Genomic DNA, 144179 nt, shown 5'->3' with positions numbered 1-144179 from the left:
TATTCCAGCGTAATATGGAAACTTTTCGCCAGGAACTGTGATTTGAATTGATTGCCAACTCTGGGAGTTCCACAGCACAACCTGTGGAGAAGCGTAGAATCACTGACAGCAACTTCTAGGTTTCTGCGTTTATCTACGCATGCGCTGATTCTAGAGCTTGCTGTCACTTTCAGAGGAGTAATGACGGCAAACGCTGACAGTTTCATCATCATTACCATCACAAAATCCGGGCCATAGGCTTTAATATCGTGCAGCCTATTGATTGGTCTATATGCACCACTACCAATAATGAAACTGTTTCCATGGCTGAAGATATTGGATCAGCATACTGAAGAAAGTACATGGGATTGGGTATCTCATACCCAATCCTTAAGGCAATTAATTAACAGATGGGTATAAGGGGGCACTTATGCAGCTACTTTCACACTGATGCGAAGTGGATTGGGTGCACATCAATGCAAAAGTAGCAGTGCAATTGAATACTACTGAATGCACTACAGCTGCGACATGTGAGACACCAGCCTAAAAAAGTTATAATATGGCTTGCAATTAGAAATAAAAGGTCCATGTCAGACACTAAAACTATTTTTAGCTTTCAACCACTCTAGCCTTACACAAATTTAAAATCTAGTTGGTGCCCCAAATCCTTGAACTTTATCATAAATGGATAGCATTGAATAAATTAATCTGTAGTGGCATTTAGCATAAATCTGCATTTACCTTCAGATTTGATGCCTAATTGTCTGATGCCAAAGGGTGAGTCTCCCAGTCTCTTGCCTGAAAACTGTCCGCCAAGGGAGGTCATTATAAAACAGAGGGTGAAGAATCCAATCCCAGCCACAAATATCCTAGAACCAAGCAGAAAGCATGTCACACTAAAATATAATGTCAGGTCTTATGGTTCACCATTGTCTGTGATTACTGAAAATACAGTGTTGTATGACTGGTTGTATGTATACGTGTTATGGTGATTTACAATTTTGTTTTATTAACTTGCAGCCTTTGAATATTTGTTTAAATGTAATACATACTTCATTCCAACTGAAAATTAGTAAATAATCGGATGCAATAACATAGATATACTGCCTGAATAGCATACTGTTCCCTTCCATTTTCCTTATGTACTAAGAAAAGAGTAACAGATATTGAACTTCTGCTGACTATGCACATATAATGAATCTTAAAGATTTACATGGCATATCTGGGATCACAACTGTTATTTGTAATAGGTTTTAAGAAAATAATTTTTTTTTAAATTTTAGTTACAAGGCTTAAAGGAACAATACCCTTTTGTTCAATCAACACTTGCGCTTAGTTTCATTCTAGCCTAACCCTTCATTTCATTGTTGGTTTTCTGGCAGGAGGTGAAGTGGGTGAATAATTTAAAACATGACAGAGATTGTGTGGAAGCACATCCCCAAATTACTTATTCTGAGATATACCAGAGTCATCCTAGGGTAGGCATAGTAACAGATATAACAGTGATCCTATTACTTTTGTCACCGTACCACATGTTGTCAATGAAATAAGATCAAGTCCAGTTCTTGAAGAACATGTAGGTATTGAGTACCTGAAACTGTAAGCCAGGAAAAGGTGCAGCAGCTCTTTCTCATTTTTACATTTCTCTTATTAAAAATATTTTCCCTGAAAACAATGAATTCCCCCATCCACAATTCTCAATTTCTAGCATTAACAGCATGAGTCAGGCAGGATTATTCCTGCACATTTGTCAACAATGAAACACATTCCATTTTATAAACCATTTAAATATTGTTAAACATGTCATCTTGTATTTCATATTGACATACAATAACAGAAATGTCTATTAAATATTAAAAATCACACTCTAGGGCATTCTTTTCCAATACTTTCCCCAAGCATAATGGTGTGAATTTGCAATCAGGGAGCAATTTAATCCTTTGCAAAGTTGATCAATTTAAGTAACAGTTCTGGCTTATTCCTATTAATAATTGAAATCAATAATAATGTAATTATTAACAATATTTTAAAACATATCCTTTTTTAAATTCAGCTTTAATACAGATTTATGAAACACTATCAGTTTACATATTTACATGGCATTTCATACGCTGATATTTTAGAGATTTGTGTTGCTTTTTTTGAATGGAACTGGACAAACTTCAAGCAACTCGCCGCCCGCCCCCCCCCCCCACCGGCTTCCTGGACCTGTGCTTAACACCATCACCCCCAGAAATAGCCCACAGAAACAAGACCAATCACTACAGAATGTGTTGTGAAAGACAAGCAGCACCCCATAGCGGGAAGGTGAGTGATCCCAATGTGACTAGCCAGCTGCCCAGCTCCTGCTCCCCCTCCCCCTGCCCTCCAGCCAAAACTCCACAGCTCACCCTTTATGTTTTAAATGTAACTTTCTATGAAAGAAAAACATATGGAGAAGAAGATCTCGTCTGGCTTTCTTGGACTTGTCTCAAACCTCATTTCAACACTCAATAGAAAGCACATTCAGTTCAGGGTGATCTCAGAGCACCACTGAACTAAGCACTGGAGGGTTTACTATTATAGAGATGTTTCCTTTTTATAAAATGAAAAACGTAAACCACGATTCATAACAGTGCAATACAGAACACCAGCTGTTGCAATGAGAGTAAAGTGCAAGTTTTGCTTTACACAAACATTGTAGACAGAGTTCCACACAAGTTACATCAATCATCTGTAAATAATGCAAAATAATTTCACAGATGTAATTGAAAAAAACTTGAAGATAAACTTACCTGAAAGGCCTTAAGGTTACAAGGAACCTTCTCACCATTATTTTACCATCTGAATTTGTAGAATTTTTTGAAAGCAAAAACATCTTTCTGTCTGAGAAACATAAATATTATCTTCTAATATAAACTTGTCTAATGTCAAATGATTTAATTTTTCAATATCAGACTTTGTTTATAGTACAGATTTAGAAGACACCGGGAGATTTTTCAGGTCAAAGCAAATAAAATCCTTCCACAACTTTTGATTTGCTGGATTTAAAACCAATCTGCCAGGTTTCCCAGCTCCAGTGTGAGTCGTTGTTCAAGCTGAAGTGATGCTGCTTCTAGCTTTATGGTGACTTTTTCAGGAAGTAGTGATGAATACAAGATGCCGAAGATAGCCCCAAATTAACAGCTAAACAAGAGTCAAGGAGACTGCAGGTAGAAAGCACCTTAGTTGCTTGAAGGTTGCCTCGTCTCATGATCAGAGCTTGCTGCTATTCAGAGCCATATGACTATTGCATTGACACACTTAGGCAGGGCATCCTCAGAGTCCCCCGGGGTGAGAATCATGCTGATTTTTGCACAGCCGCCAGATCTAATACAAGCAGCCACCAACAACCTCGGCATTCAACCCTTTGGACAAATGATTAGGGTTGGGGATAAGAGGCTGACTGACAGATCACAATCCAACCAGGATAGCTAGAATGCATCAGCCTCTCTATCATAGCTGCTTTATTTCTTTCACAAACCATGAGATACCACATTATCGTGATGCAAAAATAGTGCTACAGCATCACCTAGTGTTCTGGGGGTGTTCCTTTTGTACATTAATTCACTTTGTATTTTAACTCAATATGTTCTTACCTATACAGGTACTGTGTGTTTTCTACATTACGAATTATGCTAAAATTCTGAAAAATACAAGAAAACAGGATGCCATAAATGTTCACGGCAAACATTTCAAAAGGAAAAAAATCTGAAATACTCATTCATATTTTATGTAAAATATTATCTTTTATTATATGTTATCCAATAAAAAATCTTCTCATTACAGCAAAACATTAAATTATTTTGGAAAATTTTAAAGGATTAATCCTAACATATATATAATTTTTTATTATTTTAAATCATGGTTCATACTCACCCTCATGCTAACTCAGTTATGTTCTTGCTTTAAACTGAGAAGGGGAAATGATCCTTCAAATGATTGGTCGCACTTCACCCTAAAATAATCATGGGTTAGGTACAGTAGTAGACACGATAGCCAACCTATTACATTTGTCATTGTGTTCTGAGCTGCAAATGATGCTGAGCAAGCTGCAGGTGGCAGCAATGTTCGGCCACAAAGCTTTTAAGCTGGCGTGAAGCTATACATAAATAGGCCTGAATGAAGAGCAGGAACACTCCTGTTTTTGCATTTCTAATTTTAAAGGTACATTTTTGGGGGAAAAATGACCAGTCTGTTTTTATATTTTATTAGTGGCAACGTTTCTATATTATACCTTGTTTATATGAAGCTCATATCTGGAATCAGGAGTAAGATCTCAGTGAGTGGAACTGCTGTATTTACTGAGAGGCACTTCAAAAATAAGCTCCAATTGTTTGAGACCATCAAAATCAGCTTTCTCCTGACATGGAAGTGCCCACATCAGCAGCAAGGAGGGCTGGCCTCGCTGAATATTGCAAGGGACAGTTCCTCCACTTCACTAAAATAGGCTCCCTGCAAATGGAAAGTATATGCAGACAATCAGGGCATGAGCAAAATCCAGTCAGCTAGCAGTTCTTAAACGGCTGCTGCTGCCCCTTAAAAGGGAGACAATGTTTGGCTCTGCAAACAAACCATCTGCTGTGTGAGGTATGGCTGCTAAAAGCAATGTAGGCAAAACTACCCCCTTCACTGAAGATGATTTGAAATTCCTGCTGCAGCAGTGTAGCAAGGTAGGGTAGCTCTTTTTGAATCAGAAGGCCACCCTCCTGTGAAGACGCAAGTACAAGCTGCACGGAGGGAAGTGGCAGAGAAAATGAATGCAGGTGTGTCATATCTGTGAGCAAATGAGAAAGTAGCTTTCCAGTATCAGAAGTGTCAACATAAGTGCCCTTTGCAAGCAGGCTTGCTCTTCGCCTATGTAAGACATAAGCCAAATGGAAATAATTTTCTTCTGCGCCTTCAGAGAGAGAGCATGCAGAAAACATTGAATCTTTTTTGCTGCGCTCTTGCACATAACAGAAGGTGGAGGACACAATAGCACTGGGGTTACAGTAATACCTTACACATAGCAATTCCAATTTCTTCTTGCATAGTGCATTACCTGCAGAAACACCATGCTAGTTCATTTACAAAGTCTAACTCTCGAGAGGGAGGTGACCTGGGATCAAAGATACTATTTGGCCTGCTTGGGGAGTTAGTAATGTGTTCCTTACTGTGTTCTACTTACAGGCCAATGCTGCACACAACCACAAAGAGAGGACAAGGAAATGCAGAGGGTTCAGCCGTCATATGGTTGCCAACCCTCCCGGATTGCCCAGGAGTCCCTCGGAATGAGGCATGGTTCTTCCAGCCACTGCGAGCGACCTGGGAGAAATTTGTGCTTTAAATTTCCCACCGCATTAGAACTTTGGAAGATTATAGTTAGGACATCTGCAATGTGCTCAACTACTTCCTTTAAAACCCTGGGATGGAAACCATCTGGTCCTGGGGATTTGTCACTCTTAGTGCCATTATTTTCTTCATTACTGTTATTTTACTTACATTAATTTTATTGAGTCCCTGTCCCTGATTCAATATTAGTTGCCTTGGGATTTCCGGCATGCTGTCCTCTTCCTCTACTGTAAATACTGACGCAAAGTAATTATTCAACATGTCCGCCATTTCGCTTTCAGTTTTTAAGGAGCCACTATTGCTCCTGACTACCCTCTTTTACCTTAATTGTAAAAAAGTGTTGATTTTGATATCACTTGCAAGTTTCTTTTCATACTCCCCTTTTGTAGCTCTTACTATCTGTTTTGTGAGCCTTTGCTGTTCTTTGTATCTTTCCCATTCGCCAGGATCTGTGCTATTTTTTGCATTTCTTTATGTGTTTTCTTTTAGTTTTATTTCCTCTAAGGTTCCCCCCTGCCCAAGCCTTGAACTTACATCTTGCTCCAGTTTTTCTCTGATCTCCCCTCATGAACTCTCCACGCTCATCTTGTCCATGAGACACACTTCCTGCTCGCTTGATCCTATTCCCACCAAACTGCTGGCCACCCAACTTTCTTTTCTGGCTCCCATGTCAGCTGACATTGTTAACAGTTCCCTCTCCTCAGGTACTGTCCCCCTCTCCCTCAAATCTGCTGTCATCACCCCTCTCTTCAAAAAAACAACCCTTGACCCTACCACCCTTGCAAACTACTGCCCCATCTCCAACCTCTCTTTCCTCTCCAAAGTCCCTGAACGTGTTGTCACCTCCCAAATCCGTGCCCATCTTTCCAGCAATTCCATGTTTGAATCCCTCTAATCAGGTTTCCACCCTTGCCACAGTACTGAAACAGCTCTCATCAAAGTCACAAATGATATCCTTTGTGACTGTGACAAAGGTAAACTATCCCTCTTCGTCCGTCTTGACTTGTCTGCAGTCTTTGACACATTTGACCACTCCATCCTTCTCCAACGCCTCTCCAACACCGTCCAGCTGGGTGGGACTGCACTCGCCTGGTTCCATTCTTATCTATCTAATCATAGCCAGAGAATCACCTGCAACAGCTTCTCTTCCCGCTCCCGCATCGTTACCTCTGGTGTCCCTCATGGATCTATCCTTGGCCCCCTCATATTTCTCATCTCCATGTTGCCCCTTGGCAACATCATCCGAAAACACAGCATCAGTTTCCACATGTACGCTGATGACACCCAGCTCTACCTCACTACCACTTCTCTCGACCCCACCACAGTCTCTAAATTGTCAGACTGCTTGTTCAACATCCAGTTCTGGATGAGCAGAAATTTTCTCCAATTAAATATTGGGAAGACCGAAGCCATTGTTTTCGGTCCCTGCCACAAACTCCGTTCCCTAGCCACTGACTCCATCCCTCTCCCTAACCTCTGTCTGAGGCTGAACCACACTGTTCACAACCTTGGTGTCATATTGGACCCTGAAATTAGCTTCCGACCACATATCCGCAGCATAACTAAGACTGCCTATTTCCACCTCCATAACATCGCCCGTCTCAACCCCTGCCTCAACATATCCACTGCTGAAACTCTCATCCATTCCTTTGTTACCTCTAGACTTGACTATTCCAATGCACTCCTGGCTGGCCTCCCACATTCTACCCTATGTGAACTTGAGGTGATCCAAAACTCGGCTGCCCGTGCTCTAACTTGCACCAAGTCCCATTCACCCATCGCCCCTGTGCTTGCTGACCTACATTGGCTCCCGGTTAAGCAACGCCTTGATTTCAAACTTCTCATCCTTGTTTTCAAATCCCTCCATGGCCTCGCCCCTCCCTATCTCTATATTCTCCTCCAGCCCCACAACCGCCCCCCCCCCGAGATATCTGCGCGCCTCTAATACTGCCCTCTTGAGCATCCCTGATTATAATCACTCAACCATTGGTGACTGTGCCTTCTGTTGCCTAGGCCCTAAGCTCTAGAATTCTCTGCCTAAACCTCTCCGCCTCTCTACCTCTCTTTCCTCCTTTAAGACACTCCTTAAAACCTACCTCTTTGACCAAGCTTTTGGTCACCTGCCCTAATTTCTCCTTATGTGGCTCGGTGCCAATTCTTTTTGTCTTTTAATACTCCTGTGCAGCGCCTTGGGACGTTTTACTACATTAAAGGAGCTATATAAATACAAGTTGTTGTTGCTGTTGTGGGGGTGGTTTTACGCTGTCCCTTTACCTCTTTCTTTGTCCATGGCTGTTTTTTTTGGCAAGTAGCGCTCTTGTCTCTCAGGGGTATAAACTGGTTCTGTATCACCTTAAATTCCACTGCCTGCTTACTTCTCGTTATATCCTCTCTTATCATTGAAGTGATTTCATCTTTAATCACTAAGGCTACTCCTCCCTCTCAGCCATTTCCCCTATCTTTCCTGTAAATCTTATAACCTGGTATATTCAGTTCCCAGTCCTGGCTGTCTTGCAGCCATGTCTCAGTAATGGCTACCATGTCATACCCTCCAATTGGAATTTGCGCCTGCAGTTCATTCAATTAATTCCTTAAACTCTGTGCGTTTGTATAAAGAACGCTTATTTGGGCCACACACCCGAGAGTGTCCTTCGGCTCTAATGTTTTTACTCACTTGTTTCTTATTTCTCTCACCTGGTTTAATCACTTTACATCTTTTAGTTTTCCCTCTACATGTAGTGCCTAAAGCACAATTTCTGACTGTTACTCTATTCTCTTCCCTTTCGTTTGTTTATGAACTACTATTTTTACTACAATTTCCACCTGAGCTATCCCCCCATTTACTAGTTTAAAGTCCTAGTGAACGCCCTATTTATCCTCTCCGCTAGGACCCTAGTCCCAGAACGGTTCAGGTGGAGCCCATCCCAACGGTACAGTTCCTTCCTGTCCCAATACTGGTCCCAGTGCCCCATGCAATGGAACCCCTCTTTCCCACACCACTCCTTTAGCCACGTGTTCACTTCCCGAATCAGCTTATCCCTACACCAATTTTCATGTGGCTCAGGTAATAATCCAGAGATTATAACCCTTGAGGTCCTGTTCTTTAATTTAGCTCCTAGTTTCTGGTACTCCCCAAACAGGACCTCTTGCCTACTCTTCCTTATTTTGTTGGTCCCAACATGGACCACAATGACTGGATCCTCCCCCTCCCTCTCCAGTATCCTTTCAAGCCAGTTCGAGATGTCCCTCACCCTGGCACCAGTTAGGCAACATACCATGTGGGACTCTTGATCCTGCTTACAAAGGATGCTATCTGTCCCCCTAATTATAGAATCCCCTACAACTACCACATTACACTTCCTCTCCTCATCCTCCTCCTCCCTTAAGACAGCCTCCTGCTCCAAAGTGCCATGGTCCTCATTCTGGCTGTCTTTCCGACAGTCTTTATCCTTATCCTCACAAGTAGCAAGTACATTGTACCTGTTGGATAGGATCAGTTTCTGCAGATCCTCGTTCCCTTTCTTATCTGGGTTCCCCTTACACTGCACACTATCGGTCACACCAACCCCATTCTGATCCTGCACCTCTCTACGAGGTGTGACCGAGGTCTGGAGCAAACTGAGATCACCTCTCATTCTTCTAAACTCCAGAGAGTACAGGCCCAACCTGCTCATTTTCTCCTCATAGGACAACCCTCTCATCCCAGGGATCAATCTAGTGAATATTTGTTGCACCGCCTCTAAGGCATGTACAGGAAACTCTCGTTTAAACGGCACCTAACTATCCAGAATTCTCTATTAACCAGCAAAATTCTCACTCCGAAAACAACACCTCAATAACCGGTAATGTTGCCGAGTCCGAGTCTCCCGCAGTGGCCGAGTTAGTCAGTGGGGGTAGTTCTCCAAACTGCCACTGTGGTGTATGTAACTTGTTCCACCTTAAGAGAACTTAAACCTGTTCCACCTTAAGAGATGTACTACTTTCTCTGGCTGCTGTATATGGTAATACCGCTGGTGACCACACCGGTATATAAGTGCTGTGTAGTAATTTGCTGGGTAGTACAGCCCTAACCTCCGAATAGTAAAGACCTATTGAAAAGTTATTCTTGTAGTCTGTGTCAGTAATTGACCTTAAATATAACTGGAACACACAGACTTAACAGTGGCGACGAGTCCGATCTTACCCTACGGCAGTTTACATCCACAGCAGCTTCGTCCTCAGAACGGGCGTCGAGAAGAGGCATCCACCCTCATCATCCTGCTGAACAGCACGTCGCGCGGGAGGCATCGAGGACCCGGAGTGAAGAAGAGAAATTCTGAACTCGAAGCCCCCATCAGTGGCAGACAGCTATCTTCCTTCTACCACAGTGGTGGGTAAGCCAATCAGCGAAAGTCGGCCGCGTTGGCTGTAGCGAAGGGGAGGGAAGACGGAGGAAAGAGGGCGGTGAAATCGACCGCGGCCGGTGAAAAGGGCCGGGCCGCATTCGGGCCGAAAGGCGCAGCGACTGGGGCAGCTGAAGGCGCGAGAGCCGCGGTGAATTCGAACGCAGCGGGTGCACATAACCGGGCTGCAAGAAGGGCTGCGAGGCGCGACGGCAGGGAAGCGCGAATGCCCACGGGAACCGCGGTGGAGTAGAAGCAGCGTCGGGGGAGTTGTTAACAACTGGGGAGGCGAGACCGGCAGCAGCACAGCAATCGCCATTGCAGCCAGCGGGTGAAGAAGATGAGCGCGGGAAAGACCGCCAAGCACGGGAAGCCGCCATTTTGGAAAAAAAAAATTGCAATGATGCCTAAACATGGGAACATTAATACTTTTGATAGCGACATCGAAGATTGGACCACGTATGTAGAACGCATAGAAGTTTATTGTAGAGCAAATAAGATACCAGATGGGGAGAAAGCACTAACCTTATTAAACTTAATGGGTGCGAAGACATACGGGCAATTGAAACACCTTCTATCACCAGAGAAACCGGCGGATAAGACTTTCGCGGATATTGTTACCGTCCTGAAAAATCATTTAAGCCCCACGCCGCTGATGCTAGCGGAACGATTTAAATTTTACAGCAGAAAACAGCTGAAAGATGAAAGCAATGCTGAATTTTTAATTGAATTGCGTAAGCTAGCAAAGTACTGTCAGTTTGGAACAGGACTAACAGATGCGCTAAGAGATAAATTTGTGTGTGGATTGTTAAAAGAAGAGACACAAAAGCGACTGCTTGAGGAGAATGAGCTGACGCGTGATAAAGCTGTCGCTATGGCAGCACCGCACGAAGCCGCAGCGAGAGGCACGGCGGTAATGCAGCTACGGTCACCGGAACTCAGCACAAATCAAATGGTCTTGGGTACAGTAAAATGTTATCGTTGTGGAAAGACAACGCACGATCAGAACCAGTGCTGGTTCAAAAATAAGGAATGCAGAAAATGTGGCAGGCTTGGTCACATAGCTAAAGTATGCCGGTCAGGAGAGAAGACCAGCAACAAAAAGTCACCGCAGGGAAAGTACAGAAAGGTACACAAGGTGACAGAGAACAGTTCGAACGAACAGACGTCAGATTCAGACGCCAGCAGTAATGAACTGGGTAGCTTAAGAGTACACAACGTTGGTAAGGAAGCAGACCTCCAGACAATTTGGGTCACACTTCAGATAGCAGGAGTCTGAGTGAAGATGGAATTGGACACTGGATCGGCATTGACGGTCATGAATAAGAAAGATTACAAAAGGTTATTCCCACATATTCCCCTACGGGATACAGAGATTGTATTGAAAACATACACGGGGCAAAGAGTATACCCCATCGGAAAGATAGAGGTAAAGGTGGTCCACAAGGGCAAAGAAAGCTGAGGAATGGACTTATATGTGCTACCTGAAGGAGGTCTACCACTACTGGGACGGGAGTGGATTAGAAAAATGAATATGGACTGGCATTCCTTAAAAGCACTAACGGTAGATGCCAGGGAAACAGATGTCACACCTAAACGATTGTCCAGAATATTGGACGATGCTAAAGAGGTGTTCCAGCAGGGACTGGGAACACTGAGAGGAATTACGGCAAACATCAAGATTGAAGAACATGCACAACCAAAATTTTTCAAAGCCAGACCGATACCCTATGTGATACAACCTGCTGTGGAAGCGGAGCTGGAAGCGCTAGAACGTTCAGGAGTACTGTCTAAGGTAGACTGGAGTGAGTGGGCTACGCCCATTGTTCCCGTGATGAAACGTCCTTCGAGCAACAAGCCGGGAGAACCAGGGAAGGTTCGCATCTGTGGAGATTTCAAGATCACTGTTAATCCGGTGCTTCACACGGTGCAGTATCCGCTTCCGCGGATTGAGGATATCTTCGCTTCATTGTCGGGCGGGAAACACTTCACCAAGATAGACCTGGCGCAGGCGTACTTACAGATGGAAGTTGAGGAAGAGTCACGCCAGTACCTCACGATCAACACGCATAGAGGCTTGTACCGGTATAATAGACTGGTTTTTGGAGTGGCATCGGGTCCAGCAATTTGGCAGAGGGCCATGGAGCAGGTATTACAGGGAATTCCAGGCACACAATGTTACCTGGACGATATTCTGATTACAGGAGATGGTGGCGAGGAACACCTCGCAAATTTGGAACTGGTGCTCATCAGATTGAAAGAATATGGACTTCGAGTTAATCGGCAGAAATGTGAGTTCTTTCAGAAGCGGATCTCGTACTGTGGCCATGTCATTGACCAGGAGGGACTTCATAAGTCTCCTGACAAGATCGAAGCGGTTGTGAAGGCTCCCGCTCCGGTTAATGTATCTCAGTTGAGGTCGTTCCTAGGATTGATTAACTATTACCATAAGTTTCTGCCAAATTTATCCACGGTACTGCACCCGCTGAACGCTCTTTTGCAGAAGGGAGTACCATGGGAGTGGAGCGAGGACTGTAAGAAGGCCTTTCGCAAAAGCAAGGAATTGATAACCTCAGAGAAAGTGTTGGCTCACTTCAACCCAACACTGCCTATTCGTTTGGCTTGTGATGCTTCTCCATATGGTATTGGGGCAGTACTCTCACACAAGTTGCCAAATGGCACGGAGAGGCCAGTCGCGTTCGCATCCAGATCATTGACCTCCGCTGAGCGCAACTATGCTCAGATAGATAGGGAGGCTCTCAGCCTTGTGTGGGGAGTAAAGAAGTTTAATCATTACCTGCAGGGCCAAAAGTTTACACTTCTGACAGACCATCAGCCGTTGGTATCCATTTTTAACCCTAAGAAGGGTGTGTCGGTGATGACAGCACAGAGACTCCAGAGATGGTCCCTTTTCCTAGGGGCACATCAATATCAGATAGAATTCAAAGGTACAAAGCAGCATGGTAATGCTGATGGGCTGTCGCGCCTGCCACTACCTGAAGAAGAGGAGACAACAAAGGTTGACCCTGTTGAGTTATTTCACTCGACCATCATCGAGTGTTTACCAGTCACCAATGCAAGTATTGAAAGAGAAACCAGGAACGACCCGACACTGTCCCGAGTCTACGAGGTGACAGTGAAGGGATGGCCAGCACATGGTGATTCTCTGTTACTGGCATTCTCGGCAAGACGAGACCAGCTGTCCATCTGTCAAGGAACATTGATGTATGGAACGAGAGTGATTATTCCTCCTAAGTTAAGGGAAAGAGTTGTAAAGGAACTGCATGAAGGTCATCTGGGGGGAGTCAAGATGAAAAGCCTTGCTAGGGCTTATGTGTGGTGGCCGGGTATCGACCAACAGATAGAGGAGCTGACGAAAAGCTGCTCAGGGTGCCAAAAAGTGCAAAATGCACCTCCGATTGCACCGCTGCATCCATGGGAATGGCCTTCAGCCCCATGGCAACGCGTACATATTGACTTTGCTGGTCCATTCATGGACTCCATGTTTCTAATTGCGGTGGACGCACATTCTAAATGGCCAGAAGTGATCAAGATGACTACCACTACTTCAGAAAAGACAATTGCGGTGTTAAGAATGATATTCGCAAGGAACGGATTGCCAGAACAAATATGTTCCGACAACGGACCACAGTTCATGTCAGAAGAATTCCAAAAATTCTTAAAGAAGAATGGGGTGAAACATTATACCTCTGCCCCATATCATCCGGCTACAAATGGGTTGGCCGAGAGATTTGTACAAACATTCAAAAAGGCAATAAAGGCCATGAGCGAAGATCAGATTCCACTACAACATAAGGTGGACAAGTTTCTACTGGCATATCGAAACGCCGCTCATGCAGTGACAAACCAAAGTCCTGCCATGATGTTTTATAACAGGAGGTTGCGGTCCAGGTTGGACTTGTTAAAACCAAATGTGCGGAGGGAAGTTGAAAACAAACAGTTCCAGCATATAAATAACAAGACCACTCGGAGTTTCGAGGTAGGACAACCAGTGTTGGCCAGGGACTATGGAAACGAGAAATGGCAATCCGGAACAATTCGGGCCAGACAAGGACCCCTGATGTACACGGTAGATGTTGGTAAAAATGTAATACGGCGTCATGCTGACCAACTGGTAGAATCGAGAACAAGGGTCGAACCCATGGTTACGACAGAGACAACCGTGGAAGAAGTTAGTGAACCTGAAGCATCTACCTCGGCAGTGAATGTACCTGATGATGATGTCCAAGACATAAGAGACCAACTAGAGGAGTCACCTCAGCAACAAGAATCAGAGACCCCTGAAAGGCGTTATCCAACTCGAATCAGGAGGCCTCCTGAGAGACTGAACCTTTGAACTGTTTCTACATGAAGTTGTATATGTATATATGTTATTATGTTATGTTAAATGGGGATATAACTGTTAAGCTAAAAAGGGAGGATTGTGGTGTATGTAACTTATTCCACCTTAAGAGAACTTAAACCTGTTCCACCTTAAGAGATGTACTACTTTCTCTGGCTGCTGTATACAGTAATACCGGTGGTGACCACACCGGTATATAAGTGCTGTGTAGTAATTTGCTGGGTAGTACAGCCCTAACCTCCGAATAGTAAAGACCTATTGAAAAGTTATTCTTGTAGTCTGTGTCAGTAATTGACCTTAAATATAACTGGAACACACAGACTTAACAGCCACTACTCGGCTTCTTGGCGCTGTCGGAGGTTGGAACGCCTCAATACCCCTGTAACAGGAGTCTGACTTTCCCTTGCTGCTGGTAGTCTCTTCTGATCCGCCATTTTACAGGGGTACTGTGTGTCTCCCACGCTGCTGGTAGTCATTGCATTGCATTACCCTCAACTGGCAGTACTGTACTTAATCAAGCATCTTCCGCCATTCATATAACACAACATTCTGTAGGTGAGTACCCAATTACTGTATACAGTACTGCACATTTCTTGATTTTTTAATTTTTCTTTGTTAAAAATAGCCTCGGTAGATAACCCTCTCCGTCATCCGGAATTTTTGATCAACCGGCAACATGCCGGTCCCGTCGGTGCCGGATACCAAAGAGTTTCCTGTATGACCTTTCTCAGATAATGAGACCAAAACTGTGCACAGTACTCCAGGTGTGGTCTCACCAAGGCCCTGTACAATTGTAGTAAGACTTCCTTACTCTTGTACTGTATCCCCCTTGCAATAAAGGCCAACATGCCATTTGCCTTCCGAATTGCTTGTTGTACCTGCTGTTACGTCCGTGTATAATAAGATACAGACTGCAGCAGAAACGGTACAACAGGTGTTTACTCAACGTGGCTCACAGTTGAACTGATCTGTACAGGTTACTACTCAGGGTTATATACAGGTGTGGTCACTGCCGGTACTGCAGTATACATGAGCTGTAAAAGATAGTTCCCCACTTAAAGGTATATACATTACACCTGCATGCTAACTTCTTGTGTTTCTTGTATGAGGACACCTAAATCTTTCTGAACACCAACATTTCATAGTTTCACACCATTTTAAAAAATTCTGTTTTTCTATTCTTCCTACCAAAGTGAATAGCCTTACATTTCCTCACATTATACTCCATCTGCCACCTTATTGTCCACTCACTTAACCTGTCTATATCCCTTTGCAGGCTCTTTGTGGCCTCCTTACAGCTTACTTTCCCACCTAGCTTTGTATCGTCAGCAAACTTGGACACATTGCACATGGTCCCTTCATCTAAATTATTAATATAGATTGTGAGGCCCAAGCACTGATCCTTGCGGCATCTCACTAGTTATAGCCTGCCAACTGGAAAATTACCCAGTTATCCCTACTCTCTCTTTTCTGTCCGTTAACCCATCCTCTATCCATGCTAATATATTACGCCCAATCCCATGAGCCCTTATCTTAGGTCGCAACCTTTTATGTGGCACCTTATCAAATGCCTTTTGGAAATCCAAATATACTACATCCACTGTTTCCCTTTATCTACCCTGCTAGTTACATGCTCAAAAAACTCTAATAAATTTGTTAGACACAATTTCCCTTTCATAAAACCATGTTGACTCTGCCTAATCATGTTATGATTTTCTAAGTGCCCTGATACCACTTCCTTAATAATGGATTCCAGCATTTTCCCGACGACTGATGTCAGGCTAACTGGCCTGCAGTTCCCCGTTTTTTCTCTCCCTCTTTTTGTGAATAGCGGGGTTACATTTGCTACCTTCACTCTGCTGGGACAGTTCGAGAATCTAGGGAATTTTGGAAGATCACAACCAATGTATCCACTATCTCTGCAGCCACCTCTTTTAGAACCCTAGGATGTAGGCCATCAGGTCCAGGGGATTTGTCGGCTTTTAGTCCCATCACTCTCCTGACTTGTGCCTTGTAGATGGTGGAAAGGCTTTGGGGAGTCAGGAGGTGAGACATTCGCTGCAGAATACCCAGCCTCTGACCTGCTGTTGTAGCTACAGTATCTATGTGGCTGGTTCAGTTAAGTTTCTGGTCAATGGTAAGATCCAGTATGTTGATGGTGGGGGATTCGCCGATGGTAAGGCCGTTGAATATCAAGGAACAGTGGTTAGACACTTGCTTGTTGGAGATGGTCATTGTCTGGCACTTCTGTGGCGCGAATGTTACTTGCCACTTATTAGCCTAAGCCTGAATGTCGTCCAGGTCTTGCTGCACATGGGCATGGACTGCTTCATTATCAAAGAGTTGCACATGGAACTGAACACTGTGCACTCATCAGCGAACATCCCTAATTCTGACCTTATGATGGAGGGAAGATCATAGATGAAACAGCTGAAGATGGTTGGGCCTAATACACTGCCCTGAGGAACTCCTGCAGCGATGTCCTGAGGCTGAGATGACTGGCCTCCAACAACCACAACCATCTTCCTTTGTGTTAGGTATGACTCCAGCCAGTGGAAAGTTTTCCCCCTGATTCCCATTTACTTCAATTTTACTCGGGCTCCTTGATGCCACACTCAGTCAAATGATGCCTTGATGTCAAGGGCAGTCACTGTCACCTCACCTCTGGAATGCAGCTCTTTTGTCCATGTTTGGACCAAGGCTGTAATGAGGTCTGGTGCCGAGTGGTCCTGGTGGAACCCAAACTGAGCATCGGTAAGCAGGTTATTGGTGAGTAAGTGCCACTTGATAGCACTGTCGACAACCCCTTCCATCATTTGGCTGATGATTGAAAGTAGACTGACAGTGCGGTAATTGGCCGGATTGAATTTGTCCTGCTTTTTGTGGACAAGACATACCTGGCCAATTTTCCACATGGTCGGTTAGATACCAGTGTTGTAGCTGTACTGGAACAGCTTGGCTAGAGGTGCGGACAGTTCTGGAACACAAGTCTTCAGCATGACAACTGGGATATTGTCAGGGCCCATAGCCTTTGCTGCAGTGCACTCAGCCATTTCTTGATATCACATGGAGTGAATTGAATTGGCTGTAGATTGGCTTCTGTGATGGTGGGGACCTCAGAAGGAGGCCGAAATGGATCATTCACTCGGCACTTCTGGCTGAAGAAGATGGTTGAGAATGCTTTAGCCTTGTCTTTTGCACTCGCATGCTGGGCTCCGCCATCATGATGGCAAGGATGAGGATGTTCATGGAGCCTCCTCCTCCGGTTAGTTGTTTAATTGTCCACCACCATTCACGACTGGATGTGACAAGACTGCAGAGCTTTGATCTGATCAGTTGGTTGTGGGATCACTTAGCTCTGTCTGTAGCATGCTGCTTCCACTGTTACCGGTATTACTATTAGTTATCGGTGCAATTTCAGTGAGTAACTGTTAGTTACTGGTGGAATCAAAGTTTCTCCCACCTCTGATTTCCTCCCTGTGAATACCTCCTCCACCTTCATTTTCCCCTCTTCCCTGCCCTCGGTTTCCCTTCTTCACCTGCTCACGAGTGGCCGCTTGGTTTTCGGAACTTCTCACACAGTTGCTGGCGTGAAACCATGAGCAAAGATACTGAACTGCAGGTGGTCCAACCTTTATATGGTAAATGCAATAACATTTGCAGATGTCACGTGATCAGATGTCACATGATCAAACTTCCAGGAATACGTCCAACCAAAGTTGCCAACCCCAAGACATCATGAAGCAGCAGACGTAATGCACTTCAGTCATATTTATGTCGACAAAGAGAAAATAGAACAAGTTTTCAGCTAATAAAAGATGCCTTAATTGATCTTGTATTTCAGTCTCTTTTTTTATAGGGTGGAAAACTGGGAGTAGTGCTAAAATCTTTAAAACCGACTCTTTCGTATTATCTCCTGGTTTTCATGCAATTTTTGTGTCCACCTCCACTGCCATTGTTGTTAAATGTTGGCTAAAACTTCCCCCCAACTGTTTAAATTGACAATTTAATGATAGCACCAACAATGATTTGGCCTGGATCTTGAGAGACTACCTGAACTCAAGCACAAGGCTGCCATCAGATCATATCTTAAAACAAATATATAAAATTAATTTTAAGATGTTCCACTTTTTTCCCCATTCCAAAATGACATGCAGTTTACCCTTTCCTCAACATATTCTTCCTTGGCCAGCAAAGTGAGCACGCGACTTGTTCCTTGAATCTGTAACCAGTTGCTGGGAAGTAAATGACAGTGGTCTAGTCTAACTCACCTGTTTTTTTCCTTCTTCCCTGTGAGAAAGCATTGAGCCTCTGCTTGCTGCCTCCCTCTGACAACCAAGATGCTTGCTGCTCTTTGCAGGATTATTATCCATTGTGATTAATTTTAGATATTCTATGGGATTCCACTGTGAGATGGTTGGTAACAAAGCTTTTGTTCTGATACTCAACTTTGCATACAGTGGCCTAGAAATTGAGTGGGCTTAGCGCCCATTTTGCGGCACTAGAGGGCATTGCGCTGGACTTACAGCCGGTTTTGAAATTGACTAGGGCCCAACATCGGCGTTACACCGGTAGCGCTGCGCCGGCACCGATGACGTCATCGGTGTGCGCAGCGTCCCGGTTGCCGTGGTGACGGGCCCCAGCGCCGAAATTCAGTTGCGGCCGCCTCGCCCGTGGCAGCCGCAACTAAGACTCTGGCAACAGAGTCTTACACGACTTTGCGCCGGCGCATAAAGGTGGAGCGGCGGCCGGCCGCTTTCCCGCCGGCCGCCTGCCCGCACCTCCCTCCCCGGACTCCCCCACCACCCCACCGCGGAACAGATGCTTCTCGGCTGCGAGCCCGGCACTTCCCCGAGGTGCCGGGCTCATTTTTGTGGCGATTTAACCAGCCAGCGGGCGGGTGCAGGCAGCTCCTCCTTAACTGAAGGAGGAGGCCTGCACTTCCCGAGCCTGCTGCACCGCATCGGATGCCGCAGCGCCGGAATAGCGCCGCAATGCGGCGCGTAGCACCAGTTTTCAGGCGCAAACAGCCTTCAGTAGCGCCGGCAGCCATTTGGGCGCGGCGCTACTGAATTTTTGGCGCGCACAGCGCGACTTAGCACCGGCGCTAAATTTCCGGCGTTATGCCCCGGCGCAGCGCAAACTCAATTTCTAGGCCAGTAAGTTCAATTTTGCAACTGCAGACTGAAGTTCTCCGTCATTATATACTGGAGAAAAATCTCGGGCTCCAGAGAAACATACACAGAAAAACAGTCCTTGATATACAATTTATATATTTTAGAATTTCATCGCCAGTTACAGTAACAGGTTTCCATGTGAGGGTCTTAAACTTGCTCATTAACATCTGTGACTGGTATGGTAAAATCAATAACCCTTTCTTGTTCGATGAATGATATTAGGTAGCTAATGGCTGAATATACCTAGAACCTACTTCTCCAACATAGGAGTGTTTTTCTATTTGGGGAGTGCAAAACAAATCAACTTTTGTGGTGATCATCATCTAATAAGTTCAGTTCATCCGCTGTTGAAACCCTCACCCATGCCTTTGTTACCTCTAGACTTGACTATTCCGACACACTCCTGGCTGGCCTCCCACATTCCACCCTTTGTAAACTTGAGGTGATCCAAAACACTGCTGCCCATATTCTAACTCGCACCAAGTCCCATTCACCCATCACCCCTGTGCTTGCTGACCTACATTGGCGCCCACCCCGGCAACGTCTCGATTTTAAAATTCTCATCCTTGTATTTAATTCCCTCCAAGGTCTCACCCCTCTCTGTCTCTGTAACCTCCTCCAGCCCTGCAACCGCCCCCCACCCCCCCACCCCCCCCCCCCGGGGGATCTCTGAGCTCCTCCAATTCTAGCCTATTGCGCATCCCCAATTTTCATCACTCCACAATTGGCAGCCGTGCCTTCAGCTGCCTAGGCCCTAAACTCTGGAATTCCCTCCCTAAGCCTCTGTGCCTCTCTACCTCTCTCTCCTCCTTTAAGTCGCTCCCTAAAACCTACATCTTTGACCAAGCTTTTGGTCACCTGTCCTAATATCTCTTTATGTGATGCTCTGTGTCAAATTTTGTCTGACAAGGCTCCTGTGAAGCGCCTTGGGATGTTTTTTACTTTGTTAAAGGTGCTATATAAATGCAAGTTGTTTTTGTTGGGCAAACGAAAGAGGTTTTTTCTGTAGTCTGCTGAGAAACTTTTATAAAAAGTCCCTGATTCTCTATTTCTTAGCTTTCCTTAGTATCCTGACAACAGCATCTTCTAGTGACAAAAGGCTTTTAACAATCACGCCAGTAAGTGGGAAAACATAACCTTTGAAACTTTTTTTTACTGCATACTTAGATGAAATGTTAAAAACTAATTATTGTCAGAAACTTGATACCGGAGGGGTCTTGTGGGTGGAATTTTCCCTCATGCATTACGGATGAAGGAAAAATTTCAATGACAACTGCTAAGATTTAGTCACAAGATCTGCAGAAATTAATTTCAGTAAGATTATTGGACTAAGTTGAACCTAACAGAACCAACCTCCTTCTCTTCACCTCACAATAAACTAGTTAGGTGCTGATATCATGCTTTATTGGGTGATTTCTGTAGTGAAATTGCTGAATTTTATAGACCTTTAAAAATGCAGTTGGGAAAATGCACTGTAATTGCACAAGGCTGCACAATATCACATTTAAGAGTGTGATTTAGAATATTTTCATTGTGCTTAAAAAAAATGTCATTGAGAATTCAGTTAAGCATATGCTTTTTTTTACTCTGCAGGTTAAATGACCTCATGACTTCACTAGTATCTATTAGAATCTCAAAATGTTAACACTTTCTTTAAAATCAATATTTGCTATAATACTACTGCACCAATAGTACAGTATACTTTTGTTGTAGATCAGCAAAGGTTAATAAGCCACATAGTTCCTTGTAAAACATTGTTTTCTTTTTCTAGCTCTTCTTGTGATAGCCTGTGCCAATGCCTTCCTGTAAAGAGATCCTATGAAGTGTGCAAGGGCAGTGGGGGTGGGGGTAAGATGACTCAGCCTCTTATATATTCGTCTTTCGGATAAGACGTTAAACTAGGCCCCCTGTCTACCCTCTCAGGTGGATGTAAAGGATCCACGGCACCATTCGAAGAAGAGCAGGGGAGTTCTCCCGGTGACCTGGCCAACATTTATCCCTCAACCAACACCTAAAACAGATGATCTGGTCATTTATTGTGGAACCTTGCTGTGTGGAAATTGACCACCGTGTTTCCAACATTACAAAAGTAACTACACTTCAAAAGTACTTAAATGACTGTAAAGCGCTTTGGAGTATCCTGAGATCGTGAGAGGCTATATAAATGCAAGTCTTTCTTTCTTATTTTCCTTTTTACTGGGGAAATGTTTATTTTCCACTTACTGCTCAACTCCACCAGTCCATGCTACACCACAATATGCTCCCAATCTTATTTCAATTGTGTGAATTTCTATCGCCTTCAAAGAAAAGCACATTTACTACATATCATAGTTAAAAAAATATCTTAGTCCCTATTTTTGTTGATGGCGCTTCTCATGTTTTAAAACCCTCAAATCAAGATTTTTTTTCAATGTCTGTCTGATGATTTTTCAGCATTGACCACACAGATGCTCCATACTGTTTAGAGATGGAAGTTAATTCAACCTTGTCTTGCTATTTCTGTTTCTGTATATGAGTACTTTGTGCATTGAGTGCTGTTGGAGTTTTGCTAAGTGGGAGAAAAATCATTTAAGTGTATTTTGTGAATTTTAGTGTGTTAAGAAGTCAATTATTTGAAGCTTAGACAGCACTGCGGAGGCGGAGCAGCAAGACGAGTCAACCAAACAGGCTCCACAGACAGTATTCAAGGAGGAGGTTGGTGATCAGCTGGTTGGTTGGTTTTCTTCCTTCTCTTCTCTTTTATACCTTTAAGTTGGTAAGTCCTATTGAATAGTGGTGTGATATTATCATATATATCCGGGCAGGGTCTTCATAACTAATAATAAGAAATTAAATTAATTATATAGAATGGAGCAGGTGATGTGTTACTGTTGCGAGATGTGGGAGCCGGTGAACCCCATTGAGGCTCACGGTGATTACATCTGCGACAAGTGTTTGCTGCTAGAGGAACTCAAGTTCCATGTTATGGAGCTTGAGACCGAGCTTCAGACACTGCGACACATCAGGGAGGGGGAGAAGTTCCTGGACTCTATGTTTCAGGAGATGGTCACACCTATGAAGTTAATTACTGCAGATGTAGTCCGTGGTCAGGGACAGGACGGTGTGACTATGAGTGAGGAAGGTACAGGGATCCAGGATGTAGTGTTGAAGGAGACGCAGCCCTTGTTCTTGTCCAGCAGGATCGAGGTTCTTACTCCCTGTGAGGGCGGGAGCGGGGACTGCAGGGAGGATGAGCAACCTGGCCACAGCACCGTGGTACAGGGGGCCATTCAAGTGGAGGGAGTAAAAAGAAATGTTGTAGTGGTAGGGGATAGTATCATTAGGGGGATAGATAGGGTTCTCTGCAGTCAAGAGCGGGAGTCCCGAAGGCTGTGTTGCCTGCCTGGTGCCAGGGTTAAGGACATCTCTTCTGGGCTGGAAAGAAACTTGGAGTGGGAGGGGGAGGATCCAGTTGTCGTGGTCCATGTTGGTACAAACAACGTAGATAGGACAAGGAAGGCGGTTCTGTTAAAGGAGTATGAGCAGCTAGGGGTCAAATTAAAAAAACAGAACCTCAAGGGTAATAATCTCTGGGTTATTACCTGAGCCACGAGCGAATTTGGCTAGGATAAATAAAATTAAAGAGTTAAATGCGTGGCTCAAAGACTGGTGTGGGAGAAATGGGTTTTGCTTCTTGGGACACTGGCACCAGTACTGGGACAGGAGGGAGCTGTTCTGTTGGGACGGACTCCACTTGGCCAGTGCTGGGACTAGAGTCCTGGCGAATCATATAACTAGGGCTGTAGAGAGGGCTTTAAACTAATTAGTGGGGGGGAGGTTTCTAGAGAGCAAATAATAGAAATGACAACAGAGAATGTCATAGACTTAGGTAGCAGTGTGGGAATTAAAAAACAGAATGTGTCAGGAAGGGACAGAAGGCATGGAGTAAAAAGTAAAGTACTAAAAAGGGAAAAAACAGGAACTAAGTGTTACAAAACATATTTGAAAGTTCTTTATCTGAATGCACGTAGCATTCATAACAAAATGAATGAGTTAATGGCACAAATAATGACATATGGGTATGATCTTGTGGCCATTACAGAAACATGGCTGCAGGGTGACCATGACTGGGAATTAAACATACCAGGTTATTTAACAATCAGGAAGGACAGGCAGGAAGGGAGAGGAGGTGGGGTGGCTATGTTAATAAAGGAAGGAATCACTATAATACAGAGAAATGATATTGGGTCAAAGGAGCAGGATAGTGAAACAGTTTGGGTGGAGATAAGGAATAATAAGGGGAAAAAAACACTAGTGGGTGTAGTCTATAGGCCTCCGAACAGTTGCAACTCTGTTGGACGGAGTATTAATCAGGAAATAGTTGAGGCTTGTAATAAGGGGACAGCTATAATTATGGGGGATTTTAATTATCATATTAACTGGACAAATCAAATTGGGCAGAGCAGCCTTGAGGAAGAGTTCATTGAGTGTATTAGGGATGGGTTTCTTGAGCAGTATGTAACTGAACCGACCAGGGGGCAAGCAACCTTAGATTTGGTCCTGTGTAATGAGACAGGATTAATTAAAAATGTCCTAGTAAAGGATCCCCTTGGAATGAGTGACCATAACATGGTTGAGTTCCATATTCAATTAGAGGGTGAGAAGGTTGGATCTCAAACAAGCGTGCTGAGCTTGAATAAAGGAGACTATGAAGGTATGAGAGCGGAATTAATTAGAGTGGACTGGGAAAATAGATTAAAGGGTAAGACGGTACATGACCAGTGGTGTACATTTAAGGAGTTATTTTACAACTTCCAAAAATATATTCCACTGAGGAAAAAAGGGTGTAAAAGAAAAGATAGCCATCCGTGGCTAAGTAAAGTAATTAAGGATAGTATCCGACTAAAAACAAGGGCATATAAGGTAGCCAAATCTAGTGGGAGGATGGAAGATTGGGAAGTCTTTAAAAGACAGCAAAAAATAACTAAAAGATTGATTAAGAAAGGGAAGATAGATTATGAAAGTAAATTAGCAAAAAATATAAAAACAGACAGTAAAAGTTTCTATAGTTATATAAAAAGAAAAAGGGTGGCTAAAGTAAATGTTGGTCCCTTAGAGGATGAGACCGGGAAATTAATGGTGGGAAACATGGAGATGGCAAAAACACTGAACAATTATTTTGTATCAGTCTTTACAGTAGAGGACACTAAGAATATCCCAACACTGGACAAACAGAGGGCTCTAGGGGGGTAGGAACTAAATACGATTAAAATCACTAAGGAAGTGGTACTTGGTAAAATAATGGGACTCAAGGTGGATAAATCCCCTGGACCTGATGGCTTGCATCCTAGGGTCTTGAGGGAAGTAGCGGTAGGGATTGTGGATGCATTGGTAATAATTTTCCAAAACTCACTGGACTCAGCAAAGGTCCCGGCAGATTGGAAAACTGCTAATGTAACACCCTTATTTAAAAAGGGTAGTAGGCAGAAGGCTGGAAACTATAGACCTGTTAGCCTAACATCTGTGGTTGGTAAAATGTTAGAGTCCATTATTAAGGAGACAGTAATGGGACATTTGGATAAACATAATTTAATAGGACAAACTCAGCATGGTTTCATGAAGGGGAAGTCATGTTTGACAAATTTGCTTGAGTTTTTTGAGGAAGTAACATACAGGGTGGATAAAGGGGAACCAGTGGACGTAGTGTATTTAGACTTCCAAAAGGCATTTGGCAAGGTGCCACACAAAAGATTATTGCTCAAGATAAAAAATCACGGGATTGGGGGTAATATTCTGGCGTGGGTGGAGGATTGGCTCTCTAACAGAAAGCAGAGAGTTGGGATAAATGGTTCGTTCTCAGATTGGCAACCAGTAACTAGTGGTGTTCCGCAGGGGTCAGTGCTGGGTCCCCAACTCTTTACAATCTATATTAACGATTTGGAGGAGGGGACCGAGTGTAACATATCAAAGTTTGCAGATGATACAAAGATGGGACGGAAAGTAGTGAGTGAGGAGGACATAAAAAACCTGCAAAGGGACATAGACAGGCTAAGTAAGTGGGCAGAGATTTGGCAGATGGAATACAATACTGGAAAGTGTGAGGTTATGCACTTTGGCAGGAAAAATCATAGAGCAAGTTATTACCTTAATGGCAAGAAACTGGAAAGTACTGTAGTACAAAGGGATCTGGGGGTCCTGGTGCACGAAACTCAAAAGGTTAGTATGCAGGTGCAGCAAGTGATTAAGAAGGCCAATGGAATGTTGGCTTTTATTGCTAGGGGGATGGAATATAGAAACAGGGAGGTACTGCTGCAGTTGTACAAGGTATTGGTGAGACCGCACCTGGAATACTGCATACAGTTTTGGTGTCCATACTTAAGAAAAGACATACTTGCTCTCGAGTCAGTACAAAGAAGGTTCACTCGGTTAATCCCGGGGATGAGGGGGTGGTCATATGAGGAGAGGTTGAGTAGATTGGGACTCTACTCATTGGAGTTCAGAAGAATGAGAGGCGATCTTATTGAAACATATAAGATTGTGAAGGGGCTTGATCGGGTGGATGCGGTGAGGATGTTCCCAACGATGGGTGAAACTAGAACTAGGGGGCATAATCTTAAAATAAGGGGCTGCTCATTCAAAACTGAGATGAGGAGAAACTTCTTCACTCAGAGGGTGGTAGGTTTGTGGAATTTGCTGCCCCAGAAAGCTGTGGAAGCTACATCGTTAAATAAATTTAAAACAGAAATAGATAGTTTCCTAGAAGTAAAGGGAATTAAGGGTTACGGGGAGCGGGCAGGAAATTGGACATGAGTCTAGGTTCGGAATGGTCATGGCCCTGTGGGTAGTGGAGTGGGCCCAGGGGCCGTGTAGCCTTGTTCTGCTCCTACTGTGTTCTAATTCTGTGTTAGATTTCAGGAGATGGTTTTAATCCTGTTCCTGGCTGGGGTGGAGATCGCCTTTACAGAAGGTAAGTACTGTAGAAAATATAGGGACAGAGTGATCTCCTGGAAGAATTTCGATCGCCTAGATGGGTCGGAGAGGAATTTCCCAGATTTTTTTCTCCCAAATTGGCCATTGGGTCTTTATCTGGTTTTTCGCCTCTCCCGGGAGATCACATGGGTTCGGGTGGTTGCAGAGTGATAGAAGATTTGAGGTTAGGATCAGATCAGCCATGATCTTATTGAATGGTGGAGCAGGCTCGAGGGGCCGATTGGCCTACTCCTGTTCCTATTTCTTATGTTCTTATGTTCTTATGACGTGCAGAAAATTATATTTCTGTCTGGAAATTCATTCTTTATGTTTTAAACTTATTGGTAACCCTGGTCTATAGGTAGTTAGGCCCATTTCAAAGAAGCACTATTTGTAATGGCTATTATCTACAAGTGTCACACTGAGCATTGCAACAGATATGGCTAAGATATGCTCACGATGCGGTCTCCTCTACATTGGGGAGACGAAATGCAGATTGGGTGATCGCTTTGCGGAACACCTCCGTTCAGTCTGTAAGGGTGACCCCGAGCTTCCGGTCGCCTGTCACTTTAATTCTCCGCTCCATTCCCACTCTGACCTCTCTGTCATTGGCCTTTTACACTGTTCCAATGAAGGTCAACGTAAGCTCAAGGAACAGCACCTCATCTTTCGATTAGGCACTTTACAGCCTACTGGACTCAACATTGAGTTCAACAATTTCAGACTATAACCCCTATCCCATTTTTTCAGGCGGCAGCTGTTGATGATTCTGCCATCCCCATTTGTAACATTTAATCTCGCCTGCCTTCAATCCGAGCACAGACTGTTCCTTTAGTTCCTTCCTCCCCTCCCTTTCCCTGCCTCTGCACCTGCTTAAAACCTGTTACTTCTCTAACTTTTTCCAGTTCTGACGAAGGGTCAGACCTGAAACGTTAACTCTGTTTCTCTCTCCACGGATGCTGCCTGGCCTGCTGAGTGTTTCCAGCATTTTCTGTTGTTATTTCAGATTTTCAGCATCTGCAGTATTTTGCTATTGGCAAAGAGGTAAATGTGTGCATGCACAGTAGAGCATCAGCTTTGCTGTTGATCCTGATAGTCCCCATGTTCTCTTGTAAAACTGAAACTGGACAACAAGCAGGGAAGTCTTTATCATAGGATTGTTTTCAAATACTTCTTCATTCTGTGCCAGTTTAAATTCTACCAGTCTCCTTTCTTCCATTTTCCTTCTCTTTTGATATCTGGAGTTGGTCGTTTAAAACCATTTATATAAATGGTATGCAATGTGAAAAATATTATAATGTGGCCTCGGGTACACTTCTTGATTTACCTTTATGAGGAAAAACTTTGTAGTACCTTTCCTCAAACATTAAAATGATTTAGCCAGAGTCGATGATAGAGTGTATTGTGGCTGGTCTATGGGGGAAAAGCTGGTTTGTATTGAGCCAGAATTTGCGGTATCCCGGATGACGTACTCTCAGCGTACGCTGTCGTAATCCATTTGAAAGGTCCCGCAACTTCTGGGTTTCTGCATGCGCTTGTGCATGCGCGAAATCCGGAACTTGTGATCTGTCAAGGTACGCCTTGACAGATCTTCCGAACCGCGTGGAAAAGCAGCATTGCTATTTGCCCAACAACTGCCCAGCAATTGCCCACGAAACTCTTACGGCTGGTAAAAACAGGCGTAGGGCCTGCTTTCATCAGCACAACTGTATATATAAGCCTTAAATTAAACATTTAAAAATAAAAAATTATGCACATACACTTTAAATGAGTTTAGACAAATATTGGCCTGGATTAAGATGTTTAAAATTATTTATCAAAAAATTACAATTTTATTGAGGTTGGTGCAATGAAGGGACTTATGAATAAAATTGAAATTCATTACATTTATATTTATTATTAGAATTGTGTAAATTGTCTAATTATTTGGGGATTCCATTGCATATCATTGGGGATTCCCTTCGTAAATAATTGCAATGGAATTCTCCTTTGTGATTGGAGGACCTGACCCACGTGATCCCAAGGACGCTTCCGAACCGCCTGCGTCCCTGGGATCCGTGAGCCTTTACGCAGGCGTACGCCTGGAGGCTCGAGACCAGAACTCTCTGCAGCCTGTACACCAGGAGGTAGGTTCGGATTTGTTCGCGGCTCGGAGGCGTGCGCTGGCTATACGCCTCTGACTGTTAGATCCGTGGTTCAGTGGCTATGCTGTTATTAAATAATCACACGGATGCTGTACATTAACAATAAACAGGTCTTTACTGGAGGAGGGTAGTCTCAAGACTGGGGGTACAGAGGCATGCGCAAAGCTTATATACAGGTGTGGTCACTGCCGGTACTATTACAGTATACAGGAGCTGTAAAAGTAGTTCTGACTTAAAGGCACATACACTACACTGACCACAATTTCTACCCTATTACTTTAAAAGATCTGAAGTCCTTTTGTGTGTAAACAGCATTAAATTCACTGCATTAAATCCCATCATCTTTGAAGATATCTCAATCCTTGCCCCTATATACCCATATATACAAAAGCAAAATACTGCGGATGCTGGAAATCTGAAATAAAAACAGAAAATGGTGGAAATACTCAGCAGGTCAGGCAGCAGCATCTGTGGAGAGAGAAACAGAGTTAACGTTTCAGGTCGGTGACCCTTCATCAGAACTCACGAAGGGTCATCGACCTGAAACGTTAACTCTGTTTCTCTCTCTACAGATGCTGCCTGACTTGCTGAGTATTTCCAGCATTTTATGTTTTTATCCCCTATATACCCAGTTGGACCAACTTGGCAAGAAAGTTACCTGCCAAACTCTGGAGGAAAGATTTTTACAAGCTGAGAAGAACCAGACATATTCTATACAGGTGCCCAGCTCTGTAACCCTCCCACATTGTGGGGAAGATTGGTCATTCTCACCAGATCAGCACAGCTCCTGGTTTCTTTCCCCAACTTAGCTTCAAATAACCAACACCCGCCTCGCCTGAGCAACACTGCACAGCCCGCGGGCCAAGAGAAACTCCCGGAACTCAGCGGGAATGGGGCAGTCCGGGGCGGTGAGAGTGAGAGGCCCGGGAGGCGGAGGGAGGGGCCGGGGCTGGGGCTCGGAAGGGGAGGGAGAGGGGCCGGGGCCGGGGCTCGGAAGGGGAGGGGCCGGGGCTCGGAAGGGGAGGGGGAGGGGCCGGGGCTCGGAAGGGGAGGGGGGGAGGGGGAGGGGCCGGGGCTCGGAAGGGGAGGGAGAGCGGAAGCGGCCGGGGCTCGGAAGGAGAGGGGCCGGGGCGGAGTAGCAGAGGGAGCGAGGCCCTGGCTCCGGGGCGGGGAGGGGGGAGCGAGGCCCGGGCTCCGGGGCGGGGAGGGGGAAGCGAGGCCCGGGCTCCGGGGCGGGGAGGGGGAAGCGAGGCCCGGGCTCCGGGGCGGGGAGGGGGAAGCGAGGCCCGGGCTCCGGGGCGGGGAGGGGGAAGCGAGGCCCGGGCTCCGGGGCGGGGAGGGGGAAGCGAGGCCCGGGCTCCGGGGCGGGGAGGGGGAAGCGAGGCCCGGGCTCCGGGGCGGGGAGGGGGAAGCGAGGCCCGGGCTCCGGGGCGGGGAGGGGGAAGCGAGGCCCGGGCTCCGGGGCGGGGAGGGGGAAGCGAGGCCCGGGCTCCGGGGCGGGGAGGGGGAAGCGAGGCCCGGGCTCCGGGGCGGGGAGGGGGAAGCGAGGCCCGGGCTCCGGGGCGGGGAGGGGGAAGCGAGGCCCGGGCTCCGGGGCGGGGAGGGGGAAGCGAGGCCCGGGGCGGGGAGAGTGAGCGGGGCGGGGAGGGGGAAGCGAGGCCCGGGGCGGGGAGAGTGAGCGGGGCGGGGAGAGTGAGCGAGCGAGGCCCGGGGGCGGGGAGGGGGAGCGAGCGAGGCTCGGGGAGGGGGAGCGAGCGAGGCCCGGGGGCGGGGAGGGGGAGCGAGCGAGGCCCGGGGGCGGGGAGGGGGAGCGAGCGAGCGAGGCTCGGGGAGGGGGAGCGAGCGAGCGAGGCTCGGGGAGGGGGAGCGAGCGAGCGAGGCTCGGGGAGGGGGAGCGAGCGAGCGAGGCCCGGGGGCGGGGAGGGGGAGCGAGCGAGCGAGGCCCGGGGGCGGGGAGGGGGAGCGAGCGAGCGAGGCCCGGGCTCGGTGGCGGGGAGGGGGAGCGAGCGAGGCCCGGGGGCGGGGAGGGGGAGCGAGCGAGGCCCGGGGGCGGGGAGGGGGAGCGAGCGAGGCTCGGGGAGGGGGAGCGAGCGAGGCCCGGGGGCGGGGAGGGGGAGCGAGCGAGGCCCGGGGGCGGGGAGGGGGAGCGAGCGAGGCCCGGGGGCGGGGAGGGGGAGCGAGCGAGCGAGGCTCGGGGAGGGGGAGCGAGCGAGGCCCGGGGGCGGGGAGGGGGAGCGAGCGAGGCCCGGGGGCGGGGAGGGGGAGCGAGCGAGCGAGGCTCGGGGAGGGGGAGCGAGCGAGCGAGGCTCGGGGAGGGGGAGCGAGCGAGCGAGCGAGGCTCGGGGAGGGGGAGCGAGCGAGCGAGGCCCGGGGGCGGGGAGGGGGAGCGAGCGAGCGAGGCCCGGGGGCGGGGAGGGGGAGGGGGAGCGAGCGAGGCCCGGGCTCGGTGGCGGGGAGGGGGAGCGAGCGAGGCCCGGGGGCGGGGAGGGGAGCGAGCGAGGCCCGGGGGCGGGGAGGGGGAGCGAGCGAGGCTCGGGGAGGGGGAGCGAGCGAGGCTCGGGGAGGGGGAGCGGGCGAGGCTCGGGGAGGGGGAGCGGGCGAGGCTCGGGGAGGGGGAGCGAGCGAGCGAGGCTCGGGGAGGGGGAGCGAGCGAGCGAGGCTCGGGGAGGGGGAGCGAGCGAGCGAGGCCCGGGGGCGGGGAGGGGGAGCGAGCGAGCGAGGCCCGGGCTCGGTGGCGGGGAGGGGGAGCGAGCGAGCGAGGCCCGGGCTCGGTGGCGGGGAGGGGGAGCGAGCGAGGCCCGGGGGCGGGGAGGGGGAGCGAGCGAGGCCCGGGCGGGGAGGGGGAGCGAGCGAGGCCCGGGCGGGGAGGGGGAGCGAGCGAGGCCCGGGCGGGGAGGGGGAGCGAGCGAGGCCCGGGCGGGGAGGGGGAGCGAGCGAGGCCCGGGCTGGGAGGGGGAGCGAGCGAGGCCCGGGCTGGGAGGGGGAGCCAGCGAGGCCCGGGCTGGGAGGGGGAGCCAGCGAGGCCCGGGCTGGGAGGGGGAGCCAGCGAGGCCCGGGCTGGGAGGGGAAGCCAGCGAGGCCCGGGCTGGGAGGGGGAGCCAGCGAGGCCCGGGCTGGGAGGGGGAGCGAGCGAGGCCCGGGCTGGGAGGGGGAGCGAGCGAGGCCCGGGCTGGGAGGGGGAGCGAGCGAGGCCCGGGCTGGGAGGGGGAGCGAGCGAGGCCCGGGCTGGGAGGGGGAGCGAGCGAGGCCCGGGCTGGGAGGGGGAGCGAGCGAGGCCCGGGCTGGGAGGGGGAGCGAGCGAGGCCCGGGCTGGGAGGGGGAGCGAGCGAGGCCCGGGCTGGGAGGGGGAGCGAGCGAGGCCCGGGCTGGGAGGGGGAGCGAGCGAGGCCCGGGCTGGGGGGCGGGGAGGGGGAGCGAGCGAGGCCCGGGCTGGGGGGGGGGGGAAGCGAGCGAGGCCCGGGCTGGGGGGCGGGGAGAGGGAGCGAGGCCCGGGCTGGGGGGCGGGGAGAGGGAGCGAAGCCCGGGCTCCGGGGCGGCCTGCTCGGCCTCCACAAACACAGGATGCGGTCTCTCTCTCTCTCTGCGTTGCCTATGGAGTGTTCGAAGATTCAACATCTATCCCCATGTCTAGATCCTCTCTACACGACCAGCCAAACACAGGTAATTGATTTTAAACTCTCATTGCTTATTGAGAAACAATCCGGGACTTCTTTAGAAATGCTGTTAAAAGGGTGTGATTATATCTCCTCCCCAACAGGAAGCGGAACAGTGTTTTACAATTCATGTTTCTTCCCAATACCTCTTTACTTGGGCTTAATACAAAAAGCTTCCATAGGCAAGCTTCCATTGTTTCACCCTGTTCTTGCCCCACAGAACCTATTTCTTCCTATCGTGACTCTTCTTCCCCTTGTCCAGCCTCTTCCGACCTACATCCGCGACTCCCCCGTCCATCCCCCCGCCAGGGCAGCCGACAGGCCTTTTGCTGCTTCCTTGAACGGAGGCCCAACCAAACCCCATCCAACACCACCCTGTCTGCCTGGCTGAAATTGTTCTTGTCTTGGAACAACTTCTCCTCTGACTCTTCTCGCTTCCTCCAAATAAAAGTTGTCACTATGAGAACTCGCCAGTCCTATTCGGTGGGCCCCCCTCCCTCACCTTTTCTGGTATATTGATGACTATTGGTGCCGCTTCATGCTCTCGTCCTGAACTGGAAAATTTCATAAACTTTGCTTCAAATTTCCACCCCTCCTTTGTCGTCTTGTGGTCTATCTGGCTCTTCCCTTGACTTCTCTATCACCATTTCTGGGGATAGGCTGTCAGCAATATTCCCTCTAATTTTGTTTGGTGCCATGCGACCGCTTTAAGGGGCCACGCTGGCCATTTAAAATACCGCGCATGCACCGTTTTTGTATTTAAAAGCCAGCTGTGCGGTCCCTGGAGCGCTGCACAGCTTACAGGGAACATTGGCTGTCAGCCAATATCTACAATAAGCCCACTGACTCCCACAGCTACCTTGATTACACTTCCTCCCACCCCGCTTCCTGTAAGGACTCTATTCCATTCTCCCAGTTTCTCCGTTTCCATTGCTGTTCTGACGATGCCATTTTCCACACTAGTGCTTCCGATAGTCTTTTTCCTCACTGAGGATTTCCCTCCACCGTGGTTGACATGGCCCTTGACCGTGTCCATCCCATTTCCAGCACTTCTGCCCTCACCTCTTCCCCTCCCTGCAAGAACCATAATAGGGTTCCCCTTGTCTTCACCTTCCATCCCACTAGCCTCCACATTCAACAGATCATTCCCCTGCCACCACCAAACACATCTTTCCCCCTCCTTTCTCAGCAGCCCGAAGGGACCGTTCCCTCCGAGACACCCTGGTCCACTCTTCCATCACCTCCAACACCTGCTCCCCTTGTTACATCATTCCATGCAAGCACAGGAGATGCAACACCTGCCCTTTCATCGCCTCCCTTCCCACCGTCCAAGGCTCCAAACACTACTTCCAGGTGAAACAGCGATTTACTTGTACTACTTTCAATCTAGTATACTGTATTCGCTGCTCACGATGTGGTCTTCTCTACATTGGGGAGGCCAAACGCAGATTGGGTGACCGCTTTGCTGAACACCTCCGTTCAGTCCGCAAGCATGACCCTGAGCTTCCGGTCACTTGCCATTTTACAACCTTCCGGATCCAACATTGAGTACAGCAATTTCAGATCATAACCGTTGCTCCCATTTCTTTGGACAGCAGGTGCTATTTACAGTGTGCAAGGGTTGTTTATTTGCTCTGGTGCACTCGTATATTACAAGTATCAGGTTAGATTTTCAATTCAGAGTGAGAGGCTTGCCTATGGTAGCTTTTTGTGTTAAACCAAGTAAGACGATAGTGATAATAAACATGACTTGTGGAAAAGTCTAAAACTAGAGGTCATAAATATAAGATAGTCACTGATAAATCCAATAAGGAATTCAGGAGAAACGCCTACCCGAAGAGTGGTAAGAATGTGAAACTCGCTACCACAGGAGAGTAGTTGAGCTGAATGGCATAATGATTTTAAGGGGAAGCTAGATAAGCACATGAGGGAGAAAGGAATAGAAGGATATGTTGATGGGGTTGGATAAAGAGGGGTGGGAGGAGGCTCGTGTGGAGCATGGACCAGTTAGACCGAATGGTCTATTTGTGCTGTAGACTCCATGTACAGGAAACTCTTTTTTTTATCCGGGACCGGCGTGGTGCCAGTTTATCAAAAAGTCTGGATTACAGAGAGGTATAGTAAAAGGTACGAGAGCCCCATACACGGCCACAGATCCGGGCATCCCTGTTGCATAGCAACAGGTGCAGGAAACCCGGATACACGGCCACAGATCCAGGAACGGCCACTACAGGAAACTTTGGTTTATCCGGAGGGTAATTGTCCGGAATGCTTGAGCCACCGGCAAAAATCAGGAGCCGTTTCGTTAGGTTTTTTTTTCTTTTCGTTGCTTTTTTTTTTCACCAGTCAGGCTCTGCAAAGTCTCGCTGAAGCTGTTGCTAAGCTACAGAGACGCTTGCAAGGTACGGCCGACTGTTTAGAAGCTGTAACAGGGTTTGTTGCCAGATACAGAGCTCAAAATCTCCGTATGTTTCAACATTAGCGCCGGTTTGTCCGGCAGTTTTGATGGGACGGCAACAGCTCGGTCCCATCAGTGCCGGATAGCACAAAGTTTCCTGTAATATGAAGTAAAACTTACCTGAACATGTTCCTGAATTTTTAAGAGATTTCCGGTTATTTAGGTGCCGGTAAATCGAGAGTTTCCTGTAACTCTGACTTTTAACATGCCATTCACTTGCTGTTGGTGAGGAGATCTAAACAACCCTTTTAATATAGTATTTCCAGAGGAGTCCTATCTACAGTAAACTCTTGTTTAAATGGCACTTTATCATCCAGAATACTTTAATAACTGGCAAAATACATATATCTCATTACAAAACAACACCTCAATAACTGGTAATCTTGCCGAATCCAACCAGCACTCGTTTTGCCGAGTCCGAGTCTCCCGCGGTGGCCGAGTTAGTCAGTGGTGATGGTGAGTGGAAAAGCCGCACCATGGTAGGTATACCTCTGTTATCCAGAATTTTTCATCAACCGGCACCATCCTGGTCCCATAGGTGCCGGATAAGAAATGGTTTACTGTATTTGTGTTAAGAAATTTGTATTGGATGCATTTTTTTTTAAGCATCCAAAAAAAAATTCTAATGAAACGAATATTTTAATATCAGTCCCTTCATAAAGATAAGCTCAGAGAGCTGGTCCAGATGTGAATGCGATCTTTAGGACTTGACGCACACATTTTCAGTAATGCTGTGCGTGTAATATGGTCTTGGGTCTTTACTACTGGGTTTTGCCATGTACTCAGCAGGTTAATCCTTGACCTAGATTAATAAAAGTTGATCTGGGCAGTAACAGGTGTGAACATTTTAAAAGTTGTAATGTTCATGTATAATGCTGCATACAAAATAATTATGGACATTTATTTTTCTGCTGACATGACTCTTCCATTCATTGAGATGTCAAAAATTATATTGTGAACAGTCACTGAACATTTGTAAATATTCTCTTGCCTATCACAGGCAGATACAAAATTTGCCCCTGAATCAGGTGGTGTATAGATTCCTTGCACCAGTGAGTTTACTCCCTTTTACGTATTATAAAGTACTGACAATGCTATCTAGATCTATTGTACTGTCTCATGCATTTTTATCATGGCACAACATGTTACATATAGACGATAGCAAAATACTGCAGATGCTGGAAATCCGAAATAACAACAGAAAATGCTGGAAAAACTCAGCAGGCCAGGCAACATCCGTGGAGAGAAATTAGAGTTGACGTTTCGGGTCGAAACCCTTTTTCAAAACTGGAAAGGAAATAAAATAGATCGAAGGCAGGGCTGCAATAGAACAAAAGAAGTAAAAGAGACATTAAGAGGTATTCAAAACCAGACGAGATGGTGATAGGACAGTGGAGACAAAAGACGGCTCAGATTAGGTGTGAAGTGTACTGGCAGAAAGAGAGACAGCTGCCATGTGGGAGAGAGAAAAAAAGGGAAGGGGGGGGGAGGGAAAACCCAAAACAAAAGTGTGGAAAAAAATATAAGTAAAAATGTAATAGGGGCCGGGGTTATGATCTGAAATGTTACATATAGAGCTGTTTTTGTTAGAGGAGATTAAGGGGTGATTGTTGAACGAGGAAACATAATTATAAGAATAACTAAAGATTTAGGACAGAGAACAGGAGAATCTTTTTCACTGACAAAGGGTTCTGATGCGGAATGCACTACCAGGGTTAGTGATTGAGGCAGACACCATGTTAACATTTAAGAATAGGTTAGATAGGTTGAAGAAAAGGGGAATAAAGGCATGTGTGAACAGGGCAGGCACATAGAATTTTGTGTGGCCAGGGTGAAATTATTTCTGGTAGAGAGCTCATCCTGTGGCATAATTGTAGTTCTATGCAGAAATATATAAGCTCGGAATTTGCGGTCCTGATGACGTTGGCCGTCGCTTTGCCTTTGAAACTGACCGCAACCTCTGGATTTAGCGAATGCACAACCTAACGAGGAAATCTTGAAGTTGTCATTCATTGCTCCTCCACAGGCTGCGCTGTGCCCACCTCCCACAGAGCCGGCAGTCAGTGAAATATCTCAAACTTCGGCTCTTCTGCAGTAATACTGCTGTTAAATACCCTGTTATAAGTTGGACCCCTTTGGATTAGGTGTAACTGGAGTTTTAACAGCATATTGACTGTTAAACAAAGGTTATGGCCCTGAAAAACTAATTTTAATTTTGTGCAGTGTCAAATTTATCCATTTTAATAAAAATTTAAGTAACTTATTTTTAAAAAATTACTTTTTTTTAAGTTGGTTAATCTTTATTTCAGGTTTGCCTTTTCCCCATGCCAGAGCCTCAATCTTTGTTTTGCTCGCTCTTAACATTTAAAAAAAAAGTTAGAATTAAAGGAGCTTACCAACTTCCTGCTTGGCTGTCTGTAAGAATTCTGCGTTTTGATTGACTGCTTAGACAGCTTGTTGACGTCGCAGCAGCCCTTTGCTGGGAACCCCCATCAACTGCCGTTGATTTCAATTACGCGTCGGAAAACCTGAAATTCTCGACACCGAGATCGCAAGATCTTTGTGTGAAGCTTACTTTGGGATCAGTGGCATATGCCTTTGCTTCGCCGCTGGCTGCAAGTTCCGGGCCAAAAACTTAAGAGTATAGATAATGTGTTGCTGAATGGCCTACTCCTGCTCCTATGCTCGGGTACTGCCAACACGCAATGCTGTGAAGTGACGGGGGGATTTATTCCCCACCCCCGCAAGGTGAATGTCCAGTCTTGTCTGCGCAGCCTCTGGAAGGAGCACTTGTACAGTTATTAGTGGAACCAGAGTATCGTGTATTTCATCCTCCACCACCAAACATGTGGAATGCCCCATGTCAGTCTAAACAAAAGGGAATGAGATTTTTCCAGATTTAAGTACAGGAAACTTGCGATATCCGGCACCGACGGGACCGAGCTGCTGCCGATCTATCAAAACTTCCGGATAGACCAGCACTAATGTTGAAGGATACGGAGGTTTTCATCTCCGTATCTGACAACAAACACTGTTGCTTGACAACAAACACTTGCTTAGCAACAGCTTGTAAACACTCGGCCCGTATCTTGGAAGCGTCTCTGAAGCTGTTGCTAAGCTACAGAGACGCTTTCCAGAGCCTGACTGTTTTTATTAAAAAAAAATGCTAGGAGAAGGAAAAAAACCTAACCAAAACGGCTGCTGATTTCTGCCGTTAGATCGAGGTTTCCGGACATACAACCTCCGGATAAACCAAAGTTTCCTGTATATGCACTCTTTGGAGGTAGCTGGAAGTGTAAATGTTTTGCCAGATGTGCTGTTGGCAGCCTGTGGTTTTAGAGCGTGACCATTTTGGAGGCTTTTGGTTTTCCCTTGCAGTGCGCTCCCGTAAGGTTGGTATCTACAAGTACAAAAGGTTCTTGGGGCGTATTGATCATTTGTTGTAAATGTTTGAATGCTTGCTAAGAAATGCATTTATAATTAAGGAAAACTAATGGTGTGCATTTATTTTCAGGTTAATGGCAGGCATGTGACAGAACAGATGGTGTTGGTAATGGAAACGTAACCACAAAGAATACTTAATTTGGAGTGATTTCAGAATTCCTATAAAGTGTTATTTGGTCTTCACCTTTCTTTCCCTGTTGATTAAAATTTAACTGCACATATTGTCTTGGGGGGGACGGTTGAGCAAGAACATGATGAAAATAGTCTTAAATTGAAAACGAAGTCAATCTGTATATTGATAATACACATTCAGTGGTTTAGATTATGAACTGATACTGTTTTTGTGTTCATTGAGTAACTCCAGTACTAATTAGTATTTAGAGTATTGACTGTTTGATTCACCAGTTTTTCCCCTTCCACTTTTGGGGATTTTTAAAATTAGTTTTTAATGGCATTACAAATTCACACTTAAGCATATTATGTACCATAAAACTTTATTGAAAAGGTGGTTCTTTAAGAGCTAAGAACACTTGTAATCTAGTGGCTTTAAAATGAGTTATCTTGTTCTATGCAATAAACATTATATTAATATCCATATTTCTATAGGAGTTTAATGTTTAAATCAACCTGACGAGGGGTCATTGACCTGAAACGTTAACTCTGTTTCTCTCTCCACGGATGCTGCCTGACCTGCTGAGTATTTCCAGCATTTTCTGTTTTTATTACTATCCATTGCCAGTTTTCTATGTCCCAATAAAATTTCACAGCTCATCCTAGTTGGTCATAGGGAGAAAGATTTTTTTTCTTAATTCCCCCTAGGAAAAAAAAACTCCAGTCGACTTTTCTTGGAACACTTCCGTAGAGTGTCTGCACATCCCACACTCAATTTTGTAATTTGATACTGTACTTGCCAAAACAAGTTATGTGGCTTTTTCAAAAATGGGACTGGTGGATGTTTAATTCTGAGAAAATACACGTTGATGCAAATGATATTTGGGGACCTTGTATGTAACACAGCTGAGATAATGCCCTTCCCGTTACACACACGTTTTAGCAAACTAAATATGGGAGAAAAAACAAAACTTTTGTCCTTTTTTGCTGATTTGTTTGCTTTTTGCACGTTACTTATTTAGTCGAAATTGAATTCTTCCTCACCTGCTGATTCATCCAAACCCGATCAATTCAGGTCCATTCTTCTCATTTCTTCCCCCTTTTGAATTTTGTTACTGTTATTAATTATATATCCTCACATGTTTAATGTTTAAATCAATAACTGTCTTATTTGTTCTGGGGTTGGCTGTTAATTCTGTTTTCTTTGGAAAAATGTTTACAATGTAACACAATTTATTCTATGTAAAGTTTAATGTCATATTTTATATTTTAATATAAATAAAACTGAAGCCAAGGAAGAACCTCTAGCCTATACACTTTTTATAATTGTTGCATGTGGTCAAGTGTTAGTTTTAATAAAAGTAGGTCGAGACAAAACAGTAATTGGAAATGAAAATAAATCTAAGTACTTATGGATTTTGTCAACCATACACTGCAGACAATGGGGTCGTTCGGCCCGACTACCTGCCTCTCTTCTGTGGCCATGTTCGCGCCTGGGTGGCCCTGGAGATGGAGCACGCGGTGTCCCCCGGCACGCTAGAGGCCTTCCGCGACCGGTGGGGACTGGAGCGCATCATCACCCTGGCCAAAACAATTTTAATTTAAGTTTTATTAGTTACAGTCTATTTGTTTAAGAGTACATCATAAGAGTACACTGCAGACAATAGAGGAAGAAACAAGTAGAAAAGACTTGTTGATCTGTTTCATTTAGCATTCCGCATTCAGACAACCAAATGTTGACAGGGAAGTGGATTAGTTTCTGATTCTATTGTAGCTGATGATGCACTCATATATAATCGGGAACTCTGAACATAAGGGGAATTACAAACAGGCTTCAACATTAACAGTATTAAAATCACAGCCATTGAAGCACCTTTGAAATGTAGGCATTTTGTAATGTAAGAAAACACAGCAGCCAATTTGTGCACAACAAAGTCCACACAAGGCAGAGATAAATGATTGGATCATTTATTTAACTGATGTCGGTTGAGGGATAATTTTAGTGCTATGGGATCTTTTCCATCCATCTGAGGACATCCAGAACCTCAGTTTAAAGTCACATCTTCGAATAGCTGCTGCTACTGTTTTGGCGTCTAGGTCTGGTTACAGAATAGGAATTTATAATGGGAAAGGGTTGACATCAAAAATGTAAGAATAAAAGCTTGCAGATGTAAGATATATATGTATATACACACATTTATGGGTTAGAATTTGTAGAGGTATATAAACATTCTAACAGTGGCTTGGGGTCGAGTTTCTCTAGAGCAGAGTAGAGAAGGTTAAGGAGATTTGATGTTTAAAATAATGAACAGTTTAGATAGAGTAAATTAAGAGAGAGTTTCCAATGCTGAAGGGTCGATAACCAGGGGGCACAGATTTAAGGTGATTAAAAGAATCATAGAATGGTTACAACACAGAAGGCCCATCGAGCCCATACTAGCTCTGCAAGAGCACTTCAGCCAGTCCCTTTCCCCATAGCCCTGCAATTTTTTTTCATTCAGGTACTTATCCAATTCCCTTTTGAAAGCCACAATTGAATCAGCCTCCACCACCCTTTCAGACAGTGCATTCCAGATCATAACCACTCGCTGCATAAAAAAAGTTTTTCCTCCTGTCGCCTTTGGTTCTTAGAATCGTACAGCATAGAAACATAGAAGATAGGAGCAGGAGTAGGCCATTCGGCCCCTCAAGCCTGCTCCGCCATTCAATGAGATCATGGCTGATCATTCAAATTCAGTACCCTGTCCCTGCTTTCTCCCCATATCCCTTGATCCCTTTAGCCTTAAGAAATATATCCAACTCCTTGAATATATATTTAATAAACTGGCCTCCACCGCCCTCTGTGGCAGAGAATTCCACAGGTTCACCACTCTCTGGGTGAAGAAATTCCTCCTCATCTCAGTCCTAAATGGCTTACTCCTTAGACTATGACCCCTAGTTCTGGACTCCCCGGCCATCGGGAACATCCTTCCTGCATCTAGTCTGTCCAGGCCTGACAGAATTTTATAGGTTTCGATGAGATCCCCTTTCAATCTTCTAAACTCCAGTGAGTACAAGCCCAATCGACACAATCATACTCATACGTCATTCCTGCCATCCCAGGTATCAGCCTGGTGAATCTTTGCTGCACTCCTTCCATGGCAAGAACATCCTTCCTCAGATAAAGCGACCAAAACTGCACACAATACTCAAGGTGCGGTCTCACCAAGGCCCTGTACAACTGCCATGGTGTGGAGATGCCGGTGTTGGACTGGGGTGGACAAATGTAAGAAGTCACACAACACCAGGTTATAGTCCAACAGTTTTATTTGAAATCACAAGCTTTCGGAGCGCTGCTCCTTCGTCAGGTGAAGTGGAGAGATGCATAAAGACACAGCTTATATAGTCAGAGAATAATGCCAGATGATTACAGGTAATCTTTCTAACTGCCATTTATCACACTTTGGCAGAGATAATCACAGCAATCAAAGGTGTGAATGGTGTCCAAACAGGTCAGTCAGGAAAACATTGCATCAAAGAACAATGAGGTGAGGTTACAAGGGGTCAAATGTTGCAGATGCTGGGGTCTGTATGAAAAACAAAAAACACAAAAAAACATTTTTTTTGCTGGAAATCACAGCAGGTCCGGCCGCATCTGTGTAGAGAGAACAAGCCAACGACGACTCGAGTCTGGATGACCCTACGTCAGGTGGGGTTACATGTAGCGTGACATGAACCCAAGATCCCGGTTGAGGCCGTCCTCATGAGTGCGGAACTTGGCTATCAGTTGCTGTGATTATCTCTCTGCCGAGGTGTGATAAATGGCAGTTAGAAAGATTACCTGTAATCATCTGGCATTATTCACTGACTATATAAGCTGTGTCTTTATGCATCTCTCCACTTCACCAGACGAAGGAGCAGCGCTCCGAAAGCTTGTGATTTCAAATAAAACTGTTGGACTATAACCTGGTGTGTGACTTCTTACATCTGTACAACTGCAGCAAGGCATCCTTGTTCCTGTACTCGAACCCTCTTGCTACGAAGGCCAACATACCATTTGCCGCCTTAACCGCCTGCTGCACCTGCATGCTTACCTTCAGAGACTGGTGCACAAGAACACCCAGGTCTCTTTGCACTTCCCCTTCTCCCAATCTATTGCCATTCAAATAATAATCTGCCTTCCTGTTTTTGCCACCAAAGTGGATAACCTCACATTTATCCACATTATAGTGCATTTGCCATGTTTCTGCCCAATCACCCAACCTGTCCAAATCATACTGGAGTTTCACGACATCCTCCTCACAGCATACCCTCCCACCCGGCTTTGTGTCATCTGCAAATTTGGAGATACTACATCCAATTCCCTCGTCCAGATCATTAATATATATTGTGAACAGCTGGGGTCCTAGGACCGATCCTTGCGGTAACCCACTAGTCACTGCCTGCCACTCGGAAAACGACCCATTTATTCCAACTCTTTGCTTTCTATCTGCCAACCAGTTCTCTATCCAAGTCAATACCTTGCCCCCAATCCCAAGAGGCCTTTTGTTTCCGCGCCGGCCATCAAGCCCTATCCTAATCCCATTTTCCAGCACTTGGTCCGTAGCCTTGTATGCTATGGCGTTTCAAGTGCTCATCTAAATGCTTCTTGAATGTTGTGAGAGTTCCTGCTTCTACCACCCTTTCAGGCAGTGAGTTCCAGACTCCAACCACCTCTGGGTGAAATTTTTTTCCCTCAAATTCCCTCTAAACCTCCTGCCCCTTACCTTGAAACTATGCCCCCTGGTTATTGACCCCTCTACTAAGGGGAAAAGTTCCTATCTACGCCCCTCATAATTTTGTACACCTCAATCAGGTCCCTCCTTGGCCTTCTCTCCTCTAAGGAAAACAACCCCAGCCTGTTCAGTCTCTCTTCATAGCTGAAGCGCTCCAGCCCAGGTAACATCCTGGTGAATCTCCTCTGCACCCTCTCCAATGCAATCACATCTTTCCTATAGTGTGGCGACCAGAACTGCACACAGTATTCCAGCTGTGGCCTAACTAGCGTTTTGTACAGCTCCATCATAACCTCCCTGCTCTTATATTCTATGCCTCGGCTAATGAAGGCAGGTATCCCATATGCCTTTTTAACCACCTTATCTACCTGTCCTGCTGCCTTCAGGGATCTATGTACATGCACACCGAGGTCCCTCTGATCCTCTGTCCTTCCTAGGGTCCTACCATTCATTGTGTATTCCCTTGCCTTGTTAGTCCTCCCAAAATGCATCACCTCACTTTTCAGGTTTAAATTCCATTTGCCACTGTTCTGCCCATCTGACCAACCTGTCTATATCCTCCTGTAGCCTGAGGCTTCCCTCCTCGCTATTTACCATTCCACCAATTTTCGTGTCATCTGCGAACTTACTGATCATACCTCCTACATTCATATCTAAATCATTAATGTACACTACAAACAGCAAGGGACCCAGCACCGATCCCTGCGGTACACCACTGGACACAGGCTTCCAGTCACAAAAACAACCTTCGACCATCACCCTTTGCCTCCTGTCACTAAGCCAATTTTTGATCCAATATACCAAATTGCCCTGGATCCCATGGGCTCTTACCAGTCTCCATGTGGGACTTTTGTCAAAAGCCTTACTGGAGTCCATGTAGACTACATCAACTGCACTACCCTCATCCACACACCTGTAGACTACATCAACTGCACTACCCTCATCCACACACCTAGTCACCCCCTTGAAAAATTCAAATTGGTTAGACATGATCTCCCCCTGACAAAGCTATGCTGACTATCCTTGATTAATCCTTGCCTCTCCAAGTGGAGACTAATTCTGTCCCTCAGAATTTTTTCCAATAGTTTCCCTGCCACTGATGTTAGGCTCACTGGCCTGTAATTCTCTGGTTTATCCCTACTACCCTTCTTGAATAATGGTACTATGTTAGCTGTCCTCCAATCCTCTGGCACCTCCCCTGTGGCCAGAGAGGTTCTGAAAATGTGTGTCAGAGCCCCTGCAATCTCCTCCCTTGCCTCACACAGCAGCCTGGGATACATCTCATCTGGGCCTGGGGATTTATCCACTTTTAAGCCTGCTAAAACCGCTAGTACCTCCTCCCTCTCAATACTAATTTGATCAAGTATATCACAATCCCCCTGCCTGATTTCTATGCCTACATCGTCGTTCTCCATAGTGAACACAGATGCAAAATATTCATTTAAAACCTCACCCACATCTTTCGGCTCTACACACATTGCCACTTTGGTCCCTAATGGGCCCTACTCTTTCCCTGGTTATCATCTTGCCCTTAATATACTTATAAAACACCTTGGGATTTTCCTTTATTTTGCCCGCCAGTGTTTTTTCATACCCCCTCTTCACTCTCCCAATTTCTTTTTTAAGTAACCCCTGCACTTTCTATACTTCTCTAGGGCTTCCACTGTTTTTAGTCCTTTGTATCTGCCAAAAGCCTCCCTTTTTTTCTAATCCATTCTTGTATATCCTTTGACATCCAGGGTTCCCTGGACTTGTTGGTCATACCCTTGACCTTTACGGGAACATGTTGGCATTGTACTCTCTCTATTTCCTTTCTGAAAGACTCCCACTGCACTGATGTGGATTTTCCTGCAAGTAGCTGATCCCAGTCCACTTTGGCCAGATCCTGCCTTATCATATTAAAATCGGCCTTCCCCCAATTTAGAACCTTTATTTCCGGTCCATCTTTGTCCTTTTCCATGACTACCTTAAATCTCACTGAATTATAGTCACTGTCACCAAAATGCTCTCCTACTGACATTTCTACCACTTGCCAGGCTACATTCCCTAGAATTAGATCCAGTACCGCCCCCTCCCTTCTGCCAATCACCTTAAATCTGTGTCCTCTGGTTCTCGACCCTTCCACCAATGGGAACAGTTTCTCTCTATCTACTCTGCCTAGATCCCTCATGATTTTGAACACCTCTATCAAATCTCCTCTCAACTTTCTCTGCTCTAAGGAGAACCACCCCAGCTTCTCCAGTCTATCCACGTAACCAAAGTCCCTCATCCCTGGAATCATTCTTGTAAATATTTATTGCACCCTCTCTCGGGCCTTCACATCCTTCCTATGCAGTGCAGTGCCCAGAAATGGACACCATACTCACGTTGCGGCCAGACCAGTATTTTATAAAGGTGGTTCGTAACTTCCATTAAAGATCGCGGAAACAAGATTTACGCTTGACGTAACTTACATTTGAGTTTCCGTGATCTTTTGTGCTGGTTTGGCCAATTTCACCCGGATTATGCTGATAAAACTAGCACAAATCCCACTGCGTTTAATATGCAACATAAAAGAAGACATCTATACAGGTAAATGCTATTAATAATTGTATGTTTAATTTCACCTGCATGAATAGATAATGGCCAGTCTCCTGAATAAGTAAATTAGCATGAATAGAAACTAGCAGTGCAGTAATTTAAAACATTCATTGCTGATGCGATTAAAATAATGAGCTTTTGGTGATCCTTTGACCTTGTTTCTGCATACATTTTTATGTCTACAGGATGTAATTAAATTATAATTTAGCAAATCTGTTTGGGTTGAACAGGATTATGCTATGTAAAGAGAAAGCAGCACGCATCCCTGTTGTCTTTTCATAACTACTTTAAGATTTATTGTGAAATGTATTGACTTTTTTTGCTCTGTATAGCTTCCTCAACCCTTTGTATTAAAAAGATTGAAAAATAATCTTAGTGGGATCTAATTGGATGCAAACACCTACCAGAAATAATGAGATCCCCATTTGGAATATTTTTCAGAATTTGGATAAAAATATGTGAATTAATTGTAAGCAGGAAAAATCAAGATGGCAATATTTCTCACTATTTTGAATCTTTTTTTAACCATGTTATTTACTTATAGCCATTTATAAAAACAGGAGTAAACTGTTACATAAAATGATCTATTTAAATCATTTGAGCCCACTTAGGCTTTTTTTTACATTTTTAAAAAATATAAAAAGACAGCTTCCTTAAACAGCCCAGACTACACTTTCCTCCAATCTCTAGTCCCCCTTTATCTATTCTTTACCTTCACACTTGCTCTTGCTTTCCTTACATATTTGGTTAGGAGTGTCATTGAAGGTTTTAGGGATAGGTATAGATGAGATCATCTCTAATACATACTATAGATCATTGAGCCATTATAATCCCACAATGGTTTGCTAAGCCATTTGCGAGGACATTAAGAGCCAATCATATAATGTGAAGGACAATACTTAACCATTAGGATTTAAATGGGCGGAATCGAGTCCACAATAAGATAGATGGTACATGATCTGTGGAAAGAGAGGGCTTGATGAGCTGAATGGCCTTTCTTGCTCCATGTTTCTGTTTCTTTGTGCTGTTTGTACATTAGGGTGCACAAGCTGATGGAGGAGTACTTGGGGATGTTTATATTCTCTGTGCATTATGCGTAAGAAAATGGTAAATCTATTTGAAAAGAACCAGCTTACAATTTTGTTGCACGTCATACACAGAAGAAACCTTCCCTTCCCCATATTACCAATTCTAATCTTAATTTTTCTAAGGACAGCCGACACATTATGTAATGTTTTACATTGATGACGTGTCAGTTATGTTTTACTCCCTACATTTATTTTATGCAGTTGAATTTCATTAGATAATCATTTAGTTTTGTCTCGAAATATTAACCTTGAGAACAAAAATCTATACACTCTGGACCAATACTACAAATAAAAATGGTCAGTTTACAATTTTTTGTGCTACAACATGTTTAATTATTAATTCTGCAATTCAGCCTAAACAAACAACAAGAAAACCAAAAACATGTTCGCACTAAAAATGATTGGAGTTTTAAAATGCATTGCTGCCTCCAGGGAAAACTTGGCAGTCAATTTAATATACTTAGATAATTGGAGCACAATCTCTGGAACAGGATTTTGAATGTAAGTGTTATACTGTACTTGGAACGAGAATTTGGCATATTGAGGTTGGACAGGAAGTGTATGTGATGTCAACTGTAATGTGCATCGAGCTGGATAACTGCCAAAACAGAATTACATTTTAAAAATGTTAGGAAGAGTAAACTTCAAGCTGATGAGGTTTGGAAAAAAGGATTTTTAAAATGACTTATCTTAATTGGAACAGTAATGAGCTGCAACCTACACTCTACAAAATCCAATGCTTCATTGGCTTAACTCTTTCTGAAACTGAGCCCTAGTCTTTTCATTCTCTGTTTAAAAATTTTCATTTGAATTTTTGAAGTGGTGGAAAATTTACTGATGGTATAGCAGCATTTTTTGATGGCACCCACACTGGTGGTAATGGCTTATATCCTCGGCATAATAAGGCAATTGGATTATTTTAATAGAATTTTACACATTTGGGGGATAAGCATCGAGAAGGACAAGTAAAAGTAGATATTTTCACCACAAAACTACTTCTAGCTCTTATGTTTGCAAAGCAATTGGAGGGGACTACAAAAAATATTCACTTTTTTTTGCAGTTGTCCTGCACTTTACTAGGCTGATATTTTTCTCCACTTTCTATTGAAGATAGTCCCTATGGTCAGGCATTAAAATTCCTAAATACCATCAAGGGACCATTTTATATACTCAGTTGGGGTTTAACACCTACATGGAAAATAGTTCCAGTTGAGAATTGCTTTCCATCCACATCATTCCTTTCTGTGCCTCCTGCAAATTCTTGGCTCACATTGTCAAAAATATTTTGAAACAACAACAACTCTTCTTGATCAGCAACAGTAAGAAAAAGTCCAACGCTCTTTGTAGATAGGAATAAGGAATGGACATGAAGAAATGGATTTTGAGAAAGTTTTTAAAAGGGGAAGAGAGATGCAGAGAAGTTTCATGTAAGAAGTTCTAAAGAATATGGCCAAGGTAGCTGAAGGCTTTGCCACCAATTGCAAGGGAAAGGTGGGAGGAAGTGTATGGAAGATCAGTGTCAAAAGAATATCGCGTTTAGGAGGGATTATAGGGTAGGTGGAGATTGCAGAGATAGAGTGGAGTGAGGCCGTGGAGTGATTTTAAATTTGATGTGTTGGGGGACAAGGAGCCAATGTAGGTCAGTGAGAATAGGGGAGATCGGTGAATGGGACTTGGTGCAGGTTATGAACTATACAGGACAGATTTTGACAAATTGGAGTTATGGAGTTAGGAGGATGAGAGGCTTTCAATGAGAATATTGGCATAGTCAAGTCTGCAGGTGACAAAGCCATGTATAAGGATTTTAGTGGTGAAAGGTGTGGCAGGGGCAGGCAGTATTGTGGAGGTGGGAGTAAATGAACCCATAGGATGTGGGATTGAAATGATCTTGATGTTAAACAGAAGAAAGTTCTGATTCATCTGAGACTTGATGTCAAATGAGCAATCTAACAGCATGAAGGCAGTCAATGGCTCAAGAAAAATGATGGAGACATAGAGCTAAGTACCATCAACATACATATGGAAGCTGAGCCTGTGCCTGTGGATGATACTGTCATGGGACTAACATGTAAATGAAGAAGGGGAGGGGAAGGATGGATGCTGAGGGGACTCCAGAGGTGACGATTTGGGGAAGCTTTGCTGGTGATGCACTGGAATGAAACCATGCAAAGCCAATCCCATGGAACGGGATAATAGGAGAGAGGTATTGGAGGAGGGTGGCATGATCAACCATAGGAAACATGGATAACTTGAGGGTAAGGAGCCTTAGAGTCACTGAGAGCATCATTCATGACTTTGGTTAGGGCAGTTTTGACATGTATACGGGATTGAACGGGGAGTTACAGGAGAATTTCACACAAAGCAGGGAGGTGGCAATACATTCAAGGACCTTGGAGAGAAAAGAGAAGTTAGTGAGGAAAGATCTGTCATAGGCAAATTTTTGAGGAGAGTTTATAATGGGTTTGAATGGGAGCGGGACAGTGCTTGAAGAAAGGGAACCATTGTTGCTATCAGCTGACATGGTAGTCAGGAAGGGGAATTCAGCAGTCAGAGTTGTGTGGAGAGGAGATTGAGGAACCTAAAGGTAGATCTCATACATGATGAGCTAAGAAAGGAGAAGCTGCTAAAATACAAGGGTTCAGGGCGAGAGGAGGTAGGAGACTGGGGCAGATTGGGGTTGGGGCTAGAGGAGTGGGAGGAAGTAGCAAAAGCTGTTGCATGGATAGAGATGAAAAAATCCATGAGTTCGTAGCATTTAATATTTGAAGTGAGGGTAGAGGGGCATTAGAGATGCTTTTTATGAGACATTTGGTTGTGGAAAAGAAGTTAGAATTGCCATGTCCGCCAAGATTATCAAGGAATAGTAGGCAATTTTGGCTGAGAGGATTGAAGAACAATAAAACTTGATGTGGTCGAGTTAGATCTGATGATTGGTGACTAAGCCAGTTTTGCATGCCTTATGCTCGAGTTTGCTCCAATTTGATAAGGGAGTGAAGATCAAAACTGTTCCAGGTGGAACAACAGGGGTGGGAAAGTAATTGATTTGCTGTGAACAAAGGTATCAAAGACAGGTAAGGGAGCAGTTAAGCATGTAGACAACAGCAGCCAATGGATGGCAGGCTGAAGGCAAGGGAATTGGGAATTAGAGAGTCAGTCAGCGAGTGAGCTGGAGGAGAGATTTTCCATGGGGGGATGGTGGTAATAGTGTGAGTGAAGAATAGTAGTGGGACGTAGATGGTCAGGGAGTTGAAGAAGTGATTAAAGGTAATCTTGCTTGTGATCAAGACCTCAGGTGCAGCAAGGCCATGAGAGATGATAAAGAAAAGGGGCTGGCCTATATGGATGGGGGAGTTTATATGAATGCTGAAATTGAAAGAGGACAGGAGGATGATGAAGTTAGAGAAGAGGAGGCAATGGAAGGTGAAGTGTAGATTTAATCACCGAAGGTAAAATATTGCAGAAGTTAACGGAAGAGAGAAAGGATCACGATTCAATAAGGAAGTTGTCACGGGGTTGGGGAAGGTGGTAAACATGAGAATTTTAAATTAGTGGTATGAGGGATAAAAGCAAGTAAAGTATTTGAAAGAGGAGAAGGTGTTGAAGGAGTAGCAGAGAGACCACTGTGCGACTTGGCAATGAATGTCAAACTACTGCCGCAATTGAGGCAGGGTAAATGGTGGAAAGTATAGCCAGGCGGGAAGGCTTCCATAAAGGGGATGAAGTTGCCTTCTGAGTCATGTTTTGGTCAGTGTAAGGCTATCAAAGGAATCATCCATAACAAGATCATGAATGACAGAATAAACTTTCTGGTTTGATTGTTGCGGGATTGGGTTTGCAACCATGGAGGAGGTAAATAGGAGGGGGAGAAATTTGAAGGGCTTTCAAGAGCATGGCAGAAAAATTCAATATCAGAATGTGTATTTTCCCAGATTTTGGAATTGAATTTTTAGGGTGAGCAGAGTTTAGGGTATGCTTCCTATCCCCTTTGTACATTCAGCTTTGTCTTTTTTGAAAAGGACAGACAGTATTAGACAAAATAGTTGCCAGGAGAAAAGGATGAAGCAATCTCAATTGCTGCTCTGGGACAGCCAGCAATAAGTGACACGGTGAGCATTTTAAAATTCATTTATGGGTGGCGGGCGTCGCTTGCAAAGCCAGCATTTATTGCCCATCCCTAATTGCCCTTGAGAAGGTGGTGCTGAGCCGTCTTCTTGAACCACTGCAGTCCGTGTGGTGAAGGTATTCCCACAGTGCTGTTATGGAGGGAGTTCCAGGATTTTGACCCAGTGACGCTGAAGGAATGGCGATATACTCCCAAGTCAGGATGGTGTGTAACTTGGAGGGGAACTTCCAGGTGATGGGATTCCCATGCTCCTGCTGCCCTTGTCCTTCTAGGTGGTAGAGGACGCGGGTTTGGGAGGTGCTGCCGAAGAAGCCTTGGCGAGTTGCTGCAGTGCATCTTGTAGATGGTACACACATTGCAGCAACGGTGCATCAGTGGTTGAGGGAGTGAATGTTTAAGGTGGTGGTTTGGATGCCGATCAAGCGGGCTGCTTTGTCCTGGATGGTGACGAGCTTCTTGAGTGTTGTTGGAGCTGCACTCATCCAGGCAAGTGGAGAGTATTCAATCACACTCCTAACTTGTGCCTTGTAGATGGTGTAAAGGCTTTGGGGAGTCTGGAGGTGAGACATTTGCCTGTTGTTGTTGTTGCCATAGTATTTATGTGGCTGGTCCAGTTAAGTTTCTGGTCAATGGTGACCCCCAGGATGTTGATGGTGTGGTATTCGGCGATGGTAGTGCCGTTGAATGTTAAGGGGCGGTGGTTAGACTCTCGTTTGTTAGAAATAGTCATTGCCTGGCACTTGTGTGGTGCAAATGTTACTTGCCACTTATCAGCCCAAGCCTGAATGTTGTCCAGGTCTTGCTGCATGTGGGCATGGACTGCTTCATTATCTGAGGAGTTGCGAATGGCACTGAACACTGTGCAGTCATCAATGAACATCCCCACTTCTGACCTTATGATGGAGGGAAGGTCATTGATGAAGCACCTGAAGATGGTTGGGCCTAGGACACTGCCCTGAGGAACTCCTGCAGTGATGTCCTGGAGCTGTGATGTTTGACCTCCAACAATCACAACCATCTTCCTTTGTGCTAGGTATGACTCCAGCCAAAGGAGAGTTTTCCAACTGGTTGGCCCAGAAATTCGGGTCGGGGGCTTCCCGCGGGTGCAAGCCCCCGACCTGCACTTACCTGGCGCGCCGGCAGTTGAGCTATAGGGACCCATGGAATTCCGGTCCGGGGCCTGGTCCAGCTGCCGGCGCGCAGTGCTTGTGTGTCCCGGGGCGCAGTTAGTTCGATGCGTCCCCTGGGATCACGTGGGCCATGGAGAGCCAATGGTAGCAGGGAAATGCCCATTCATAAATCTTGACAGGAAGAGCTGTCAAGGCTTATAAATACTACGGCCCCAAAATAGCAGTAAACCTTCAAATAATTTTTTTTAAAACATCACATTTTTTAAATAAACTATAAATTACATTAAATAGCTATTTTAAACAATAGTTTAAATTTTTGAAAAAAATAATTTTATATTCTAACGGGGCTAAAAATAAACTTACCTTGCTTTAAAGTATTTAAAAATAATAAACCTGTGGAAAAAATGTTTTAATTTTAATTAATTGACCACTTACCTTGTAAAAAGCAGGCCTTATGCCTGCTTTTTAAATTTCTAAATTCTAAAGACTTACCCTCACGGAAAAACCTGTAAAAAAAACGTAAGTTCAAAGCGCACGCGCAGACTCCCCCGCGCACGCGTTCGACCTCTGAACCCCTGCTTTCAGAGGAACGGAAGTGCCGGTTTCCCACGCATGCACAGTGCATGCAGGAAACTGGCACTTCCATCGGGCCTACGGGTGAGTACCCAGTGCGTACTCACCCGTGGAGACCCGAATTTCTGGGCCATTATCTTTTAATTCAATTTTATTAGGGCTCCTTGATGCTACACTCAATCAAATGCTGCCTTGATGTCAAGGGCAGTCACTCTCACCTCACCTCTGGAATTCAGCTCCTTTGCCCATGTTTGGACCAGGGCTGTAATGAAGTCTGGAGCCGAGTGGTCCTGGCGAAACTTAAACTGAGCATTGGTGAGCAGGTTATTGGTGAATAAGTGAGCATGGGAAAGAATGGCATGGTATCACAAGAGAGAAGATAGGCTGATGCGCTGTGATGGGTAGGATGCAGGATCAAGGGCGGCACGGTGCCAGGCAAGGTAGAGTTAAAATGTGACATGTCCAGGTGAGACTCAGGAATCATAGAATCAGAGAAATTTACAGCACAGAAGGAGGCCATTTGGTCCATTTTGTCCGTGCCGGCTGACAAAGAGCTATCCACCCTAATCCCACTTTCCAGCACTTGGTCCGTAGCCTTGTAGGTTCTGGCACTTCAAGTGCATATCCAAGAAGAAAGATGGCCTGGAAGATAAAGGTTCAAAATGAGTCTTAAGAAACTGTCAATCATACAGGCCTGCCAAGTGTAATGTTGAGTGACAACTAATCATTTTCATTTAAAAAAATAATTTATTTTTATATGTGTAATTTTTGAAAAATACACCTTAATATATTTACATGGGTTTGCAAACTATGTTGCACTTGCCAATAATAAATTTCAGTTCTGACAATTCCCTGATCAGTTTCACATCAGCAGTATGTGTGGTATCAGTAAGACTAGGATTTCAGGAGCATGGTGCAATTATTATATATCAGAATGTACATTCTCCCAGATTTGGGATTTCTATTTTTAGAGTGAGCATGGATTAGGATATTCTTCCACCCCCTCTACGCATTCATCTTTTCCTTTTTTTTTTAAAAGAGAATTACTATTCTGAATTCATTCGCATCTGTCTAAACCTGATGGCAATCTCCTTCGTTCCCTTGCAGTTCTTTCTGAGAGGTAAATGAAATAATGTAATAAATATTTCTGAAACAATTTCCAGGTTTTTCACCAACTCCAGTGCAGATATTGCAGATCGAGCAATTTATTTTGAAAGTGGTATGTATGCTGCTGGCTGAAGATTAAAGGCAGGATTTTAACCCAGAGTGCAACCGGGCGGACAGGGGCCAAGGCGAGCACTGAACTCACCCAGAACTCTGCAGCGTAAGGTCTGGGGGATTTTAACTCCTGGGCCTCATCTGTACACTTCCGGCCAGTTGCCCGTCCAAAACCAGCGGAACGTTGGACAGCAGGAGGCCGCTGGCCGGGTCCGAAGGGATGATCCCCGGCATTCAAGTAAGTCGCAGGGAGGGAGATTTGGGAGGGTCACACAATTGGGAAGAGGAGAGTGCGGGCAGTGAAGGCCTAAACTTACCTTATGGAGTTGAGAAGGGCACTCCTGCTCCTGGCCCCACAAGTAAAGTTAAAACAAATAGTACTGGCGCCAGCTCATCTTCTCACTAGCTCCACCTGGAGGAATTGCCACCTGGAGGAATTGCCACAACGGCTTCCTCGCTCAGGCCAACAGTTAAAATAGCAGTCGGACACCGATTGTGTCATCGGAGCCTGATCTACATATTTAGAAAAGGACCGCGCCAGCTATAGGCGGACGTCCTTGCTGCCTGCTCAGCACGTCAGGTTAAAATTCCAGACAGCCGGAACGGAGTGGGGCGTCAGCGGGTCTGTCTCCTGGCTGATTTTAACTGCCGGGTGGGCGTGGTTAAAATTGCCTCGAGTGACAGTGCGATTGACTTCAGCTGGCTGTTTTTCACACAAAGCAGGTGAGGTATACTTTTGCACTTGTGCAGAACAAAAGAAAATTACAGAACAGGCTCATTTACATTATATGTGCATTAGTAAAAACGAACATAATGGGCTAGAGTTTCTGCTTTGGCCGCAATCGACAATCCAGGCACAAATTGCATTCAAAATTGTGCTACAACAACAACTTGCATTTATAGCATGGTAAAACATCCCAAGGCTGTTTGCATTAGCGTTAGCAAAGAAAAATTGACACCAAGCCACATAAGGAGATATTAGGACAGATGACCAAAAGCTTGGTCAAAGAAGTAGGTTTTAAGGAGCGCCTTAAAGGATAAAAGAAAGGTAGAGAGGCGGAGAGGTTTAGGGAGGGAATTCGAGAGCTTAGGGCCTAGGCAGCTGAAGGCACGGCCTCCAATGGTGGAGCGATTAAAATCGGGATGTGCAAGAGGCCGGAATTGGAGGAGCGCAGAGATCGCAAAGGGTTGCAGGGCTGGAGGAGGTTACAGAGATAGGGAGGGGCGAGGCCATGGAGGGATTTGAAAACATTGATGAGAATTTTAAAATTGAGTCATTGCTGGACAGGGAGCCAATGTAGGTCAGAGAGCACAGTAGTGATGGGTGACCAAGACTTGGTGCGAGTTAGGATACAGGCAGCAGAGTTTTGGGTGAGTTCAAGTTTATGGAGGGTGGAAGATGGGCGGCTGGCCAGGAGAACTTTGGAATTGTCAAGTCTAGATATAACAAAGGCCTGGGTGAGGGTTTCATCAGCAGGTGAGCTGAGGCAGGTGTTAGGTGATGTTATGGTGGTGGAAATAAACAGTCTTGGTGATGGCACTGATGTGGTTGGAAGCTCATCTTGGGTCAAATATGACACCAAGGTTGCAAACAGTCTAGTTCAGCCTCAGACAGTTGCCCGAATTGATTTTTTTGCTCTCGGTTCTGCTCAAACTCATTTGCATATTGCCGAACGGAAAATCTTCCATGAACCAGTGCAATTGGGCAGCATTTTAGAATGTAAATTTTTTTTTTTAATGGCATTAAAAAATACTCCGTGATATATTTAAGAGTGGTAACCCGGTGCAGTTCGATTAATACAGCTGAAAATGGGTTTATCACAAAAAATAAGCATTTTTAATCGGTGTGTCTAGTTCACCACCTGTGAGTTAACCCAATTTTAAATAACTGAAAATGGCTTTAAAAAACTATACAGAACCATTTACAAGTTTCATTGGTGTACAGCAGTCAGTTTTTTAGTAAATGAAGCATTTTATAATATTTAAAACCTTTTAAAATGTACCGATTAGTGTCCTCGCACCTAAAAAAGAAATCTTAATTTTAAGAGCCTCCTCAAAGGCCCACATACAGGCGCAATTAGTGGAAACTCGCTACGGTGATTAATTTGATCAGGGGCCGTGGCTAGTTTTGTGGGTGGTGCTGGCTTCCAGCGCGATGTTTATTAAACCTGTGAAATTCCTTGATCTTTTGTGCTGGTTTGGCTGATTTTGGATGAAAACTCCAGGCCAATTTCTTTGAAGGATACTTCCAGGGTCAACCAAAATACTGGGAATGATGGTATTACTGAAAATTGTATTAGACAATGTTCCAAATGTAATCTGTGTTATGCATTTTACATTTGTTATGAATATTTCCAAGACATATTTCCACGTAATGCCAGCCCAAATAAAGAAGTTGCACTCTTGTGGAATGTTGCTCTTGTATGTGGGATGCAGTTGCAATACACAGAGAAACATTGTTGGATAGAGTTTTTTTTCTTTCTTGCATTAAATTGCATAAATGTCTGTTTTAAAATTGTCAGCTTTTTTGAAGGCCGTGTCAGCATTTCTTTGAAGCTGTTGTAGGATTGATTCCTCCCCCCAACGGTACAAATATTGGACTATGAAATATAAAAACCCAGAACTACAAAGCCTGCAAAAAGGACTCAGCAATAAAGGGTTAATTCAAACATTGTAGCCGAAACTACGACTGGATCACAGACAATCTAAAATCTGAACAAGAACATCTGCATATTCATGTACCTTAAGGGGTTACATTGTTCACCTTAGACCATGGCCCCCGAATAACTAGTATCAGTGCAGGTCTAGACAATGGGCCGGGCCTTGAACCTTTTGAATACGAATGCTAACAGAAGCCAACAACTTCGCATATGCGATAGCAAAATACTGCAGATGCTGAAAATCCAAAATAACAACAGAAAATGCTGGAAAAACTCAGCAGGTCAGGCAACATCCGTGGAGAGAAATTTGAGTTGATGTTTCGGGTCGAAACCCTTCTTCAAAACTGGCATATGCAGTCACTTTGGGAAGGTTGCAGTGTCAGAAAGGTATCTCTAATCAATGGACAATATGAGGGACAATTCACACATTTTGAAACGGCCATCGTATGCTCAGGAGGGGGGCCAGGAAATGTGTGTCAAGATACTGCCAGTTGGTTTTGGTTTAAAGTAAGATCACTTTGAAGACAGTGGTGTGGGAAGCCAATGGCAGAACAGCGAACAGAAAGATTCGGGCCTACAATCAGCTCCAAGAGACAGCCGATCGGGAGTGGTGATTGTAGGTTTCAGTCAAATCATAGAGGGGGCTTTTATGATTGTGTCTGAGTAAGTTTGTGAGTTTCAGTCAGATAACAATAAGGGCTTTGTGATTGAGTCTGGGTAACTTTATATGTAACAGTCAAATCGTGGACGTTTTTAACTGTGTCATATTGTGTCGATGCAAATAACCCTTGCGTAAGGGTTTGCATTTTGGGGTTGTTAGCCTGATATAAATCGTAGAAATTTATACTGGGGAAGTAATTGTGTGTGTGTGTTCAATAAACAAACGAATCAAAGGTTGAGCCAAAACCCTGTGCCATGTGTATTTTGTTTTTAGAAATCCTGACGTTCAAGAACTGTGTATAACGGGGGACCAGTATCGGAGAAAACCCCTTACACTGTGGGTTAGCTTTTGTTAGTTTTCTAGATTTGCATGCATGCATCAAAAGTAAAAATGCTTTTTATTTTTCAATGTCTTATAGAGCTGATGCCTTTAAAAAAATCTGAACTAGTAGTTTTGTTTGGGATTGGTTTTTTTATGTGTTGCTACAAGGGCTGATGTATGCAGAGGCCCCACAGAGGAACTCCTGAGGAAGTGCTCTGATGCTGAGCTTGCTTATTGTGGCCAGAATCAGTCAAGCGGGCCCCAAGCATAACAAATGTGCAAGATGCTGGTTATTGGAGATCCAACAGGGGAGGGAAAGGTTTTCTGGTGCAGTGCTGTGCTAATGATAGCTTCAGCAAGAACTTTAAATCCACCATGGGAAGGGAGAAGAAAAATACATTTTCTAACTATGCAAATAACTGAAATTAGGAATGGAGAGGAGAAAAAATAAACAAATAAATAAATAAATAAAGTATTTCCAACTCAACTGAATAATGCACTCAATGCATGCCGGGGGCCCACTGGGTGGATGTGCAATGAGTGAATGAGTGGTTTAAAGATGGTTTAGTGCAAAGGAAGGGCGTTTGTGGGGAGGTGTTGGTGCTGGTGGTAGGAATGGACTTCAGGATTTTATTTGTTATGTTTCACACTAGGTGAACCTTCATGATATTAGGACACCCCGACACCCCGGGCAGCAATGTAAGTGGCTGGTCTGTCAATGAGTGCCCTATCTTCATCACCCCCACCTCCTCCTCCATCTCCATGTTCTGCTCATCCGAAGATGAGTGATGACCCCCTTAACTGTCCTCCTCCTGCAATCCTCTCTGCTGTGCAGGAAGCGGTACACAACTATCATTCTGGACACCCTGGCTGGTGAGTACCAAAGCGCGCCTCCAGACCTATCTAGGCACCTGAAGCGCATCTTCAGCATTCCAATGGCTTGCTCGATAACACACCTGGTGGTCATGGAGCTCTCATTGTAGCTCTCCTGTGCCTCATTGGTTGGATTACTCACAGAGGTCATGAGCCAAGTTTGAAGTGGGTACCCTTTATCTCCTACGAGCCAGCCCTTAAGTCTGCTTCCTGGAATGGAAAGGTCTGGGATGTTGGACTGCCTCAGTATGAAGGCATTATGACAGCTCCCAGGGAATCTGGCGCAGACCTGCATGAACCTCTTCTTGTGGTTGCACGCCAGCTTATTTTTTTTATTAGTTCCTGGGGTGTGGGCGTAGCTGGCAAGGCCAGCATTTATTGCTCTTGAGAAGGTGGTGGTGAGCCGCCTTCTTGAACCGCTGCACAGTGATGGACAAATATTCCTTGTGGTTTATAAAAACACCTGGTTGCTGTGGTGGTGCTTGGATTGCCATGTGTGTGCAGTTGATGGCACCTTGTACCTGGGGGAATCCAGCCAGAGAGGTGAATCCGAGTGCCTGCTCATTCTGGCTATTGTCATCACAGGGGAAATTTACATAATTGTCAGCCCTGCCAACAAGCCATCAGCGACCTGCCTTATGCATGTATGTACAGCTGACTGGGAGATCCTGGATATGTCACTGGTCGCATCCTGGAAGGATCTGGAGGCGAAAAAGATGAGGGCGGTGGTCACTTTCACAGCCACTGGTATTGCGTGACCACCAGGTCCAGCAAGGCACAGGTCTTCCTGTAGGAGGCTGCAGATGTCTGTCACCACCTGACGCCACCACCTCAGCTTGCGCAAGCACTGCTCTTCCAAGAGGTCAAGGAAGCTGAGCCTCTGTCCGTAAACCCTGTGACATGGGTAATGCCTCCTGCGACCTCGGCCCCTCTCCTGCCTACCTCCCTTGTGTGCTCCTCTCTCCTATGCAACTCCCTCCTGTGCACCTCTCTCCTGTGCACGTGCTGATCCCACCACAGCACGTCATCACTGCCATGGATGATGATGGTCTTCCTCTTCTGATGTGCTGTCAAACACATCCAAGGCGCCTCCCATCCTGATCATGTCAGTTTGAAATCCTCAAAGGTTGAAAAAAGCTATATCCGTACAAGCACTCTCTGCCAAACATTTGCCGGAGGGAACTGAGACAGCAGCTACAATGATTGAGGTTTTTTTATTCAGATGAGACAATGACAAGTTTAAACACCCACCTGAACTGCTGCTCAAACTCGCCTCCGTTTCCCTGGTCAGTTTCCCGAGCCCTGGGAAACCTGTGCTGCTCAAGTAAAATTTGGAGCCAAGTTAAAAACAACTTAAAAATACCTCATTAACATCTCCTAAGGATGTTAATTCCACCAATAAGTACCCATCCGCATCCAATTATAAGGTCCCCGGTTTCGGCAAGTAGGTTTCTCGCTGCATCCAAACACGCCTCCATTACCGGAAGTGGGCACGTTGGAGCCGGGTTGCACTCCCGCTCTAAAAATCAATTTTTTTTCCGCCCCCCCCACCCCAACTCGCTCCCAACCCACCCCTTCTTGGGAGTTAAAATTCCCAACCTATCCATAAACAATGTCATAAGAGTATCATTAAACTGGTATTGTTAAAGATTTTCTTTAAAGTTTATTAATTGAAAATGTTTTTTCAAATTATTTCAAAAAGTCCTATTTCCCAAGTGGCCACAATCATAACTATAATGACACTTCAATGCAGTACTCAGTGAATTTCTGCCATTGGCAATGCCTTGTGGAAAGATGTCAATCAGATGTCTGGCCTTCCCTGAAGAGAGGGTGAAGGCCACTCTCATGTACAACTATAGAGCAGAACTAATAGCTGTCTTACAGCAGGTTACCTACTTGTTCTTTTGGCCCTAGAGTAAAATGTTAGAGATTTAAAAAATATATTTATGGGAAAAAGAAAAAAAAGTAACCTTCAAAGAGAAAGTCACCTACTACAGCTTGCTGACCACAATGTTGTGACTCTGCTAAGGAAAGTTAAAGGACATCTAGATGGATTATACTGTAACTGTTGCTATTTAACTGACTTGAGCCCGTGGAATGTATCTTGTGCTTACATTTTATTCCTTCATAAAATGACATTGTAATGAATGCCCAAACCATATGCATTCCCTTTGTTGTAATTAATTAACTTTGTTCCGGTTAATTTTAAAAAGCACACACATTTTAGAATATAATTATTGCTACTTTTGTATATTGTTGGACGAGAGAATATGTGAAAAGATACCTTTTTCATTCTCAATGCTTTTTCATTTCTTATAAGACCGAATCTGTATTAGCACAAATGTAAAACTCCACTTTATTCTCATCCAACTTGGTGCAGTAGGGTGATTCATACCTGATACAATCTTACAGTACTGCATAGCCCAGATTTGTATTGTGCCTTTTCCAAAAGGCTCGTCTTATATGAACAGTTCTGTGCTCACAGATAAGCAAGCAAGGCAATGTGGAAATTGTAAATTTTAGCATTACTGACTTGTTTGATTTCTGAGAAATACAAATTGTGATTAAGGACAAAGGATGTCAGTCCTTTGTTTAATGTTACTTTATAATAGGGAAGGCCAAAGCATAATCCAGACTCTGTGAGAATAGATACATATATGCCGGAAATTATTTTTCTTACAGAATGTAAGGGAAGGTTCACATGTCAGCATAACATCTAGGATGTTTAAATTCACACCAATATTCACACAGGAAAATACATTAATTTCACCTCCATTTCTGGTGATATGTGGCAAGATCTAATAGTACAGGGTGTTACCATGTAATGTACACCCCCATCTGATTTTGCTGTAAGAATATTTGGATATAAACATTTCTATCATAGATAAAATTTTGTAAGCTTACTTGCCTTTCCTCCTCCTTTTGAACGTAATTTTTCACCTGCATTCTGTGTATATGGAATAAACATTATTTTTATTCTCTTTTGTTTTTAACTGAATAATTAGTTATATCTATTATATATATATGTAATATGTATATCAACAATAGAATTATTCACAGGAGACTTACAAATTAGACTTTTAAGTACATGAGTTGAGAGCAACCCAATTCGTACCACATTCTACATTTTTCACATTACGTTGATCAAGTAGACTGATCCCAAAATGTCAGTTGTTTCAATATTGGCCCGGAATTTGCGGTCGAGATGACGGTGAACTGGCCGCGTTCGCCATCATTCCGCCTTTGAAACTGACCGCAACTTTGGGATTTGGTGCAGGCTCATGCGGAAATCCCGAAGTTGTGGTCAGTCATTGACAGCTCGGAAACAGGCTGCATTGTGCGCCCCCCCCCCCCCCAACAGAGCCGGCAATCTGTGTAATCACCCAATTTCATTGAAACTGACGAAAACTTCGGGTCTTCCGCAGTAATTACACTGTTAAATTCCCCACTAAAGGTTAGACCCAAAGAGATTAGGTGTAACATGGTTTTTACAGTGTTATTACTGCTAAACAAATGTTAAAAGCCTGGAAAACTAATTTTAATTTTTGTGCAGTGTGAAATTTGTCCATTTTAATAAAAATTTAAATTTTTAAGAAACCTTTCCAAAAAAAAGTTTTCATTTTTTAAAAGTTTTTCCATCTTTATTTCCGGTTTGCCTTTTCCCCATGTGAGAACCCTAGTCTTTCTTTTGCCCTCTCTAACTATTTAAAAAAGTTAGAATTTTAAGAGATTACTCACTTCCTTGTTCGCCGTCTGTGAGAATTCTGTGAGATTGGCTGCCTAGACAGCTTGTTGACGTCACATCAGTTCGAACAAGGGGATCCCCCACCCCAGCTCGTTGAGTGGAATTGAAGGTCGAAAAACTCGAAGTTTTCAACACAGGGATTGCGAGATCCTAATGCGAAGCATACTTCAGGGCCCTCAGTGAACGCCTTTGCTTCACTGCTGACTGCAAATTCCGGGCCAGTAATTTGTTGGGTAAACAGCAGCAACTGATGATGCTCTTAAAATAGAAAGTAGCGTAGACTGCATTTTTTGCAGGTGCACATATGTGATATCGTAAAACCTCATGTCTACAGTCCCATTTCCTATTCTCTTCAGAGCACCACCAGCCACTACTATTTACTCCAAAAAGGTGTTGAAATGTACTGATGTATTGGGATTCAGTTTGGGGCTTAGTTATTTATTTGCTATATCATAAAAGGGATTTATTTATTTGCTATATCATAAAAGGGATTTATTATATCACAAAAATGCATCTGCAAAAAATGCAGCCATTGAACTTCAGGGTTAGTGCTTTATTATTTATTTTTGGACTTGAGAATTCATGACTCTAATCCATTCATGCAATTGTAACCCACCTTGATACAATCGGATAGCTCTACCCTTGTCCTGGATGCTTCCTTTCATCGGATATTAATTTCCATTTTATGTTATGTTTCTTTCCAATTTACATTTCTCTCCATTAAACAGTGACTGCACTTCAAAAAGTACTTAATAGGCCGTGAAGTTCCTTGGGATGCCCTGGGGTCGTGAAAGGCACTATATAAATGCAAGTTCTTTCTTTCTTACTTAATTGTCTCCCGTCCTCTCCTGAAGGTGCTGACTCTTGTTAGGTTTGGAATCATGAAAAAGAAAGACTTGCATTTCTATAGCACCTTTCACAACCTCAGGACGTCCCAACGTGCTTTACAGCCAATGAAGTAGTTTTGACATGTAGTCACTGTAGGAAACACTGCAGCCAATTTGTGCACAGCAAGCTCCCACAAACAGCAATATGATAATGACCAGATAATCTGTTTTTGTTTTGTTGACTGAAGGCTAAATATTGGCCAGTTACCGAGGATAACTCCCCTGCTCTTTGAAATAGTGCCACGGGATCTTTTACGTCCATCTTAGAGAGCAGGCGGGGCCTCGGTTTAACGTCTCGTCTAAAAGACGGTTGCAGATACCAGCCAATTTTGACCATTTTTGATGTTTAAGCATCGGCAGTGGATCCTAGCAAGTGATTCAACCACAAGAGGCATCATAAACAGACCTGTTCTCCATTCACAGATGTGCACTGTCAGTACTAGATAGTGACCAGGAATGAGAAACATGACAGATATTTTCCCTCATCCAGCAGAAGGATTCCTATTAACGTCATGGCTGAGATCAACTGATCTCAGCAGGCTGGAAATGTACTGCTGGTGTCTAATGTTTTACTGCTACTGTTGATGCTGGTGAGCAATGTTTCACTGATAGTGATTTTTGATGAGTGACATTGTGCTGATGTTGTTGGCACTGGTGAGCAATTTTTATTGTTGCTGTTGGTGCTATTTGTACTGGGGTGGACAAATGTAAGAAATCACACAACACCAGGTTATAGTCCAACAGCTTTATTTGAAATCACAAGCTTTCGGAGCGCTGCTCCTTCGTCAGGTGAAGTGGAGAGATGCATAAAAACACAGCTTATATAGTCAGAGAATAATGTCAGATGTTTACAGGTAATCTTTCTAACTGCCATTTATCACACCTCGGCAGAGAGATAATCACAGCAATCAAAGGTGTAAATGGTGTCCAAACAGGTCAGTCAGGAAAACATTACATCAAAGAGCAATGAGGTGGGGTCACAAGGGGTCAAATGTTGCAGATGCTGGGGTCTGTATGAAAAACAAAAAAAGTCCAAAAACATTTTTTTTGCTGGAAATCACAGCAGGTCCGGCCGCATCTGTGTGGAGAGAACAAGCCAACGACGACTCGAGTCTGGATGACCCTACGTCAGGTGGGGTTACATGTAGCGTGACATGAACCCAAGATCCCGGTTCAGGCCGTCCTCATGGGTGCGGAACTTGGTTATCAGTTTCTGCTCGATGATTTTGCGTTGTCGTGTGTCTCGAAGGCCGCCTTGGAGAATGCTTACCCGAAGATCGGAGGCTGAATGTCCTTGACTGCTGAAGTGTTCCCCGACTGGGAGGGAACACTCCTGCCTGGCGATTGTTGCGTGGTGTCCGTTCATCCGTTGTCGCAGTGTCTGCATGGTCTCGCCGATGTACCATGCTCCGGGGCATCCTTTCCTGCAACGTATGAGGTAGACAACGTTGGCCGAGTCACATGAGTATGTACCATGTACCTGGTGGGTGGTGTCCTCACGTGTGATGATGGTATCTGTGTTGATGATCTGGCATGTCTTGCAGAGGTTGCTGTGGCAGGGTTGTGTGGTGTCGTGGTCGCTGTTCTCCTGAAAGCTGGGTAATTTGCTGCGAACTATGGTCTGTTTGAGGTTAGGCGGCTGTTTGAAGGCGAGTAGTGGAGGCGTGGGGATGGCCTTAGCGAGGTTTTCGTCGTCATCGATGACATGTTGAAGGCTGCGAAGAACATGGCGTAGTTTCTCCACTCCGGGGAAGTACTGGACGGTGAAGGGTACTCTGTTGGTTGTGTCCCATGTTTGTCTTCTGAGGAGGTCTATGCAATTTTTCGCTGTGGCCCGTCAGAACTGTCGATCGACGAGTCGAGCGTCATATCCCGTTCTTACGAGGGCATCTTTCAGCGTCTGTAGGTGTCCATCGCGTTCCTCCTCGTCTGAGCAGATCCTGTGTATTTGCAGGGCTTGTCTATCGGGGATGGCTTCTTTAACGTGGTTAGGGTGGAAGCTGGAGAAGTGGAGCATCGTGAGGTTGTCCGTGGGCTTGCGGTAGAGTGAAGTGCTGAGGTGTCCGTCTTTGATGGAGATTCGTGTGTCCAAGAATGAAACCGATTCTGAGGAGTAGTCCATGGTGAGTTTGATGGTGGGATGGAACTTGTTGATGTTATCGTGTAGTCTTTTCAGTGATTCTTCGCCGTGGGTGCATAGGAAGAAAATGTCGTCGATGTATCTGGTGTATAGTGTTGGTTGGAGGTCCTGTGCAGTGAAGAAGTCTTGCTCGAACTTGTGCATGAAGATGTTGGCGTATTGGGGTGCGAATTTGGTCCTCATGGCTGTTCGTTGTGTTTGGGTAAAGAACTGGTTGTCGAAGGTGAAGACATTGTGGTCAAGGATGAAGCGGATGAGTTGTAGGATGGCGTCTGGAGATTGGCTGTTGTTGGTGTTGAGTACTGAGGCTGTCGCAGCGATGCTGTCATTGTGGGGGATACTGGTGTAGAGTGCCGAGACGTCCATTGTGGCGAGGAGTGTTCCTGGTTCGACTGGTCTCAAGACCAACCGCAACATCGTCATCAAACCAGCAGACAAAGGAGGAGCCATCATCATACAGAACAGAACGGACTATTGCAAAGAAGCATACCGACAACTGGACAACCAGGAACACTACAGACAGTTACCCACAGATCCGACCAAAGAACACACCCGCCAACTCAACAGACTGATCAAGACCTTCGATCCAGACCTTCAAAGCATCCTACGCGCTCTCATCCCACGTACTCCCCGCGTGGGAGACTTCTACTGCCTCCCAAAGATACACAAAGCCAACACACCCGGACGTCCTATCGTATCAGGCAACGGAACCCTGTGTGAGAACCTCTCTGGATACGTCGAGGGCATCCTGAAACCCATCGTACAGGGAACCCCCAGCTTCTGTCGTGACACTACAGACTTCTTACAGAAACTCAGCACCCATGGACCAGTCGAACCAGGAACACTCCTCGCCACGATGGACGTCTCAGCACTCTACACCAGTATCCCCCACGATGACGGCATCGCTGCGACACCCTCAGTACTCAACACCAACAACAGCAGTCATTGCTCTTTGATGTAATGTTTTCCTGACTGACCTGTTTGGACACCATTTACACCTTTGATTGCTGTGATTATCTCTCTGCCGAGGTGTGATAAATGACAGTTAGAAAGATTACCTGTAAACATCTGACATTATTCTCTGACTATATAAGCTGTGTTTTTATGCATCTCTCCACTTCACCTGGCGAAGGAGCAGCGCTCCGAAAGCTTGTGATTTCAAATAAAGCTGTTGGACTATAACCTGGTGTTGTGTGATTTCTTACATTTGTCCACCCCAGTCCAACACCGGCATCTCCACACCATGTACTGATACAGTTAGAGCTACTGAGTAATGTTTTGCTGTTGGTGAGCAAGTTTTTGCTGATGCTGATAAGTAATGTTTTCTTCATACGGATCAGTAACAGTTTGCTGCTGAACAATGTTTTATCTGGTGTTGGTCAGTAACATTTTTGCGGGCGGTAAGCAAGGTTTCTGCAGTTTGAGGTCAGTAACATTTTGCGGGCAGTGAGTAAAGTTTCTGCAGTTTGAGGTCAGTAACATTTTGCGGGCAGTGAGTAAAGTTTCTGCAGTTTGAGGTCAGTAACATTTTGCAGACGGTGAGCAATGTTTCTGCAATTTCTGGTCAGTAACATTTTGCAGACGGTGAGTAATGTTTCTGCAGTTTGAGGTCAGTAACATTTTGTGGGCAGTGAGTAATGTTTCTGCAGTTTGAGGTCAGTAACATTTTGCGGGCAGTGAGCAATGTTTCTGCAGTTTGAGGTCAGCAACATTTTGTGGGCAGTGAGTAAAGGTTCTGCAGTTTGTGTTGTGTCGGTACCTTTCTACCTAGACACAATTAGAACTCAGAACCCAGAGATTCAAACATTAAGTGCTTTATTCAGGAAGGAAAGGAAAGTTCTGGAGAGTTCCAAACAACGAGAGCTAAACTTAACCAAGAGAACACCCAAACATTTATCTGCTGTGACAGCGCCACCACAGGTGGGAGGAGAACACACAATACATAACATATTCCTCCCCTCTTAAATGAAAGGTCCACATTATTCCTCAACAGGTAAGTTACTTTCAATGCACTCAATTAACCAAGGGTAGAGGTAGACTGCCTCAAACCCTGACTTTACCCTGGGGTTTATTTTGCCCCAGTCTTGTGGGTAAATCACTAAGCCTACAGATCCAAGCGTCTTGGAGGCCGCCGCTCTCTGACAGGATACCAGCAGTCATCGCTGGCTTCCACAGCAGTAGGCATTGACACAGGCCTGGATGGAGAAGGTGCCTGTGTCAGTCGAAAGTCAGGAGTTTGCACAGGTGGAACAGTCTCTATGACTTCCAGTGTTGGAGAAGAGCACTGTGGCAAAGGATGCTGGTTTGCAGTATCATCCGGAAACAGTTCAGGCCAACCAGCCATTGGAGCCTCTGTGGCTGTCTCTGCTCCTAGCAACAGTTGATCTGTGTGTCTTCTCCAGACGACGTCCTCAGCAGTCTCAACCGTGTAAGACACAGGGCCCGTCTGTGCGATCACCGTAGCAGGAACCCATAGAGCAGGGGCCGACGTAATTCCAAATGGAAGGCGGCAGTACCTGTATAGCCCCTTGTGTGTCACAATTGTCAGCAGCTCCTTTGATTTGTCATCGACATGCATTTGTAGATAAGCCTGGCATAAGTCTATTTTGCTGAACTTTTGCCCTCCGGCCAGGCCCGTAAAAAGATCATCAATGAGGGGAAGAGGGTACTGTTCCGCAGACAGCACCGGGTTAATAGTCACTTTAAAATCCCCGCAGATTCAAACAGATCCATCCTTTTTCAGGACAGGAACAATGGGTGTGGCCCATTTGCTCATGCTCACAGGCTCCAGGACTCCATTCTCGACTAAGGCCTCCAAGTTAGCCTCAACTTTTGGCCTAATTGCATAGGGTACAGGTCAGGCTTTGTGAAACTTTGGCTTGCTGTCAGGTTTAATGTCCAGTCTCACGCTGATCTTTTTCATGCTTCCAAGTTCCCCATTGAAGAGTTCTGCATGTTTGTTTAACGCTGCAGTCAGACCTGACTCCCCTTTTGACATCATGCGGACTGCAGGCCAGTCCGGCGTGAATTTCTCTAGCCACGCACGTCCCAGTAGCGATGGGTAATTTCCCTTTACCACATATAGTGGCAGTTTCGCAGTCTGTCAGTTCAATTTAACGGTCACCTCAATGGCGCCTCTCATGGCCACAGGTTCGCCGGTATACGTCTTTAGCACAATGTTTGTTGGCTGAAGGGTAAGATGCTTTAGCATTTTGTTGTAGACAGTGTCTGAAACAAGGGACACAGCAGCGCCTGTGTCCACCTCCATCCGCACTGATTGTCCCTCCACCAGTGGTGACACCCAGTAGCCATTTGAACCACCTGCAACCGTCAGTATGTGCACCTCTTCCTCCTCAGAGGTGTCACTCCCCTTTGTTTTGCTTGTTCCATCATACTGCACTGAATGAACACTCTTTTTCCTCTCTTGTCCAAATACAGACATTTTGCTTTCATGCTTCCCAGCTCTGTCTGTTCTTTTTTTACCTCTACAGGCACGTTCAATGTGACCCTTTTTGCCACAATTTCGGCATTCCAGCTCCGTACACCAGCAGTCATTAGCGTGATGGCCCGTTTTCCCACAACGGTAACATGTGCCGTTCCGCGCACCTTTAGGCTCAGACGACACCTTGTGAACTCTCCCTGTTGAACTCAACTGGTGAGTCTCCTTTTCCGCCATCTCCATGGAGACACTAACTTCAATGGCCTTTTCAAGAGTAAGGTTGTCCTCAGTAAGAAGGCGCTTCTGTGTGGCTGCACTTTGCAGACCACACACAAGTCTGTCTCTAATGGTGTCATTCAGCACCTCCTTGACCTCGCAGTGTTCTGACAACCTTTTTAAAGCAGCAATAAACATCATCACTGATTCCCCCTCCTCTTGATTCCATTTGTGAAATCTAAATTTCTCAGCAATAACCAGAGGTTTTGGTGAAAAATGTGCTCCAAGAATTTCCACTAGTTGCTTATATGTTTTAGTTCTTGGCTTATCTGGCTGCACAAGGCTGTGAAGTAAATTGAATGTCTTCGGCCCCATTACACTCAAAAAGGTAGGCACGACCTTTTCGTTTGCCACCGCATTCGCCAATACAAAATTCAAAACGTTCCGTATAAGCGCTCCATTGCTCCACATTTTCATCAAAATCACCGATGTTTCCTAATATAGTAGCCATCTCACGTTTCAAATTAAAATTTGTGTTTACTCACTGCACCCGTAACGTTAATGTGATGCTGCAATCTCTGTTACGAGTGTTTTGTAGTCGAAAACAAGAAAGTTCCCACAACGCAGATTCATCCCATCCTCGTCGCCACCTAGACACAATTAGAACTCAGAACCCAGAGATTCAAACATGAAGTGCTTTATTCAGGAAGGAAAGTTCTGGAGAGTTCCGAACAAAGAGAGCTAAACTTAACCAAGAGAACACCCAACCATTTATCTGCTGTGACAGCGCCACCACAGGTGGGAGGAGAACACACAATACATAACACATTTTGCGGGCAGTGAGTAAAGTTTCTGCAGTTTGAGGTCAGTAACATTTTGCGGGCAGTGAGCAACGTTTCTGCAGTTTGAGGTCAGTAACATTTTGTGGGCAGTGAGTAATGTTTCTGCAGTTTGAGGTCAGTAACATTTTGCAGGCGGTGAGTAAAGTTTCTGCAGTTTGAGGTCAGTAACATTTTGCGGGCAGTGAGTAATGTTTGCAGTTTGAGGTCAGTAACATTTTGCGGGCAGTGAGTAATGTTTCTGCAGTTTGAGGTCAGTAACATTTTGCAAGCGGTGAGTAATGTTTCTGCAGGGCGGTGAGCAATGTTTTTATTCTGCTGCTGCTCTGGGCTGGTTTTTGACGTGTGGCGGCGCGGGGCTCCTGACGTCACACTCCGGCCGGGGCTAGCGGAGGTGCGCAGGCGCGGCCGGCGGGAGCTGGGGAGTCTCGGGGCTGGTGGCGGGCGCCGTGTTCCCGCTGTCCGTCCGTCAGTGTGTGTGTGTGGGGGAGAGAGAGACTGTAACCTGGTCAGGTCGGCGCCGAATCAGCGACAGTGGCTTAGAAGAGTCCGGGTGGGTCTTTGAGTGCCGGTGAGCCTGTTGTGGTGAATGTGTGTGTGTATGTGGGAGAGAGGGCCGGGGCCTCGACGTTGTTTACTTCGGCTGTTTGAAAGTTGAAGTCCGGTCCGGTCCACCGGGGGTCGGGTTGCGGGGAGGCGGCGGCCGCTTTCCTCCAGCCGGGAAAGGTGTCCCAGTCTCCGGGAACTTCAGAGGGTCGCAGGTAAAAAGGCAGCGATTCCCACTGTCAGCCGCCCTCCCCCCGGCAGAAGTTGCTCCCTCTCCGAGGCGCCGCGCTGTCTTGGTTTAGTCCTACTGTTGTTTCGATATCGATGAGCTGTGCATTTTTGTTTTTGTTTGGCAGCGCAGGAAATGAGTGCTGGCAGGGTTTTTTTTGTGTGATAACGAGCCGTCTCTTATTTCCCCCTCGCAGTGTCAGTCAGTATGTAAGAAATCACACAACACCAGGTTATACAACAGCTTTATTTGAAATCAGCTGTTGGACTATAACCTGGTGTTGTGTGATTTCGTACATTTGTCCACCCCAGTCCAACTCCGGCATCTCCACACCATGTCAGTCAGTAGGTAGCACTCTCGCACCCCCCCCCCCCCCCCCCCCAGAGTCAAAAGGTTGTGGGTTCAAGTCCCCACTCCAGGGACTTGAGCACAAAAGTCTAGGCTGACACTTGTGCTGAGGGAGTGCTGCACTGTCGGAGGTGCCGTCTTTGGGATGAGATGTTAAACCGAGGCCCCGTCGGCGCTCTCAGGTGGACGTAAAAGATCCCACAGCACTATTGCGAAGAAGAGTAGGGGAGTTATCCCTGGTGTCCTGGCCAATATTTATCCCTCAATCAACAGAACATCAAAGCAGATTATCTAGTCATTATCATATAGCTGTTTGTGGGAGCTTGCTGTGTGTAAATTTGCTGCTGTGTTTCCTACATTACAACAGTGAGTACACTCCAAAAGTACTTCATTGGCTGTAAAGTGCTTTGAGATGTCCGGTGGTTGTGAAAGGTGCTATATAAATGCAAGTTTTTTTAATCCTGTTTCTTAGGTACTTTTGATGCAAGCGCAGTCATGGTCCAGAAATACCAGTCACCTGTCAGGGTTTACAAACATCCCTTTGAACTTGTTATGACAGTGAGTAAACTTTTTTTTGTTTGCAGATTTGACTAAATAAAGCTTTTTAAAATGTAATTTCCACGCAAGTTATGAGTGGCAAATAATTAACCGACCTTGTTTATACAAGTTCATACGTTGTTAAAGTTGGAGATAATCTGAGCTACTTTGGGCAGATTTTATATTTATGCCACATGTGTTGGAGTGTAATAATTTTTCTTTAAACTCTTCAATGCTAATGCAAGCACCCCTATACTTGAATATTTAACTCCTAATAATATGAATATACTCTTGCTGGTATTCTAGAGAACCAAGGAGCTATGTTGTACGGTTATACATAAACACCCCCTTGATTGTGTGAATCTAACAATTAAAAATATTGGAGAATGATATTAAGGTGCAGTTTCTGGTAGGACCTTAGTGTTGTGACTTTAACATATAGGGTGGTTTGATCACAGAAATATATTGCCACCTCTACACTGGATATATGGTGATTTTAAAAATTGTTTTGGGGTCTTAATAGCATGGTGCAGAGATCCTGTGCAGAACAGCAAAATATGTTGCCCTGGCTGTAGTGACCATTTGTTTTGTGACAAAATTGAGAAGATAATATTGCACTTGTCTCATGCTACAGACTGCACCTGTTTGAAAGCACAGTAACATTTATTCCAGTATCTTTGAATATTGTAGTAACATTTCTGAGCCAAAGCTAATCACTCCGTGCTTCTGTATGTTCATCTAATTCTAGGTTATAATCCAAATAAACTTGCAAAAGTAATTCTTCAGGCTATTATGTGATTCACACTATCTAAGTTGCATAGAACATTGTTGATGCTTAATCCTTTAAGTTGTCAATGTCATTTTATAAAGGTTCAAGGATAGAGGTTGCTATTATCAAGTTACAATTTGTGGCCTCAAAAAAAAAAAAAAAAAAAAAAAAAAAAAAAAAAAAAAAAAAATACTCCTGCTTTTTAGAAAATTTGTAGCAAAATAGAATCCAATTTCCAAGTGTGAAAACTTTGTAACACTTGTACTGAGTTAACAACTATAATTTATACAGCAGCTTTAAAGTAGAAAACATCTTGAGGCATTTCACAGATGGTGTTCAGGAATGAGTGCCAAGTAAGAGAAAGATTCGGAAATGGGGTAGCCAGCTTTGCTGAAGAGGATTCTGCTGTAAATTTTTGAATTATTCAAATTGGAATTCTGAGAAGAAAAATGAGTCAGATTCCTGTATTTGTTTGGAATTGATCCACATTAATTGAAACAAAATAACTGCAGGACCAGTGATCACAAACAAAGTTTACATATACAGGGGGTACGAGTAAATCACTGACTCAGATTAATTAACTATGGGATTAATTCCTCTGTATTGGTGGGGGCATGCATATGTTGATAGCAGCTGAGATTATTATATTTCAACCTATTTGAGAGCTAGAATTTCAGTTGGTGAACGTGATCTATAAGAATACCAATGCTTTTGTCATTTTTTCAGACACCAGTGAGAGTGTCATTTTTTTCAGTTGTATCACATGAAGTGGGAACAAGAGAGTTAGTTTTTACCGTGTTCTAATTTTGTCTGCCTGGAGTAACAAGATTCTGTTTCTGCACTGAATAACCATTATCTTTCAGTCCAGCTGCCTTATGTCCCTAAGGAGCGCATTCTTTGTGGTTGAAGATTTTAGATGGATTGCTCCAGATAGTGCTATTTATTTCACTGGTTATTTTTTGCTGCAGTGTCATTCAGCAATTGCTGTTGACCCATGGTTGCTTCAGACTTTGTGAAGTTCAATGCACTACGGTTATATTTGTAAAATCAGTAGATTTACATTTCAAAAACACCTACATTTTTGTTCTGTAAGTTTTCTTCCATTCAAATACACTGATATCTTCTGTAAAGTATTGGGAAAAGAATGCAATTTAGCACTTAAAAATGATGGGCCATGCTTTGCATTAAATATAATTTTATGTAGATGAATTGTTCCTTATAATTAATTTTGTTCCCCTTGAAGATTAGTTTTTTGTCCAGAATTCCTAGTATGTATCGGCCAAGTTTATGTAAAGTGCATCTTTGACCGTATGATGATTGCATAGGCAGAGATTAGTCCTTCTCAATTCAAAATATTTTTCCTCTTGCAAAGCAAAATTCTAAATGTGTGACCGTTATATTTTGTAGTAGAGAGTAAAGTCACTTGCCGCTCATGGGAACTGGCTGCCCAAGGGCAAGTGGCCGGTTGCTTTTGACATGTAATAAATGTCAATGGTTAATAAATGTACTTTGATAAATTGTACCTTTCTATATGTGGTTGATGGACTGGCTTTTTAAAAAAAAAGAATCCAATCAAAAGAAATGATGGTGTATATTTATTTCCCAATCTTTGCAAGAGCTAAGAGTTTCATAGGCAACGGACTCCATTATTTTGTTTGTTATACAATGGCCCGTAATTTGCACTCCGCGGCGAAGCCAAGGAATTTGCCGCTGGCCCCGAAGTAAGATTTGCACAAAGGTCTCGTGATCGCTGTGGCGAGAAGTTCGGCTTTTCCGACACGTAATTGAAATCAACGCAAGTTCATGGGGATTCCCAGCGAAGTGCTGCTGTGATGTCAACAAGCTGTATAAGCAGCCAATCAAAATGCAGAATTCTCAAACTGCAAACCAGGAAGTGGGTACGCTCCTTTGATTCTAACATTTAAAAAATGTTAGAGAGCAAAATAAAGATTGGGATCCTCACATTGGGGTGGGGGGGGTGGGGGTGGGAAAGCAAACCTGAAATAAAGATGGACAAACTTAAAAATTAAAATGAAGATTTAAAAAAAATTAAAATGGATAAATTTGACTGCACAAAATGTAAATTAATTTTTCAGGGACATAACCTTTGTGTAGCAGCCAATGCGCTGTTAAAACCCCAGTTACATCTGACCCTAAAGGGTCTATCTTTTAATGGGGTATTTAACACGGAATTACTGCGGAAGAGCCAAAGTTTTCATCAGTTTCCATGATTTGAGAGATTACACTGATTGCTGGTTCTGTGGTGAGGGGGGGTGGGGCCAAAGCGCAGCATGTGGAGGAGCAGTGAACGACAGACCGCAGCTTCAGGATTTCTGCGTTAGGCTGCGAAGGCGCTGAATCCCGAAGTTGCGGTCAGTTTCAAAGGCGGAATGACAGCGAACGCTGCCAGTTCGCCGTCATCGGGACCGCAAATTCCAGGCCATTGACTACATGTATAAACAAGATACACGGACCTACACTTTGTAGCCTTTTCTGGGACAGGAAGGTACACAGAGACCCACTCTGCTGTGTCCCCCACTCTTTGCACTGTGTCCCCACTTCCAGCTGGTCAGTCCAGTTTGCGTGGCATTCACCCGCCCATGTGTTTCCTACACTACCACAGTGGCTCTACTTTAAAAATACTTGATTGGCTGTAAAGCGCTTTGGGATATCACGAGTGTGTGAAAGGTGCTATATAAATGCAAGTTTTTTTCTTTTTGTTGGCTGAGTGTGTATCTAAAACCTGTATGCAAATTAGGTAAACAGTCATGCTTCCCAGCATTTGTGCTGTTTGAATATTAGACGCAAGGGCCATGCGTTGAGCATTCAATGGTTGGCGGAAGGCCAAGAGAAATTATTCCTGGCAGCTTCTGTGCTGCCTGCAAAATGGCCTTTTTTTGGGGGAAACGTTTTTGAATCCACTTCTTGGGCCTGTGCCTTTCACAGACCCAAGGAGGGGAGTAAAACATTTTTTCAACAGAAGAGCTCCCTTTTTGCAGGCAGCACAGAGGTTGTCTGCATCCAGTCATTTCAGGGGGCCTGCTGCGTCCAAACTCCACTCTCTTCAGCTGAACTCCCTGGCAGAGGAAAGGGAACCCGTTTCTAGTGTGCAACTGACCTGAGGCTGGAAGGTTGCCAGGAGCACAGCTCCATGACAGATAAAAATCCCGTTCCCCTAGAGATGTGCTCCAAACAGGAGGCTCACAGAGACCCTGGACCATGATGTCCTTTTATAAATATATATTCAACTAATTTTGACTAATCACGTTATCAAAAAAGCATCAAAATCTACTTGTGCATGAAATCCAAACTTTAGCTGTTTAAAGGCCGAGTTTATACCTTTTGAACTCTCTGGGTTTTTAATAAGAATGCATTAAATTTTCACTATATATGAACACTTTCACCAAAATAAAAAAATGTGGGCCACAATTGGATCTTGGCTCGTGGGGGAGTTGGGAGAGATACGCTGATTTGAAATGGGAATGTGCGATATATGAATGGAAAGATTCATTGATGATTAGGGCTTATCTTCGGAAAATGCGTCAGCAGAAGCAGCTGATTTGGTGGTGGGTGGCGCTCAGCATATTTTGATTAAGTGATTGAAAGGCCAGCGGTTTCTGGTTTTGCGTCTTGATTAATTTAATGTGCTGCGTCGCGCTGCATTCGCAGACGCAAGACTTCTAATATATACATAGATAAGAAAAGAATTTATACTGAACATTTGAAACTAATAAACATGACGGGCATTAGGCAAGAAATTTGTAACAATATTGTGTTTTAAGTCATTTGAATTTACAGTAATTGTTCTACTCTGCAGGAGCCGTACAAAATTAAATAATTGAGATTAATAAGTAAGACTTCACATAAGCATATTTCTGTGGGGCAAAAATACAGCTTCTGTAGTTTTGATAATTTTTAAGATAAATTGATGTCTCTGGTAGTGTGTTGATTTGACCCAAAATGCCAGTATGTTTTGATACTTTTTTCATGGGCAAAGCATTGCTGGATGGCAGTAGTTTATAGAAAATAGGTTATAGTACTGGCTGGGGATTTACTTAATCACGAGTCATACTGTAGAGTTTGGGATTTACACGTGAAGAAAATAGATGTTGAAGTTGAATGTTAATGTTGTAGCCTATTCTGCATTTGCAACTTCATGGCACTAACCCATTTACAGCAGTTTTGACCCACTTTGAAACTAGTCAGCTAACAAGTAACTGTCATCTGGTGCTTATTTTTTCATGGAATTTTCTCCCTTTGCCTGAAGGCATCACCTTCTGTTGAGGTATGGTTCATTGGATGCTGTCCTTTCTTGTGCAAGCCTAAACAGTATCAGTAGGCTATTGGATCATCACAATTATCACTTGGCATCATAGCCAGCAGTGATCTTGTCCACAGATGCGCACCTTTTCGGTAGGGTACCCAGATCAACTAACTCTGCATAGACTGGGAATTGAACCCCCTTCCCCTCACCCCTTCCCCTCTCTCTTTCCCCCCCCCCTCCCCCCCATCTCCTTCCCCTCCCCCCCCATCTCCTTTCCCCTCCCCCCCCCCCCATCTCCTTCCCCTCCCCCCCCCCCCCCATCTCCTCCCCTCCCCCCCCCCCATCTCCTCCCCTCCCCCCCCCCCCATCTCCTTCCCCACCCCCCCCCCCCCCCATCTCCTTCCCCTCCCCCCCCCCATCTCCTTCCCCTCCCCCCCCATCCTTCCCTCCCCCCCCCAACTCCTTCCCCTCCCCCCCCCATCTCCTTCCCCTCCCCCCCCCATCTCCTTCCCCTCCCCCCCCATCTCCTTCCCCCCCCCCATCTCCTTCCCCCCCCCCATCTCCTTCCCCCCCCCCATCTCCTTCCCCCCCCCCATCTCCTTCCCCCCCCCATCCCTCTCCTTCCCCCCCCCATCTCCTTCCCCCCCCCCATCTCCTTCCCTCCCCCCCATCTCCTTCCCCTCCCCCCCATCTCCTTCCCCTCCCCCCCATCTCCTTCCCCTCCCCCCCATCTCCTTCCCCTCCCCCCCCACTCCTTCCCTCCCCCCCACACCTCCCTCCCCCATCTCCTTCCCCCCCCCCCCATCTCCTTCCCCTCCCCCCCATCTCCTTCCCCTCCCCCCCATCTCCTTCCCCTCCCCCCCATCTCCTTCCCCTCCCCCCCATCTCCTTCCCCTCCCCCCCATCTCCTTCCCCTCCCCCCCATCTCCTTCCCCCCCCCCATCTCCTTCCCTCCCCCCCATCTCCTTCCCCTCCCCCCCATCTCCTTCCCCTCCCCCCCATCTCCTTCCCCTCCCCCCCATCTCCTTCCCCTCCCCCCCATCTCCTTCCCCTCCCCCCCATCTCCTTCCCCTCCCCCCCATCTCCTTCCCCTCCCCCCCATCTCCTTCCCCTCCCCCCCATCTCCTTCCCCTCCCCCCCATCTCCTTCCCCTCCCCCCCATCTCCTTCCCCTCCCCCCCATCTCCTTCCCCTCCCCCCCATCTCCTTCCCCTCCCCCCCCATCTCCTTCCCCTCCCCCCCATCTCCTTCCCCTCCCCCCCCATCTCCTTCCCCTCCCCCCCATCTCCTTCCCCTCCCCCCCATCTCCTTCCCCTCCCCCCATCTCCTTCCCCTCCCCCCCATCTCCTTCCCCTCCCCCCCATCTCCTTCCCCTCCCCCCCATCTCCTTCCCCTCCCCCCCCATCTCCTTCCCCTCCCCCCCATCTCCTTCCCCTCCCCCCCATCTCCTTCCCCTCCCCCCATCTCCTTCCCCTCCCCCCATCTCCTTCCCCTCCCCCCCATCTCCTTCCCCTCCCCCCCATCTCCTTCCCCTCCCCCCCATCTCCTTCCCCTCCCCCCCATCTCCTTCCCCTCCCCCCCATCTCTCCCCTCCCCCCCATCTCCTTCCCCTCCCCCATCTCCTTCCCCTCCCCCCCATCTCCTTCCCCTCCCCCCCCATCTCCTTCCCCTCCCCCCCATCTCCTTCCCCTCCCCCCCATCTCCTTCCCCTCCCCCCATCTCCTTCCCCTCCCCCCCCATCTCCTTCCCCTCCCCCCCATCTCCTTCCCCTCCCCCCCATCTCCTTCCCCTCCCCCCATCTCCTTCCCTCCCCCCATCTCCTTCCCCTCCCCCCCATCTCCTTCCCCTCCCCCCCATCTCCTTCCCCTCCCCCCCCATCTCCTTCCCCTCCCCCCCATCTCCTTCCCCTCCCCCCCCATCTCCTTCCCCTCCCCCCCCATCTCCTTCCCCTCCCCCCCCATCTCCTTCCCCTCCCCCCCCATCTCCTTCCCCTCCCCCCCCATCTCCTTCCCCTCCCCCCCCCATCTCCTTCCCCTCCCCCCCCATCTCCTTCCCCTCCCCCCCCATCTCCTTCCCCTCCCCCCCCATCTCCTTCCCCTCCCCCCCCATCTCCTTCCCCTCCCCCCCCATCTCCTTCCCCTCCCCCCCCATCTCCTTCCCCTCCCCCCCATCTCCTTCCCCTCCCCCCCATCTCCTTCCCCTCCCCCCCCATCTCCTTCCCCTCCCCCCCCATCTCCTTCCCCTCCCCCCCCATCTCCTTCCCCTCCCCCCCATCTCCTTCCCCTCCCCCCCCATCTCCTTCCCCTCCCCCCCCATCTCCTTCCCCTCCCCCCCCATCTCCTTCCCCTCCCCCCCCATCTCCTTCCCCTCCCCCCCCATCTCCTTCCCCTCCCCCCCATCTCCTTCCCCTCCCCCCCCATCTCCTTCCCCTCCCCCCCCCATCTCCTTCCCCTCCCCCCCCATCTCCTTCCCCTCCCCCCCCATCTCCTTCCCCTCCCCCCCCATCTCCTTCCCCTCCCCCCCCCATCTCCTTCCCCTCCCCCCCCCATCTCTTCCCCTCCCCCCCATCTCCTTCCCCTCCCCCCCCCCATCTCCTTCCCCTCCCCCCCCATCTCCTTCCCCTCCCCCCCCCATCTCCTTCCCCTCCCCCCCCATCTCCTTCCCCTCCCCCCCCCATCTCCTTCCCCTCCCCCCCCCATCTCCTTCCCCTCCCCCCCCATCTCCTTCCCCTCCCCCCCCATCTCCTTCCCCTCCCCCCCCATCTCCTTCCCCTCCCCCCCCATCTCCTCCCCTCCCCCCCCATCTCCTTCCCCTCCCCCCCCATCCCTCCCCCCCCCCATCTCCTTCCCCTCCCCCCCCATCTCCTTCCCCTCCCCCCCCATCTCCTCCCCTCCCCCCCACTCCTTCCCCTCCCCCCCCATCTCCTTCCCCTCCCCCCCCCATCTCCTTCCCCTCCCCCCCCATCTCCTTCCCCTCCCCCCCCCATCTCCTTCCCCCTCCCCCCCCATCTCCTTCCCCTCCCCCCCCACTCTCCTTCCCCTCCCCCCCCATCTCCTTCCCCTCCCCCCCCATCTCCTTCCCCTCCCCCCCCCATCTCCTTCCCCTCCCCCCCCATCTCCTTCCCCTCCCCCCCCATCTCCATCCCCTCCCCCCCCCATCTCCTTCCCCTCCCCCCCCATCTCCTTCCCCTCCCCCCCCATCTCCTTCCCCTCCCCCCCATCTCCTTCCCCTCCCCCCCCCATCTCCTTCCCCTCCCCCCCCATCTCCTTCCCCTCCCCCCCCATCTCCTTCCCCTCCCCCCCCATCTCCTTCCCCTCCCCCCCCATCTCCTTCCCCTCCCCCCCATCTCCTTCCCCTCCCCCCCATCTCCTTCCCCTCCCCCCCCACTCCTTCCCCTCCCCCCCCATCTCCTTCCCCTCCCCCCCCATCTCCTTCCCCTCCCCCCCCATCTCCTTCCCCTCCCCCCCATCTCCTTCCCCTCCCCCCCCATCTCCTTCCCCTCCCCCCCCATCTCCTTCCCCTCCCCCCCATCTCCTTCCCCTCCCCCCCCATCTCCTTCCCCTCCCCCCCATCTCCTTCCCCTCCCCCCCATCTCCTTCCCCTCCCCCCCATCTCCTTCCCCTCCCCCCCATCTCCTTCCCCTCCCCCCCATCTCCTTCCCCTCCCCCCCATCTCCTTCCCCTCCCCCCCCATCTCCTTCCCCTCCCCCCCATCTCCTTCCCCTCCCCCCCCATCTCCTTCCCCTCCCCCCCATCTCCTTCCCCTCCCCCCCATCTCCTTCCCCTCCCCCCCCATCTCCTTCCCCTCCCCCCCCATCTCCTTCCCCTCCCCCCCCATCTCCTTCCCCTCCCCCCCATCTCCTTCCCCTCCCCCCCCATCTCCTTCCCCTCCCCCCCCATCTCCTTCCCCTCCCCCCCCATCTCCTTCCCCTCCCCCCCATCTCCTTCCCCTCCCCCCCCATCTCCTTCCCCTCCCCCCCCATCTCCTTCCCCTCCCCCCCCATCTCCTTCCCCTCCCCCCCCATCTCCTTCCCCTCCCCCCCCATCTCCTTCCCCTCCCCCCATCTCCTTCCCCTCCCCCCCATCTCCTTCCCCTCCCCCCCATCTCCTTCCCCTCCCCCCCATCTCCTTCCCCTCCCCCCCATCTCCTTCCCCTCCCCCCCATCTCCTTCCCCTCCCCCCCATCTCCTTCCCCTCCCCCCCATCTCCTTCCCCTCCCCCCCATCTCCTTCCCCTCCCCCCCATCTCCTTCCCCTCCCCCCCATCTCCTTCCCCTCCCCCCCATCTCCTTCCCCTCCCCCCCATCTCCTTCCCCTCCCCCCCATCTCCTTCCCCTCCCCCCCATCTCCTTCCCCTCCCCCCCATCTCCTTCCCCTCCCCCCCATCTCCTTCCCCTCCCCCCCATCTCCTTCCCCTCCCCCCCATCTCCTTCCCCTCCCCCCCATCTCCTTCCCCTCCCCCCCATCTCCTTCCCCTCCCCCCCATCTCCTTCCCCTCCCCCCCATCTCCTTCCCCTCCCCCCATCTCCTTCCCCTCCCCCCATCTCCTTCCCCTCCCCCCCATCTCCTTCCCCTCCCCCCATCTCCTTCCCCTCCCCCCATCTCCTTCCCCTCCCCCCCATCTCCTTCCCCTCCCCCCCATCTCCTTCCCCTCCCCCCCATCTCCTTCCCCTCCCCCCCATCTCCTTCCCCTCCCCCCCCATCTCCTTCCCCTCCCCCCCCATCTCCTCCCCCTCCCCCCCCATCTCCTCCCCCTCCCCCCCCATCTCCTTCCCCTCCCCCCCATCTCCTTCCCCTCCCCCCCATCTCCTTCCCCTCCCCCCCCATCTCCTTCCCCTCCCCCCCCATCTCCTTCCCCTCCCCCCCCATCTCCTTCCCCTCCCCCCCCATCTCCTTCCCCTCCCCCCCCATCTCCTTCCCCTCCCCCCCCATCTCCTTCCCCTCCCCCCCCATCTCCTTCCCCTCCCCCCCATCTCCTTCCCCTCCCCCCCATCTCCTTCCCCTCCCCCCCATCTCCTTCCCCTCCCCCCCCATCTCCTTCCCCCTCCTCCCCCATCTCCTTCCCCCTCCCCCCCCATCTCCTTCCCCCTCCCCCCCCATCTCCTTCCCCCTCCCCCCCCATCTCCTTCCCCCTCCCCCCCCATCTCCTTTTCTCCCCCCCCCCCCCCCCCCTCCTCCTCGCCCCACCGCAATAAGCTTATGCTGTGAGAAACTGAGACATACTGAGTTAATAGGCCTCAACTGGAGTGGTAGTGTGGGTTTTAAAATTAACCTCAATCGCCCGGTGTTAGAGAGGAAATAATCAGTTTCTTTTTTGATCATTAGCTCCTCCAGCAGGCTTTCCTAATTAATGTAAGAACAGGATCATGCTCAAATGTGATGCCTTCTATGGTGAAATAGCTCATTTCTAGTTACTGTTGAGGCTAACTGGGACAAGGTACTGATAGCAAAATACTGCAGATGTTGGAAATCCGAAATAACAACAGAAAATGCTGGAAAAACTCAGCAAGTCAGGCAACATCCGTGGAGAGAAATTTGAGTTGACGTTTCGGGTTTGGTACTTATGGAATTGTACCCAAGGAAAGATTCCACCCTTCAGAAAAGGAGAGAAATGGTGCAATAGTTAGGAATGAGGGAGGGGTAATGATTCTAATTAAAATAATATTGGATCGTCCTAATATTTATGGCTCAATTCTGTAAGGGATAGTTCATTATCCAACAGAAGCGTTCAACAGATTAACAGATTTTAATTTCTAAAAATGTCCAATTAACTATCACAGCAACTTAATTTCATCCTTTCAAATGTGCTTCTACTTGGGAATATTTTTTTCTGAGACTTATTTTAAAAAGGTTCTGATACAATTACAGGTTTCTCATTAAAAAAAAATCCTCTTCAGATTTCTGGTGAAAAGAAATCTTTATACGCCTGCTGAGCAGAACTTCTGCTACATGTGAATAAAATCCAGCCGCGTTTGATTTTATAGTAGCATTGGTTTGGCTCACCGTAAGTCTGAGCTGCTTTATTACGGTAAGTTAAATTGTTTCATACCGCTGACTTGTTGAAAAGAAATTCAACAAAATCTAATTAGCTTTGACATCCCGTTAACAATTTTTGAGATTAATATTTTTCCAATGTTTTTATGAGCCTATTTTTATCCAGTGTGCACATGACTGCACTGTCAGCTGACAAACAGTTACATATTGTGTGACAGCTGTTTACAATGTTCAGCCACATTCTGGTGCCTGATGGGATTGCTGACTGCAGCAGCGACGCTTGTTTTATCACAGTCAGCAGCTTTTGTAAGCTAAAAGGAAATTTTCTAAATACTGAAACAAGAAAGGCAATTCAGCAGCTCCTGCAGCTTAACTGTTCTGGTAATGGTGTTGGCTGACATACAGTTTATAAATCTTAATCCCTTTTGTTACAAAAGTGCTTCAAGTCGAGCAACCTAGAAGAAAAGAGGTTGTCAACATGAAGGGAGAAAGCAGAGCTGGCTTAATTACTTTGCTACTGCAACTCTGTAACGTTAAGGGACTTTGTGAAATATTCTTTTAACCCGATTTCTCTGAAAAATCTTGTAGATTTTGATGCAACTATCTGTTCTCAAGTTTGTAATTTTCAGTATCTGGACTTTAGAAAGATGACTGTTAAACCTTTTTTAAAAAGGTCCTTGGGATGTAACTTTTGCAGTCTCTAAACTGGACCTCCTGGCCGCTTATGCCTTTTTGCTTAAGCCTGGCTTTTGGCGGAATCCTATGGTGGTTAAGTGGGAGTGACTGAGAAAAGCATAACGAGGATAAGAGGAGAATTTGTCAACTTGAATCTCGGTTGGAATGCCCCTGTTTTAATACATCAGATTATTTCCTCATTTAATTGAAGAGAAGAATTTGGTAAAATGTGGTAATTTGTTTCCCTAGTAAAAACAAATTACAAAACCAAAAAAATTTTCATTTAATTTGTTCCTTTCACAAAACTACTTGAGAGTTATGCTCCCTGGTGGGTTTTTTTTATACACTCACACTCTCACTCTCTCTTCCTCTCTCTCATTCTAAATTGAAAACGTCACATACCCTTCAGTCATCTTGCGTCATCCATGCTAACAGTTGGTCTCATCACATCTGTTGTAGAGCCACATTATGATGCCAAGGAAATGAGGTCAGGAATACGCAGCTGCAATTTCTGAGACTGATACAAACTGAAAATTCTGAGTATTCTGTAGCAGTTGGAGCTGCTGTTCTTACTTAAAGCTATAGAACAGGGCCAAGCTATTCAGGTTGGATGACTATCAATAAAGTCAGGTTTGGTTTGGTATTGACCTACCACCAGATGCCATTGGCATATTTAGAAAAGATTTTATAAAATCATATTTTTAACGTCAGTTAGAGACATCCAGAGGAAGAGATCTAAGGGGTAAAATGGGCGGTAGCGAATTGGCGCCCATTATACACATGGAAAGGGAAATCGGGTGGGATGAATAATGTGCAGCTGATTCTCTACTGCCCATTTGCGCCCTCGCCAAAGTTGAATTTCACCACCCTAGCTTCAGAATTCTTACTCTAGCTTTCTTAACCACACTGCAATCTGGACACACTAAATCCTTTCCAAAAATAAAAATGGCATTAGAACTTTGTTTGAGGGAAGTGGCCAGAATTGTAGCAGAACTGAATCTGTCTGGTCTGCTAGACTGCTTTTTTAAAGCTGTCTGTCTTTGTTCCTGTTGTATTACATTACATAGCTAAAATGGTGGAGCGATTATATTAAAAGTGGGCGGAGTGAATATGGTGTCCATACGGTTATTTTGGGACCCAAATGAGACAGTATTTGGTTAATTTTGTTGAATTGTGAACTAAGATTTCCAGTAGAAAATACTTTATTTAAAAAATGTAAAGTTGTTTCACTATGCTAAATCATGTACATGGAGATGTATTTCAGGAGAAACCTTTCAAAGAGTAGCTTCATAGCCCTCATCAGGTTTGAAAGGTCAAAGTCCTCCCATTTCTCTGCGGTAGCCCCCAAATGCTGTGAAAGTATCTGCAATATTTTTGTCCTTTGCGATCTCTGTTTTTTGGATCCTATCCTGCATCAGCTGTACGGTAATTGGGGGGATTGTCAAATGCAAATATTCACAGTAACACACTTGGGACTAGGATGATTTTTGGGTTTGGATAGGAGAATATCGGGTATAGGTCAAGTGCAATTCTCCAGTACTGCTACATTTATTTTTAAGTTTCGTATTCTGTTTTCAAAAAGAAGAAAATCTAATTCTTGAGCACTGTTAGATGTGTTTTTTTTAAAGAACGTGCGTATGATAGGCTGCACTTGCAGCTGGTTAAATCTGGAGATCAAAACTTTAAAACTTATTTAAAAAATTTAAGTTTTCTGTGTATTGTATTTTAATCCTCGAGGGCTGGTAGTTTCAGGGTCGACTGGTTTTGTACATTTTCAACTTGCACACTGATGCGGACAACTATTTTATGGTAATATAAAGCAACTCAAGCATTGAGAATATCTTTAATCTTGTGCAACTAATTATTGAAATAAACCCCACAAATAAAATCTGACAGTAAGATAAATATTTGTGCTCCTTCTGTCATTCTTCCTTCTTCCTCTACAAATTTAATTTTTATCTTCTAACTAATGGGCTCTTTTCTCTAGCAAAGAGAAGCTAAGGGGTGACCTAATGGCGGTCTTAAAATTATGAAGGGATTTGATAGCGTAGATGTAGAGAAGATGTTTATACTTGTGGGGAGTCCAAAACTAGGGGCCATAAATATAAGATAGTCACTAATAAATCCAATAAGAAATTCAGGAGAAACTTCTTTACCCAGAGAGAGGTTATAATGTGGAACTCACTACCACAAGGAGTAGCTGAGGCGAATAGCATCGATGCATTTAAGGTGAAGCTAGATAAGTATATGAGGGAGAAAGGAATATGCTGATGGGGTTGGATGAAGTAGAGTGCAAGAAGGCTTCTGTGGAGTATAAAAACTGGCATAGACCAGTTGGGCCGAATAGCCTATTTCTGTGCTGTACATTCCATGTAATATACCCTACCAATTCTGATTTTCCTTTTTTTCTGCTTGTATTTTCCAGCCTCCCCGCTCTTATTATCCACTTTGAAGGTGGGGATGGCTTTGGAAAATATTCTTCTTTGATTGGCTAAAAACCATCTCTAAGGATTTGCTGGTCCGGTCAGCCCATCAGATGTCTGAACTTGTTTTGAGAGGCAGACGGAAGGGCTGCTAATAGGCGAGTTAGTTAATTGGCAACCCCAGGAAGAGTAGGCTAGAGTTAACAGCATTGATCCTGTGCTGCCAGTAGGGGACGTCTGAGTTTTTGCCCATTAGAATATTAATTTTAACCGCAGGAAAATCATGGGCTGTATGTTGGCAATTTCCTGTGAGCACTGCTCGCTACTGGCAGAATAATATTGGCCCAACTTAAACTATGAAACAATGGTCCAACTAACCGTAGAAACCAGTTAAATAAAAACAGAAAATGCTTGGAATATTCAGCAGGTCGGGCAGCGTCTGTGGAGAGAGAAACAAAGTTAATGTTTCAGGTCGATGACCTTTCAGTATACCAATTCTAATTTTTCCTTTTTTCTACTTGTATTTTCCAGCCTCCCTGTTCTCACTGTCGAGGTTGGGTGACTTTGGATGAAAGGTTATTGACCTGAATCGGTAACTCTGTTTCTCTCTCCACAGATGCTGCCTGACCTGCTGAGTATGTCAGCATTTTCTGCTTTTATTTCAGATTTCCAACATCTGCAGTATTTTGCTTTTGTAGGAGAAACCACTTGGTGTGATCGTGCAAACCAAATCTAAAATTTGTTAACTTCTTCTTTTGCAAAACTGAGTAACATTATTATTGGTCCGAAATTTGCGGTCAGTGGCGAAGCAAAGTCGTCACCGCTGGCGCCGAAGAAAGCGGCCCACAAAGATCTTGTGACCTCTGGTGAGAAGTTTGCCTTTCTCGACAAGTAAGTCAGATCAGTGTAGAATAGTGGGGAATTCCAAGTGACATCTAAGTAGCCAATCACAATGCTGAATTCTCACAGACAGGGAACCAGGAAGTGAAGAAGTTGCTTGTATTCAGACTTTTAAAAAAAAATGTTAGCGAGCAAAACAAAGTTTGGGGCTGTCACATGGGGAAAAGGTAAACCTGAAATAAATATGAACAAACTTTTAAAAAGTACCAATTTTTTTTAAGTTTCTTAATTGTAATTTTTATCGTAATGGAGAAATTTGACACTCCACAAAATTAAAATTAGTTTTTCAGGGCCTTAACGTTTGTTCAGCAGTCAGTATGCTGTTAAAACCCCAGTTACACATAATGCAACAAGGCCTAACATTTAATGGGGTATTTAACAGCGATATTAGTGCGGAAAAGCCCAAGTTTTCATCGGTTTCACTGATTACCGGCTATTGGGGAGGGTGGTGGAGCCACCGCACAGCCAGTATCGGAGCAGTGAATGGCTGACAGCACCCTCAGGATTTCTGTATTGGGATGCGCATGCGCTACATCAGGCCACAGTGCTTATTGCACATGCTGTAACCTGTTGGTACTATAGGGTTAGTTTTTCATAGTCAGTGGGTGGAAAATGCAGCTTGTGCATCTTTAATACTAGTTTTTTATATTGTAAGAGCACATTATTTTCAGTGTGTTTTTACGGGCAGGTCCTTGTACGTTGGTTGCAGGTACAAACTGATATTTCAGTGCAGTTATGCACAAAAGCAACAATGTACTCTGTACAATATACAGGACCGCTGAAAGCAGCAGTCTAGCACTGGTAGATTCATAGTTAACAGATTTCATTTTTTACATTCACGCATAAATGTTTAAATCCTGCTTTTTTGGACAAAGAATGTATTTTTTGATGAACGACGACTTTTCCTCTGGTTATTTGCCATGTGATCTGGTCCCGAGCTGCCACTAATGCAGAACTGCACCAAGTGCTAGGAGATGTGCATCAGTGCCTGATGTTATCCTCTTTCCCCCCCCCCCCCTTGGTGGCCTATACTGTGTGCTTTCCTACAGTGACACAGCTGCAGTTAGCACCTCCATAACATGGGGGAATTGAGTCTATGTGGAGCTAGGGGTTTATGCTGCAATTCACTAAGCTTTCCTTAGAACTAGTCCTTTCATATGCTTATCAAAATGAAGGATGTTAGTGCTGGGGAATGGAACATATTTCTGCTTAACCCACTTCTTTTGCTTTCTCCCCCCTGCTGCCTTCTCTTCCCCACCCCCCCAACTGCTCCTCGGTTCAAAATCAAAATACAAGAAACTTTCTGGTATCCGGCATGGATGGGACCGACGTGTTGCCGGTTCATCAACAATTCCGGATAACCGAACGCTATAGTAAAAGATACGGAGCTCAGAGCTCCGTATAAAGCAACAAACCCTGTTGCTAGCTTCAAAACAATCGACACAAGTTGCAAGCGTCTCTGTAGTTTAGCAACAGCTGCAGCTACACCCTTGCACAGCAACAAATGGAGTAATAAAAGTTATCTGAACCGACTCCTGAATTTTGCCGGTGGATCGAGCGTTCTGGTTATTTAGGGGCCGGTTAATCGAAAGTTTCCTGTATGTGTAATAAATTTCAGCTCCCATGGTTTCTTTTGAAGCTTTTAATGTGTGCTAAAACTTTGCTGGGCTCTGTGGCATTTTCAGAAATAAGCTTATCCATTTCAGATTGATCATTTTTCTTAATGCTAATCATCAGAAATAATATTGGCAATTCATGAGCCCCTGCATCTACAACCACACAAGAAAGAAAGCAAAACTTGCATTTGTAGTTGAGGTGAATAGCATAAATGCATTTAAGTGGGAGGTAGAAAGGAATAGAAGGTTTTGGTGGTGGGGTGAGATGAAGTAGGGTGGGAGGAGGCTTGTGTGGAGCATAAACACCGGCATAAACCACTTTGGCTGAATAACCTATTTCTGCGCTGTACGTTCTATGTATTATAACGCATTTCACAATCTCAGGAGGTCTCAAAATGCTTCACAGCCAATTAAGTACTTTTGAAGAGTAGCCACTGTTGTAATGTAACCTTGACTTATTTTGTTTACCGTACTTTTGCACAGTATAATTTTGACCTTTTTGTGTAACAATCAACACTGTGGCCTGATCATTGTTTTGTATATTCTGTATTGCCCCTTGCTGTAAGAGTTGGATGAGAGGAGTGCTGCTGCGTTTGTGAGGTACATTTCAGTCACCTTAGGTATACAACAGAGTTGTGAGGTGGTTAATTGCCCAACATTCAGCTTTTTACCCTTTAGGCAGCTTACTGGGGCTCAATAACGTTGCCAGCTATGCATTTGGGTTTTATTGTACACAAATATTGAATACTTTCAGAACACCAGGTTGTGGTTGATTTGCATTTTTATAGCTGTTCCTAATCAGACTTTATATTCTGCAATTACATTACATTCACCTTTCATTTTCTCTACCTATTCTATCCTATATCGCACTTTAATTAGACTAATTGTAAAATATTTTGTTTTCCTTTTCCTACTGAATTGTTTACATTGGGGCAAGAGTTCATTCCGCAAGCGATGAATTTTTCAATAATCTGATTTTCAGTTGTAATGCACTAATTCCATTTGTTAAACAGTTATTTTAATGAGACTTTGCAAAGCCCACTAAATACTGTGAAGAATTCAAAACTTTTCAGATTTTTAATGATGCAATTTTAAATTGTTAATCTGCCAATTAAGTAGGTGGTGTGTTTACACAGTGCCTGACCTCAAATAAGTACTGGATTCTTAATGTTTTGTAATCAAAAGGCAGTTTATGCAACCAAGCCATCACTAAATGCTTGTATTTTTTTGGTGGGGGGGGAGGGGGTGCAGTGTTGTATTTGCCTTGGGTTGTGTTTAAAGTCTACCAGAAATGAAAATAATTGGATTGACAGCTGCTGGGAACCAAGCCTTTAATAAAATCTTGAGGCTGCAGTACTGAGATAGTGATGATCATTTTAGAAAGAGCTGACTGAACATTAATAAACTGCAGGGAACACCTAAAGGAATAATTTGTTCAGATACTGTTTTCTGTTGGAAAATGCATTGTTTCTTTCACAAGTTTTAACTGTACCACTACTACTGTCTAATAGAATTGTACAATGTCTGCTTTTAAAAATGAGATGCCATATTTAATAAATCCGCAAGTTTATAGTAAAATCCAGCTTTTCAAGTGCGTTCTCCATTTCCGCAAGAGAATTTGGACAGACAGATTTTACAGAAAAACTCAATCTGTATATTAAATATGGCAAGTTGGCACCTCTGTTGTATTTTTTAAAAATGTGTTCAAGGGCTTTAAATGAGTTCTTACTTGATCATTAAATTGAGAACATGTGTAACAGCTGTTTGATTTTGAAGTTTTACAGCAATACTACTTTCTGTAGCTTGCAACCTCAATATTTTTTACTTTCTTTGAAAAATCTATTAATTAATTGGCTATGTAATACAAGGTTCTCCCTATTTCCACCTCTAACATGGTTTGTCTCAGACAGGGCCATTGAGTAGATTTGGGGGCTCTGGTATATCTCCTTGGTTGGGGCCCAACCCCGTATGCCAAACTTTATTCAAATTCAAATTCTGCTATAGATTATTATCAAATGGAATTTAGGAAACACGTATCTCTTAATTAATAATTTATAGGCGTTTTAAAGTTTACTTAACTGGAAACAGAAAAGTACAGGGATAGCAATAGAAAATATAACATTTTGCATGTTATATTTTTGCTGTGAATTCACGGGGTAGTTTAATTAACCATTTCCAAGTGGGTTTACTATATTTTGCATTGTTGTTTCATCACTTAAGTTATAAACTACAATTCTGAAGCTATAGATTATGTTCACTGAATTTGGCATACTTTTACTAAAGGAATAAAAGTTCTTGCACACAAAACAGATTATAATTGTTTTTAATGTGATATTTTTACTAAAACTGTGCTCGTGAATTTTCTGAAACTTTTAGTGAAAGTTGATTTTCATGTCGTGAATACATTTTTTATTTTGAAATTTTCATATTGATTTTAGTGTTTGGAATCTCCTAAACTCAAATCAAATGTATTTTATGATTTTAAAAACAACAAATTTTATCTGTTTTTCTTAAATAGCATATGTAATTCTCAGATCTGTAAGGAACTTGTTGACATAATGCAAAAAAAAAGTTGGAAAATATGAAAATTGCAATTTCTCTTTTGGATATTGTTCAGAGGTTTTATTTTACGTTTCTGAATAGATTTCAAATGTTTCTGTTTTCAAAACGTTTTGATTTAATTGTTCCGACTGGAGCGATAACCTTCTGCATAACCAACAAGTCACCCACCATCCTGAATTGGAAATATATCGCCATTCCTTCATCGTGTATGGGTCAAAATCCTGGAACTCCCTCCCTAACAGCACCTTCACCACACTGACTGCAGCGGTTCAAGAAGGCGACTCACCACCACCTTCTCGAGGGCAATTAGGGATGGCCAATAAATGCTGGCCTTGCCAGCGCCGCCCACATCCTATGAACGAATAAAAGAAAATTATAAATAACCGTTGAATAAAAAAGTGACACCTGCAAATGTAACTTAGAACAGCACATGCTATGCCAAAAGCATTTTATTACTTTTTGATTATGCCAGAGGCATTTTTATTACCTGAGAAATGATTCCAGTATTCCTGAAAGTTGTGAGAAAAATAACATTGCCTCCTTTAAGACGCTCCTTAAAACTTACCTCTTCGACCAAACATTTGGTCTTTTGTCCTAATATCCCCTTATGTGGCTCGGTGTCAAATTTTGTTTGATAATGCTCCTGTGAAGCGCCTTGGGACGTTTATGTTAAATGCGGTACATAAGTGCGAGTTGTTGCTGTTGTTGTTAAAATGGCACTGGCAAGGTTTTAACATGCATATGTTAACCAGTATGCTAAAAGTAGCACGAGAAAATTAACCCCCATGAAATTATCCCCATGATAACTTGAAAAATGTAATTTATTTGTTCCTAAGCCTGATAATTATCCTCGGCATCAAACTTTTTTGGCTCCTTTTGAACTTGAACATGTTGGGGCCTGTCTTTTTAATTTTCTGCATATTAAGTTCATATTCCAAGAAAGGTGGAAAGTTCTAAGTCTATTTGAGTAGAATATGAAATATATCCAACATTCTCTTAACAGCGGATTATAGAAAAAATAACTGTTATAAACCCCTGTTGTTTGTCTGCCCACCTGGATTTTATATCAGCTAGTCAGTAATGTTTTAGACACTTAGTTATGTAAAGATTGGTCAAAGCTGACGAGAATTGCAGCTTCTCTTATGATGAATTGACTGCAATGCATTCTTTCCCAGTTGTTTTTTTGTCTCCGTATAGATTTTGAACAGGGCAGTGATTTATTTTTTCTGTAGTAAGACACAAAACTTAGTCCAGTGTTACTTGACAGCAGTTTCATCTTCAAAAAAGACACAGTGACATCAAAGAAATTGGCTCCCTTTAAATGAAAATGTTAGCATTTTCCACTGTGCTTGCTGACATTGTAAAAATCTTATTGACGTTATCTCACCGCTGCTGACTTTGTTAACAGCAAAAGCAGAGTTAAGTCATTTTCTGCAAGTAGCTTATACTTACACGCAGGTCTTTTTATATTAAAAAAAAATGCAAATTCACTTTGTAATAGTAACCATAATGCTTTTAACTGGATTACACAATTGTATTCTAACAGAGGAAGTTCAGATAATGAGCAATAGGATTGTGATTTGAACTTTCGCAATGGCTTATTGCTGTGTAATTAACTGAGTTATGAGTTATCTTGCATATGATCTACACCACAGCCATATCTATTATTAACGATTGTGCGCACGACTCCTGTCCACAAATCTTACTTTCTGTTGTCACAATTTTTATTCACACTGAATCAGAGGGTTGTGGGTTCAAGTCCCACATAAATCTAGGCTGAGGGAGTGCTGAGGGAGTGCTGCACTGTCGGAGGTGCTGTCTTTCAGAGGAGACGTTAAACCGAGGCCCCGTCTGCCCCCTCAGGTGGACGTAAAAAATCCCATGGCACTATTTCGAAGAAGAGCAGGGGAGTTCTCCCCGGTGTCCTGACCAATATTTATCCCTCAACCAACATAACAAAAACATTATCTGGTCATTATCACATTGCTGTTTGTGGGAGCTTGCTGTGCGCAAATTTGCTGCCGCGTGTCCCACATTACAACAGTGACTCCACTTCAAAAGTACTTCATTGACTGTAAAACGGTTTGGGACGTCCGGTGGTAGTGAAAGGCGCTATATAAATGCAAGTCTTTCTTTTCACACTTTTGTCAATATTTACCATTGTAAATTGTTCTGTCAACATTTCCCATTCAACTTTCTATGCCAATTGTTGCAATGTAGTTGCAGACTCTGGCCACTAGGTAGCTCTGTGGAATGAGTTTATATGTCTTCTAATTCCATCGCCATCTTGTACATGTAAAAAAAAAAACTTGTATTCATCAACTGAACATAGATAATTTACTAGCATAGCTATAAAGGGGGAGAAATTCATTTTAGTCAGCAAGGAGTTAACAACCGCTGAAAGTGGCCGCAACGCGAACGGAGCAAAATTGATCTGGAGGGATGGAGATTGTGGGCGCAGCGCTTACCTTCTGAACAGTGCCGTCCTGGTGGTGGTGCTGGAGGTATCTGAGTTGAAGTTCCTGTCCAGGAGCGGTGTTGCAGCTTCGCACAGCCTCTGGAAGCGAGGCTGTGGAGCTCGCAAGGAGTTGTAAATAATGAAGAAATCTGAGAATTAATGGGGCCATTGTGGCATTGCCACATTGGGGAAACACTGTGTATGTAGGTAAACCTGTATAATCCCCTTTTAACTGCTGTATTCCCTTCCCCCCGCAAGACAGTTGCAAGCTGAGAGGAATAAGGCATGTTCAGACTTGCCTGCTGCTGAGAGAAGGAAAACCAATCCGGTTCCAGCAGGTGACCAATCCGTGAGTCATCACAGGCTCGCGGGCTTTACGAATTCAGTACTGTATTGTGAGAGTTGGAGTAAAGACCTATTTCTTGTAGCTCGCTGTGTTGCCTATTTCTTTACGCGGGAGACCATAGGCCCCCACACCATGCGCATTAAAGCAATACAAACTCAAATGACGTAAAACAATGCAGTTTTCTGCCTTTTATAAAAAAAAAAAAAAAAAAATTTAACATTAAAAAGCCCCAAATGTGAATATTCGGCTCTTAACGCTGAATTCCCTTCCTAACCTCAAAAAATGGGAAAAATACCTCGGCATTAATAAAAGTGGCTCAGCAAGCCAGGGAAGGGGCACCCAGGGTCTCGCATGCCGCACACCAGCTTTGTGCAGAGGGTCAACGCCGCAGGACAGGCACTCTACCCACATTGGCCAGGATGCCCTCCAGAAAGAATGATGTGGGAGTACATCACCGAGACTGTCACTGTCAGCAGTGTTGCCCCCACCACCTGCTCCAGTGCCCAAAGAAGCTTTATGACCTCCGACCACTGGTCAAGGTCAGTGAATACATTGTCAAAAGCCATCTCCTACCAGCTGCATCACTAGCCTCACACACTGCTCAATGCATGACCCCCACCCCCAATCACCCACCTACAAACAATCTGCACCAATCACGAGACACATCTCCCATTCCTAGCCTCACTTCACTCCCGTGGAGAAGATGGTGCAGGCCATTCTTGGCAGGGGCATGGCTGAACCTTTGGCCAGCGGCGGGGCTTAAAGGATAAAAGATGCTGGTATCCTCATACATTATCCACCTTCTGGCATGCACCTCATGCTTTCCCACCCTCCCATTACCACAACTCCACCCTTGTGCTTTCCTCATTTCACACACCCAAGCAATGCAGGCTGCCCAGCCAGTGGATGACGAGAAGAGGGAGAGGAGAGTGAAGAAGATGATTATTGATTTGACACTCCCAGCCACCAGCTGCTCAAGCTCAACCAGCAAGGCCAATTGTAGTGTCCCCCACCGAAAGTCAACAGTCTTCCACCAGCCCTGCTGCAACTACTGGGCTGGAATAGGCAAGGGCACACACAAAACACTCACTAAGAGAATGCATACCGATGATGAGTTGATTTCTTGATGTCACATTGGAGGGATAGATGTATTTAGGTGAATTGGAAAGTTTGCTTTGTGTGGTGGCTCATATTTCAGCATCGTGGCCAAGAGGATGTTGTGATGGTCAGTAACAGATGGTAAGGTGTGGGACTAATGTTGAAAGGGGAATTTGGGCTGTGGTCACTGGGACCGTAGGCGGATGATTCATCCTGGATATTCCAGCCACAAAGGGGCTGTTTGGGATGCATCCTTCTGTCTGATTCCTCCATTTCTGTTCCTTCCTCTTCCCTCTGCAAGCAGATGCTGTAAATGTGAAATTGCAGCATAAAACCCTGGAAATACTCAGCTGGTCAGGCAGCATCTCGACCCGAGACGTGAAATCTGTTTTTCTTTCCCGGATGTTGCCTGAGCTGCTGAGTAGTTGCAGCATGTTCTGTATTCTCAAAGGCCTTCATTTACCATCCGAGCCCTTGCAAGTGTCCAGCAGCACTCCCTACACACTTAAACTTTTCACATCTATTGCAGCTAGCCACCAGTTCAATAAAAAAATTTAAAAGTCCAAAACCTTAAATCCAAACTTAAGCGAACGATGTGTCTGTCCCTTTTAGAGGTGCAGACATCGCCACTGTCGGCCTGCTTGCACGCCAGCTTAACCTGGCGTGCTTGGGACCCAGCGCTGAATTCAGCGCTCGGGTCGAAGTTCGCGCTTGTGACGTAAAGTCGGCATTGCACACTGATTTGCGTCACGACGCCGCTATTTTCTCTAGCATGGCGCTGCCAGTTAAAGGCAGCGCAAAGCTAAGCACAAAACGGCAGCCACCGCGGGAACCGCCAGCAGCTGGCAAGAGTGGCGACTGTCGTTTTATTTAGTGGCGCTAAGGCCATGAATTTCTAGCCCAAAATCTTTAAAAAGTTGAATAAAAAAAGTAGTCATCATGAAGCCTCCTGTCCCCCTGAAACTCATTAGACTGTTACTGTGAGGATCACTGTTTGCACTGTAAAAGAATCATTGTTGCTGTGTACATTCTGTAAGTATTTTCTGTAAATGCAAACGGAGTAAACAGATGATATTTCTGCCTGAAAGGACATTTTGGTTGGAGTAAATTGCATGGCATGGAAGACGTAGAGGATGAAGACAAAATAGTTGGGGGTTAGGGGCAGACAGAAACAGGAGGGGCAATAATCTTTATGCATAATAGTAACATTTTTTATTGATTTGTAGAGTTGATGATTACCTAGTTGCTCTTTTACTGCCTTTCCTCAGCACCCACGAAGGTGCCAACTCTTGACTAGGGCTCTCCCATTGCGAATTGCTCTTGGCATTGTCTGCCTTTGGATTGTTTCCTCACCCTCTGTGCGGAGTAGCACCATGTCCATGATTGCCAACCTCTCTGGATGGTTCAACTGAGGTTTGAGAGCTTGTGTGTGCAATTGCAAACCTATATTGTACCATTCTAACATAGTGGAAAATGTTAGTGCTTCACTTTTTAAGTCACTATTAATTTGTAGCTAACGTTGTTTAATGTGTTTTCTTATCTTTGTAAGTCACAATACAGCAGAAATTGTATTCCAGGACAGTCATTGACCACCATTGAGCACTGAGAGAGAAGAAAATCAGTTAACATTTTTATGTCAATTGATGTCTTTTTTTAATGAATCCTTTTAGCCCTTTAAATCGCCTAATGGTCCTAATTATTATCCGCGCTCCTCACCATGGATAAAAGATACTCGATAAAATATTAAAATAAAAACACACAATGCTGGAAATACTCAGCAGGTCAGAACGAAGGGCCATCGACCTGAAACGTTAACTCTGTTTCTCTCTCCACAGATGCTGCCTGACCGGCTGAGAGTTTCCAGCATTTTGTGTTTTTATTTCAGATTTCCAGCATCCGCAGTATTTTGCTTTTGTATTAAAATATTAAAGTTGAGAACTATTTGGACTACTCTGCAGACTGTCAAAAACCTGTTACCTCAGATGCAGAAAAATATCTGACTGAAAGGATGGTAGATACCTTTTATAAGGCCACAGCTCGGTTTCTCCACTCTGACCTAGTGCAGCATGAAAATAATGATTAAACATTTGCTTATCTGTCTGAGTAAAATGTTTTTTCCCTCCCATTTAAGTATAAATAAGTTTGACCCAAAAGCTAAAACATTAAAATTTACTGATATTACAATAGTTTAATGAAAAGCTGCTTTTGATTCAGACAACTCACTCCTGGCGGGCCTCCCACGTTCTACCCTCCGTAAACTTGAGGTCGTCCAAAACACTTGCCCATGACCTAACTTGCACCAAGTCCCGTTCACCCATCACCCCCATGCTCGCTGACCTACATTGACTCCCAGTTAAGCAATGCCTCAATTTTAAAATTCTCATCCTTGTTTTCAAATCCCTCCATGGCCTCGCCCCTCCTTATCTCTGTAATCTCCTACAACCCTCCGAGATATCTGCGCTCCTCTAATTCTGGCCTCTTGAGCATCTCCGATGTCAGTCGTGCCACCAATGGTGGCCTTGCCTTCAGCTCTGGAATTCCCTCCTTAAACCTCTCTTTCCTCCTTTTAAGACGCTCCTTAAAACTACCTCCAACCAAGCATTTGGTCATCAGCCCTAATATCGCCTTATGTTTCAAAATTTGCAGATGACACAAAACTTGGAAGTATAATGAACAGTGAGGAGGATAGTGATAGACTTCAAGGGGATATGGACAGGCTGGTGGAATGGGCAGACGTGACAGATGAAATTTAACGCAGAAAAGTGCGAAGTGATACATTTTGGTATGAAGGACGAGGAGAGGCGATATAAACTAAAGGATACAATTGTAAAGGAGGTGCAGGAACCGAGAGACCTGGGGGTGTATGTGCACAAATTGTTGAAGGTGACAGGGCAGGTTGAGAAAGCAGTTAAAAATGCATATGGGATCCTGGGCTTCACAAATAGAGGCATAGAGTACAAAAGCAAGGAAGTTATGATGAAGCTTTATAAAATACTGTGGCCTCAACTGGAGTATTGTGTCCAATTCTGGGTACTGCACTTTAGGAAGGATGTGAAGGCCTTCGAGAGGGTGCAGAAAAGATTTACAAGAATGGTTCTAGGGATGAAGGACTTCAGTTACGTGGATAGACTGGAGAAGCTGTGGTTGTTCTCCTTCGAGCAGAGAAGATTGAGGAGATTTGATAGAGTTGTTCAAAATCATGAGGCATCTAGACAGATTAGATAGCTATAGAGAAACTGTTCCCATTGGCAGAAAGGTCGAGAACCAGAGGACACAGATTTAAGGTGATTGGCAGAAGAACCAAAGGTGACATGAGGAAAACCTTTTTTACGCAGTGAGTGGATATGATCTGGATTGCACTGCCTGAAAGGGCAGTGGAGATGGAATCAATCGTGGCTTTCAAAAGGGAATTTGATAAGTACCGGAAGGGAAAAAAATTTGCTTTGGGGTTAGGGCAGGGGAGTGGGACTAGCTGAAGTGCTCTTGCAGAGAGCCGGCACGGGCTGACTGGCCTCCTTCTGTGCTGTAACCATTCTATGATTCTTCTATGAGTCTATGTAGTTCGGTGTCAAATTTTGTTTGATAACGCTCCTGTAAAGCGCCTTGGGACATTTTCCTACGTTAAGGCACTATAAAATACAATTTATTTGTTGTTTTGTGACAATTGAATAAAAATACTTCTGCATTATTGATTTGGGAATGCACTGTTTGATGTAATGTTGATGGACCACTACATAGTGATGTATTGTTGATGGATGCCCGTCACTGACTAGAATGTGCTGAATGAAAGTTGTTATTCAAGGTGGTGTTATGCCAGCATTGTCGGTGTTGAGGTTATAATGAATGATCCAGTTGAGGAAACTTTAATTACTGGAATAGGGACGGGGGTGAGAGTTCAGTGCTTCAATTAACTTAAACCTTCTAGATCATTAATTTGTAGCTATTAATGTAAATGGGACAAAAGTATTGTGACAGGATTCACCAATGATTTCTGTTAAATCAGCTGATGGCTCATTGCACTTCCAAAGTACACATTTGAAACTTGACAGCTCGGTACCTACAAGGTGTGGACATATAACTCTTTGTATAGACAAATGCCAGTGAAATGCAGAATACCCTTCCGAATTGCTGGAAAGTGCATGAGCGTGGGTATAGTGTGAGGAAAGGATTGCACCCTCCACTGTCAAAATCTGCAACAATCAATGCCTCAGCTCATGCATGAGCAGTGGTCACTGGGGCCAGACACCAGAGAACCGCGTGCAGCTATGGAATTGTACCCCAGTTGAGCCGCCATTTAAAAAAAACCTAACATATTACAATTGAATTGTTGAGTTAATCTACATTTGTTTGGTGTATGTATAATGCAAGTAGTCTAGATTTCATCTTTATTGACTCTAATGGAAACTCATGAATTAAAATACTGGTATGTGTCCCATGTTTTTGTCCTTTGTTCCATCTGTATGTAGTCATTCATGCTGAGTTGCAGTTCAGTGCTTTTGACCATCTAGTTCCTCACCTAAGTGTCCTTCTTCATAGACAGAGTGTTGAGACTACATTCTGCACTAGGACTCAGTGCAAGCCAGAGTTCTCAGGCCTATGTATAACAGGCTTCTCTAAGGTGTAGAATGGTCCTGGCATGATTGTATTAGGTTTTTGGTGAATTTGTACAATGCTCATTTTTTAAAAAATGACATGGATTTTCCTTATATCTGAGAATGCGATCTTTGCATCACAATGCACAACTCCCAAGGTATTATAATACGCACGTGTGTAGTACTGTATTGTGGTAATCGGGAGAGAGTATTTCTAATGATACTTACGAACAATGTAGCATTTGTAATTAAAGTAATTATTGCCCATCTTAAAAGTTCAGATGTTTAAAGCCTTAAACAGGGCCATCATACGGTGGTGGGGAGGAGTGCTATCAATGTAATATACTCCTTGTACCTTTCCCCACTCTTGGAGGATTCCATGGTAGCTTCTTGGAGACCTGGCATATCTGGTTTTGTGTTACTGAATATAGCCGGCCTGCTTCTGGTCCCCTGCTATTTATCTGAAGAATAAATGAAAAATTCCGTACTGCCCTGGGTTTAAGAAAATATTTCAAATTTGCATTTTAATAAACCATCGCAAGCTTACTTTCCTTTTAATATTCTCAATCTGCATCTTGCAACAGTAAAGTAATTGTTCATGAGCTGTCTTCAGCTCACAGCTGAAGTTAAATATCTTCATACAGCTTCGACTGGAACCAGACAACAGCCTATGATGGGAATGCCATAAATCGTCATAATCGCCGTAGACACATTTTGTGTAATTTCTAATATACTTTGTTTATATAATAGGTTATGAAGACTTGTGGATCATGGCATATGGGCTATGATTGACTTGAGAATTTTTTGTTGTTCTCCAGGCCACCCACTTGTGAGACACAAATCTTGAGCTGTAGGTCTTTGTAATGCTTTCTCGATTTGCCATTACAGAAAATGTCCCCAGCTGTTAATGTGAGGAACCATCCACAATTAATGTCTCACAATTACCAATGTTTACCTCTTCCAAAATGGTGAAGACCATTTTAATGTATGACGTATACATGATGCATTGACACCACCTTGAGTACTTCGTACTTTTGCGAACATAAGGACAGCTTTCCATAACCCCTTAATATTCCATGTACAAAGCCTTGCATATTGAGCCTGAATCTTGATTTTATGTGCGCTTTATTTGCAACTGACAATTTTATAGTAGCAATTCTGCAGCAAGAGAGATTTTGTTGTTAGCAGTTCGAATGTTTATAACACCAAGGTTCTACTCTAATTTCAATTTGAAGTACTGGATGTGTCTCTGATCCTTAAGGACTAGATTGTGGGAACTAGAAAAGGCTATTCATTCAGGCTATTTTGCTGTCAGATCTGATTATTTTTCTAAATCTGTTTTCTAACCCTAACTTTGAATCCTCCTGCTCTCTGGTGAATTAGGAGATGCTGAAGTTCCTCTTTGAATGCTTCAACCAAGTCACTGTTGACTTTAGAGTTGTCTCCTTAACCAGGTTCAAAGAAAAGAACAATGGGTCCGTTTTTCAGTATATACTTCAATTACATTGAACAAAGAAGCAATAACAACCGTTTATCATTCTGAAACAAGATACATTTACTGCATATTGATATGAACAAATGCTAGGGACTGCCCCTAAACTAACTTAGGGAGTGGAAAAGGAGGATGCTTCTTGAGCTTGTCACATTGTAAATAAAGTTGACATTCAATAACAGTATCTGGCTTTTGACCAGAGGTGGGGGGAAAGAACAACCTGACCTAAGGCTTACTCCATGGCTTTCCTGGTCTTGCTGTATAGGAAATAGACCAACATATTGAACTTTCTCCAGAAAAAATGTCCAGATCCTTAAATATCCATCTCTGGGCTTGCAAATTGCTGTTTGAATTTTTGAGGTGTCTACCTGAAATGGGTTTTATCCATATTGGGATGAGTTTCAAGAACAATTAAATAGTTCAGCATCATGCACATTTAGGATGAACTTTAAATTGTATTGGAATTCCATATTTTTAAATTAGATGTAATGCTGCTCTATCTCTTGCCTTTCTCCCAGCACCCGTCATCCCGCGCCCCAGAATCCATGCAAAGCAAATCCTAGTAAGCACACAGCTGTGAGGAAGTAAAACCTTCTCCAACACAGCAACCATTTTGGTTCTGATGAGGAAGTGTCTTCAAGCAGACACAGGAAGTTCTGTGGTACCATGTAGTTAGTTACTCATAGCTCTGTGCAACAACACAAATTGCTTTCTCAGGGGAGGTAGTGTGCAGAGCACCATTATACATATTTGCTTAAAAAATATAAAGAAAGAAAGATTTGCATTTATATAGTGCCTTTCACGACCACCAGAACGTCCCAAAGCGCTTTACAGCCAATGAAGTACTTTTTTTTTGAAGTATAGTTACTGTTGTAATGTGGGAAACATGGCAGCAATTTTGCACACAGCAAGCTCCCACAAACAACAATGATGATAAGAGAACCTGTTTTAGTGATGTTGATTGAGGGATAAATATTGGCCAGGACACCAGGGATAACTCCCCTGCTGTTCTTTGAAATAGTACCATGGGATCTTTTACGTCCACCTGAGCAAGCAGATGGGGCCTCGGTTTAACGTCTCACCTGAAAGACAGCACCTCTGGCAGTGCAGCACTCCCTCAGTACTGCACTGGAGTGTCAGCCTAGGAATACGTGCTCAAGTCCCTGGAGTGGGACTTGAACCCACAACCTTCTGACTCAGGCGAGCGTGCTACCCACTGAGCCACAGCTGACACCAGGACCCTTGTACAACTTGAAATGACCCCTTGATGTGTAAAACACTGCACCTGTTGGGTACATGCAAATGTATTCTCAAGTGGAAAATTTCCACAAATCCTGACATCCTGATTTGCAATTACAGGAAACTCTTTGGTATCTGGCACCAACGGGACTGGCGTGTTGCCGGTTGATCAAAAATTCCGGATGACAGAGAGGGTTATCTACCGAGGCTATTTTTAACAAAGAAAAATTAAAAAATCAAGAAATGTGCAGTATACAGTAATTGGGTACTCACCTACAGAATGTTGTGTTAAATGGATGGTGGAAGATGCTTGATTAAGTACAGTACTGCCAGTTGAGGATAATGCAATGCAGTGACTACCAGCAGCGTGGGAGACACACAGTACCCCTGTAAAATGGCGGATCAGAAGAGACTCCCGGCAGCGCGGGAGAGTCAGACTCCTGTTACAGGGGTATTGAGGTGCTCCGACTTCCGACAGCGCCGAGTAGTGGCAGTTGGGAGAACTACCCCCACTGACTAACTCGGTCACTGCGGGAGACTCGGACTCGGCAACATTGCCGGTTATTGAGGTGTTTTTGGAGTGAGAATTTTGCCGGTTAATAGAGAATTCTGGATATTTAGGTGCCGTTTAAATGAGAGTTTCCTGTATAGTGAAATATCCAGTTGAAAAAAAAGTTTGCTAAATGTAAAGGAACCTGTTTCTATACTTGGTATTAAAGCTATGCAAGGCATTTATTGAAAGTTGCTTAATCTGTAATATATTTGCAGAATTCTATTTTGTGCATGCGTGGAAGACGTGAAACACTGAATACGAAATAAATTGATTTGAAAATTCATTTTGATTCAGCCCTTAATGTACAAGCTGAAGAATTAATCTGTCTGAATTTCTTAAACTCCACAGGAAACTACCACTTCCCAAGGGGTTATACAGATCATTGAAATTACAGCACTGAAGGAGGCCCTTTGGCCCCGTGCCAGTGTAAGCTTTTCAACTGGAGTTGACTGCTTTGATCCCATTTCACTGTCATTTTAATGCCTTCACATTGCTGGACTTATCTCCTTGAAGAATCAGGGGAATTTATAATGGGGAACAAAGAAATGGCAGACCAATGAAATACATACTTTGGTTCTGTCTTCACAAAGGAGGACACAAATAACCTCCCAGAGATGTCGGGGAACATAGGGTCTAATGAGAGGGAGGAACTGAATGAAATCAGTATTTGTAGGGAAATGGTGTTAGGGAAATTGACGGGATTGAAGGCCGATAAATCCCCAGGGCCTGATAATCTACATCCTAGGGCACTTAAGGAAGTGGCCCTAGAAATAGTAGATGCATTGCTGGTCATCTTCCAAAATTCTATAGACTCTGGAACAGTACCCATGAATTGGAGGGTAGCTAATGTTACCCCACTATTCAAAAAAGGTGGTAGAGAGAAAACAGGAAATTATAGACCGGTAAGCCTGACATCGGTAGTGGGGAAAATGCTAGAGTCCATTATAAAAGATGTAATAGCAGAGCACTTGGAAAACAGTGACAGGATCGGACAAAGTCAACATGGATTTACAAAAGGTAAATCGTGCTTGACTAATCTACTGGAATTTTCTGAGGCTGTAACTGGTAAAATAGATAAGGGAGAACCAGTGGATGTGGTGTATTTGGACTTTCAGAAGGCTTTCGATAAGGTCCCGTATAAGACAATAGTGTGTAAAGTTAAGGCACATGGGATTGGGGGCAAGGTATTGACTTGGATAGAGAACTGGTTGGCAGACAGAAAGCAAAGAGTTGGAATAAACGGGTCTTTTTCCGAGTGGCAGGCAGTGACTAGTGGGGTACCGCAGGGATCGGTCCGAGGACCCCAGCTATTCACTATATATTAATGATCTAGATGAGGGAACTAGATGTAATATCTCCAAGTTTGCAGACGACACAAAGCTGGGTGGGCGTGTGTGCTGTGAGGAGGATGCAGTGAAACTCCAGTATGATTTGGACAGGTTGGGTGATTGGGTAGAAGCATGGCAGAGGCAGTATAATGTGGATAAATGCGAGGTTATCCACTTTGGTGGCAAAAACAGGAAGGCAGATTATTATCTGAATGGCAATAGATTGGGAGAAGGGGAAGTGCAACGAGACCTGGGTGTCCTTGTGCACCAGTCGCTGAAGGTAAGCATGCAGGTGCAGCAGGCGGTTAAGAAGGCAAATGGTATGTTGGCCTTCGTAGCGAGAGGGTTTGAGTACAGGAACAAGGATGTCTTGCTGCAGTTGTACAGGGCCTTGGTGATACCACATCTTGAGTATTGTGTGCAGTTTTGGTCGCCTTATCTAAGGAGGGATGTTCTTGCCATGGAGGGAGTGCAGCGAAGATTCACCAGGCTGATACCTGGGATAGCAGGAATGACGTATGAGGAGAGATTGGGTCGATTGGGCTTATACTCGCTGGAGTTTAGAAGAATGAGAGGGGATCTCATTGAAACTTATAAAATTCTAACAGAACTAGACAGACTAGATGGAGGAAGGATGTTCCCGATGGCGGGGGAGTCCAGAACCAAGGGTCACAGTCTGAGGATAAGGGGTAAGGCATTTAGGACAGAGGTGAGGAGGAATTTCTTCACCCAGAGAATGGTGAACCTGTGGCCTTCTCTACCACAGAAGGCAGTAGAGGCCAATTCATTAAATATATTCAAGAAGGAGTTGGATATATTTCTTAAGGCTAAAGGGATCAAGGGATATGGAGAGAAGGCAGGGACAGGGTACTGAATTTGGATGATCAGCCATGATCTCATTGAATGGCGGAGCAGGCTCGAGGGGCCAAATGGCCTACTCCTGCTCCTATCTTCTATGTTTCTATGTTACCTGATAATCAATAAAAATTCTAAAGTAGGAGAACAGATTAATAGTTGCTTTACAAATAAAGGATGAGTACAAAAGCAAAGAGGTAATGCTAAACATATACAAATGATTGATTAAGCTGCAGTTAGAATACTGTGTCCAGTTTTGGGCACGCATGTCAAGACCATGGAGAAGGTGCAGAAGAAATTTACTGAGATGATATCAAGGTTGAGAATTTTTAGTCATGAGCAGAGACTAGAGAAACTGGGGCCCTTTTAATTAGAGCAGAAGGCAAACGAGATCTAAATTGTTCAGTCGGTAAAGGGTGTAATTTATGAATGTCACCAAAAGAATGAAGGGAGAGGTCAGGGGATTTCTTTATATAGAGAGCTGTTGGGACATGGTGGAAACAGAACCTATAATGACGGGATGAATGGTATATTCTAAATGCTGTAAATTCTAAATAAACTCCGGTTTCTCAATGTTGGTGGTGTACTGAGCCATACAGACCAAAAATCTCACCAATTTACAATTTTAAAGTGAGTGCAGGAGCAGAGAGACCTGGGGGTGTACGTACACAAATCTTTGAAGGTGGCAGAACAAGTTTTGAAGGTGGCGGAACAAGTTGAGAAGGCGCTTAAAAATGCATATGGGATCCTTGGCTTTATTAGTAGAGAAATAGAGTGCAAAAGCCAGGAAGTTATGCTGAGCCTTTATAAATCACTGGTTCGGCCTCAGCTAGAGTATTGTCTTCAGTTCTAGGCACCGCACGTTAGGAAGGATGTCAAGGCCTTGGAGAGGATACGGAAGAGGTTTACTGGAATGGTACCAGGGATGAGGGACTTCGGTTATGTGGAGAAGCTGGGGTTGTTCTCCTTAGAGCAGAGAAGGCTAAGAGGAGATTTGATAGAGGTGTTCAAACTCATGAATGGTTTTTATAGAGTAAATAAGGAGAAACTGTTTTCAGTGGCAGAAGGGTCGGTAACCAGAGGACACCGATTTAAGGTGAAGGACCAGAGGCGACATGAGGAAACATTCTTTACTCAGCGAGTTGTGATCGGGAATGCGCTGCCTGAAAGAGCAGTGGAAGCAGATTCAATAGTAACATTGAAAAGAGAATTGGATGAATACTTGAAGGGGAAAAAATGACAGGGCTATGGGGAAAGAGCAGGGGAGTGGGATTAATTGGAGAGCTCTACCACAGGCACGATGGGCCGAATGAGCTCCTCTGTGCTGTATCAGTCTATGATTCTAGTTAATCCCTGGCCTGTACTATGGTCTCAGTGGGACGTTAATGAGGTAATTTCCTTTTCCTCAGCTGCAAAATGTGTCTCTATATTCAATTGTATTTATTGAATTGTTTATTCCATACACTTTTTTAATGAGAATCTAAGCTGAAGAGCCACAGCCCATACTGCAGGGCATCACCAAGATCAGAAAGGGTAAAGGACAAGGGAAATCAGCAAATCATGATTAGGTGACATCAAGCTTGATTTTTAAAAACATGACTACATCGCATGTTTTGTGGCTACCCCTTGGGTTTGCAGTTCTCTACTGAAAGACACTTGATGATAAAATTATGCTCTGTGACAATACTGCAGCTGGCTTACCCAGAAACATGCTGTAGCTTACAGGGAACTTCCTTCCACTGTATAAATATTTGAAGGCCTGTGGTCAATAAAAATATAATTTTGCGTAATTGCCTTTTCTCTAGGCTTATGAAAGGCGATTCCCAACATGCCCGCTAATCCCAATGTTCGTTGGCAGTGACATTACCAGTGAATACAAGAGTGAGGATGAGACTGTTCATATATTAGAAAGGCGGTGCAAATTGGATGTAGATGCACCAAGACTGCTAAAAAAGGTAAGGCTAAGACGATTACTTGAGCGAGTTTACGAATGTAAATTGCAGTGCAAATAGGTGATCATTTATAAGTATTCTATTAAGTTAAAATATCTTTAAAATATTATTTCTTGGAGGAACAGTTATTATGCAGAGCAATCTTGCGGAAATTCATAAAATTAAAGCTTAAAATCTGTTTATGATCTATAACTTGACTGCCTGTCGTAACTGTTACTCTACAGATATTTTTGTAACTTACCCTAATGTGTATTTTTTACTTCATTTCATCTGCTCTGAATACTATTAATGCTATTGCTGTGAATATTCTACTCTTTATTTAATGTATTTTACATTGCTACTCATTTTTTGTCTCAACTTTTATTAGTCTATTTTCGGTAATATAAGTGGTATGATTCAGCAAAAACACTTTTTTTTAACAACCCCCTCCCCCTTTAATCGGGCAAAACCAAAGCCAGCAAGATTGTAAAGGTTGGCACAACTTGTTACTTGCATACCATCACCATCTGCTGGTAGAAAATAGTAATTACAGTTTTGAGCTCACCAAAATCGAGGTGCCTTTTAAAGGCAGGGCTCAACATCAGTTGTCCATTTGCCTCAGGCATCTGGAATGCTTGAGCCATTGCCCAGTTATCTGATATGCCCTGGTTATATAATGCTGTCCTCTCTTCCTCTTGCAGGGAAGATTCAGCCAGTGCTACTGGGAGAAAGGGCTATCACAGACTTCCACTCATTCTAAAAATCATTCTAATCGATCATTTCAGAGAGTTTGAGGAGGAACCATGATTTGCTGTTTGCTTCCTTAATATCTTAAGTGTGAGAATAAGGGCAGATAGGAGCACCAGTGGATATACAACAAGTGGGAATTGTCATTACCATAAACTATTTGTCGCATTGCATTAAAATTCTTGTGTTCCTGTTACTGTGCCATCCAGGGGTCTATATACCACAGCCACTTGATGCCTCTAATATAGGAGGACATGTTTCATGTAGTGAGAAACATTTTAAAGATAGATGATGTCCCGTAGTTGAGTATGTAAAAGATGTTGAAAGCTTGCCATACAATGCCTTTGCCTTTTTTCATTAGAAAAAGACTGTGGAGTGATCCGATAGAAGTGGTTAAAATTCTGAAAGGATGAGACGGGGAGAAAGAAGCCCGACTGCTTCCAGTAGTCGAGGTGTCAAGAACGAGGGGCCATAAATAAAAGATTAAATGCAAGAGATTTGCAACGGAGGGCTGGAAAAGCTTCTTTGCTCAGAGCTGTGAGGCTGCAGAATTCACTTCCACAGTTAGTTTCTGCCACAATCAACATGTCAAGATGAGATTGGACAGGTGGTTGAAGGGTTATGGGAATAGGCTGGGTAAATGTGGTTGGACAATCTACTCGTATGGAAGGTAAATGCCGACGCAGTCTGTTTGGGCCAAGTGGCCAGTTTCTGTGTTGTAACTTCTATATATTTCTATGTATGTATCTGCTGGGCAGTTGTAGATCCAGTAAGGATTCTTAACCAGATTTACTATTGGGTGAGCTGAGGATTATTTGTGTATAATTATGTCCCAATCATCATTGACTTTCATAAGACTTGTTTTAGTTTTATCTAAACTTGAAAGTGATATTCTGTCATCAGACATTGGATTTGTTAAAACAAATTAAGTTTACGTTATCGAAACTTATAAAATTCTAACAGGACTAGACAGACTAGATGCTGGAAGGATGTTCCCGATGGTTGGGGAGTCCAGAACCAGGGGTCACAGTCTAAGGATAAGGGGGTAAGCCATTTAGGACAGAAATGAGGAGGAATTTCTTCACCCAGAGAGTGGTGAACCTGTGGAATTCTCTACCACAGAAGGCAGTGGAGGCCAATTCATTAAATATATTCAAGAAGGAGTTAGATATATTCCTTAAGGCTAAAGGGATCAAGGGGTATGGGGAGAAAGCAGGGACCGGGTACTGAATTTGGATGATCAGCCATGATCGCATTGAATGGCGGAGCAGGCTCGAGGGGCCGAATGGCCTACTCCTGCTCCTATCTTCTATGTTTCTATGTTATCACTAACGGCAGCATTGCATTGAACTTGTACTACAGAAAAGCATGTAGTGCTGATTTTGCTAAATATTTCCATTTAGTTGATTGCATTTACATGCTGGTGTGTACTTCCTTTCAGTGGCGTTCTGAATATTTTCTGTCTGCTCTTCTCCCTAGAGATTATTTTGAGTGTTGTTCATGTTTTATTTTTATGTTTTGAAATTCCTGGCGGACTAAATAAACAACATGCATGACTGCTTTAATTGTAAATACAGTTATCCAAGTTAGTTTTATTAATGCGCTGTGTGACTTGTGACATATCGATGGCCATTACCATGAGGCATTTGATGCCATAATTATGTTTCACGGTAATACAGATTTATCTGTCATAGCTGTTTAATAATGTTGTTCAGATTGCAGGTGTTGATTACATCTACTTCATTCAGAAGAACTCTTTGAACAGGCGGGAGAGAACACTGAAGATAGAAGCCCACAATGAAACCTTTGCTAACAGAGTTGTCATCAATGAATTCTGCTGTTACACTGTATGTTATCAATTGCAAAATATTTTAAATCTAATTAATGTAAATAAAAAATGACTTGTCTCCCAGCAACTTTATCTTCTGAAGCTAGGGAATATGCAGGGCAAAAGAGGAGTTCAGAAGAAGAGTTAAATTTCCATAACTAAGGGTTCAGGACAGGAAAAGCTACACAAAGGTGTTGAGTGTGTATTTTGTGAAAACAATTGACTTTGATTGTATTTTCCCACCAGTTCCATTATGCTCTGGTTTCAGTCTGGTTATTGGTGTTTAAATTCAAATTGCAGTTATCTTCCACACTCCATAGTAAATGTGTACATGCTTTCTATGACTTGCAGAGCTCTTTCACTTGTGGTAAGGAATGCATAATGTATAAATCACAAACAAACACTTCTGTGCCAGTTCAGTGGCTTGATACTGCTGATACGTTACCTAATCCGAAAACTGTTGTAGGAAATGCGAGGGAGCAAGCAAATACTGTTGGCCAAAGTGTGCATTGATTTGTAACAGGAGAACAAGGAAGCCAGCAGACTAAAAGAGTCGAAAAATGAAAATTTCGCGTTTGAAATTTGCTTAATTAAATATTTAAGAAATGCCACATTTCTTCCAAAGCTTCACCCCTTTACTGGTGTACCTATGATGACCTTTGGCACAGCAGGTATAGAAACATAGAAGATAGGAGCAGGAGTAGGCCATTCGGCCCCTCGAGCCTGCTCCGTCATTCAATTAGATCATGGCTGATCATCCAAATTCAGTACCCTGTCCCTGCTTTCTCCCCATATCCCTCGATCCCTTTAGCCTTAAGAAATATATCCAACTCCTTCTTGAATATATTTAATGAATTGGCCTCTACTGCCTTCTGTAGTAGAGAATTCCACAGGTTCACCACACTCTGGGTGAAGAAATTCCTCCTCATTTCTGTCCTAAATGGCTTACCCCTTATCCTTAGACTGTGACCCCTGGTTCTGGACTCCCTGACCATCGGGAACATCCTTCCTGCATCTAGTCTGTCCAGTCCTGTCAGAATTTTATAAGTTTCAATGAGATCCCCTTTCATTCTTCTAAACTCCAGCGAGTATAAGCCCAATCGACCCAATCTCTCCTCATACGTCATTCCTGCCATCCCAGGTATCAGCCTGGTGAATCTTCGCTGCACTCCCTCCATGGCAAGAACATCCTTCCTCAGATAAGGTGACCAAAACTGCACACAATACTCAAGGTGTGGTCGCACCAAGGTCCTGTACAACTGCAGCAAGACATCCTTGTTCCTGTACTCAAACCCTTTCGCTACGAAGGCCAACATACCATTTGCCTTCTTAACCGCCTGCTACACCTGCATGCTTACCTTCAGCGACTGGTGCACAAGGACACCCAGGTCTCGTTGCACTTCCCCTTCTCCCAATCTATTGCCGTTCAGATAATAATCTGCCGTCCTGTTTTTGCCACCAAAGTGGATAAGCTCGCATTTATCCACGTTATATTGCATCTGCCATGCTTCTGCCCAATCACCCAACCTGTCCAAATCATACTGGAGTTTCTCGGCATCCTCCTCACAGCACACACGCCCACCCAGCTTTGTGTCATCTGCAAACTTGGTGATATTACATCTAGTTCCCTCGTCTAGATCATTAATATATATTGTGAATAGCTGGGGTCCAAGGACCGATCCCTGCGGTACCCCACTAGTCACTGCCTGCCACTCGGAAAAAGACCCGTTTATTTCAACTGTTTGCTTTCTGTCTGCCAACCAGTTCTCTATCCAAGTCAATACCTTGCCCCCAATCCCATGTGCCTTAACTTTACACGCTAATCTCTTATGCGGGACCTTATCGAAAGCCTTTTGAAAGTTCAAATACATCACATCCACTGGTTCTCCCTTATCTATTTTACCAGTTACATCCTCAGAAAATTCCAGTAGATTAGTCAAGCACGATTTACCTTTTGTAAATCCATGTTGACTTTGACCGATCCTGTCACTGTTTTCCAAGTGCTCTGCTATTACATCTTTTATAATGGACTCTAGCATTTTCCCCACTACCGATGTCAGGCTTACTGGTCTGTAATTCCCCGTTTTCTCTCTACCACCTTTTTTGAATAGTGGGGTAACATTAGCTACCCTCCAATCCATGGGTACTGTTCATCTTCCAGCATTCGATGGAATCTGGATCAGCAATGTATCTACTGTTTCTAGGGCCACTTCCTTAAGTGCCCTAGGATGTAGATTATCAAGCCCTGGGTATTTATTGGCCTTCAATCCTGTCAATTTCCCTAACACCATTTCCCTACAAATACTGAATTATTCCAGTTCCTCCCTTTCATCAGACCCTATGTTCCCCGACATCTCTGGGAGGTTATTTGTGTCCTCCTTTGTGAACAGAACCAAAATATGTATTTAATTGGTCAGCCATTTCTTTGTTCCCCATTATAAATTCCCCTGATTCTGACTGCAAGGGACCTACGCTTGACTTCACCAATCTTTTTCTCTTCACATATCTATAAAAGCTTTTACAGTCAGTTTTAATGTTCCCTGCAAGCTTACTCTCATACTCTATTTTCCTTCTTAATTAATCCTTTTGTCCTCCTTTGTTGAATCCTAAACTGCTCCCAATCCTCAGGATTATTGCTTTTTCTGGCCAATTTATATGTCCTCTCCTTGGATCTTATGCTATCCCTAATTTCCCTTGTTAGCCACGGTTGAGTCACCTTTTTTGTTTTATTTTTATGCCGAACTGGGATGAACAAATTCTGTAGTTCATCCATGCGGTCTTTGAATGTTTGCCATTGCCCATCCACTGTCAACCCTTTGACATTCCCCAATCAATCCTACCCAACTTGCACCTCATACCATCATAGTTTCCTTTATTTAAATTTGGCTTTTTAATCATCCCTAACCTGTAATATTACATATAAACCAGCACTTTTATAAATAGGTTACATTTTGTATGCTTCTTTAATGTATACTCCTACAAAGCAAGTGAAGTTGTGGAAATTTTAGTAATACATTTAAGTAGCTCCAGGGAAATGAATCTCTGTCCATACAGTTTTAACTTTTCAATTCGAGCTATGAAGTTGAATATTAGTATTACAGTAATACTTAAATGTGAGGAATTGTTTTTATTGCAATGTTAATACATACATGACTAAACTACACATTTCATAGATTGAGCTTAACAAAATGTTAACACTTACACCTATCCTGTTTGCTCTCTTTTAGTTGTCTTCCCCATATATTTCTTTTACTCTCCTATTTTTGCTTAAATTTTACTTCCCACCACCCCCCATCGATTTTAACCTATTTTCTTTAAAAAAAAACCCACATTGTTGAAAAAATATCCATTTTGGAGGTTCGCGAAACTTGAGAAAAACAATGGTGTTTTGTTTGCTGAAAACCAGCTCCAAAGCCAGTCATGTCAACCAATTGAAAGCCTTCCAGGTTTTGCAGATTGACAGCATGTCATCGATGTGGCCAGGCGAATCTTTGACATGTCAAAATGTATTAAACCAGGAAAAGTTGCTGCCTCTCGAGAAAGATTATCAGTAGCCCCCAGAGCCTAACCACACCTGATGATCAGTCATGGTGTATTAAGAACTGATGGGAGGAAGTAGAACTGAACATTAGCCCATTCCATATTTGGTGAAGATTTACTTTATTTTCTACATCTGTTAATGTAAAATGTAAGTTGCACTGGAGTAGCCCTATCTCTATTAAATGACCAAAGAACCCTGCTATTGTGCAACATTTCAGTCATACTTAGAAATATTAAATCTTGAAATTTACAGATTGTGCTTTATAATTGGTTCGTTTTTTTAAAAAGAAAACAAGACAAACAATGTGACAACCATTATTTAGAACTGTTTAAAAAATCAGAGCTGCACCTGGCATGTCTTTTCTTATGTGCTACCAGGTTCACCCAGAAAATGAAGATTGGACCTGCTTTGAGCAGTCAGCAAGTCTTGATATCAAGTCTTTTTTTGGATTTGAAAGTACTGTTGAAAAAATAGCAATGAAGCAGTACGCCAGCAGCATCAAAAAGGTATGTGAATAAAAAGGCATTTAGTTTTACTGCAGTTTCTTGAGACAGGCTATCCCTTGTATGTCTAACTGTGATTAAGTTTGTATTGATTAGAAGTATTATACCCAATTCATAATGCAAGAGCCACCTGGTCATGAAGAAAATACCTGAAAGTTGCAAGAATATTTATCGTAGACAAGATCATTTGGCTGTGTGATAATTTTCAACCCTTTAATATGTTTTAGTAAAATATCTGTCTTGTCAGTCTGCTAAGATGATTTTTTGCAAATTATACTGAAATCATTTTTTAAAAAAAGCTTTTAGTGTAGAGGTAAGTACAGTGGATGATTTGAAATTGCTCCTGTCAGTCCTTATTCTGATTTGATTTTAATTTTGATGTTTTATGCAGGAGCCATGTGTTAGGCATCTAAGACTTACACTGAGTTTGCTCCACTGTAATCATTTTTTTAATATACGTTTGTAATGTTGCTCTTCACAGTTAACTTGGTTTCTCTAGGCCGCCCACCTGCAGCTACTTGTATCACCAATGTTTCTTTGAGTCGCCATCAAGAGGTGCAAAAGAGCAGCCTGCTGCTGAGACTCTATGATCCCCATGGGTCAGAAGGCACTTGACTTCTGCCCAGTGATTTTCCACAACAATCAGCCAGTGACTGACACATGTATTGTTAACTGTTTACAGATGTTTCTCTGGAAGGTTTTTCTTACTGACCATAATTTAATCTGCTTTGAGTAAAAGACAACAAAGCAAAACACTTTTCAACACGATAGAATCATAGAATGGTTACAGCACAGAAGGAGACCATTTCGGCCCGTCGAGCCCGTGCCGGCTCTCTGCAAGAGCACCTCAGCTAGTCCCTCGCCCTTTCCCCGTAGCCCTGATTCGAAGCTGCACATCATCCAAGATGGTCATACTTTTAAAATAATTGTACAGAGGGGCCCCCTTGGAGGACTGAAGTTCTAAATATATTTTAACCAATAAAATAGAGAAAATACTGGCACAAAATAGACATAATGGTCAGTACATATCTTCTGTTATTATCTCTACACTAAGTTCCCCTTTAACTGGCTTAAATTCCACAATGCGCAAGTGTTTTATCTTGGGATTTGGTACATTATATATTTCAATATGTTAAGATGCTATGGGTTATGTTTTTACTTTTTTTTATAGGGGAAAGAAATAATTGAATATTACCTGAAACAGCTAGAGGAAGAAGGAATTACTTATGAACCACGGTGGACACCGACAGTTAGCATCAGCATAGAAAAGTCAGTTCCTGTTCAGAAGCTAACCTCCTCTCCAGCTGTGGCCATACCTGGCCGAGGTGATGCTGTTGGAAAGGAAGAACACATCAACAAGGACCCGATTGTTGCTTCCAGTAATTCACCTGACTCTCTCTCGGGAACACCAGATGGTAAATCACCTGGGACTTTCATTTCCTTAGCTGTACAATTGCATCTTTCTTTCTCTTCGGGTTTATAGAATCGTTGCGCAGTCTGAAAGTATGTTATGCGCATTCATTTTATCACACTCAGGCTCTTGAATAAGAAACAGTAATACATTTTTCTATAAATATTTTAAAAACAGATTGCGAAATGCACATAATATTTATTTGTAGTGTCCTTGGTGTAAATAATCTTGTTAGGTTGTTGGATATAAAAATGCTGGTGCAAAGTATTAAGAAAATAACACATTAATTGTTTTCATCTGTCTAAAATACATAGAAGCATGTAGTTAGCTAGTTCTGGAGTTCCAGGTTAAAGAGAATGAACTTACTCAATTTATGTTTAAAGTTGAGCTCTGATTGTGTTTTAGATAAACTAGATGCTGATTACATTGAGCGTTATTTGGGTGATTTGACACCACTGCAGGAGAGCTGTCTCATTAGACTTCGAACATGGCTTCAGGAAGCACACAAAGGCAAGGTAAGGATGTAATAGCCGCAATGACCTGCTGCAATAGCAAGGACACAAATGAGCTTACCTCATCCTGTAACCTAAATCTGTAAATCACCATCCCTTTCTTCTCGACCTATATTCATCAACTGCATCAGAGTCAATTTTTTATTTATATTCGTGTTCTTGAATTTTAGGCTGTATCACTGATCTTGCTAAACGAAATGTTTTTAGCTACACTTTGTTTATTTCCCAGGAGCATTACTAAAGGTAGGAGGATGGTGTGCAGGGTTACTCCGTTTACTAAATGGGGCAAGCTTGATGGGCCTTTTTGCCCTTTTTTTGGTGTGTTTGCAACCAGAGAGCTTTCCCCTTTAGGTGCACCATAGGCCTGTGTGTGTTTAGCTTAAATTGTTTTTGTGTTAAGCTAACTTTACAACACACGGTGCAGCTGAATCATGATCAAAGCTCAAAAATGTGAATTTTTAATATAAAATACGTTTTATATAAATTCCACATTCAAAATGGTAGTTTTGTGAAACTTTGTAGGAAATTCTATTTAATCATTAATGCAGCAATTTAAGCTTTAAACAGAAAATCCATATAATTAAAAGTTTTGCTGCTTGGGAAATATTCATGTTGCACAAAGCTTGATTGATTTATTTTCGTGTAATTTGAGCTAATCAAAAAACAGGCACTTATTTCTTAATTTCCCAGTCACGAAAATAGCAAACAATCATATCTTTAGGAAAAACATTATAAACATGCAAGAACTTTTCCTTCTTCCAGAAATTGCAACAACCTTTTCACACACAAGCTTCTCCCTCTCTGGGAGCTTTGGCTTACCTTCTGCTTTGAAGGTAAGCCAAAGAGCTTCATTCTTTGAAGCAGACCTTGGTTGAGAATGTTTCTTGTATATCTATGGCTGCACAGCCCGAGAGCGCAGTGCCTGTGGCTGCTTTTTAGCTCCTCATTGGTATGATCATACACGATTGCAATGTTTCCCAGCTTCCATCCACAAAGCTTGAAACCATTTTAAATCATTTTCTCAGCTGTAAATGGCGAAGGAGGAGAAAAGTAGAAACAGAAGTAGTGAAGGAAAAAAGTCAAAAACTTTAAAGGAGAGAAGAATGGAAGGGAAGGCAAAATAAAGAGGGCTGAGAGAGAGAGTGGGGGGGGGGGGGGTGGAAACTAGGAACGTTTTAAAAAGCATTACCCATACCATGCTGAATGTGAGATGGCAGTGACTCCCCTTGACTACTCGCCTGCTCCTTTCAAGGTGTGGCCTCCTCTTCCCCTGTATTTATGTCCTACAATATTTTTTTTTAAAGTTTTGATCTGTGAGCAATGCATTTGATGATTCAATCAGACTGCAAGATCTTGTTGCAGTTATAAACACTTAAAATAATTTTCTTAGCTGCCTTTAATGAAATTCAATATTTCTACTGTAGTCATGAGGCCAAAACCAAGAATGCAGTTGTGTAATTTGGATAAAATTCTGATCAATGAAACTGCAGCTACGATTCCTTGAACAGTGGCAAGAAGTAGGATTTTAGTTTTCAGTTTCCCTTCAGTTAATAGGAAATTTACCTTGTTCTTTCACTTCTTTAAATTTAATTATATTATCGTTTTCACAGATTCCTAAAGATGAGCACATTCTGCGGTTCTTAAGAGCACGTGACTTCAATATAGATAAAGCAAGAGAGCTTCTGTGCCAGTCTTTGACCTGGCGCAAACAGCACAAAGTCGACTACCTGCTGGAGACTTGGACACCACCTCAAGTGCTGCATGATTATTACACAGGAGGCTGGCATCACCATGACAAAGGTTACACCAAATGCGACCTTACGTACAATGACTAGACTATCACACTGTTAATGAGACTATTGTATAAATATTGTTTCCTTGAACAGTATTAGACACTTAAACAGCCAGTAATCTTATCAATACTGATAGCATTATTTTTCATGATCAGATGAGAGTTGTTGTATCCGTGTGTTAATGAAGACACGGAATGCAGGAGTTGGTTTACAGGTGTTTACTGGACAAAGTCTGGAGGTGAACTAACAGATACAAGACAATATACAGGCTTATATAGCCCGAGTGGCCATTACCAGCATTACAGTACACAGGGGGCTCTTAAAGGCACATACACCACAAGAGTTTGAGGGCATATGTTGTAGAAGTGTTACTTTTAAATGACTAGATACCATTGTGGGTGGGAGCACAGTCCTTTGCCTCATAGGTCAGCATTACAGCCTAGCATCGTGGTTGAAATTTTTTCTCTCAATATAGGTCCAAAGTGAGGTTTGTTTGGGTAGTTCATTGGTTACAAGTTAAAGTCTTGTGTAGTTTGATACCAGGTTGGACATTGCACTTGAGTTATAAGCATGTAGGGAATCGGAGCAATATATTTGTGCAAGAAGGCATGCTTTTCTGAAGTTGTTGTCTGGCATGAATTTCTGCGGGGGTTTCCCACTTGCCTGCCATAACTTCAGCAGAAGAGCCGTGGAAACGATGGGAAAAGAGTGTAGCTGTTTACGTTGTTTATATGAGGTTTTTGTGGTTCTTGCGTTGAAGTCACGGCTGATAAGCGGGGGGCACCCATGGAAATGCACGTCCATAGTATTGGACGTTATATGGAGGGGCTGTCCTTCATCTCTACTGTTCTAACTGACTTGGGGATGCTTGCTTCTGGCATTGGCTGGAAAAATGGAAAGTGTTCTAACTCAGCCATTTCTAGCTTACATTAACAAAATGATCTACCCCTCTTTCCCCCCCCCCCCCCCCCAATCTCAATTAAAATAGAAAGTCCAATATGCTTTCATCGTATCATATGTTGCAGCTAGGTGGTGGTGATGTAAATGAGTATAAGTAAGTATATATAAGACATTATGCTCATAACAAGGTCCATTGTAACAGTCTTTTTATATAGGGGTTATATCTAAAACTTGAGTATTTGTATTGGCTGCCCCAACAGTAGAAGTGCTTAGGTTCTTGATAAGCAGTTGTAAACTCAAGTGCCAGATTATCTGTTCAAATTTGCCCATCTGTGCTTCTGTTTTAGTAGTTCTTAGTGGAGTGGATGTATGAAGTGAGGTGTGTATTCATATTGAAGAAGAGTATCTGAATTTCCTTTTTTTGAATTGTACCTGCTGTGGGCCAGTCATACAGTAGTATTGGTACTATTTATGGAGAGCCTTTGAGCTGGAGAATCTCATAAGGTAGAAATTGAACTGCAAAGGGCAGGAGTAAATTAGGTTTTTTAATGCATTGAATAAACCTAGAGCGTTGCCCTTCACTTCAGTTTTGTACATTTAAACTGGTTAAGCAAACGTTTCCAGTTTGTATATATTTAATATTCTGTGCATATGCAAAACGGCTGACTAGTTAAACTACCTGTGCCACAGAGAGTTTTATGGAAGCAAAAATTGATGACTGACAGTTTTACTATTACCTGTAATTACAATGGCCCGGAATTTGCAGTGGGTAATAAAGTTAGTTTGCTGTTATTGCCCCTTTGAAACTGACCGCAACTTCAGATTTAGAGCAAGTGCATCCTAACGCGGAAAATATGAAGTTGTGGTCAGTCATTCACTGCTCTGACACTGCCCCCCCCCCCCCCCCCATAGCAGGAAATCAGTGAAATTGATGAAAACTTTGTCTTTTCCACAGTAATATCACCGTTAAATACTCCATTAAAAGTTTAGACCTTGTTGGATTAGGTGTAACTGGGGTTTTAACAGCGTATTGGCTGCTAAACAAACGTTATGGCCCTGAAAAACTAATTTTAGTTTTGTGGAGTGTCAAATTTATCCATTTTAATAAGTTGCAACTTTTAAGAAACTTCAACAAAAAAAAAATTTTTTTAAAGTTTGTTCATCTTTATTTCAAATTTACCTTTTCCCCATGTGAGAGCCCCAATCTCTGTTTTGCTCACTAACATTTTTAAAAAGTCAGAATAAAAGGAGCTAGTTCACGTACTGTGAGAATTCTGCATTGTGATTGGCTGCTTAGACAGCTTGTTGACATCACAGCAGCTCGCGCTATGGAATTCCCACTAAACTACACTGATCTCAATTGAACATTGGAAAAGCCAAACTTCTTGCCGCAGAGATTGTAAAATCTTTGTGGGAAGATTTCTTTGGGACCAGCATCGACGCCTTTTCTTCGCCGCTGACCGCAAATTACGGGCCTATGTGATTTCTGAGTATCTGAATTGGATACTCCGAGGAATAGAATGGGTAAGCCTCTACAAGAGGACTAATTTCTAGTTGGCTATTTTGCATGTTATAGTTTTGGATTTTATAATATGTTTGGCAACCAGAGGATTTTAAATACTAGAGACATGGAATCTTTTAAAATTATTCCATTTTATTTTTTCTGTTAACAGCAATAAATAATGTAACGCTGCAATTTTATTTTACAGATGGGAGACCCCTATATATTTTAAGACTTGGGCAAATGGATACCAAAGGTCTTGTCAGAGCGCTTGGAGAGGAAGCACTGCTGCGGCACGTAAGTGTATTTTAATCATTGTATTTTTTATAAAATTTACTGAATTTAATGCACATTTCTAGTATTATCTCTGCTGAATTAGTGGAACTCTGCATAGTCAGCAAAAATGTAATAAGCAATCCGAAATAACAACAGAAAACGCTGGAAAAACTCAGCAGGCCATGCAGCATCCGTGGAGAGAGAAACAGAGTTAACGTTTCAGGTCGAAGACCTTTCGTCAGAACTGGAGAAAAGCAGGAAAGGGGATAGATTTTAAAGCATGTAGGGGCTGGGAAGCGATGAAAGAACAAAAGGGAAGGTCAGCGACAGGATAGAAAGCTGGAGAGATTGAGACATTCAAGGAACAAAGGATGGCTCTAGATGAAGTGTGAATGGCCCTGGCAGAATGAAGGACAGCTGCCATGTGGGAGGGAAGAAAAAAGCTCAGACGAAAGTGGATTTAAAAAAAAGAGAAAATAAATATATATATATATAGGGGCCGAGGTTATGATCTGAAATTGTTGAACTCTGTTGAGCCCAGAGGGCTGTAGAGTGCCTAATCGAAAGATGAGGTGCTGTTCCTCGAGCTTACGCTGAGCTTCCGTGGAACAATGCAAGAGGCCGAGGACGGTGAGGTCTGAGTGGGAATGGGGCGGTGAATTAAAGTGACAGGCCACCGGGAGCTCGGGGTCCCCCTAACGGACTGAACGGAGGTGTTCCACAAAGCGGTCACCCAATCTGCGTTTGGTCTCCCCAATGTAGAGGAGACCGCATCGTGAGCAGCGAATACAGTGTACTAAATTGCAAGAAGTACAAGTAAATCGCTGTTTCACCTGGAAGGGGTGTTTGGGGCCCTGGACAGTGGGGAGGGGGGAGGTATAAGGGCATGTGTTGCATCTCCTGCGCTGGAAGGGGAAGGGGTGCTAGGGGTGGTAGAAGAGTGGACTAGGGTGTCTCGGAGGGAGCGGTCCCTACGGAATGCTGAAAGGGGAGGTGAGGGGAAGATGCGTTTGGTGGTGGGATCACGCTGGAGGTGGCGGAAATGGTGGAGGATGATCCGTTGAATGTGGAGGCTGTGAAAGGTGAGGACAAGGGGAATTCTATCGTGGTTCCGGGAGGGAGGGGCAGGGGTGAGGGCAGAAGTGCGGGAGATAGAACGGACACGATCGAGGGCCGTGTCAACCACAGTAGAGGGGAATCCTCGGTTGAGGAAAAAGGAAGACATGTCGGAAGCACTAGTATGGAAGGTGGCATCGTCAGAGCAGATGCGACAGAGACGGAGAAACTGGGAGAATAGAATAGAGTCCTTACAGGAGGCAGGGTGGGAGGAAGTGTAGTCCAGGTAGCTGTGGGAGTCAGTGGGCTTGTAGTGAATGTTTGCCAATAACCTATCCCCAGCGATGGAGACGGAGAAGTCGAGGAAGGGAAGAGTCGGAGATGGACCATGTGAAGGTGAGGGAAGGGTGGAAATTGGAGGCAGTGAATGAAATTGTCTAGTTCAGGGCGAGAGCAGGAAACGGCACCGATACAGTCATCAATGTACCGGAAAAAGAAGTGAGGGAGGGGACCCGAGTAGGACTGGAACAAAGAGTGTTCCACATATCCCATGAAAAGGCAGGCATAGCTAGGATCCATAGCAACACCTTTGATTTGGAGGAAATGAGTGGAGTCAAAGGAGAAGTTGTTCAATGTGAGAACAAATTCAGCCAGGCGGAGGAGGGTGGTGGTGGATGGGGACTGGTTGGGCCTCTGTTCAAGGAAGAAGCGGAGCGCCCTCAGGCCATCCTGGTGGGGGATGGAGGTGTAGAGGGATTGTACGTCCATAGTGCAAAGGAGGCGGTTGGGGGGCCAGGAAACTGGAAGCTGTTAAAGTGGCGGAGGGCATCGGAAGAGTCGCGGATGTAGGTGGGAAGAGACTGGACAAGGGGAGAAAAGATAGAGTCGAGATAGGAAGAGAGAAGTTCCGTGGGGCAAGAACAGGCTGAAACGATGGGTCTACCAGGGCCGTCCTGTTTGTGGATCTTGGGAAGGAGGTAGAAGCGGGCTGTGTGGGGTTGGGGAACTATGAGGTTGGTGGCCGTGGAGGGAAGATCTCCAGAGGCGATGAGGTCAGTGACAGTCTTGGAAACGGTGGCTTGATGTTCGGTAGTGGGGTCATGGTCCAGGTGGAGGTAGGAGGAGGTGTCGGAGAGTTGGCATGCAGCTTCCGCTAGGTAGAGGTCGGTTCGCCAAACAATAACAGCACCACCCTTGTCAGCAGGTTTAATGACAATGTCGGGGTTGGATCTGAGAGAATGGAGTGCTGCAAATTCAGCGGGAGGTGGGTTGGAGTGAGTGAGGGGAGCAGAGAAATGGATACGGCCGATGTCACGGCGACAGTTTGCAATGAAACGATCTAGAGAGGGTAAGAGGCCAGAGGGAGGGGTCCAGGTAGAACGGGAATTCAGAAAGCGGAAGAAAGGGTCAGCCGTGCGGGGGGGGAAGACTCCTGGCCAAAGAAGTGGGCATGGAGGCGAAGGCGGCGGAAAAAGAGCTCAGCATCGTGCCGAGCTCGAAATTCATTGAGGTGGGGGCGTAAGGGAATGAAGCTCAGGCCTTTGCTGAGGACTGATCGTTCGGGGTCAGAGAGGGGAAGGTCAGAAGGGACAGTGAAAACGCGGCAGGGGGTAAGATTGGGAGAAGGGGGGTCATTGATGTCCAAGAGTTGATGTCCAAGAGTTGATGAAGCTTGCGATCCTTGACATCAGAAAGTGAGAAAAAAAAAATTTGTTGAAGCGTCGGATGAGTCGAAGGATGAAATGGAACTGTGGACCCGGACAGCTTTGAGATAGAGTGCGTTGGTGCTGCTGAAGAGAGAGGTCGAGAGTGTTCATGTGGCGCCGCATGGCGTTGAGCGTGGACCTCAAGATGCGGCGAGAGCAGTAGTTCGAGGAACGATGAATATCTTGGAGATATTTGTAATCCTGGGTGGATCCGAAACACGAAGGGTGGAAGTTTAGTTGGAATCCACGTGGAATAAGTTGGAACCGGAGACAGTATTTATGTTTTAAGTGGATTTTTTAATGCAGTGCATGTCCAGTATGTAGATTTTTTTTGCTGTTTCCATATTGGGGGTTTGTGGCCATTATGAACAGGTTTGAAACTGACCAAAGTCCTATCAGATGGGCGAACAGAGAGGGGATGATTTTATTCATTTAATCTGGATTGGAATCAAACTTGGGTGCTAGAGGCGAAAGTTGTCTGTTTATCCACAACTTGATTCAGTCCAACAAATTTTATTACTTAACATTTTTTTCTTCATTCTAGTAGGAACAGAAAATAAACCATAATGCATGCAATATTGATTGACTCAGCAGTTTTATGATGGGCATTTTAGAATAATTTGATTCAGTAATGTGATAATTGTTCACTGAGACATTGCAAAAGGTTTACGCACATATGATCACAGCAGGTTTAGTTGGTATGGCTTCCTCCTCGTCCCTAATTATGCCACATACTAAATAAACCAGAGCGTTATAAGCATACCAAATGTCATGGCAAACTGTACAAGGGTTCATTTTAAATCCCATTCACTTAATTCAAAAATAGCAGTAAGCTCAGTCTTCTGTGCAACAAGAGATGCAGCTTTTAAACTTATGAAGGAAAACTTCCATAGTTATTTCAGTGCTCGCCCATTGAGCAACACAGTAGCGTGTTATTGCCTTATTATACTGATATTCTAGATCTGATTCCATTTGTGGCATTTGTTTGGTTTCTGATAACATCGGTTTTGTTGACTGAATTCAAGAGTAGGTGTCCCACAGGTCATTGACTGCAACCACCCTACGGCATCTCTCCTTGGGAGTAATTTGAAAATAATGGAAAAAATATAAACACAAAACAACTATCAACCCAGTATTTCATTTGTCAGCTCTGATGGTGACCTCTCATCATGCAGTTTCCTGAGATTATACATACTTTAGTCTGGTATCAAAGATTTCAAGTATCACTAAGTTGCTGCAATTCGCAAAGCAATATGTTACATAAACTTTCAAACAAACTGATATAAATAAAATCCATGTCGCTTCAAAGAAATCTAGTTCATTTTTTTTTAAATGCAGACTAGCGCCTGTGACGAATGTAATCAACTTATGACATGGTCACATTGTTGGATTCTTTCATAGTATAAAGATCTGGAACCACCAGAATTTCTCTTGTCAATTAGGGATAAACAGTTGACTGTTTTTGCTGATTTGATTTTGGAATTTATGATGACAAAGAGCAGTGCAGGAAATTGTGTACTGATAATTAGTTAGGCTGCCAGAGAGTACTGATGCATCCTTCAAAATCACCCCTCGCTCAATCAGTACATTGCTGAGAGCGTCAATTCTTCCCCGGCGATCTTATTACATAACTGCCAGAGATCCAATGCACGTTCCTGCTCTATTCCATCGGGGCAATTACTTTATTTTAACTTCTTGTTGCAGCTGTTCGAGCCACAGCTGCTGTATGATGGAATGCCAAAGATGGCATCATCTGTGCACAGAGGGACCTTTTGTTTCTTTGTTTAAAATCATTTTCTTTTTAAAACTACAAATAAACTTGCACCTAAAGTGGTCTTTTTTGGATAAAATTTGTGAAGCCACTTATCATTTTAGGATTGTTAAGAAGGGTAGGAGAGTTAATCTAGGAAATTATAGGCCTGTTAGTCTAACCTCAGTTGTGGGGAAGTTATTCGAATCTGTTGGGGACAGAGTGATTGAGCATTTGGACAAATATGAGCTGATCAGAGAGAGCCAGCATGGATTTGGAAAGGGTAAGTCATGTCTAACGAACCTAGTTGAATTATTTGAGGCGGTAACTAACGTGGTAGATAAAGGAGTGTCTATGAATGTTGTTATTATGGACGTCCAGAAGTCATTCGACAAGGCTCCACATAAGAGACTGTTAACGAAAATGAAAGCGCATGGAATTGGAGCAACCTATTGGGTTGGATAAGGAATTGGTTAGGAGGTAGGAGACAGAAAGTAGAGAAAATGGGTATGGACTCAAATTGCCAGCATGTGATTAGTGGTATCCCACAGGGATCTGTACTGGGGCCTCAGTATCTAATGAGTTAGATGAAGGAATAGAGAGCAGTATATGTAAGTTTGTTGATACTAAGTTAGGTGGCATAGTAAATAGCATAAATGGGAACAGAAGGTTGCAATGGGACATTGATAGATTAAGAGAGTGAGCAAAACTGGGAGATGGAGTTCAATGTGAGAAAGTGTGAGGTCATCCACTTTGGACCTAAGAAAGATCGATCAGAGTATTTTCTAAATGGCAAGAAACTAGGAGCAGTGGATATGCAGAGAGATTTCGGAGTCCAAATACAGAAATCACTAAAAGGCTAATGAATGTTGGCCTTTTTTTCAAGAGGGCTGGAATACAAAGGGCTGGAAGTGATGTTACACCTGTACAGAGCTCTAGTTAGACCCCACCTGGAGTACTGCAATCAGTTCTAGGCACCGCACCTCGGGAAGGATGTATCGGCCTTGGAGGGGGAGCAGCGCAGATTCACCAGAATGATACCGGGGCTAAAAGGGTTAAATTATGAGGACAGGTTGCATAGACTAGGCTTGTATTCCCTTGAATATAGACGATTAAGGGGTGATCTAATTGAGGTGTTTAAGATGACCAAATGAGTTAATAGGGTAGAAAAACTGATTCCTCTGGTGGGAGAGTCCAGAACAAGGGGATTTAACCTTCAAATTAGAGCTAGGTCATTCAGGGCTAATGTCAGGAAGCACGTCTTCACAAAGGGTGGTGGAAATCTGGAACTCTCTTCCCCAAAAAGCTGTTGAGGCTAGGTCAGTTGGAAAAATTCAAAACTGAGATTGATAGATTTTTGTTAGATAAGGTATTAAGGGATACGGAACCAAGGCGGGTAGATGGAGTTATAATACAGATCAGCCATGATCGAACTGAATGGTGGAACAGGCTTGAGGGGCTGAATGGAGACAAAATGAAATAGATTTTTTTGAATAAGAACCTGTCATGGAGGATATTTACAATTAAAATATCAATTCAGAAAATATGCAAAAGTTTTTAAAATTGGGATAAATAAGTTTAACCCTATGCTATTCTTGTTCTAAATCAGGTGCTGTCTATTAATGAAGAAGGATTAAGACGATGTGAAGAAAACACCAATGTGTTTGGAAGACCGATCAGGTAATCACAAGTTCCATCTTGGTACCATTATCAATTAGTATATACAGGTAGACTACCCTTTATCCGGACTTCCGAAAACCGAAACCCTCTAAAAACCGGCCCCGACAACCGCCGACCCCCCCCGCGTACCCCGCCGGCCCCGACCCCCGCCAACTGACTTACGCTGAGCGTCAGCGTAAGTCGTGCGCACGACCCCCCGCCGACCCCCCCCCCCCCCCCGCCGACCCACCTTCCGAAATCCGAAATTCTCCTTTATCCGAAACTCGGCTGGTCCCGAGGTTTTCGGATAAAGGATAGTCTACCTGTAGTACAATAAAAAAGAAAGGCATTGCACACAAAAACAATTTCCTGTATATATTCCAGCTGTCTTTAACTTTGATCAGTCTCAGTGCTCCACTGGTTTTTTTAATTGCTGTCTTACATTAAATAGTTCGTGGACATGCTTGGTGGATTTAGAAGGCCTGAATATGAGACACCTTTGGCGACCCGGTGTTAAGGCGCTGTTGAGAATCATTGAGGTTGTTGAAGCTAACTATCCAGAAACACTGGGTCGACTGTTAATCCTTCGAGCACCTAGAGTGTTTCCAGTACTTTGGACTTTGGTAAGTTGCTGCAGTGTCTGAGACATAAATTATAAATTGCTGTGTGTTTAAATCATCGTGCGTTGTAAATTGTGATTTAATGTCTTCTTTTGATTCCAGGTCAGTCCTTTCATTGATGACAATACAAGAAAAAAATTCCTTATCTATGCAGGAAATGACTACCAGGGACCTGGAGGACTGGTTGATTACATAGACAAAGAAGTGATCCCTGATTTCCTTGGAGGAGAATGTGTGGTAAGAATCTACAACAGCAAAATCAATTTTGATTCATAGGATACTATGCCATAATTTATCAGAACTAACAGTTAAAGAAGCTCTGCTGGGTCTAAATTGAAGCCTTACTAGTAGAAATGGATGTCACAGTGAAATGTTTTAAATACATATCGGCAGCTTTTTCAAGCCATTGTGTAATACCAACAATTGAATGTGACAGGAAATCTGCAATCCTTGCTGCTTCACCGAAAGGATAAATGAATGCAGTTGTTGATTAAACTAAATGATACTGTTTTGAAGAAGAAAATCTGTGTGTAGATTTAGGGTGTTACCTCTTGAAACAGTTTAGATCCCGAATTGTGTAATGATGGGTATTTCAAGCATTCCACCATCTTACATTGGCACCTGATGGGCTTGATTACACAATTATGTTTTTGAGTATTTAGCTGTTGAATAGGTAATTTATTATACAATTATAATTAGCAGTATAATTTGTCCTGTAGGATGAATTCTGTAGTCAATCACATATTCCATTTATACATTGTGTGTGTGTTTCAGTTGTGGTCAAAAGAAAAATGCAGTTTGTTTTGTTTAAAGTTCTTGTTTCTAAATAGTAACAGCACATCGTGAATGCAAGTTAAATAATGATGATACAGGCTGCAAAGGATTGAGCAGTTTTTTCCCCCCACTGTCCTTACAGCCACACTTGGGAAATGCTAATTCTATATTTCTATCCATTGCTTTGACTTCCAAAAGGACTGGTTACAGTCTGGTGTTTACCAATAGTAATATTCATATTATATACATACTGCATTAGAATTATATATATAATTATTATTTCTTTAAGGAGCTATCTGCAAGTCTGTGTTAATTGTTGATCTTGAAATATTTTGATTCAAAACATCAAAAGAAGTTGGGGGCGAGGGAGGGAGAGGGGGGTGTTAAGGCAGGTCCAGAGGGGCGTGGTATTAGTTCTTCATTCTTATATGTTTGATTATAACCAATAAGATTATAGGATGAATGGCAAAATATAGAAGTGCGCTTTTCATATAGTAGCACCTGCGTCCAATATTTCTTTTAAAAATTGCATCTACAAATCAATTGGAGCAAATATGCAACAAGCTTTACATAGCGTGTTCTACTGAAATACTCTGGCACTCCAATATTGCAGTCAAGTGTCAGTAATAATTTGATACAGGAAACTCTTTTGTATCCGGCACCGACGGGACCGGGATGGTGCCGGTTGATTAAAAATTCCAGATAATGGAGAGGTATATCTACCAAGGCTATTTTTAACAAACAAAAATAAAAAAAATCAAGAAATGTGCAGTATAATTGGGTACTCACCTACAGAATGTTGTGTTAAATGGATGGTGGAGATGCTTGATTAAGTACAACACTCCTGTTATTGAGGTGTTCGGATTGGAAGAGACTTCCGACAGTGCCAAGAAGCCGAGTAGTGGCAGTTTGGAGAACTACCCCCACTGACTAACTTGGCCACCGCGGGAGACTCGGACTCAGCAACATTTCCGGTTATTGAGGTGTTGTTTTCGGAGTATGAATTTTGCCGGTTATTAGAGAATTCCGGATATTTAGGTGCCATTTAAACGAGAGTTTCCTGTACTGTTATTTTTGTAAGTGGAATTATGTATATTTTTCCTCCCCTTTCCCTTTTGGACCTCCCATGTCATGTACCACTCCCAGTTAAAGACAAACTCTCCTGCATGTAGGGAAGGTGGCTACTTGGATACTTGCCCAACAGCGCAGCTGAGATTGGGAACTTACCATTATTGCCATATACCCACAATGTACCATTTTGGCAAAGTGCATTGTTACATTGGTATTTATATCTTTTTAAATGAGCAGCACTTGTCAAGCAGTTAGTTAGAAGCATACTGACCTACAGAACCCAGTTATCTACTTGCTGGGCAGTCAGACTATAAAAATATCCTTTGATGAGAATAGTGTATGATTTAAAAATCTTATTTAATGTTTTACTGCAGTGTGAGGTTCCAGAGGGCGGTCTAATCCCCAAATCGATGTATAGAACAGCAGAAGAACTTGACAATGATGACATCAGGCTGTTGACTGAAACTATTTATCAATCGGCAAGTGTTTTCAAAGGATCACCTCATGAGGTAAAGTTTTTGCTGTCCCTTTATCTGTTCAAATTTCAATTCCTTAATTTAATGCTTGTATAGATGTTGTTTTAACTTCAAGCCATGTCCCCTGATGGTTAAGATGAAAATGTTGAGCATTTCCTTACAGTAACTACATTGATGTTTAATATTTTGCTTTAATGTGTTTCCAGGTATCAATTGAAATGGTGGAAGCAACTTCTGTGATAACCTGGGATTTTGACGTGGTAAAAGGAGATATCGCCTTCAACATCTATCACTCAAAGCGAGCACCCCAGCTTCCCAAAAAGGATACCCTTGGGGCCCATGGGATAACATGCCCTGGAGGCAATAATGTGCAGCTTATAGATAAGTCATGGCAACTAGGAATGGACTATAGTATGGTGGAGTCGCCACTCATCTGTAAAGAAGGAGAAAGTGTGCAGGTCAGTTTTGTAGTGATCAGAAATCAACATTGTAAGGCCAGTGTTACATGGTCTAATTACGTTAATTGAGGTCTCCGGTCAAAGTAATCAAACATAAAGCATTCTAAAGGTTTAGCCTTGCTGTAATGTGCAGTTTAAGAGGTGTGTGGTAAACCACGTTCACTATCGTATCACTGTTAGTAGTTAGCACTGTTCACCACTGTTCGTTATAACTGTATCACTGACCACTATTGTATCACGGTACGAGGTCGCCTCTTGCCACACTGCTATACCTGGGATGACCACTGCCGACTCCGCCTTGGCTCCACCCACCAGGCCAGGTATAAAGGTGAGCGACTGGCTGGTATTCCTCCTGCTTGGATCGGATCACCCACGAGAGTGGGCTGTTATTTAGTCAATAAAAACCTTTAGTCACCTTCGTAACTCTTCGCCTTTTATTGGAGGAATTGATAGGTATATCAATTTTATTGACTAAATTTAATGATGTCCGACAACGAGTCACAACCGGCGGAGGAGCCACCAGCGCAGCTCCCAGGAGCACAGCCACACCAGCCAGCTTGGCTGCGAGCCCTCAGACCGCCGTACCTGGACCTGAACCCACGAGCAGCAAACTCAGCCGCAGACTTTAAACACTGGCTGGTCTGCTTCGAATCATACCTGAGAGAATCCAGCGTCCCTCAGGCATCCAAACTAAGTGTCCTGCAGGCACAACTGAGCCCGAGAGTATACACTCTCATCGAGGACATGACTACCTACGAGACCGCCATCAACCTGCTGAAACAGAAGTACCGGACCCCGGTAAACTACATGTACGCTAGGCACCTCCTAAGATCACGGCCGCAACAGCCAGGAGAATCAGTAGCCGAATTCTCACAGGCGCTATATGCACTCGCCAGGAACTGTGACTTTAAATCGGTGTCGGCAGCCGAAAATACTGAAGATAATATCCGCGACGCATTCCTGAAAGGCCTACGGTCCGAGTACTCACGGCAAAGACTGCTGGAAGCTAAAGACCTCAGCATGGAAAAAGCTGAAGCCCTCGCTATCTCCCTGGAAGTGGCCCACCAAGATCAGGAAGCATTCACCAGGTACTGCTCGCGACCCTGGGACTCGGGCCCGACCCCTACCACAGCACCCTTCCCAGCGCCGCCCCCGGGACCTACCTCTGCGTCGGCGTCCCGGACCCGACCGGCCCCGGCACCGGCCCCGACATCGGGCATCCGCGATCGGGCCGCCGGCTGTTTTTTTTGTGGCCAGGAGAAGCACCCGAGGTCGCGCTGCCCAGCCAAGAACTCCATATGTAAAACCTGCCTGAAGAAAGGCCACTTCTCCAAGGCCTGCAGGAGCGGATCCTCAGAGGCCAGCAGTGCCGCATGCGAACTATGGGGGCGGCCATCTTCGTTTAGGGCAACTGAGGCCAGCATCCCCACACATGAGTCATGGGGGCGGCCATCTTTGTTTAGGGCAACTGAGGCCAGCATCCCCACACATGAGTCATGGGGGCGGCCATCTTTGATTAAGGCAACCGACCCCAATAGTGCCTCATGGGGCCCTACCTCGTGGGAGACGCCATTTTACTCACCACGCCCGACCGCCTCGCCCGCAGATGACAACGACTCGCTCAGCTACACACTAGCTTCCGTCACCCTGGACCAAGCCCGCCCGCACCATCTGTCCAAGTCAATGATGGACATCAAAGTGAACGGCCACGCCACGACCTGCCTGTTCGACAGCGGAAGCACGGAGAGCTTCATCCACCCAGACACGGTGAGCCACTACTCCCTCTCTGTCCTACCAACGCGCAGCCGAATCTCGATGGCATCGAGGTCCCACGCCACGGACATCAGCGGCTACTGTGTCGTGACCCTGTCGGTTAAGGGCACGGAGTATAAAAACTTTAAACTCCTCGTCCTCCCCCATCTCTGCGCTGCCGTCCTACTAGGGCTGGACTTCCAATCCCACCTCCAAAGCGTAACCCTAGCATACGGTGGACCCCTCCCCCCACTCACAGTCAACAACCAGCAAACGTTAAACCGCCCACCGCGTAACACCTGCAGCCTCTCCACCCTCAAGGTCCCGCCACCCTCTCTGTTTGCTAACCTTACCCCTGACTGCAAACCCGTCGCTACCAAAAGCAGGCGGTATAGCGCCGGGGACAGAGCCTTCATTAGCTCTGAGGTGCGGCGCCTCCTGAAAGAGGGCATTATCGAGGGGAGCAGCAGCCCCTGGCGTGCCCAGGTCGTAGTCGTAAAGACCGGCGATAAAAACCGCCTGGTCATCGACTACAGCCAGACCATAAACAGATATACCCAGCTGGACGCATACCCCCTCCCCCGCATATCTGACATGGTCAATCAGATTGCACAGTATAAAGTATTCTCGACCATCGACCTGAAGTCGGCCTACCACCAACTCCCTATCCACCCTGAGGACCGCCAGTATACCGCCTTCGAGGCGAATGGGCGCCTATACCACTTCCTTAGGGTCCCCTTCGGTGTCACTAATGGGGTCTCGGTCTTCCAAAGGGAGATGGACCAGATGGTTGACCAGAACGAACTGCAGGCTACATTCCCCTACCTAGATAACGTCACTATCTGCGGCCGCGACCAGCAGGAACATGACGCGAATCTGGAGAAATTCCTCCGTACGGCCCAACGGCTGAACCTCACCTACAATAAGGAGAAATGCGTGTTTAACACCACGCGCCTTGCCATCCTCGGCTGTGTAGTGGAGAACGGAATCATCGGCCCCGACCCAGAAAGAATGCGCCCCCTCATGGAGCTACCCCTCCCCCACTGCCCTAAAGCACTTAGGAGAACCCTGGGGCTTTTCGCCTACTATGCCCAATGGGTACCCAATTACGCGGACAAAGCCAGACCCCTCCTGAAAGCCACTTCCTTCCCCCTCACGGAGGAGGCGTGCGCGGCCTTCTCCCTCATTAAGGGAGACATAGCCAAGGCCACGATGCACGCAGTGGACGAGTCCATCCCCTTTCAGGTGGAGAGCGACGCATCCGACTTCGCCTTAGCCGCCACCCTAAACCAGGAGGGGAGGCCAGTGGCCTTCTTCTCAAGGACCCTACAGGGCCCCGAGATCCGACATTCGTCGGTCGAGAAAGAGGCCCAGGCGATCGTGGAGGCAGTACGGCGCTGGAGGCACTACCTGGCAGGCAAACGATTTACCCTCCTCACCGACCAGCGTTCGGTGGCTTTCATGTTTAATAACAAGCTGAAGGGCAAAATCAAGAATGACAAGATTTTGAGATGGAGAATCGAGCTCTCCACCTACGATTATGAGATCTTGTACCGGCCAGGCAAGCTGAACGAATCCCCTGATGCCCTTTCACGAATGACATGCGCCAGCGCGCATATCGATAGGCTTCAGACCCTCCACGACCAGCTCTGCCACCCCGGAGTCACCAGACTCTACCATTTCATTAAGGCCCGCAACCTGACCTACTCCATCGAGGAGGTCAGGACCATGACCAGGAACTGCCAGACCTGTGCGGAGTGCAAACCGCACTTCTATAGGCCGGACCGAGCAAGCCTGATCAAGGCCACCCGCCCCTTCGAGCGCCTGAGCATCGACTTTAAGGGGCCCCTCCCGTCCTCTGACCGTAATGTGTACTTCCTCAACATCGTTGATGAGTACTCCCGTTTCCCCTTTGCCTTCCCCTGCCCCGACATGACCAGTAGCACGGTCATTAAGTGCCTGAATGCCCTCTTCGCCTTGTTCGGGTTCCCGAACTATATACACAGCGACCGGGGCTCCTCCTTCATGAGCGAGGAACTCCGGCAATTCCTCCTAGAGAGAGGTATTGCAGCAAGCAGGACCACCAGCTACAACCCCAGAGGTAACGGTCAGGTGGAAAGAGAGAACGCGACGGTATGGAAGGCCGTCCTCTTAGCCTTAAAGTCTAAGGGCCTCCCAACCTCCCGCTGGCAAGAAGTCCTCCCGACAGCGCTGCACTCCATCCGGTCATTACTTTGCACGGCCACTAACACCACCCCCCATGAACGAATGTTCGTTTTCCCCAGGAAGTCGACTACGGGAACCACTCTACCAACCTGGCTGACCGCCCCGGGGCCGGTCTGGCTGCGGAAACACGTGAGGACCCATAAAACGGACCCCCTGGTCGAGAGGGTGAACCTCCTGCACGCCAACCCCCAGTACGCCTACGTGGCGTACCCAGACGGGCGGGAGGACACTGTCTCCCTACGAGACCTCGCACCCTCAGCCGATCCGGAAACACCGCCACCACCCCCCCCAACCTCAGTCCAGGTAGACGGCATGCCGGAACCCCACGAGCCCTCGCCGACCACGCAAACACCAGCATCAACACCGGATAAGGCACCAGCACCGGATAAGGCAACACCACCGCTGCGGCGATCGGAGAGGCTTACGAAGCCTCCGGACAGACTGACCTACCAGAATTGGTAGTACACTTCACCCCGCCGGACTTAATTCTAAACAAGGGGTGAATGTGGTAAACCACGTTCACTATCGTATCACTGTTAGTAGTTAGCACTGTTCACCACTGTTCGTTATAACTGTATCACTGACCACTATTGTATCACGGTACGAGGTCGCCTCTTGCCACACTGCTATACCTGGGATGACCACTGCCGACTCCGCCTTGGCTCCACCCACCAGGCCAGGTATAAAGGTGAGCGACTGGCTGGTATTCCTCCTGCTTGGATCGGATCACCCACGAGAGTGGGCTGTTATTTAGTCAATAAAAACCTTTAGTCACCTTCGTAACTCTTCGCCTTTTATTGGAGGAATTGATAGGTATATCAAGGTGTTTGCACATTTTTTTGAACACTAAATAAGGATTTAAACAACTCTATTTTTATCTTCTGTGTCACTTACAGGGTTCACACGTAACAAGATGGCCTGGTTTTTATATCCTACAGTGGAAGTTTCACAATATGCCTTCTTGTGCTACAACTAACCTGCCTCGTGTAGATGATGTGCTGGCAACATTACAGGTCTCCTCCCACAAGTGTAAAGTTATGTATTACACTGAGGTCATAGGATCGGATGATTTCAGGTACAGGATGTAAAGCTGCTGTATTGAGAATTCAGTACCAAGTCTGAACAATGCTAAGCTGAGCACTAGATGCAATTAATCTGCACTGAATGTGGTTGAATCTATTTATTCTTCAGCTCGCAGTGAGAAGTCTGTCACTGTATTTTCCACACTATATACTACTTCCTGATGTAGTACAGGCTGTGATTTATTCCCAGACTTCTGCCACTCTAAAGTGGTAAGAGGTGCACCAGTATACTGCAGCCGACTTTACCCTTTAATAAAATGCCTTACTTCAGCTCAGCATCTCTTAAACCCCCCCCCCCCCCAACTACAAGGAATTACAACAGGAACCCATGTTTTGCAACTCCATTGAATCAGTTCAGTGAGATGCTTGGTAATTAATTTTCAAAATTTAGAATTATATTATCCATATGTTTAAAATTGGTGTTAATTCAGTTTACAATAGTTACTTATAACCGTTGTAATTTTCCAAGGTCACAGATTGACTTGTTTGTACTGGTTTATGCTAACAAAGGGAAGCATAAAGCTGGCATAGTGAGTTCCAACCTGCAAGTTATAAATTGGGAAATTGTTGAGTTACACTCTCCACAGTGCTGGTGTTAAGTGAATACGGGGATCAGGTGGGATATGTGTCGGTGCAGGCTCGATGGGCCGAAATGGCCTCTATCTGCACTGTGTGGTTTCTGTGATTTCTGTGATCTTAGCAAGTCTTCTGCTCTCGTGAGTTTTATTGTGTTGCCTGAAATTATAGAAAGGACGAAATGGTGAAATTGTATTACATTTCTTATTATAACAAATTTGTTATAATATGATTATGGTCTACCCTAACATTTTAGAGGCGATCGCCCATTAACCGATTGGAAAATCTTGCACTCTGCACACCTAAATTTCTGATGTGCCCTTCCAGTGGGCGATGCTCTCTAGTAGGACTAAAGTCAGAAAATGACCCGTTTTGTGTCGGTGTTCTCATGTTGGATCAGGACAGCAGTAATATAATTGCTGGGACATTTGCTAAAACATGGATCAAACTTGCTGGGCTTCTTTGATCAATTTTGAAGTAACCTTGATTTGGACCCAGCTTTATTTTTTTTTAATTCTAGATGTTGTGGTCCTACTAAATGAGCACAAATGACGGTGGTACTTGCTTGTACACTTTTTAGTGTAGGTGCAAATTAATGTTCCTAAAAGGGTTTCAACTACTGTAAAATACATTGTTATGAGCTTTACATTCAAAAAGATGAGAAGTGAGGTGAAAACCAAGGCAATTACACCAAGTGACCAGGTGCCAATTTAAATAAACTTTATTTTTAATTAACAGTTTTTAGATATTGATAAGCCAAGTGATTAAGCGGTTTTCTACTTCCCTTCATTAGAACAGAGAAGGTTAAGAGATCTGATGCAGATGTTCAAAATTATGATGGATATCAAAATTATTAACGGGGAAAAAACTATTTCCACTGGTAGCTGAGTCAGTAACTCGAAGGTGTAAATTGAAGATTGTCACCAAAAGAACAAAGAAGTGAGGAGAGGTGGTTTTTTAAACAAAGGGTTGTTAGGCCATGGCATGTTCTACCAGAAACGGTAATTTGAGTATGGGTAAAGGGCAGGGGAATTCGGACTAAGTGGATAGCTTTTTCAGAGAGCCGGTGCAATGGTCAAGTGATGCTCCTTTGGTACTGTAAAATTCTAGGATTTTATGTACAAAAAATGTTATAATAATTCATATACTGAAGAAAAGATTCCCAATAAACAATTTCCAAGCAAATTATTTTGTGTAAATTAAGAATATTTGTATTGCATTGAAACCCCAAAAAAACCAAATGTTGTTTTTATTTCAGGGGGTCCATGACTAGTCTTGAATCTAGTCACAGTGGTTTCTCACAGCTCAGTGCTGCTACAACATCATCCAGCCAGTCTCACTCCAGTTCTATGATCTCCAGGTAGTGATTCAGAATGCCTGCAATTAAAAACAAGTGCAAAACAGGACAATTTTTTGGTGGCAGCTGATTGGAATGATGGTGCAGCTACAACAAAAATGCGTATTTAACTTTACTAATGCAAGCAGTACAATCAGCTCAGTTCAGTTTCTTTGTATCTTTCATTTTCTCCTTCACTTATGGATGTATCCTAGTGCATCCATAACTTGCAATCAAGATTTTTAAAATAATCTACTAATTCATCTTTTAGTCAAATGCCATTAAGATGTAAATGTTTACAGCACTGTAATTTCTAAAAGACCTTATACATGTTAAAGATAGTACTGTACTTTAAATCCTGCCTGTTCTGGAAATGTCACCAAATCCTTCCTGGATTCTTAAGACAGTCATCATTACAATGCATTGAAAAAAGCACAAGATCAAAGAAACAAATATCTTGTACTTAGTCTGAACTTGACACTTATAGGAAAAGAAAGTTGTATAAATAAAATTAAAAAAGTTATTACAAGCACATGCTAGACAGAGAAGGTGTGTCTTTTGCACTTGAACCGGATCAATAATTGCTTGGAAGCATGATGTCGCACACTTCAGATTTGAAACCATTGTTACAACCTACTTGAAAGTAGTTCTAGCTAAACATTTCTTCTTTGTTATAGAGTTGCTCTTTAACTGATAACCCTTTCTACAATTTAGTTATGTGTTTAATGACCTGAAGCCAATAATGTTCCCATGAAATGAAATCATTGTTAACATTTCTGTTGTGTCTACCTGTACTTAAACATTGCATATCAATCTTTGTTTATGGAGCAATACATGTTGCCACTGGGTTGGTAATAAATCATTCAAATATTCTTTAAGTAGCCTCTTTTTAAATAATAAACTTCTAAACTGAAATGCCAATGTTAGTCTTATTTTGCTTCAAAATTTTACTTGTGTAGTTTTAAAGTTGGGTTCTTGTAGAACCCCAATTTTTCATTACAGGAACAGAATGTTTCTAAATATGGGTATGCAGTAACTTAGTAAGTCAATGTTACTTGCATCTTGTTTTATTAAAAACCAACCTGTGCCCAAGGCACAGTTGAATTGAAAAGGTTTATGCTGCAGCAGGTATACAATCTGCTGCAACACAATTTGGCTACAGTTGTCAACATGATGATTTGGCAAGAAGAGATCCGAGAGGAGATTGTTAAATACTGTCTGTCTGTAATTCCCCGAATGAAGGGATAATGCCGCCTTTAACATCAGCATTGCTGTAAGTTGAAACAGACTGAGGTGAAGTTCTATTTCTTTGGGATGTTCACAATGGATTGACCACCAGATGGTGCTATATTTCTTCGAAGGATAGAGGAGCCTTTCGTATTGCATTTTTAGGAGAAATGAATGGAATTATCAACCAAGAAAGCTGAAATTTGGTAGGCAAGTCCTGATTCAGAGACAAAATCTGGCAAAATTATTCTCTTAGACGTTGGGAAAAATACTTCCGTTGTCAAATTTGTCAATAGGATAACCGTAGCTGTGTATTGGGCGGCAGAAGCACACTGGGCTGGGGTGAAGTCCAGGCTTTATTCCGATTTCTAATTTTGAAAGTGATGTTTCAAGCTCATCTTGGTCAAACAGAGACCTGGACGGGCAGAGTTCACAATATAACACAGGCTTGCAGCTTCAAGCTTGCCTTGCCCACAGGTTTGGCAGGCAAAACACATTTTGTCAAACTAGGATGAGCTATGGTCTATATCTAATTGAGACTATTGTTGTATTCAGGAAACTTGTTACACGGGCTTTGTATAACAGTAAGTGAAAGAAGTCTGCTGAGTAGGTGTTATCCCTGGGTCTTGGCATACCTCCAGGGCCTGAGAAAGAATGTCTGAAACTCAAAAGTTGTTACATGTGCTATTTCTCCTTCCTGTTCTCCAGTTTCAGGAAGTACTATTTAGTTTATTAAAGGAACATTGAAAGTTAAAAGAAAATGTGCCTCTTATAGCAATTTTCACATTGTCAAAAGCACACAGCAAGGTAAATAAAATTACCAGATAATCTGTTTTTGCTGGTGGTGTTTGAGGCAGTATGTGGGCCAGGACACTAGAAGAACTCCTTTTACATTAACTTGAACAGGCAGACCGGGCCTTCGTTAAATGTCTTATCTGAAAGAAGGCAGTTCTGATAATGCAGCACTTGCCCCATACTGCACTGATTTGTCAACCTAGATTATGGGGGTTAATTTCTGTGGGGGCATTCTCCTGCTTAGCCACCAAGGCTGACAAGGAGTCACGGAAACCTTGGGAAAAGCAGCATTTGCGCTGTTTTTCCAGGGTTTCCACAGATCTCCTGCTGAAGTCACGACAGATGCGAGGGAGAATCTCTGGAAATTCACTCTCCTTTATGCTTAAGGAATGGGCCTTAAACCTACAACATTGATTCGGGTAAGAGTGCTACGGGTTTAGCCAAGCCAACACTTAGCAGCAGATACATCTAAAGATTAGCCATGAAGTTACAGCTTAGCTTTACACAAGTTCGATACATCTCTAATGGCAGGACACTTCTCACTTGATCTACAATCATTCTTGAGGTCTTTATCTCAGCTTATCTGATATAAATTTTAGCCTAAATTGTCACCTATGGTTGGGTGGATCACCATCCCATCTTATCCCACAAATATCAGACCTGAACATAGGTTACATTGCACTGATGTGCATCATTAGTGCTGTTCTAGAGACGGATCCAGTCAATGATTTTTATGGGGCTGTTTCCTGTGTCCTTATCAAAGCTGAGGGCAGCCATGGGTTAGGGAATGGATTCATCATTGTTAATGAGGAAGGTGAGAACCTGATGCAAGTCAAAAACATTCAAAAAGACCAACCATCACTGAGATTTTCAACATGCAACCTTAGAAGCAAAGCAGCTACATGGAGTATGTCTCGAGCATGCTATAGATATTACATCAAGTCTGCTGTGGCTTCAGCTACAGATCACAGGTTATTGTCTTTCCTTCAGTTACTTTCGAGGCATGCCTCATAGTGTATGGAGCAGACCAAATGAAGAATAAAGGTAGATTACTCAACAAAAATTTGGTAATCATTTTGTGAAGGAAGCCTTTATCTCATGAATTTTGATCTGGATTGAGGAAATTGTCCTGTGCATTAAAAGGAGTTTTTAAAAAAAAAAGCAAATTAAGCAATTGTCTTCTAGAAGAAAGCAACTGATGAGAGATTGGATGGGTGCACTACAAGACATAGACATGTAAGATAATATGGAGAACTGGCCAATATGTTTTAAAACAAGTTTTCTGTAATGAGATCTTTTCACCCATACCAATGGTAGAATTCACACACACTTTGAAAATTGCTACTTCTCTTATGAGTAATCTATTAATTGGGTTATTCTACTGCGATATAAAAGAACATAAAAAATAAGAGCAGAAGTAGGCTATTTGGCCTTTCGAGCCTACTCCGCCATTTCAATAAGATCATGGCTGATCTACCACAACTCCACTTTCCCGCACTATCCCCATATTCCTTGATTCCCTTGGTATCCAAAAATCTATCGATCTCTGTCTTGAATATACGCAGCGACTGAGCCTCCACAGCTCTCTGGGGTAGAGAATTCCAAAGATTCACAACCCTTTGAAGAAATTTCTCCTCATCTCCGTCCTAAATGGCCGACCCCTTAGTCCGAGACTGTGACCCTTAGTTCTAGTCTTGCCACCCAGGGGAACATCCTCCCAGAATTTACCCTGTCAATCCCCTTAAGAATTTATTGGCCTAGAAATTCAGTTCGCGGCCCTCCCGTGGGTGGAGGGCTGCAATCCTGAAAAATCTGCGCCTGGACCGGAGGGCTCCCGGGAGGCGCAGAATTCCGTTGATGTGCCTTCTCAAACTGCCGGTGTGCGGGCACGTGTAACCCAGGGGCGCAGCTAGTTAGCAGCGTCCCTGGGATCATGTGGGCCATGGGGAGCCAATCAGAGCAGGATATTCCCATAGATTTGACAGGAAGACCTGTCAAATCTATGAATAGAGATCAGCCCCAAAATATAAGTAAAACTTCAAATAAATTTTGAAAAAAAAAATCACATTTTTAAAATGACTATAAATTACATAAATTAACTATTTTAAACAAATTTAAATTTTTGAAAAAAATAAAGTTTTTAATGGGGCTAAAAATAAACTTACCTTTCTTTAAAGTATTTTAAAATGATAAATCTGGAAAAAAAAAATATTTTACTTTCTTCACCTCTTACCTTGTTAGAAGCAGGCCTTGCGCCTACTTTTCCAGGCGCAGCTGTTTCAGACTTACCTGGACTGAAGCAACTGCTGAAAAAACTGGAAGTTGCAGCCGTACGCACCGCCTGTCCGGCGCAGGCGCTTGACCAGTGAAGCCCCTTCTTTGAAGAACAGAAGTTCCGGTTTCCAATGCATGCGCAGTGCATGTCTAAAACCGGTACTTCCGTTGGCCCTACGGGTGAGTACACTGCACGTACACACCCGTAGGGAATGGAATTTATGGGCCTATATGTTTCAACGAGATCAACTCTCATTCTTCTAAACTCGAGAAAATATAGGCCTAGTCTATGCAATCTCTCCTCCTAGGACAGTCCCCTCAGCCCAGGATCAGTCCAGTAAACCTATATGCCCATACTCCCTAGGTATTTACTAAATATTATAGGTAATGTTTTAGGTGTATACCTTGATACCACATGATTATATTCTACAACCACAATTTTATGTTCCTCATAAATTTAATTTAAAAAAGTTAATTATCACTTGGGACATACTTTTAATACGATGCTGTAACTTGTGTTTCAGTTAACCGATAAATTCTACAGAAAAGTGGTTGCTGAGAGAATATTACAACTCTGAATTTGAAGCAGTACTTTTGTTTTTGCTTGGGAGTCAGAAGCCTAGAAATTGGATAGCGCGCGATTCCGGTGCTGCGCACGTCGCACGCGCCTAATGAGTCCGGTGGCCAAAACACAGGAAATTGGTGTGCTGGCCTCATTTGTTTATATTACCGCCGAGCTGCGGGTGCCAGGCACCTCGCCAGTCTTGGGATGCACTAAGATGGGCCAGTTTGAATGTTGTGTTTGTAAGAGCCCAGGAAAGGGGAGGCAATCCAGAGAGTGGTGAGCGGTGGTTGGCAGCTGCCTGGAAATTTAATGTGGAGCCGAAAGGAGCACTCCTGCCTCTCCTGGCTCCACAATAAGGTAAGTAAAAAAATAAATAAATTAAACTTACCTTTCCAGAGGCAAGGACTTTTTAAGGACAGCTGGTTTGGCTGCCAAGCGCCTGATAAAACTGACCATAGCATGTAGAGCGCGCGCTGGGGTCAGTCGCAAATTAATTTTGCAAATAGGTGGCCTAACTGTTTCAGGAGCCTTTACCAATATAAGAACATAAGAAATAGGAGCAGGAGTAGGCCATTTGGCCCTTCGAGCCTGCTCCACCATGCAATAAGATCATGGCCTCAACTCCACTTTCCCACCCGCTCCCCATAACCCTTGACTTCCCTGGAGCTCAAAAATCTGTCTATCTCAGCCTTGAATATATTCACTGACCCAGCCTCCACAGCTCTCAGGTAGAGAATTCCAACGATTTACGACCCTCAGAGAAGAAATTACTCCTCATCTCCGTTTTAAATGGGCGACCCCTTATTCTGAAACTATGCCCCCTAGTTCTATATTCTCGCACTAGGGGAAACTTCCTCCCAGCATCAATCCTGTCAAGCCCCCTCAGAATCTTATGTTTCAATAAGATCACCTCTCATTCTTCTAAACTCCAATGAGTATAGGCCCAACTAAGACTATCCCTTATCCGCACTTCCGAAAACCTCTGAAAACTGAAAGTTTTTTCGTGGCGTGTCTCTCGGTATTTCCAGTGTAGTTGTAGGGTAAACCGGGAATCTCGTAAGGTAAAAGGAGGTGCGAAGGGCTGGAACTGTGAGGTAAGTGCCTTTATTGCACTGCTTGTGGGCAAGGAGGAGCAGAAGTGTTTTCCTCAGGCTCAACAAGCTTCCCTACCCTCCCCACCCCCGAGAAGTCCGATTCACCCCACCCTCGCGATATTCGACTTTCCCTCCCGCAATGTCCGACTTTCCCCCCCCCCCGCGATGTCCGACTCCCCCCCGCGATGTCCGACTCCCCCCCTGCGATGTCCGACTCCCCCCCGCGATGTCCAACTCCCCCCGCGATGTCCGACTCCCCCCCACGATGTCCGACTCCCCCCGCGATGTCCGACTCCCCCCCGCGATGTCCGACTCCCCCCCGCGATGTCCGACTCCCCCCGCGATGCCCAACTCCCCCCCGCGATGTCCGACTCCCCCCCGCGATGTCCAACTCCCCCCCGCGATGTCCGACCCCCCCACGATGTCCAACTCCCCCCGCGATGTCCGACTCCCCCCCTGCGATGTCCGACTCCCCCCCTGCGATGTCCGACTCCCCCCCGCGATGTCCGACTCCCCCCGCGATGTCCGACTCCCCCCGCGATGTCCGACTCCCCCCGCGATGTCCGACTCCCCCCCGCGATGTCCGACTCCCCCCCTGCGATGTCCAACTCCCCCCCGCGATGTCCGACTCCCCCCCTGCGATGTCCGACTCCCCCCCTGTGATGTCCGACTCCCCCCCGCGATGTCCGACTCCCCCCCCGCGATGCCCAACTCCCCCCCGCGATGTCAGACTCCCCCCCAATGTTCGACTCCCCCCCGCGATGTCCGACTTTCCCCCCGCGATGTCCGACTCCCCCCCGTGATGTCCGACTCCCCCCCGCGATGTCCAACTTTCCCCCCTGCGATGTCCGACTCCCCCCCGCGATGTCCGACTCCCCCCGTGATGTCCGACTTTCCCCCCCCACGATGTCCGACTCCCCCCCGCGATGCCCGACTCCCCCCCCGCGATGCCCGACTCCTCCCCCGCGATGTCCGACTCCCCCCCGCGATGTCCAACTTTCCCACCCGCGATGTCCGACTCCCCCCCCCCTGCGATGTCTGACTTCCCCCCCCGATGTCCGACTCCCCCCCCGCGATGTCCGACTTTCCCCCACCCCGCGATGTCCGACTCCCCCCCCGCGATGTCCGACTTTCCCCCCCGCGATGTCCGACTCCCCCCCCCGCGATGCCCGACTCCTCCCCCCCGATGTCCGACTCCCCCCCCCGCGATGTCCAACTTTCCCACCCGCGATGCCCGACTCTCCCCACCCCCGAGAAGTCCGATTCACCCCACCCTCGCGATATTCGACTTTCCCTCCCGCAATGTCCGACTTTCCCCCCCCCCGCGATGTCCGACTCCCCCCCCCGATGTCCGACTCCCCCCCCCGCGATGTCCGACTCCCCCCCCCGCGATGTCCGACTTTCCCCCCCGCGATGTCCGACTCCCCCCCCGCATGTCCGACTCCCCCCCACCCCGCGAGGTCAGACTCCCCCCCCCCCCCCGCCTCTTGTCCATTTCATCCGTTCTGAAATCCGAAAAATTCCAAATTCCGAAACACAGCTGGTCCCAAGGTTTTCGGATAAGGGATAGTCTACCTGTATTATGATTTTCTAAATGTCCTGCTATTACTTCCTCAATAATGGATTCCAGCATTTTCCCAATGACAGATGTTAGGCTAACCGTCCTATAGTTTCCTGCTTTCTGTCTCCCTCCTTTCTTCAATAGGGGCGTTACATTTGTAGTTTTCCAATCCGCTGGGACCTCTCCAGAATCCAGGGAATTTTGGTAGATTACAACCAACGCATCCACTATCTCTGCAGCCACTTCTTTTAAGACCCTAGGATGCAGGCCATCAGGTTCAGGGGACTTGTCAGCCTTTATTCCCATTAGTTTGCCTAGTATGGTGGGTGTGGCACATGTCGCCTACTATATTAGACATTTAGGTGCCTGTTGTATACCTGTACCATTTGTGTAGCACCATTGAATCTGTAGGCCACAATGTTCTAAAAACAGAATGTACTACTCTGCTTCCTATTGAGTTCATTGTTGCATTTTGGTTCTGTCACCATGGTTTCTGAATTACTGTACATATTTGGGTGGACGAGGTGTGTCCTATTGTATGGTGTTTAAGTTATTAGCTGACATGCTGGCCAGCCTCTCTCTGGCGGAAGGACAGCCATGACTTACCTCTACCGCTTAGAAGGACAAGGGCAGCAGGCGCACGGGAACACCATCACCCCCAAATTCCCCTCTAAGTCACACACCATCCTGATGGAAATATATCGCCATTCCTTCATCATCACTGGGTCAAAATCCTGGCACTCCCTACCTAACGGTACTATGGGAGTACCTTCACCACACGAACTGCAGCGGTTCAAGAAGGTGGCTCAGCATGACCTTCTCAAGAGCAATTCGGGATGGACAATAAATACTGGCTTTGCCAGCGACACCCATATCCCATGAACGAATAAAAAAAATGCCAGGATTAGACTTTGGAAAATTTCTTTCAGTTCAGCTTCAGTAAATACAGTACATTAGTTTGCTGGACTCTTGTGTGAGAGTACTGCCACTGAGCCAAGCTGTCACTTTTGAAGGAACAAAAATGAAGGGAATTGTATGAATGGAGCCATTAAATAAGAGACAAGAGACTGAAAGTGTTTTGCAAAGTATTTACTGCACA

General features: G+C 44.8%; 2 protein-coding genes and 1 long non-coding RNA gene across 6 annotated transcripts in view; 2 read left to right on the top strand and 1 right to left on the bottom strand.

The window, feature by feature from the left end:
• The window catches only part of mgat5b (alpha-1,6-mannosylglycoprotein 6-beta-N-acetylglucosaminyltransferase B), a 1090939-nt gene extending 1087535 nt beyond the window's left edge, over positions 1–3404 (bottom strand). Inside the window, exons 1-2 of the mRNA XM_085963547.1 lie at positions 2754–3404; positions 721–848 (exon numbers count right to left, since the gene is read on the bottom strand). Coding sequence (XP_085819673.1) covers positions 721–848; positions 2754–2836 — 211 coding nt within the window. The 5' untranslated portion in view covers positions 2837–3404. The remainder of the gene's footprint in view (positions 1–720; positions 849–2753) is intronic.
• A 28244-nt stretch (positions 3405–31648) lies between these two features.
• On the top strand, positions 31649–39312 carry LOC147102762 (uncharacterized). Its single transcript, XR_015073087.1, has 2 exons — positions 31649–32005; positions 37971–39312. It is a non-coding gene; the product is annotated as an uncharacterized LOC147102762 (long non-coding RNA).
• Positions 39313–69658: 30346 nt separating this feature from the next.
• Positions 69659–136485, top strand: LOC147102761 (SEC14-like protein 1). 4 transcript variants are annotated; one of them, XM_085963543.1, is made up of 16 exons: positions 69659–69811; positions 70854–70939; positions 105885–106034; positions 108473–108604; positions 112504–112632; positions 113801–114044; positions 114446–114555; positions 116163–116352; positions 118955–119043; positions 125144–125214; positions 125645–125816; positions 125916–126050; positions 128033–128167; positions 128341–128592; positions 133467–133645; positions 135487–136485. In XM_085963543.1, exons 2-16 carry the CDS (start codon positions 70877–70879, stop codon positions 135590–135592), a joined length of 2157 nt encoding a protein of 718 aa, XP_085819669.1. In that variant the 5' UTR covers positions 69659–69811; positions 70854–70876; the 3' UTR covers positions 135593–136485. The 4 variants fall into 4 exon arrangements, with proteins under 4 accessions (XP_085819669.1, XP_085819668.1, XP_085819670.1 ...); XM_085963542.1 differs by having other exon boundaries at positions 69659–69829; XM_085963544.1 differs by lacking the exon at positions 69659–69811 and adding an exon at positions 69842–70019.
• The last annotated feature ends 7694 nt before the right edge of the window (positions 136486–144179 follow it).

The sequence above is a fragment of the Somniosus microcephalus genome, chromosome 21 (genome assembly GCF_052327205.1).
Source record: "Somniosus microcephalus isolate GS21.2 chromosome 21, FLI_Smic_1.0, whole genome shotgun sequence".
NCBI classification, from domain to species: Eukaryota; Metazoa; Chordata; class Chondrichthyes; order Squaliformes; family Somniosidae; genus Somniosus; species Somniosus microcephalus.
Note: the sequence above shows the minus strand (reverse complement) of the source record. Positions and strands in the feature narration are given on the sequence as shown.

Coding starts and splice junctions, on each gene's coding strand:
- LOC147102761 (XM_085963543.1), top strand. CDS start 70,877: ATGGTCCAGAAATACCAGTCACCTGTCAGGGTTTACAAACATCCCTTT. Junction 125,215..125,644: donor GTGTTTGGAAGACCGATCAG/GTAATCACAAGT, acceptor TACATTAAATAG/TTCGTGGACATGCTTGGTGG. Junction 128,168..128,340: donor TCAAAGGATCACCTCATGAG/GTAAAGTTTTTG, acceptor ATGTGTTTCCAG/GTATCAATTGAAATGGTGGA.